This window comes from Leptodactylus fuscus, chromosome 7, assembly GCF_031893055.1.
Source record: "Leptodactylus fuscus isolate aLepFus1 chromosome 7, aLepFus1.hap2, whole genome shotgun sequence".
NCBI lineage: Eukaryota > Metazoa > Chordata > Amphibia > Anura > Leptodactylidae > Leptodactylus > Leptodactylus fuscus.
Window position 1 is genome coordinate 137,038,460 of NC_134271.1, and position 144,179 is coordinate 137,182,638.

Below are 144,179 nucleotides of genomic sequence, written 5' to 3' on the forward strand. Positions count from 1 at the left end.
TCCACCATGAATTGGTCCAAACTGGGCTGGTTAGAGGCTCCCTCCACCATGAATTGGTCCAAACTGGGTTTTTTAGAGGCTCCCTCCACCATGAATTGGTCCAAACTGGGCTGGTTAGAGGCTCCCTCCACCATGAATTGGTCCAAACTGGGTTTTTTAGAGGCTCCCTCCACCATGAATTTGCCCAAACTGGGCTGTTTAGAGGCTCCCTCCACCATGAATTGGTCCAAATTGGGGTTTTTAGAGGCTCCCTCCACCATGAATTTGCCCAAACTGGGCTGTTTAGAGGCTCCCTCCACCATGAATTGGTCCAAATTGGGTTTTTTAGAGGCTCCCTCCACCATGAATTGGTCCAAACTGGGCTGGTTAGAGGCTCCCTCCACCATGAATTGGTCCAAACTGGGTTTTTTAGAGGCTCCCTCCACCATGAATTGGTCCAAACTGGGCTGGTTAGAGGCTCCCTCCACCATGAATTGGTCCAAACTGGGTTTTTTAGAGGCTCCCTCCACCATGAATTTGCCCAAACTGGGCTGTTTAGAGGCTCCCTCCACCATGAATTGGTCCAAACTGGGTTTTTTAGAGGCTCCCTCCACCATGAATTGGTCCAAACTGGGTTTTTTAGAGGCTCCCTCCACCATGAATTGGTCCAAACTGGGCTGTTTAGAGGCTCCCTCCACCATGAATTGGTCCAAATTGGGTTTTTTAGAGGCTCCCTCCACCATGAATTGGTCCAAACTGGGCTGGTTAGAGGCTCCCTCCACCATGAATTTGCCCAAACTTGGCTGTTTAGAGGCTCCCTCCACCATTAATTGGTCCAAACTGGGCTGGTTAGAGGCTCCCTCCACCATGAATTTGCCCAAACTGGGCTGTTTAGAGGCTCCCTCCACCATGAATTGGTCCAAACTGGGGTTTTTAGAGGCTCCCTCCACCATGAATTTGCCCAAACTCTGCTGGTTAGAGGCTCAATCCACCCTGATTTTCAAAACAAATGTTGGTGCCAACCTCAACTTACTACAAGGGCCAAATTCACTGCTGGTGACAAGCTCTCCTCACTGCAAGTGCCAAATACACATGTTTCAAGGTGTTTTCCTACTGTCAGAGAGGTGGTATTGAGTGTGTAAAGTGTGTAGTTGTTAGGCTGTGATGTTGGGGTAATAGAGGGTCTTTGGTGTGTTAGATGCCCCCAGACATGCTTCCCCTGCTGTCCCAGTGTCATTCCAGAGGTGTTGGCATCATTTCCTGGGGTGTCATAGTGGACTTGGTGACCCTCCAGACACGGATTTGGGTTTCCCCCTTAACGAGTATCTGTTCCCCATAGACTATAATGGGGTTCGAAACCCGTTCGAACACACGAACATTGAGCGGCTGTTCGAATCGAATTTCGAACCTCGAACATTTTAGTGTTCGCTCATCTCTATTAAAAATGACAGCGTACAAAAATAGGTAGGAAGACACACATAGTGACTAAAAGAATCTCTTACGCGTTTCGGGGTTACCCCCTTAATCATAGCATGTTGTATGTTAGAAAGTACGAGATATATATATGCTAAACACAGGTGTTCCTGTTCATTACTCAGTCACGTGCAGTGTTCGTTATTTTGGAGAACAATAAAGTTTCTTTTGAAATTTTCGGAGCATGTTTGTATTTTTGCACAATAAAGTTATTGTGTTCTGTGTGTTTTATTTGTATATTATAGTGAAGTCATACAGACATCTTATATAAATATTTGAAGCAGTTGACCAGAGGTACTCGATCTACCCAATATAGTGAACCTCATGAGTTCAGATCATAAAGTTATCTGGTACAAAAGATACATAAGGTCTTGTTTTATGTTTTGTTCTTGGCAAAAAATATATATATAAACAAGAATAATATATGGAAAAAACCGCATGACACGATAAAATATCGCATGACACAATAAAGTATCGCGCTAACGTGTGCGATTTATATGAAACACTTTTAGGTGCCTATTTCTCGTTCTCATTGTGGAATGGAATATATAAAGTCATACTGTTACAGATAAGTCTATCTTATAATATGAAAGAACCAACAGATGGTGTATGTTAATGCAAGTTGTTTATATGTAAAAACCCTTGTTATTAGACCATCCCGATCATATGGTTGAGATAGACCAATGAACTTTAAGAACAATGAAAACCAGCATATTAGACACAAGGCATCTATCAGGCTTGGTCCCGGTCACGTGACCAAAATGAACCAATGAACCTGGTCCCAGTCACGTGGCAAGAAAGGACCAATAAGCTTTAAGGCAGGTAGAAATTAGCGAATTCAACACTAGACATATATAAAGCTTGTGTCCGAGTCATGTGACCATGCTATATCAATGAAAAGATGGAAAGATACAGCGGTACAGCTCCATCTAACCACCTCTGCAAAGGATTACAATATAAAACTCCTCAGATGAAGAATAATCAAGGTGAGTGACAATTATGATTTTTACTCCAATTTAGCTCTTATGTATCAAAAGGAAGGGAGATGTTAAGTTTTAACAGGGAGATGTGAAATAAGATGGTACACAGTAGTTGTTAATAGATGTACGATATATCCGATCTTATATTCATCCCCGCGGGTATTCTACTATTAAAATTGAGGCTGTACCAGGCTTCTCTCTTCAGCAAATGTGATCTGGTGTTGCCTCCTCTTTTGGGACGATTTAACATTTCCATACCCCAAAATGTCAAAGTTTGTACGTTCCCCTTATGCATTGTAGCGAAATGTCGCGAAACTCCCGACATAGCTTCATTTATTATTTTGGCGCTATCTCTAATGTGCTCCATGATGCGTATTTTTAAATTTCTAGTGGTGCAGCCAATATACTCTATATTACATTCAGTGCATTTGATACAATAGATAACATTTTGGCTCTCACAGGTAATATGTGCTTGAATCATACAGCTAAAATTGGCTGCAGAGCTAGTTACTACTTGTGTATTCGTGGTATATTTGCAAACTTTGCAATTATAGAGTTTGCATTTAAAAAAAACCCTTAGTAATGATTTCATTTGTGTTGCTATTAGGCTTGGTGGGTAAGCAACTAGAAGCTAACATGTTACCTACCTACCTAACATGTTACTATTTTTGTACGCTGTCATTTTTAACTTTAATGGAATAAAGCATTGGAAATTTTACCAGCGGCTCCTGGAGTGATTGCGGATCATCTCTTCACCACAATCTTCTCACGATTTCCCTCACAGTCCGGAGGAAAGGTCTTGCACCTCCAGAGGAAGCCCAAGGATGTGGTAGGACTTAACCCATACTACTTCTTTTCAATCACCAAAATGGTATAACTAAAAATTGCACCTGGTCCCGCACAAAAAGATACCCTATGCATCCTTGTATATTGAAATATAAAAAAGTTACGGGTGTCAGAATATGGCGACTTTTAGAAAAAAAAACTGTTTTTGCAAAGTTTTAGATTTTTGTTAAGGGATTAAAATGTAAATAAAATTATATGAATTTGATATCCCTGGCATCATACAGAAATATAGAATACAGGTGACATGTCATTTTGGCTGCAGAGTGAACGCCGTAAAAACTAGGGCCGTAAGAAAGTCGCATAAATGCAGTTTTTCTCCAATTCCACCCCATTCTGAATTTTTTCCAGCTTTCCAGTACATTGTATAAAATAATAAGAACAATATGTCCCGCAAACATTAAGCCCTCATATGGGAGAATGGAAAAATAAAAAAGTTATGGGGTTTGGAAGGGGGAGAAAACCCATACTTATAATATATAATAATAATACATTTTATTTATATAGCGCCAACATATTCCGCAGCGCTGTACAATTTATAGGGTTCAGATACAGACATACATAACAAAGAACGTCATTTCACACAATGGGACTGAGGGCCCTGCTCAAAAGAGCTTACAATCTATGAGGTAGAGAGGGTGACACAAGAGGTAGCAGGGGCGGTATTGCTTATACAGTGTTCAGACAATTTTGTGCATTAGGAATTGTGATAGGCTTGTCTGAAAAGATGCGTCTTTAGTTTGCGTTTGAAACTGTAGAAGTTGGGAGTTAATCTGATTGTCCGGGGTAGAGCATTCCAGAGAAGTGGTGCAGCTCGGGAGAAGTCTTGTATACGAGCATGGGAGGTTCTGATAATAGAGGATGTAAGTGTTAGGTCATTGAGTGAGCGGAGAGCACGGGTTGGGCGGTAGACAGAGATGAGGGAAGAAATGTAGGGAGGTGCGGCATTATGGAGAGCCTTGTGGATGAGAGTAATAACTTTATATTTTATTCTATAATGAATAGGCAGCCAATGTAGCGACTGGCACAGACCGGAGGCATCGCTGTAGCGTCTAGCCTGATAGATGAGCCTGGCCGCTGCATTCAGAATAGATTGTAGAGAAGAGAGTTTAGTGAGGGGAAGACCGATTAGTAAGGAATTACAGTAGTCAAGGCGAGAATGAATCAGAGAGACAATAAGTGTCTTTAGTGTATCTCTGGTAAGGAAAGGGCGTATTCTGGAGATGTTTTTGAGGTGGAGGTGACATGAACGTGCGAGTGATTCAATATGAGGGGTGAAGGAAAGGTCTGCGTCAAATATGACCCCAAGGCAGCGGGCATGCTGCCTAGGAGTTATAGTAAGGCCTGAGACTGCAATGGATATATCAGGGACAGATCTGTTAGATGGTGGAAACAGTAGTAGTTCAGTCTTAGAGAGATTTAGTTTCAGATAGAGCGAGGACATGATATTAGAGACAGCAGAGAGACAGTCACTGGTGTTCTGAATGAGTGCACGGGTGATGTCACGGGAAGATGTGTATAATTGGGTGTCATCAGCATAAAGATGGTACCTGAAGCCAAATCTGGCGATGGTTTGTCCAATGGGGGCTGTGTAGAGAGAAAAGAGCAGGGGGCCGAGGACCGAGCCCTGAGGAATCCCAACAGCAAGGGAAAGAGGGGAGGAGACAGAGCCCGCAAATGATACACTGAAAGTGCGGCCTGAGAGATAAGAGGAGAACCAGGAGAGCGCAGTGTCATTGAGGCCAACTGAGCGGAGCATAGTGAGGAGAAGTTGATGGTCAACAGTGTCAAAAGCTGCAGAGAGGTCCAGAAGAATAAGAAGAGAGAAGTCACCATTGGATTTAGCCTTTAGTAGATCATTAGAGACTTTTGTGAGAGCTGTTTCAGTAGAGTGCAGAGCGCGGAAACCAGATTGTAAGGGGTCAAGCAGAGAGTTAGCAGAGAGATAACGGATTAACCGAGAATAAACCAGGCGTTCCAAAAGTTTAGAGATGAAGGGGAGGTTAGAGACGGGTCGATAGTTAGCAGCACAGGATGGGTCCAGGGAGGGTTTTTTCAGTAGCGGGATTATAACAGCATGCTTGAAGGAGGATGGGAAGATTCCAGAAGAGAGAGAGAGGTTAAATATTTTAGTAAGGTAAGTAGTGACAGCAGGGGACAGAGATTGGAGAAGGTGTGAGGGGAAGGGGTCACTACTGCAGGTTGTGGGGCGAGATGAAGAAAGTAGCTGGGAAACTTCCTCTTCTGTGACAGGTACTTATCTGTCCCTGGTGCTCCAGTGAGGTCTGTTCCTGCTGTTTTCTTCTACTGGAAGACACTAGGCCCACAATCTTAATTTTCTATCAGTATGTCCTTGGAATGTGGGCAGAAACCAGACTATCTGCTCTGTGTCTTTCACAAGAACCCCTAATTATGATCATCCTCATTGCCAGGGTATCCAGCCAAAACCCAGGTATCCAGGGTTCTAACACAAACTTAACCAACCTGGTTCAATTTCAATAATACATGTGCTTCCAAAATTTGGGGATCAAATACAACCTTAATACATGCACTTTAAAAAATTTTTGCTTAAAGTCTTGAAATTTCAATTGATCTCTTAAAGATCGTTGCAAGTCTTTACAACTGTCTGTAGCCTTAAATGTTTTCATACTCTTCCCGCAAACTTTGTTCCCGACCTAGGCATATGGCAATGAGGAATCTGATGGAGACTATGCCCAGATGGATTCTAGCAGTGTTGGGAGACAAATATACAAAATAATAAAAATTTAAATTGTTACTTTTAGGAGCAAAACAGTAACAATGCAGTTACATGACAAGAATCTGCATAACTAGTCATATGCTAAATAGGTATAAGTCAAATTTATGTATAGGATAGCCAAGATGGTTGCCTATAATATGATGGTAGTCTCACGTTGAAGCTGTAATGAGATAGGGAGCCTGAAAGTCGAAAGTTCACAACATTGTTACCCTTTAGCTTGTCAGTGTAAACGTAGACCACTCTACACTGTCTACCAATAAGTATTTGGACACCCATGCAAATGAACATATCTGCGGTCTTGATGTACGTCATGTCTTCCGGCATTAAATATCGTGTAGGAAACAGCATTGGCATTAGTCACATGCAAGATGCCATAAACTGCAGAGTTGTCTGATTTCAAGAAAGGAGTCATTGTCAGCTACCACAAACCTGACTAATGTTACCTCCAGGATGACAACGCCAGCTGTCATGTAGCAAGGTCTACCATGGCTTGGTACAGTGACAAAGGTTAACCGACTGGATTGGCCAGCCCAGAGCCTAGACTTGAACACCATCAAGTTGGATTGCCAAACTAAGGGATGCAGCAGCCGTCCAAAATCGGTGAAAGAAATTACCTGTCTTCTCCAAGCCGAATGGAAAAAAATACCACTAACCGTCATACAAGGACTTGTGGAAAGCTGTAATTGCCACTCGTGGAGGCTCTACCAACTATTCAAGATGAATAAATGTTTTTCTATTCTACCACAGCTCCTTTGGTCTCCGTAGAGTTAACCACACGAGTTCATGATATGTTTTGTCTGCCAAGCTGTACAAGAAAAGCTGGTAGGCCCATCTCTCCTATAGGGCATCTATCAGTGCAAAAAATACTATTGGTCCTCAACAGTTCACCAGTCATGTAGTGAACTATGTGCCTTGCTTGGTGCAACTGTTGTATTATTACCCTCTTAGGACTCAACTCCAATCTGCAGGTGACCAGTAACCTAGTTCTACATAGAATCCATCTGAGCACTCATCACATGACCACTCTCGGGGTAGCCAGACTCCAACCTATCACATGTACAGTCCAGCACCTCATGTAACTTACCATGCAAATCTGTTAAGGGCTAGTTCACACAGGGCATGAGGGGGTGGATTTTGACGGGAATCTGCCTCAAAATCCGCCCCCTCACAATAGAGGTCTATGTAGACCACTAGCATTCTTTTTTCCGCTAGCGGTTTGTTCCCACTCACAGAAAAAAAGAAGCGAGCTGCCCTTTCTTCAGGCGGATTCCGCGGCTGATTCAGCTACGACAGCACCCTCCGGACTAGACCCTTTCATTTGGGCCTAATCTGGAGCGGAAAGCTGGTGCACTGCATCCCGTATTCAAGCAGAACCCCTTGTGAACTAGCCCTAAATTTTCTTTCCTTACGGCTTTCCTTTGTCCCTTCCAGCATATAAAACTTCAAAGGGATCCTAGCTCTTTCAAAGTAAGGTTTAAAGGGGTCCCAGAAATTGGACCCTCAGTTCTAGCTCTAAACAAGCATACCCTAAATTCTTGGAAAATTCACACAAAATCCTAGGAGAAGGCCTAATGTGAAAATATGAATTTACTAAGTTTCGCTAAGTGTTGCAGCCTCATAGACTCAGGAGTATTAGAAGTACAGTATGTATAATTAGGATACAAGGTTATTACCGCTGTCAGTCTTAATTATACTCTTGGGGATTATTTATCTGGTTGACGAAATTGGAGATTTCAATGTCTTCAACCTATCAATCAAAAGGGAGTATAAAAGGGAAGACTTTCCATCTCAGCATCATAGAGAGATGTACAGTCAGAAGATCATCTACAGTCCTGATATAGAATATTATAAGACATTCAGTTCTAAAATTACTGAATGGTACACGACATGATAAATGTATCTGGGGACCCAAAATATCGTAAGTACAATTGAATTTACCTATATACTGTATATCAGTGTGGTGCTACCTCTATATCTACTCCCCTGGTTATTACATGTAGCCTTAAGTGTGACTACTATTCTCTAGATGTATTAAATTGGAAGGGGGAGAAGGCTGTGGACATCCATCTTTGGTGGCATCTTATAGGCCATGTTGGCCTATAGGCTGTGGACATCCACCTTTGGTGGCTTCTTATAGGCCATGTTGAAATCCAACAGTCTCATTCGTCTCTCTTCCGACATCTACCATTGGGACAGAGATGGGAGGCCTCTTTACACATTAGATGGTCAGCCAGTTCCACTCGGAATGTGGAAGCTCAGCGGGGTCACTACTAGATAACTCTACAATGGAGAAAGATTTGGGTGATGTCACTGAGGATAACCTAAGTAAATGATATTACTCAATGCCAGGCTGCTGCGTCAAAAGCTAACATGATAATGTTGTATACTAGAAAGTAATGACTGCTGAAAAGGAAAGTATTATTTAACCCCTTCATCAGACATCGATGTCACAGCATATTAAATAGGCAATCCAGTCTTGGCCACCATAAAAAAAGACATGCAGAAGAAAGTTCAAAGACGTGCGACCAAATTTATAAGGGGTATAGATGATATTAGTGATAAAAAAACGGTTGTTAAAACCAAATGTACTCAAAAAAATTATCTCAACAAATAGAACAATGGCCTCCACCAATACTCAAGTAATAACATATGGTATTTTTCGCATTTCCAACTTAGCTGATAAAGATCAGTTTGCACTTAGAAGTTTGCACTCAATTTCTCACCCATTGAAGTGACACTATAAGGAGGGACAGTTGTGGACTGCCCTTGTAAGGGCGGGAGCTTTTCTTGGGGCTAGGGACTGTATTGATATATTAAAGGGTCAGCAGAAGACTGCGGCTCCGCCTGATATCAGGATGGATGGTCCCATTGCCTGAACCTTGGATTGATGCTCCTGCCCTTGGTGAGATCAAACCTTTATTATCATTGTTTATTTGATCTCCATGTTGGTGTTATTGGAGGTTGTAGGCCTTCCTGAATAGGTGAGTCATCAGGGCCTTCTTGAAGCTTGTGATTGTGGGGGTCAGTCTTATGTGTCTTGGTAAGGAGTTCCAAAGTGTGGGGTATGCACGAGAGAAATCTTGGAGTAGAGCGGAGTAGGAGATCTTTGGAGGATCTGAGGTTAAGTGTGGGCAGGTAGCAGGAGATTAGGTCAGAGATATATGGAGGGGACAGGTTGTGGATGGCTTTGAATGTTAGTGTTAGTAACTTGAACTCTATTCGCTGGGCAATGGGTATCCAGTGAAGGGATTGGCAGAGGGGAGCGGCCAATGAAGAACAGGGGGACAGAGGTGTATTAAGTGAGCAGCACAGTTTAGGGTACATTGGAGAGGGGCAAGAGTATTCGCTGGGAGGTAATGGAGACTGGTGTTACAGTAATCTAAGTGGGAGATAATGAGGGCATGGACTAGCATCTTTTCAATTTCTGGAGTGAGGAAGGAGCAGATTTGATGGATGTTCTTGAGTTGGAGGCGGTAGGAGGTGTTGAGAGTTTGAACGTGCGACTTGAAGGATAGGGCTGAGTCCAGGGTTTTCCCACGGCAACAGACCCATGGGACAGGGGTAATCGTGGTTTCATTAACTTTGACAGAGGGGTCAAGTAGACAGGCCGTACAAGGTGGGACGAGGATGATGAACTCTTGTTTTCTCCATATTGAGTTTGAGAAAGCAGGAGGAGAGAAAGGAGGCTACGGCCGCTAAACACTCTGGAACTCTAGCCAACAGAGAGGTAATGTCTGGTCCAGAGAGATATATTTGAGTGTCGTCAGCACAGCATTCTATGAGTTTGCCAAGGCCAAGGGTGTAGATGGAGAACAGGAGGGGTCCTAAGACAGAGCCTTGGGGGACACCTATAGAAAGAGGGTGTGTCGAGGAGGTGGTATGCGAGTGGGAGATGCTAAATGTGCAGTCAGTGAGGTATGAGGAAATCCAAAAAATGGCCAGGTCTGAGATACCAAGGGATGAGAGAGTCTCTAACAAGAGGGAGTGATCAACTGTGTCAAAGGCAGAGGAGAGGTCAAGGAGGAGGAGGACAGAGTAATATCACTTGGCTTTTGCATTTAGAAGGTCATTTGTGACTTTGGTTAGGGCAGGTTCAGTGGAATGACAAGGTCTGAAACCTGACTGAAGTCTATCAAAGAGCAGGTTGGATGAGAGATAAGCGGATAGTTCAGAGTGGACGTGCATTTAGTATAGCAGCCAAGGGGTGACTGGTGAGATAACGTATATATCGGCCTTTAGATGCTATTGATTTTCCTTCAATCAAGCTGGTAAGGAGCCTTTAGGTTATTTTTACAATATTTGGTGCAAATTCTTCAATTTCATAAAATCTATATGTCTGACAACCATTGTCTTACAGGTTTGGACAGCATTTTAAATGTGTACGGAGAATCAGACCATGTTGTCGGAGTTCTTTCTCTTGGGATTCCAAAGTGTTTATAACTACAGAATTTTACTTTTCACTTTCATCCTCTTGGCTTATATGGTCATAGTGATTGGAAATCTTCTGATTGTCATCTTGGTATCCACCAACCGTCAGCTTCAGGTTCCTATGTTCTACTTCCTCAAGCATTTGGCTCTTGTGGACCTTTTGGTCACCACCAACATTGTGCCCAACATGTTATATGTTATACTGATGGCAGGGGCCACGATCAGCAGAACCGGCTGCCTTATCCAGTACTGCACTCATTCTCCATCGGTATGCACTCAAACGTTGGTCCTGGCTGTTATGTCTTTTGACCGGTTCATGGCCATATGCCAACCTCTGCGATATTCCTCTGTAATGACCCCTAAATTGTGTATTCATTTGGCTTTCTGGTCCTGGGCAGCTGGATGGATTCTCAGCCCATGTGAATTTATTTTGATATTCCAGCTGAAGTTTTGTAGATCCAACGTCATCAACCATTTCTTCTGTGATTTAGCTCCGGTCCTCATGCTGGCCGAGTCAAACCGAGAGTTAGTGGAATGGCACGACTTCATCATCTCACTAACTCTTATCTTGCTCCCATTTCTTCTCATTATCTTATCATATGTGTGTATTTTTATAACCATCCTGAAGATGTCCACCTTCTCTGGACGTCAGAAGGCGTTCTCCACCTGCAGCACACATCTGGCCACGGTCAGCACACACTGTGGAATTCTTGTTACTGTCTATATATTTTCAGCCAGGGAAAATTCTATTCATGAAAACAAACTGAGGTCTTTGCTGTATACAGTCCTAACGCCGTTCATTAACCCCTTGTTGTACAGCATTAGAAACCAGGAGTTCAGAAAAGCTATAAAGAAATTAATAAATGGAATTAAAGGGAATTAAGATTCAGGTCTACACGTTATATTATACTAAAGGGACACTCAATGCAAAATTGATATGTTGTTTCACGCCCCCCAGGAATTCCAAGTTTATGAATCGCCTCCTTGTAGTTTATCAATTTTGCATGGTGTGGTCTCATACGTGGTTCGAGGAGCACCAGGGTGAGTTTACTGTACTCCCTTGGCCAGAAAATTCCCTGGACTTGAACCCAATCGAGAATCTGTTGGACCACCTTGATTGGGTTTTTCGTTTCATTTGTGACTTGCCCAAATTTTTCAGTTTTGGTATACTTCATTTTATTTAAGAGTAACTTTTTAACAGTTTTTTTTAACCAAAATGTTTTACATGTTTTTTAAGGACATAATTCACTTTCTTTTGAAATCATTTAATTCCATTAAATACCGTATACACTCGAGTATAAGCCGACCCGAATATAAGCCGAGGCCCCTAATTTTACCACAAAAACTGGAAAAACTTATTGACTCGAGTATAAGCCGAGGGGGGAGGGGGGAAATGCAGCAGCTATTGGAAAATTTCAAAAATTAAAATGGTCAGAATTTTTGGGTGCAGTAGTTACTGGGGGAAGGGGAGGGGGTGTTTTGGTTGTCTGTCTGCCCCTTCCCTGAGCTTGAGGACTGATTTCCCCCCCCCAACTTGGAATTCAGCCTGGCTGTATATAGGGGATCTGCAGTGCTCCTATTAACCCCTTCCTGACAGAACAGGAGCACTGCAGATCCCAAATATTCAGTAGACCGGGCACTGTCAGACACAGGATACCTAATGTGTTTGTGTTTCACACTCATTTTCTACTTTTCTATGTATTCTAGGGAAAGGAGGGATTTACAACTTTTATTTACTTTATTTTTTGATTATATTTTTTTAAAGCTTCTTTTTTTTCAGTATTTTATGGGAGATTCTATACATTACTATTGCGGCTGGTCTCGAGTATAAGCCGAGGGGGGCGTTTTCAGCACAAAAACTGTGCTGAAAAATTCAGCTTATACTCGAGTATATACGGTAGTACATTTATCTTGAATTATACGTAATAGAACAAATCTACAAAAAATATTAAAGAGCCGTCTTAAATACCAAATTTAAAAAAAAAAAAATCTATCATCTCTAAAGCTTAATTCCTTAAGTGATATTTTTTAAAATCTATTTTGGTTTAAAGGATATCAAATTAATATAAGTTTTTATAAAGATGACATTGCTATGGGGTTTGCAATCAGATATTTTGTGCTTATTTTTGCATGATACGTGGCTATAAGGGCTCAAACTTACTGATTTGTATAGAACTGGATTTGACTCAAAATTTTGGGTTTCTCTGGACTTTTAGGGTTGTTGTTTACAGAACACTATTATAGTCTGAGGTCTGAGTAGACCTCAGTATAAGTAGAGGCCCAGGGGAGGTGAATACTTATACTCAACTTACCTTATCTCTCCTGGAGAACCAGCAGTCCGGTGTCTTCTTTAGGCCTCTTCCATCCTCATGCTCCCTGAGAATACCGCAGAGGCCTGTGGTTGGACCCCGAGGCAGGTAACATCATCCAGAAGCCGGAAGAGGCCTGAAGAGGATGCCGGGGGACTGCTGGTCACTTAAAGGAAGCCCAAGGAAGGTTATGAGTTACATAACGGTTTCTTATGCTGCAGAATACGTTACAAAATATAAATACAATTTTTTATTATTATTATTATTATTATTATTATTATACTTACCTCCCCTGGGCCTCCAATAGCACATTTTGTTCCATCAGCCTGAAATAAAGCGGACGGCCGAACCTAATCTCTAAATAATCTAGTAAAATTATATAATTTATAGAAGACATTCCATATATATAGTTATGCAAAACGTATTTTTGTGGTGTTATCTTACACTGAATTTTTAGTCATCAGATAAATTTATAAAATACAGATTTCTTCCTAATATAAATCATTCTATCTTATGATTTCTCTCTTACAGTTGTAAAACAAGTTAAAAAACCTATTAAACACAACAATTTATCTTGGTCTTTTTATTATGGAGATCTCACCCATATGTAGCTTATTGGACATTTTGCAGGGACCACACATCACAGTGGACTTTTTGTTTTTTGCCTTGCATTTTGACAGAACTTATTTCAGATACCGAGATACATTCATGGTCTCCCTGGAAGGACAAAAAATATTAATTTCCCCTGAAAGTTCACTATTGCCAAATAAAGGCATAAAGTACTCATAAAGTACAAAAAGTCCTATACAGTAGGCCTGATACTTCTCTTGTTTGTATGAATTGCTTAGGATAGTGGAGTAATTTCCCCCCCCACCCAAATAACAGGGAACTCACGGGAAAATGGGCAATATATTCAATATACAGTATACAGTATGTGACTTCTTGCACTGTCAACCACTTCTTTTTCAGGGCCCACATATGCAATATATAGGTTAAGTGGTTTCCTGGAGATTTTATCGACTCCACTTTGCACTGTAGTACAGGATACACTGTCTACCAATAAGTATTTGGACACCTGTGGTAGAATAGAAAAACAACATTTATTCATATCCAATAGTTGGTAAACCCCAGCAGATGCTTCCTTACTAGAGATGAGTGAACACTGTTCGGATCAACCGATCCGAACCGCACGCTCCCATAGAAATGAATGGAAGCACCTGCGACGCTGACTTTTCCGGCGGCCGGCGTCACAGGTGCTTCCATTCATTTCTATGGGAGCGTGCTGTTCGGATCGGCTGATCCGAACAGTGTTCGCTCATCTCTATTCCTTACGGATGACATTGAGCGACACAATACTCCCGGTTGCCTGGTGAAACTCCTGGTGTATGTGAGCCATTGGTTGGGTGTGGTTTCTCTGGCCAGAACTTGTCGGTATCTATCTTCCAGTTTCGGGGGTCTGCTGACAATCACTGTTCGCCTTCCACTTCATAATCACATAGGCCACTATCAATTTTGGGTAATTCAGTTCGCTTGCTATGTCTCTTAAGGATCAACCATTTCTGTGGTACCCCACAGTTACCCCTTTCTCGAAGTTGGACAACTCTGCACTTCGTGGCATCAATGCGAATGCTGTTTCCTACTCAACGTTGGAAGGCTCGACGTATATCACGACCGCAGATACCTTCATTTGCATGGGGGTCCAAATACTTATTGGTAGACAGTGTATATACATACAGTGTCAGCATGTCGAACTAGGATCTTTGTTAGATTTGACTTAGCAATATCTCCAAATATATCCTAATATTCACAATAAATGGGAAATAAAGAATGTATAGACACCACAAGATATTTTACTTCAATTATTTATGAAAATGAGTAAAATCTTTTAATGAAATTAGGTCAAGGCTATATTTTGGGGATGCAAGGTTGAAAATCTCCAATCTCGGAATGCATCATGGTTTTGGCAAATTCTAAGTAAAAAAAGTAAAGTACATTGTCTGAAATGGCAAAATTGTTCAAAAATATTTTAAAGCAGTCATTGAGGCACAAGGATGGAGATGGACAGTCTGGGCAAGGATGGAGATGGACAGTCTGGGCAAGGATGGAGATGGACAGTCTGGGCAAGGATGGAGATGGACAGTCTAGGCAAGGATGGAGATGGACAGTCTAGGCAAGGATGGAGATGGACAGTCTGGGCAAGGATGGAGATGGACAGTCTGGGCAAGGATGGAGATGGACAGTCTAGGCAAGGATAGAGATGGACAGTCTGGGCAAGGATGGAGATGGACAGTCTGGGCAAGGATGGAGATGGACAGTCTAGCCAGCCTTCTGAATTCTTCTGATTCTAATGGACAAGATGGGCCAAAACTTTCACAGATAATCAAAGGAATGTACCTGAATTCCCTAATTTTTGTATAAATACCTATCCTAGCTATATACTAACTACCTACTTAATTATAAATGAATTATCAAATCAGTGGAATTAACAAATTGTGAGAAATTTATTGATGCTGTGTTGGTGGTTGATATACGTTGGGGGATCTACACCAGTCTTCATTACTCCTGCGCCAATGGAAGAGACGATGAGCAATGCACCATGTGCTCAAATCTATGCCAGTTTATAATATATATACAGCGCCTTGTGAAAGTATTCGGCCCCCTTGAACTTTTCAACCTTTTGCCACATTTCAGGCTTCAAACATAAAGGTATAAAATGTTAATTTTTTGGGGGAAGAATCAACAAGTAGAACAAAATTTATTGGATATTTTAAACTTTTTTAACAAATAAAAAACTGAAAAATTGAGCGTGCAAAATTATTCGGCCCCCTTGCATTAATACTTTATAGCGCCACCTCTTGCTGCGATTACAAGTTGCTTGGGGTTTGTCTCTATCAGTTTTGCACATCGAGAGACTGAAATTCTTGCCCATTCTTCCTTGCAAACCAGCTGGAGCCAGGTGAGGTTGGATGGAGAGCGTCTGAACAGCGTTTTTTGGCTCTTTCCACAGATTCTCGATTGGATTCAGGTCTGGACTGTGACTTGGCCATTCTAACACCTGGATATGTTTATTTGTGAACCATTCCATTGTAGATTTTGCTTTATGTTTTGGGTCATTGTCTTGTTGGAAGATAAATCTGCGTCCCAGTCTCAGGTCTTTTGCAGACTCCAACAGGTTTTCTTCCAGAATGGTCCTGTATTTGGCTCCATCCATCTTCCCATCAATTTTAACCATCTTCCCTGTCCCTGCTGAAGAAAAGCAGGCCCAAACCATGATGCTGCCACCACATGTCTGACAGTGGGGATCAGGGAGTGTTCAGGGTGATGAGTTATGTTGCTTTTATGCCAAACATATCATTTTGCATTGTGGCGAAAAGGTTGGATTTTGGGTCATCTGACCAGAGCACCTTCTTCCACATGTTTGGTGTCTCCCGGGTGGCTTGTGGTAAATTTTAAACAGGACTTTTTATGAATATCTTTGAGAAATGGCTTTCTTCTTGCCACTCTTCCATAAAGGCCAGATTTGTGCAGTGTACGACTGATTGTTGTCCTATGGACAGACTCTCCCACCTCAGCTCTAGATCTCTGCAGTTCATCCAGAGTGATCATGGGCCTCTTGGCTGCATCTCTGATCAGTCTTCTCCTTGTTTGAGATGAAAGTTTAGAGAGACAGCCAGGTCTTGGTAGATTTGCAGTGGTCTGATACTCCTTCCATTTCAATATGATTTCTTGCACAGTGCTCCTTGGGATGTTTAAAGCTTGGGAAATCTTTTTGTACCCAAATCTGGCTTTAAACTTCTCCACAACGGTATCTTGGACCTGCCTGGTGTGTTCCTTGGTCTTCATGATGCTCTCTGCGCTTTAAACAGAACCCTGAGCCTATCACAGAGCAGCTGCATTTATACAGAGACTTGGTTACACACCGGTGGATTCTATCTATCATCATCAGTCATTTAGGACAACATTGGATCATTCAGAGATCTGAACTGAACTTCTGGAGTGAGTTTGGTCCACCGAAAGTAAAGGGGCCGAATAATTTTGCATGCCCCACTTTTCAGTTTTTTCTTTGTTAAAAAAGTTTAAAATATCCAATAAATTTCGTTCCACTTCACAATTGTGTCCCACTTGTTGATTCGTCCCCCCAAAAATCTAAATTTTATATCTTTATGTTTGAAGCTTGAAATGTGGCAAAAAGTTGAAAAGTTCAAGGGGGCCAAATACTTTCACAAGGCACTGTATATGAGATAAGTACTTTGATTTAGTTATCTACTGCGATCCCTTACATATTGGTCTGCTCTACGTATTGCAGCCTCATAGACTCAGGAGTATTAGAAGTATGTATAATGAGGATACAAGGTTATTACCGCTGTCAGTCTTAATTATACTCTCGGGGCTTTATTTATCTGTTTAATGAAATTGGAGATTTCAGTGTCTACACCTATCAATCAAAAGGGAGTATAAAAGTCAAGGCTTCCCATCTCAGCATCATACAGCGAGCTTTACAGTCAGATCATCTACAGTCCTGATACAGAATATTATAAGACATTCAGTTCTACACCACATGATAAATGCATCTTGGGACCTAAAATATCGTAAGTACAAGTGACTTTACCTATTTACTGTATATCAGTGACGTTGCTTCTTCTGCATGCCCCATAGCTACACCCCTGTTTTATATACAGGTAGGTTTTAGTGTAATTAGTATACTGCTTGTGTAAATTTGGAGAATGAAGGCGGCAGAAGACATTACTTTGGGTGGTTCTTGTCTGTTCTGAGAACAAAAGACTTGGCCATGTTGAAAGCCGACAGTCCGATCCTCTGACATCTAAAGACAAGACGGAAATGGAAGACCCCTATACACATTAGACGGTCAGTAATCCCACTGATATTGGTAGGTTCAGCCAACACTGGTGTATTGTACACATATTTCCATCTTAACTCCAGTGCAAAATCAGAAAACCAATATATCCACCAACTCAGCATCCTGAGCACCTATGAATATATCACGCAGACGCGGTATCTTAAACTTATCAATATATCATTTCATTCCACACGTGGGCCGCATTCTCCTACTCTCGTCCGAGGACTCTGAATGAAGCGGCAGTCAAGCGTGCGTTCTGCTGCTCGATTCAAAGTCTATGGCGCCGACATGTATAGTTGAGTACAGAATAGAGCGACAGGGTACAAGCTTGACCACTACTCAATAAGGGTATGTTCACACAGAGTTTTTTGGCAGCGGAAAAATCTGCTTCAGGAATTAGGAAATGGCTTTTTGACGCTTTTTTTTAACATCAGGTGTTTTTTGGAACATTTTTTTTTTAGGTGTTTTTAGTTTTTGGGTTTTTTTTTTTGCTCCAGTACAGTGTATGGACCTGGAAATTTCACTAGTGGTTTTTGAAGCAGTTTTTGCAAAATTCCACGTTGCGGTTTTCCGCCTCCCTTTGATTTCAATGGGTTTTTCCACGTGGAATCCGCCTGAAGAGAGGTCATGTCGCTTTTTTTTTCCCGCTAGTGTTTTTTTTTTTAGAACTAGCGGGAGGCGTTTTTGCAGGCAGATTTTGAGGCGGATTCTGCATCAAAATCCGCCTGCCAAAAACTCCATGTGAACTAGCCCTAATACTCCTTCTGACTGCAGTCTCAAGGCTGGTGGAACAAGGGGTTTCTATTCCCTGTTACAACGGTTACTGCGGGTCCTAGATGTCAAACATCAACCAACAGGATAAAGAAAGAAAAACTTTCCTGTGTCTTAGTAATAGAAATATTATGGCTATAACTACAGTATATATATATATATATATATATATATATATATATATATGTGTGTGTGTGTGTGTGTGTGTGTGTGTGTGTGTGTGTGTGTGTGTGTGTGTGTGTGTGTGTGTACTTACAGACCTAATAAGCAGCTGACTGATATTTATAGGAGATGGGATCACTACTGGGCAGATTTACAATGGAGAAGGATTTGGGAGTAGTAATTGATGATAAAATGAATTATAGCACTCAATGTCAGGCTGCTGCATGAAAAGCCAACAATGTAATGTCATATAACATTATTTAGGCATTAGTTCTAGAAAAGGAAATATCATTTTACTCTTTCACTATACATTGGTGTCATAGACTATTGAATATACATTTTAGATTTGGACACCAGTTGGAGAGAGTTCAAAAAGGGACACTGAAAGTAATAATAAGTTCGGAAGAAAGGTTGTCAAAGCTAAAGATGTAAGACTATTGTGTTAAGAGATTCTTTTTACAGAATGGCCACTGCAAGCCGTGAAGGAAAATTCAAAGTCATATGAAAATTTCAGATCAGAATTCATTGTGGCTTTATCACAATGGTCGTGAATGATCATAGATTTAAGACTTGAATATTTTGAGAACACAATGCGGAGAATTTACTATCTCTTTTTTACTCCAAAGATGAGCCACTTTCCTTTTTCGGTGGAAACCGAAACCGGACAGGGACAACTCAGTTCATCAAACATAACACAACTCACACTGAGGTCTACCAGAAATCTATGCCTGACTTGGTGTAGATTTCAATTCTAATGCACAGGACCTCCAAAGGTGGCCCAGAATTATGGGGCACCGAGGCCTCTTTATAACTCTGGCACATCTAGCACACGTAGAGGAATGGATTTACCAAAATGCAAGATTACTGGTATAGAAAGTTGAATTTTGTAATGTATTTGGGCCTTCAGTAGATATGGATTTTCTTCTTCACTATTTCATAAACTCTATATCTCTGACAACCTTTATCTTACAGGCTTTCACCCCATTTTAGATGTGCATGGAGAATCAGACCATGGTGTCGGAGTTCCTTCTCCTGGGTTTCCAAAGTTTTACGAACTACAAAGCTGTATTTTTTACTTTCATCCTCTTGGCGTATATTATCATAGTGATTGGAAATCTAATGATCGTCATCTTGGTCTCCACCAACCGTCAGCTCCAGGTTCCTATGTTCTACTTCCTCAAGCATCTGGCTCTTGTAGACCTGTTATTCACCACCAACATTGTGCCGAACATGTTATATGTTATACTGATGGCAGGGGGCACGATCAGTAGAATTGGCTGCCTTATCCAGTACTGCACTCATTCTCTTTCAGTATACACTCAGTCATTGGTCCTGGCTGCTATGTCTCTTGACCGATACATGGCCATCTGTCAACCTTTACGATATTCCTCTGTAATGACCCCTAAATTGTGTCTTCATCTAGCTTTCTGGTCCTGGGCAGCCGGTTTATTTCTAAGTCCCAGTGAATTTACGTTGATATTCCAGCTGAAATTTTGTAGATCCAACGTGATCGACCATTTCTTCTGTGATTTAGATCCGTTCCTCATGTTGGTCGAGTCAAACCGAGAGTTAGTGGAATGGCACGACTCTGTCATCTCATTTACTCTTATTTTCCTCCCATTTCTCTTCATCGTCTTATCATATGTGTGTATTTTTATAACTATCCTGAAGATGTCCACCTTCTCTGGACGTCAGAAGGCGTTCTCCACCTGCAGCACACATCTGGCCACGGTCAGCACGCATTGTGGGATTCTTGTTACCGTCTACGTATTTACGCAAAAGAGAAATTCTGTTCATGAAAACAAATTGAGGTCTTTGTTATATACAGTCCTAACGCCGTTCATTAACCCCTTGTTGTACAGCATTAGAAACCAGGAATTTAGAAAAGCTATAAAGAAATTAATATATGGAAGTAAAGGGAAATAACACTCACGCCTTTAAGGAATATTCCATTGTATTTATATTAGATTGTTAAAGGAACATTCCAGGCAAAGCCAATACAAAACTATAGGAATTCCAAGATTATATGTTGCTCTCCAGGGTCCTGTCCACCACCTGTAGCTACGTCTATAGACATTGTACCCGGGATGTTCTCTTAACTCCCTAACAGTCCCCACGTAACGCAAGGTGCCATAAGTCCCGAGTCTACAGCTATCTCTTTTGGCCTCACTCTATCAAAGCTCTCGCAATTTAGTAAGACCAGCTCGGGTCCGTCCTTGAGGCGTAACTTGAAGAATGCAAAATCTGTAATGAGGCCCCTACTTACCTTTACCATTTAGAATAGTGGTATATATTATGTGGCAAAGGGACCTTTGGGGCCTCTAAGGGCCTGGACCCAGTAGCATCTGCTATCCCTCCACCACCTGTAGTTATGTCTATATCTATTGTACCTGGTATGTTCTCTTAACTCCTTAACAATCCCCAAGTGCCACAAGGTGCCGTAAGTCCCGAGTCTTTTGGCATCACTCCATCAAAGCTCTTGCAATTTAGTAAGACCAGATTGGGTCCGCTTGTGGTATCAAGGAGAGGATTAAAACACTTTATAACCACTTTTGTCTTTTACAAAGTCTACATGGAGGTCAATAAGACCTATATAGTGAATAGAAGAAGTGGCAATATGGCTGCCTCTATTGGACCCAACATGTAATCGCTGGATACCCCCAGTAAAGACAAAGCTGCTGTAGATATTATGCATTATATATACCCAAAACTGAAAACCCACTGTAATACTTTATTGTGGTGACCCTGACAATACAGGATGCTAAGGGTCAATATACAGAGTTTTTAGGCGCGGATTTTGACGCGGAATCCGCATGGAAAAAAAGCCTCCCTTTCACTTCAATGGGTTCCTTTTTCCACGAGTGTCAGTCAGTGGGAGGCTGTGTTTCCACACGGATTCCGTGTCACAATCCGCACCTAAAAACTCCATGTGCTTTGACCTTTGGTGTTGGAGGCTTACTGGTCTCCATTATATGGCCATATACTGTACATATGCAGTTATAGCTTATCAATGGAGTGACAAAAATACAAAATATGAGATATAGACAGAAAGCTATCTAGATAGATATATATGAAATAGATCTACTATATGATAGATTATCCCTATTTGCTTAAATGTCCCAAGACCTTGCTCTCGCTTGGTAGTAGGATGATATTTGGACGTAGCTAGGTCACTCTAACCTCCTGCAAAGTCTAAATCTAGAAAGCTAAATGCATTCAAGATCGCACATATATTTATAGGGGCACGTAGGAATAGGTTCCAAAGGTACCGGGGTCACCCTTATTGGGGCAACTGCTCATCCAAATTATAATTGGAGAATAAGAGTTGTGGAGTCCGAGTCGGAGTTACTCAGGTACAGAAAATCATCTCTGTCCAATATGGAGTCTGTGACCCTATTCCTTGAACCTATCTACATAACAATCGAGGTGGATATTAACCCACCCGCCGAAAACTTAAGGCCTCATGCAAATGACTAAGAGTGCAGGCCAAGTTGGGGGCCAATTTTATAGTGGAATGCACTGGGATGACGACGGAGTGCCATCCATTGACCTGAATGGGGGGTGTCACTCCGTTATGATATCATGGCGCAGGATAGCACCTGCTCTCTACTCAACGGAACAAAGCATTGGACCCCCATAGGATCCAGTGTGCAAGAATCCTAAGTTAAACTGTGATCAATGTACTAAAATATTGCTTGAGCTTTTAACCAGAAATAAAAATGAAGCTTTAAGTATATCCTTTGTTTTAGCGATATAGATAGATAGATATGACATATCCCCAAATCACATATAGCTAGAATCTCTGGGACCCTCTCCGTTCTTAAAGGGGCGTGAACACTGATTTAGTACTCTGGCGCCTTTAAGGGTATCTTCACACAGAGGAATTTGGAGCTGATTTTGAGTTGGATTTTGCTTAAAAATCTGCTCCAAATTCTGGGGAAAATGGGAGGGTGCTTCATTTTGTTTTTAGGACATCTAGACTACAACGGTTTAGCTCCAAGGTATATAGAAGTAAATCTGCAGCTGAAAGACGAAGCTCTGCTTCAGCTTATCCCTATTGGAATTGGTAGAGGAATCTGAGGCAGAAGACCCCATCAAATTCTTAACAGAGTGACCCCATTAAAAGCAATGGAGGAATTTTATATTCATATAGTAAGCGCCCCCTAGTGGGGTCTAGCAACTTTTTGATGGAGTCTGGGAGATGGCTACTGGCCAATGTGGGGCTGTAGGCAAGTATGAATATAGTCAAAAAGACAAAGGGTTACTGGGTATCTGAATTCAGACATGAAGCAGAAGCAAAACATACTGTCAGCTTTTTATATATAGAAAATTTGGGGTACTACCTGCAGAAGCTATTGGTGAAAGTGACTGGTCATATACTGTAAAGGTGAATCTATGAAACATGTAACGGGATGTTCACACTACCATTATGAATATCCAATGTTCTTATCCATCCTAGGATGAGAGGACCGGACATTAATGGTAGTAGAGTGACGGATGCAGAAGAAGCCACCTTTGGCTGTGTCTCTTCCCATGGACCCTAATGTATAAAACATGATGGAGGCTAAAGTAAAAAACATGGTAGAAGAAAATGTCCGTCATGTTTTTTACTTGAGGCTGAGTGCAGACGGATCCATTTGGATCTGTCACAGGTTGTCCTGTTATGGACACTTATCCCCTTTCTGCAGGACAGGGGGTAAGTGTTCAATCACTAAGGGCCTGATCGTTGGGTCTCCCAGTGGCCAGGAGGAGTAAAAGCAGCTTGGCACACCTGCCGATCAACCTTCTTCCTTACTTTCCACTCTCGCCCTGAGAGTGTGTCCGGGCCTTATAAGATGATACAAAAGGAGCTTTCTAAACTTTAGATATTTATTAACCCAAGTGGGTCGGTACTTGCCACTGAACGTATACAGAAATATATATCAGTGGATGAATAAGCAAATGCAGTTACAGTGCAATACAATACATAAAATAAAAGGGAATACAAGATAGAAAGAAATACCAAACGAATCCTTGAAGCCTACTGTATCTCCTAGACTTCAGGGCACATAGCTTCAACCTGCTCCTTACATGGCTTGCAGAAGTAGACCTTCATGTTTTCCCTGTAAGAACAAAAAAATTTAATTTCCCCTAAAAATTTCACTATTGGCAAATGAAGACATCCCATAAAGTACAAAAAGTCATATACAGTAGGCCTGATACTTCTCTTGTTTTTATGAGTTGCTTAGAATAGTGGAGTAAATTTTATTTTCAGCCAAAGACCTTGGAACTCATGGGAATTTGGTTAATATATTCAATATACAGTATATTTGACTTCTTGCTAGGTCAACCTCTTCTTTTTCAGGGTCCACATATGCAATATATACATACAGTGTCAGGATGTCGACCTAAGATCTTTGTCAGATTTGACATCAGCAATATCTTTAGATATATCTTAATGGTCACAATAAATGGGAAATAAAGATTACATAGATATTCGAAGATATCCAATGATGGGTATGTTTTAAATTTGTATTTTATTTTAATTATTTATGAAGATGAGTAAGAGGAAAACCTTTTAATGTAATTAGGTCAAGGTTATATTTTTGGGGATGAAAGTTGAAAATCTCCGATCTTGGAATGCATCATGTTTTTGGCAAATTTTAAGTAAAAAGTAACGTACATTGTCTGATATAGCACAATTGTTCAGAAATATTTGAAAGCAGTCATTGAGATGGAGGAGATGAGCAAGTCTGGAGATGGAGATGGAGAGTCTGGGCAAGGATGGAGATGGACAGTCTGGACAAGGATGGAGATGGATAGTCTGAGCAAGGATGGAGATGGATAGTCTTGGCAAAGATGGAGATGGACAGTCTGGGCAAGGATGGAGATGGATAGTCTGGGCAAGGATGGAGATGGACAGTCTGGGCAAGGATGGAGATGGACAGTCAGGGCAAGGATGGAGATGGACAGTCTGGCCAAGGATGGAGATGGACAGTCTGGGCAAGGATGGAGATGGACAGTCTGGGCAAGGATGGAGATGGTCAGTCTGGGCAACAGTGACATATATCACGATACATTCCTCTTTTAGAACAAACACAACACCTTCTATTGGGGTAACTTTTTGCATCTATCAGGGGGGTTACTATTCTGGCATGTCGCTCTGTCAGCCTTTTGATGTCTTCTGATTATAATGGACAAGATGGGCCAAAACTTTCACTGATAATCAAGGAAATGTACCTGAATTCCCTAGTTTTTGTAAAAATACCTATCCTAGCTATATACTACTTCATTACAAATTAATTATCAAATAATCAAAATTGTGGGAAATTTATTGGTGCTGTGTTGGTGTGATAGGGGATCTACGCCAGTCTTCATATCCCCTGCACCAATGGAAGAGCCGATGAGCAATGCACCATGTGCTGAAATCTATGCCAGTTTATTATATATACAGTGCCTTGTGAAAGTATTCGGCCCCTTGAACTTTTCAACCTTTTGCCACATTTCAGGCTTCAAACATAAAGATATAACATTTTAATTTTTTGAGGAAGAATCAACAACAAGTGGGACACAATTGTGAAGTGGAACGAAATTTATTGGATATTTTAAACTTTTTTAACAAATAAAAAAAACTGAAAAGTGGGGCGTGCAAAATTATTCGGCCCCTTTACTTTCAGTGCAGAAAACTCACTCGGTTCAGTTCAGTTCAGATCTCTGAATGATCCAATGTTGCCCTAAATGACTGATGTTGATAAATAGAATCCACCTGAGTGTAACCAAGTCTCCGTATAAATGCACCTGCTCTGTGATAGGCTCAAGGGTCTGTTTAAAGCGCAGAGAGCATCATGAAGACCAAGGAACACACCAGGCAGGTCCGAGATACTGTTGTGGAGAAGTTGGATACAAAAAGATTTCCCAAATTTAAATCCCAGATTTAGCAAATCTGCTAAGGGCTAGTTCACATGGGGCAAGAGGGGGCGGATTTTGACGGGGAATCCGCCTCAAAATCTGCCCCCTCACAATAGAGGTCTATGTAGACCACTAGCATTCTTTTTTCAGCTAGCGGTTTGTTCCCACTCACAGAAAAAAAGAAGCGAGCTGCCCTTTCTTCAGGTGGATTCCGCGGCTGATTCAGCTACGACAGCACCCTCCGGACTAGGCCCTTTCATTTGGGCCTAATCCAGAGCGGAAAGCCATGACGGGATGCTGATGCACTACATCCCGTATTCACATGGAACACCGTGTGAACTAGCCCTAAATTTGCTTTCCTTGCAGGCTTTCCTTTGTCCCTTCCAGCATATAAAACTTCAAAGGGATCCTAGCTCTTTCAAAGTAAGGTTTAAAGGGGTCCCAGAAGTTGGACCCTCAGTTCTAGTTCTAAACAAGCATACCCTAAATTCTTGGAAAATTCACACAAAATCCCAGAAGGTCTAATGTGAGAATATGACTAGAGATGAGCGAACACTGTTCGGATCAGCCAATCCAAACAGCACGCTCCCATAGAAATGAATCGAAGTACCTGTGACACCGGCCGGCCGCCGGCAAAGTCAGCGTCACAGGTGCTTCCATTCATTTCTATGGGAGCGTGCTGTTCGGATCGGCTGATCCGAACAGTGTTCGCTCATCTCTAAATATGACATTGCCTTGAATTTACTAAGTTTTGTTAAGTGTTGCAGCCTCATAGACTCAGGAGTATTAGAAGTATGTATAATGAGGATACAAGGTTATTACCACTGTCAGTCTTAATTATACTCTTGGGGATTATTTATCTGGTTGACGAAATTGGAGATTTCAATGTCTTCAACCTATCAATCAAAAGGGAGTATAAAAGTCAAGGCTTCCCATCTCAGCATCATAGAGCATCATAGAGAGATGTACAGTCAGATCATCTACAGTCCTGATATAGAATATTATAAGACATTCAGTTCTACACCACATGATAAATGCATTTTGGGACCTAAAATATCGTAAGTACAAGTGACTTTACCTATTTACTGTAAATCAATGACGTTGCTTCTTCTGCATGCCCCATAGCTACACCCCTGATTTATATACAGGTAGTATTTAGTGTAGTTGGTATACTGCTTGTGTAAAATTGGGGAAAAGAGACAGCAGAAGACATGCACTTTGGGTGGTTCTTGTCTATATTGAGAACAAAAGACTTGGCCATGTTGAAAGCCGACAGTCCGATCCTTCTCTCCTCTGACATCTAAAGACAAGACGGAAATGGAAGGTCCCTATACACATTAGACGGTCAGTAATCCCATTGATATTGGTAGGTTCAGCCAACATTGGTGTATTGTACACGTATTTCCATCTTGACTCCAGTGCAAAATCAGAAAACCAATATATCCACCAACCATTATAATACTCATATAGTACTTGTTTGGCACAGTTCACGCACTCTAGATGTGATGGTTACCAATTATTTTCTTGGACTTAAAGAAGTTTTTTATTGATACGCAATCCCCAGGATAGGTTGTTAACAAAAATACTGATCAGCAGTTTGAAGAGGCCTTGGCACTCGTACGAGTGCCATGATACCTTCTCTGTTTTATTGCACGCCATTGTTTTCATAGCCACCGCTCAATGCAATTACAGCACATTCCATAGAGGTCAATAGAAAGAGCCTTTAAATACGTCACATGGCTACTTAAAACAGAAGCCATGTGCATAAACAGAGAAGGGGTCACATTGCTTGCATAAGAAGCGGGCCCTTTCAAACAACTGATCAGCAAGGGGTGCTGGGTGTCGGACCCCCACAGATCTTTTATGGATAACCTACCCTGTGGACACCTCATCAATAAAAAAACAACTGGACAACCACTTTAAGGATTCAATAAAATCTTCTAGACCAGTGGTTCTTAACCTTGTTTGAGGTACCGAACCCACCGGTTTCATCTGCACATTCACCGAACCCTTCTTTAGTGATAAATCAAATATGATTTTTTTCCAAATTCAAGACATAGGTATGGTATCGATCGAAGCCCGGTTAAGAACCGCTGTTCTAGGTGAAGAAAATTAATGGTGGCCGCCAGCTCTCAAGTCTCAGCATCCTGAGCACCCAAGAATATATCACGCAGACGTGGTATCCTAAACTTATCAATATATCATTTCATTCCACAAGTACATTCCAAAATTAGTAACACAAAGGATCCTCTATATATTAAGGGGGTATATATCACCTACCCACTAGATAAATGCTAGATTATGGGGGTCCATCTACCAGGACTCTTACTGATCACTAGAGTGGTGGACCATCTTCTTCTACCCTCGTCTGAGGAGTCTGAATGGAGTGGCATCCTGCTGCTCGATGCAAAGTCTATGGCACGGACATATATAGTTGAGTACAGAATGGATCGACAGGGTACAAGCTCGACCACTGCTCAATAATACTCTTTCTGCCCGTAGTCTTATGGCTCGTGGAATAGGGTATTGGGATTCCCTGTTAGGGTGGTTACCGGGGGTCCTAGATGTCAAACCAACCACCATCCACCAACAGGACAATTAGAGAAACACTTTCCTAGAGAAGAACAAGTCTTAGTAATTGAAACATTATAACTATAATTACAGTATATATATATATATATATATATATATATATATATATATATATACAGACATAATAAGCAGCTGACTGATATTTATAGTAGATTGGGCGGATTTACAATGGAGAAGGATTTGGGTGTAATTATTGATGATAAAATTAATTATAGCACTCAATGTCAGGCTGCTGCGTGAAAAGCCAACAGCGTAACGTCATATAACATTAAATAGGCAGAACTTCTACAATAGGAAGTATCATTTTACTCTTTCATTAGGCATTGGTTGAATTTACTATCGTAGGTGCCTGGCTCTTTTTTACCCCAAAAATGCCCCACTTTCCTCTTTCGGTGCCCCATGAGCGAAACCAGACAGGGGCAACTCAGCCCATCAAATATAATACAATTCACACTGAGTTCTACCAGAAATCTATGCCTGATTTGGTGTAGATTTCAATTTTAATGCACAGGACCTCCAGAGTTGGCCAAGAATTATGGGGCACCGAAGCCTCTTCATAATTCTGGCAGATCTAGCACATGCAAGGGAATGGATTGACACTAGAGATGAGCGAACACTGTTTGGATCAGCTGATCCGAACAGCACGCTCCCATAGAAATGAATGGAAGCACCTGTGACGCCGGCCAGCCGCCGGCAAAGTCAGCGTCACAGGTGCTTCCATTCATTTCTTTGGGAGCGTGCTGTTCGGATCGGCTGATCCGAACAGTGTTCGCTCATCTCTAATTGACACCAGCATACAAAGCGCGAGTCCTAATAAATGCCAAAATGTAAGATTACTGGTATAGAAAGTTGAATTTTGTAATATATTTGGGCCTTCGGTAGATACGGATTCTCTTTTCTACTACTTCATAAACTCTATATCTTATAGGTTTGCACACCATGTGCACGGAGAATCAGACCATGGTGTCGGAGTTCCTTCTTCTGGGATTCCAAAGTCTTAAGCACTACAAAGTTTTATTTTTCACTTTCATCCTCTTGGCGTATATCATCATAGTGTTCGGAAATCTTCTGATTGTCATCTTGGTCTCCACCAACCATCAGCTCCAGGTTCCTATGTTCTACTTCCTCAAGCATCTGGCTCTTGTAGACCTTTTGGTCACCACCAATATTGTGCCCAAAATGTTATATGTTATACTGATGGCAGGGGCCACGATCAGCAGAATGGGCTGCCTTATCCAGTACTGCACTCATTCTCTTGTGCTATACACTCAAACGTTGGTCTTCGCTGCTATGTCTCTTGACCGATACATGGCCATCTGTCAACCTTTACGATATGCCTCTGTAATGACCCCTAAATTGTGTCGTTATCTGACTTTCTGGTCCTGGGCGGTTGGTTTATTTCTTAGCCCCAGTGAATTGACGTTGATATTCCAGCTGAAGTTTTGTAGGTCCAACGTGATCGACCATTTCTTCTGTGATTTAGCTCCGGTCCTCATGCTGGCCGATTCAAACCGAGAGTTAGTGGAATGGCACGACTCTGTCATCTCATTTACTCTTATCTTCCTCCCGTTTCTCTTCATCGTCTTATCATATGTATGTATTTTTATAACCATCCTGAAGATGTCCACCTTCTCTGGACGTCAGAAGACGTTCTCCACCTGCAGCACACATCTGGCCACGGTCAGCACACACTGTGGAATTCTTGTTACCGTCTACGTATTTACGCAAAAGGGAAATCCTCTTCATGAAATCAAACTGACGTCTTTGTTATATACAGTCCTAACGCCGTTCATTAACCCCTTGTTGTACAGCATTAGAAACCAGGAATTTAGAAAAGCTATAAAGAAATTAATAAATGGAAGTAAAGGGAAATAATACAAGGATTATTCCATTGTATTTATATTATATGGTTAAAGGAACACTCCAGGCAAAAACAATACAAAGCCATAGGAACGCCAAGATTATAGGCCGCTCCCCAAGGTCCTGTCCTTGAGGCGTAACTTGAAGAATGCAAAATCTGTAATGAGGTCCCTTGTACCATTTAGGGGCCTTTGGGGCCCTCCTAAGGGTCCTGGGCCCGGTAACGTCTGCTATCGCTCCATTACCTGTGGCTACGTCTATATCCATTGTGCCCGGTACATTCTCTTAACTCCTTACCAATCCCCAAGTGACGCAAGGTGCCGTAAGGTGACATTTGGAAGTAGCTAGGCCACTCTAACCTCCTAAATCTAAAAGGCTACATGCGTACAAGAGGAGTCTTTAGGGGTAAATAGGATTAGGTTCCAAAGGTACTGGGGTCGCCCTTATTGGGGCAACTGCTCATACAAATTTTTATTTGAGTATAAGATTGGTGGAGTCCGACTCAGGGACAGTTTTGGCTGGACTCGGAAAAAAGTTACAGACTCCGACTTCAAAATGAATTGATCAATAATTTTTAATTATATTATAGAATTATTAATACTTTAGAATGAGAATTATACTTAGTTACATATTTACTTCCATAGGAATCAATCACTGGCTTTTTAATATATTAGAGCATTACTGCTTCTGACTGACCATGACTGTCGGAGTTGGAGAAAATCATCTCCGTCCAATATGGAGTCTTTGACCCTATTCCTTGACCCTATCGACAAAACAAACGAGATGGATATTTACCCACCGTGTGCACTTCTAACCTAAATCTTAAGGCCTCATGCAAATGACCAAGGTTGCAGGCCAAGTTGGGGGCCAATTTTATAGTGGGATACTCTTGGATGACATCTGAGCGCCATCCATTCCCCTACTGACTTCAATGGGGGTTGTCATTTCGTTCTGAAGTCATGGCTAGCAATTTATTGAAAAAAATGCCACCTCTTTATATGATAGGCCCCAGAGGTGGACTCCCATAACTGCAGCAGAGATGGTGATACTCTGAGGACCTCTGCTATATCTAGGACTAATAAGGAAGTTATTAATGGTAGTAGAGTGACTTATGTAGAAGAAGCCATCTTTGGCTGTGTCTCTTCCCATTGACCCTAATGTATAAAACATGATGGGGGCTTTCCTGTATATACTTGAGGCTGAATGCAGATGGACAACAGACAGAAGAGATCATTTGCATCTGTTACAGGTTGTCCTGTTATGGACACATCCCCTATCTGCAGAACAGGGGATAAGTGTTCAATCACTAAGGGCCTGATCGTCGGGTCCCCCAGTGATCAAGAGAACGGGGGGAGTAAAAACACCTTGGCACATCTGGCGATCAACCTTCTTCCTTACTTTCCACTGTCGCCCCGAGAGTGTGTCCGGGCCTTATAAGATAATACAAAAGGAGCTTTCTAAATTTAGATATTTATTAACCTGAGTGGGTTGGTACTTGCCACTGAACATATACAGAAATATATATCAGTGAAAAAGCAAATGCAGTTACAGTGTAATACAATACATAAAATAAAAGGGAATAAAAGATAGAAAGAAATACCAAACGAATCCCTGAAGCATATCTCTTAGACTTCAGGGCACATAGCTTCAACCTGCTCCTTACATGGTTTGCAGAAGTAGACCTCCTTTTGTCTCCCCCTCTCCTTCTCAAGGGAAGACCATCCAAAGACCAAAATAAAGCATCCTCTCCATAGGTGAGGCCAGATAACTATCTGTTAGATCTATACCAGGGCTAGGAGCGGTAGACGCCGTCCCAGCTTGTAGATCTGCGGCAGGTATGGTCTCTGAGCTAGCCTATGTGTACTGTCTGTCTTCATGTATGGCTCCCAGCTGTGTGCGGGAGCATGGGTGTGTGATGTCTCCAAGCTGTCTGCCGGAGCATGCAAACCCCCCTGGGGGCTCCAAGCTGTGTGCAGGAGAATGTTCTAAAACTTCCGTGGTGGCCCCTAGCTGTCACAGGGGTAAGTGTGTGTGTTTGCTGGCCTGTGGTGAGTATTAACCCTTGGCAGCCATGTGTTTCACTTGTACTGGTGCACTTGGCCAGTGAGCTAAACTGGCAGGATTTTAGTTGCACCTTGTTAACATGGAGTGTTGCACAGTACACACTGTTCATATTGAGTTCAGGCTGCAGTGTTCTGCAGTAGTTCACATTTAGTCCAGGCTGCAGTGTCTTGCAGTAGTTCACATTGATTTTCATGCTGCAGTGTCTTTGCTGTAGTTCACATTTGAGTTCAGACATACAGCCGCCCACCATTGGGCCTGTGTACCTCGCTGTAGTGTTCTACAGTTAAGAGGTTCTGTAGTTTAAAAAAAATATTTATATATATATATATATATATATATATATATATATATACACACAGAACCGTAACACTATCCCAGTCTCCTCCCAGAGTAATGTCATTAGGGAACGCCCGGTCCTCCATCTTGAAACCAAATAGCTATGAACAGTCATAATTTGTAATCAGATGATCATTGGGCAAGGCCAGTGGTATGATGGGGTTCGTAGTGCGGTCCCTATCATCTAGACACCAAGGATGACACCCTAATCCCCTTTGGGTAATGAGTTCAGTGTCTGGACCTTTCCCCTGCTCTCAACCGCACAAGGTTTGGACTAGAAACGTGCGTATTCACCTTGTGCACCTAAAGAATTCATCGAGGTGAGTGTAGCATGTTCTCCTAGGCAAATATCAACATAAAACCATATTTTTTTGTAGTGTAGCCAGTTCTGGGCAAACTGTGGTTTGTTTGCCACAGGCTCTTCTAGCCATTGCTCTATAGGAAACCCCTGCAAAGATAACGAAATACTGCATCCTTGTGATCAGGAAGGGTTAATATGAGCCTCAATATTACACAGATGCAAATCACAGGACTGGAGATGCATAACTGATGGGTCTGTTCATCACAGGTCTCCTTGTGAATGGAGCACCAGTGCGCTTGCATGATCAGTACTCCATTCGTTTCTATGCCGTAGATTACAATCCTGGCAGTCCCACAGAAGTGAATGGAGTTTGGGTCACACAAGTGCACTGGTGCCTTAGAGGGATTTTCCCCAGTCCACCTGATCACCTCTTTAATGTCCATTCCTGTTATCCTATGATGGATGACAACAATGGACATTCATAACGGTAGTGTGAACACACACAGACAGGTATAAATAGACATACAAATAACACGTGTGTCATATGGGCCAGACAATCCAAAAAGAGGAAATGTCCCGACATATGGTATCACTTCTCTATTACACTGTACAGATATTAAAAAAAACACAGAAACCCTACTAGTCACTAAAAGAGGAAATAATAGGATGATATCTGATTGTAATACTGTGAGAAATTCCTATAAAACTGTTCCGAGCGCTACACTGGGCCCCACCGGTTAGAATAAGGGATTTTCTATTTAAAGGGGTCATCCAGGGAGAAGAAAAGTTCCTTGGGGGCGGGGCCAGATGTAACAAAACAAATGCCGCTATACTCTGAGGCGTCTCTCACCATACAAAACGGGCATCAGGCAGCCCATATAGTGTTCATTAATAGGGGGTACACGTTCCTAAGGGTATGTATTGAGGGATCCATAAAAAAGGACAAAAATCGGACATGTTAAACAGGCTGTCAACAAAAATGGTCACGTGAAAAGCCCCCATTAGTGGGGTAAAGTTATTAAGACTGGCATATCGTACGCCAGTCTTAACGGGAATCTGTCAAGTCAATTTGTTGCACTAAACCACCCCCAGTTTTATAGACGAGGGGTTTAGGGTCATAAATAGAGATGAGCGAACACTAAAATGTTCGAGGTTCGAAATTCGATTCGAACAGCCGCTCACTGTTCGAGTGTTCGAATGGGTTTCGAACCCCATTATAGTCTATGGGGAACATAAACTCGTTAAGGGGGAAACCCAAATTCGTGTCTGGAGGGTCACCAAGTCCACTATGACACCCCAGGAAATGATACCAACACCCTGGAATGACACTGGGACAGCAGCGGAAGCATGTCTGGGGGCATAAAAGTCACTTTATTTCATGGAAATCCCTGTCAGTTTGCGATTTTCGCAAGCTAACTTTTCCCCATAGAAATGCATTGGCCAGTGCTGATTGGCCAGAGTACGGAACTCGACCAATCAGCGCTGGCTCTGCTGGAGGAGGCGGAGTCTAAGATAGCTCCACACCAGTCTCCATTCAGGTCCGACCTTAGACTCCGCCTCCTCCGGCAGAGCCAGCGCTGATTGGCCGAAGGCTGGCCAATGCATTCCTATGCGAATGCAGACTTAGCAGTGCTGAGTCAGTTTTGCTCAACTACACATCTGATGCACACTCGGCACTGCTACATCAGATGTAGCAATCTGATGTAGCAGAGCCGAGGGTGCACTAGAACCCCTGTGCAAACTCAGTTCACGCTAATAGAATGCATTGGCCAGCGCTGATTGGCCAATGCATTCTATTAGCCCGATGAAGTAGAGCTGAATGTGTGTGCTAAGCACACACATTCAGCACTGCTTCATCAAGCCAATACAATGCATTAGCCAGTGCTGATTGGCCAGAGTACGGAATTCGGCCAATCAGCGCTGGCTCTGCCGGAGGAGGCGGAGTCTAAGGTCGGACCTGAATGGAGACTGGTGTGGAGCGATCTTAGACTCCGCCTCCTCCAGCAGAGCCAGCGCTGATTGGTCGAGTTCCGTACTCTGGCCAATCAGCGCTGGCCAATGCATTCTATTAGCCCGATGAAGTAGAGCTGAATGTGTGTGCTTAGCACACACATTCAGCTCTACTTCATCAGGCTAATAGAATACATTGGCCAATCAGCGCTGGCCAATGCATTCTATTAGCTTGATGAAGCAGAGTGTGCACAAGGGTTCAAGCGCACCCTCGGCTCTGATGTAGCAGAGCTGAGGGTGCACAAGGGTTCAAGTGCACCCTCGGCTCTCCTACATCAGAGCCGAGGGTGCGCTTGAACCCTTGTGCAGCCTCGGCTCTGCTACATCAGAGCCGAGGGTGCGCTTGAACCCTTGTGCACACTCTGCTTCATCAAGCTAATAGAATGCATTGGCCAGCACTGATTGGCCAGAGTACGGAATTCGGCCAATCAGCGCTGGCCAATGCATCCCTATGGGAAAAAGTTTATCTCACAAAAATCACAATTACACACCCGATAGAGCCCCAAAAAGTTATTTTTAATAACATTCCCCCCTAAATAAAGGTTATCCCTAGCTATCCCTGCCTGTACAGCTATCCCTGTCTCATAGTCACAAAGTTCACATTCTCATATGACCCGGATTTGAAATCCACTATTCGTCTAAAATGGAGGTCACCTGATTTCGGCAGCCAATGACTTTTTCCAATTTTTTTCAATGCCCCCAGTGTCGTAGTTCCTGTCCCACCTCCCCTGCGCTGTTATTGGTGCAAAAAAGGCGCCAGGGAAGGTGGGAGGGGAATCGAATTTTGGCGCACTTTACCACGTGGTGTTCGATTCGATTCGAACATGGCGAACACCCTGATATCCGATCGAACATGTGTTCGATAGAACACTGTTCGCTCATCTCTAGTCATAAAGCCATCTGTACTCGCAATAAAAATAAAAAAGCTTTATCCGAACCCTGCGGTTGTACAGTACACCTCGCTCCCGCACAGTTCGTTGCTGAAGCCAGAGGACTACACCTTAGCTTCTGTGTACATGCCCCATACCTCTAGGACTTGCCCATGAAGCAGGGGTGTACGTTCTCGGCTTCACTGAACAACTGTGCAGGCGCCGGGAGCACCATAGACAAGATGAAACTCATCTCTAGGGGCTGCGGCCCCTTTATAAATCTGTCTGCCGTCCCTGTGACAGAGCAGAAATCTATGCCAGTTAGGAATTGATGCAGATTTTCATTGTATATCACACCATGGGTTGGTGGGTAAGGCGTGTATTGAGCCGCTCATGTCAGGATGGAGCTCTCGGCCGCATGTGGGCATTCATCATGGGCGGAAGGACAGTGGTTCTCGGCCACGTCGTGTACTCCCAGGGATTGCGGGGTGTATACCTTAGGGTACACAGAGTGAGAACCACTGGGCTAAGGCCTAAATATGGCTCAACTTCTCTGATTTCCTTTGATGGCCGTCAGTCTGTGTATTGCAATATTCTTGTTTATTATTATTGTTTATTTATTTATATAGCACTATTAATTCCATGGTGCTGTACATTATTATATTAATTCCATGGTGCTTTACATTATTATATTAATTCCATGGTGCTTTACATTATTATATTAATTCCAGGGTGCTGTACATTATTATATTAATTCCATGGTGCTTTACATTATTATATTAATTCCAGGGTGCTGTACATTATTATATTAATTCCACGATACTGGACATTATTATATTCATTCAGTGGTGCTTTACATTATTATATTAATTCCACGATACTGGACATTATTATATTAATCCCATGGTGCTGGACATTATTATATTAATTCCAGGGTGCTGTACATTATTATATTAATTCCAGGGTGCTGTACATTATTATATTCATTCCATGGTGCTGTACATTATTATATTAATTCCATGGTGCTTTACATTTGGGGGTTACATACAATACACAGAATATACAGGTAGATATAATACTAACAATGACCGGCTGGCACAGTGGGGTAGAGGGCCCTGCCCGCGAGGGCTTACAGTCTATGAGGGAAGGGGGGTAGAGACAGAAGGAGAGGGGGAGACTGTACAGATGGGGGTGCGGTGATGGTGTTATTGGGGGTTGTAGGCCTTCCTGAATAGGGGAGTCTTCAGGGCCTTCTTGAAGCCTGTGATTGTGGGGGTCAGTCTTATGTGTCGTGGTAAGGAGTTCCAGAGTATGGGGGATGCACGGGAGAAGTCTTGGAGGCGGTTGTGTGAAGAGCGGATGAGAGCAGAGCGGAGTAGGAGGTCAGTGGAGGATCTGAGGTTACGTGTGGGCAGGTAGCGGGAGATGAGGTCAGAGATATATGGAGGGGACAGGTTGTGGATGGCTTTGTATGTTAGCGTTAGTAGCTTGAACTCAATTCGCTGGGCTATAGGTAGCCAGTGGTGGGACTGGCAGAGGGGAGCAGCCGATGAGGATTGGGGGGTGAGGTGGATTAAGCGAGCAGCGCAGTTTAAGGTGGACTGGAGGGGGGCGAGGGTGTTAGCTGGGAGTCCATGGAGAAGGGTGTTGCAGTAGTCTAAGTGGGAGATTATGAGGGCCTGGACGAGCATCTTAGTAGTTTCAGGGGTGAGGAAGGAGCGGATTCGGTGGATGTTCTTGAGCTGGAGGCGGCAGGAGGTATTGAGGGTTCGAATATGTGACTTGAAGGATAGGTCGCAGTCCAGGGTTACCCCAAGGCATCGGCCTGTGGGACGGGGGTAAGTGGGGTTCCGTTAACTTTGATAGATGGGTCAGGTGGAGGGGCCATACGGGGTGGGGTGAAGATGATGAACTCCGTTTTCTCCATGTTGAGTTTGAGAAAGCGGGAGGAGAGGAAGGAGGCTACAGCCGCTAAACAATCTGGAACTCTGGCCAGCAGGGAGGTAATGTCTGGTCCAGAGATGTAGATTTGGGTGTCATCGGCATAACAATGGTACTGGAAACCATGTGTTCTATGAATCCCCCTGCCCTCTGGTTCACTGGAGTGAGGAGATTTATGATGCACAGCTCTCCATAAAGGAAGCAAAGAGGGATTGTGGGGGGAACACGATTACTATTGAGGGGCACCAAGAGTGGAAGGGCCTCAAAAAGGGGAACGCAAGTGCTAATAAAACGTATGAACGGGGCGCGGTGTATGGTTGTATGTTGGGCTAGGGGGGCTCGGATCCCCTTTAGCTACTTCTGTATATATATATATATGGAGCTATAGGGGACGTAGAGGAAGGAGCTGGACCATAAGGGGCCCTCAATAGATCCTCTGGCACATAAGATACCATTATTCTGAATGCCACGTTACGTGGGGACCCCAAGACAGATTCTGCACTGGCCCAGGAGCTTCACATTCCTCCTCATGATGTGTCAGCCATACTAGATGTATTACAGTCCTATCTGAGCCTGGGAAAGCTGGATACTGACCACTATACAGCAGTATCTAGCCTTGTGACTCCCTGCTGTCTCCAGGGCACTATCCCCAGCCCCCGGGCACACACCCGCACACGCAGCCTGCACCGGGGTGAGGAGAGCCGATCAGCTGGTGTGCCGGCTCCTCCTCCGCTCACTACTGAGTATGCGCGGCCCGCAGCAGGGAGTGAGCAGACGGAGGCCGCTGGAGACAGGTAGGAGACTGAGGAGGGGCCCTCCTATATACCCTATACATGGTGTATACAGCCGGGGAGCCCGGGCACTGCCACCCGAATACACAGACCATGGCACCGCCCCACTGACTACACCGGGGGTCACCGCCGCCAGGTACCGAGGGCGCAGCAGCCCCGGGCAGTCACGTGACTGGTGCTATCCCGGTAACAGGAACCTCCCTGGAAGTCAGGAAATCAAACCGAAGACTTTATATAGGCTGTGGTCATGTGACTGGGGGGGGGGCTGGATTATTATATAGTATTATTATTATTATAGGCTGTGGTCATGTGACTAGGAGGGGGGGCTGGATTATTATATAGTATTATTATTATAATAGGCTGTGGTCATGTGACCAGCAGGAGGGGGTTGGGTTATCATAGTCATGTGACTGGGAGTAGGGGCAACAGATACTTTGTTATAGGCTGTGGTCATGTGACTGGTAGGAGGGGGGGCTGGGTTATTATATGTTATTATAGACTGTGGTCATGTGACTGGTAGGAGGGGGCGCTGGGTTATTATATTGTGTTATAGGCTGTGGTCATGTGACTGGTAGGAGGGGGGGCTGGGTTATTATATTGTGTTATAGGCTGTGGTCATGTGACTGGTAGGAGGGGCTGGGTTATTATATGTTATTATAGACTGTGGTCATGTGACTGGTAGGAGGGGCGCTGGGTTATTATATTGTATTATAGGCTGTGGTCATGTGACTGGTAGGAGGGGCGCCGGGTTATTATATTATTATTATAGGCTGTGGTCATGTGACTGGTAGGAGGGGCGCCGGGTTATTATATTGTAGTATAGGCTGTGGTCATGTGACTGGTAGGAGGGGCGCCGGGTTATTATATTATTATTATAGGCTGTGGTCATGTGACTGGTAGGAGGGGCGCCGGGTTATTATATTATTATTATAGGCTGTGGTCATGTGACTGGTAGGAGGGGCGCCGGGTTATTATATTGTATTATAGGCTGTGGTCATGTGACTGGTAGGAGGGGCGCCGGGTTATTATATTATTATTATAGGCTGTGGTCATGTGACTGGTAGGAGGGGCGCCGGGTTATTATATGTTATTATAGGCTGTGGTCATGTGACTGGTAGGAGGGGCGCCGGGTTATTATATGTTATTATAGGCTGTGGTCATGTGACTGGTAAGAGGGGCGCCGGGTTATTATATTATTATTATAGGCTGTGGTCATGTGACTGGTAGGAGGGGCGCCGGGTTATTATATGTTATTATAGGCTGTGGTCATGTGACTGGTAAGAGGGGCGCCGGGTTATTATATGTTATCATAGACTGTAGTCATGTGACTGGTAGGAGGGGCGCCGGGTTATTATATGTTGTTATAGACTGTGGTCATGTGACTGGTAGGAGGGGCGCCGGGTTATTATATGTTATCATAGACTGTGGTCATGTGACTGGTAGGAGGGGCGCCGGGTTATTATATGTTATCATAGACTGTAGTCATGTGACTGGTAGGAGGGGCGCCGGGTTATACTATATTATTATAGGCTGTGGTCATGTGATCAGAGTGTGTAATATTACAGTCCCGTATACAGCACCCGCACCCTGCCTTGAATCTATACTGGGACTTGTAGTACCACACACCGCCTGGCATCGCCATTGACCATCAATATGGCTGCCAGGCCCAGTACAGCCCCCCTATGTATTACAGCACATCCTTCCCCTGTGACTAGTCAGTATGTGCACCCCACTGTAGCGTCTATTCTGATCCTGGAAAAGCTGTGTGACAGCTCAGTAACGGCCATATTGGTGATTGCCAGCGTGAAGATGACTGAGAAGGGACAACCAATATGGCTGCACTTCCGATCGCCATAACAATGCAGCCAAACTCAGCAGATCTTATAAATGACAGTGCTGCCCCCTAGGAGTGAGGCCAGTACTTGCTGTCAGAGGACTGTGGGGGTAACATAAAGCCCCCCCCCCCCGCCCCTATAGCTGTATACATTTACATGAAGTACCCTGCCCCTTGTCAGACCTCACTCTCTGCAGTGGCGGACCCTGGTAAGTGAAGCTCGGCCACTTCTCCCTTTACATCTTATCTTTAGTTGGAGTTTCCCTTTAAGATCTGATAAGTTGTGCACTTGGTAACACGGGCGGAGGATCCTCTGGGAATTACTCACCATGTTTGTCAGCGTATAATATGGCGTATACACCACGGCTCATACCGAGCCCAGCGCTCTGAGGAAAGCAGGCATTCAAGTACAAGTGACATAGCAGAGCTGATGTGGTCGTCTGTATTGTGTATATGTATGGTGTGTGTGTTTATGGCACACTGTGTGTATGTGTGTACGGCACTGTATGTATTGTGTATATGTATGTATGGTGTGTGTATGTGTGTGCGGCACTGTATGTATTGTGTATATGTATGTATGGTGTGTGTGTTTATGGAACACAGTGTGTATGTGTGTACGGCACTGTATGTATTGTGTATATGTATGTATGGTGTGTGTATGTGTGTGCGGCACTGTATGTATTGTGTATATGTATGTATGGTGTGTGTGTTTATGGAACACAGTGTGTATGTGTGTGCGGCACTGTATGTATTGTGTATATGTATGTATGGTGAGTGTATGTGTGTGCGGCACTGTATGTATTGTGAATATGTATGGTGTGTGTGTGTGTGTGTGTGTGTGTGTGTGTTTATGGCACTGTATATATAGTAACATAGTAGATGAGGTTGGAAGAAGACACAGGTCTATCAAGCCCAACCTATAACCCTACAGCGTTGATCCAGAGGAAGGCAAAAAAAACAAACAAAAACCATGAGGTGTATGCCAAATGCCCCATGTCAGGGGAACAATCTCCAAATTGGTGATCAATATAAAACCCGGATCAACTTCTCTTTACTAAAACCTAATGGTGCGTATATGTGTGGCTCTGTATGTACCGCATGTATCTACTGTACTGTATGTATTGAGTGAGTGTGTGACTCGGTATGTATTATACTGTATATATTGTGTGTATGGCACTGTATTATGTGTACGTGGGTACAGTATGTATTGTGTATATGTATGTATGGCACTATGTATTATATGTGTATCTATGGTACTGTGTGTATTACACTGTAATTGTGTGTATGTGGGCACAGTATGTATGGCACTATGTATTATACGTGTATCTATGGCACTGTGTGTATTGCACTGTAATTGTGTGTATGTGGGCACAGTATGTATTGTGTATGGATGGCACTATATGCATGGCGCTGAATGTATTGTATATGTATATATGGCAATGTGTGCATGTATATGTAGAGCACGGTATGTACTGTATATGTATGCATGCATGTATGTACAGCGTTGTGTGTAGGGGCCGTTCTCTGACCCGCTCGCACTGTACAGGACATGATCTTGCATACGTTACTAGTGACTTGGGCTTTGGTTCCTCTTTCCTGTGACAGGAATAGACTTCTGGTAATGTTTTGCCTCAATGACCATAGAGGAGATGTCACAGCCCAACCCCCAGTCACCGACTAGTCATTATTGTCTTATAGTTGTGTTGTCCTTTCTATACTGTGTTGGGCTGTAATCACACCTGCAGTTTTTGAGCTAAACAGCAGTAGTGAAAAGTATAAAGGAAAGACTTCTGCTTGTCCCTGCTGCATGTGTGAACCCCGCCTTATCCAGATAAATCTGTATTATTGCTAATCCCTGCTCCTGTCCAGTCCGGCCTCCGCTCCTTCCTCTAGAGGGCGTTGTAGCGTTCTTCAGTATCTGTGCCCTGGAGGCGGAGACTAGATGCGACAGGAGCGGCGCTACCTGGTACCTAGTCGAATAATTCAAGGTAGCAGCTGAACTTGTGTGGAACCAGGGCAGGTGAGTTAGAACAGAGGGCACCCTGTCACCCTCTTCATGGCTCTTCCGGCCTCCGTCAGACATCTTGCACCCTGGGGTCATCGCTGAGGATAATCCCAAGGACATGCTGAACATCATGACGGAGGCCTGAAGAGGATGTCGGGGACATCTGGACGCCACAGAGATACCCAGGACAGGTGAGGTAAGGTAGTATAAGTATAACTTCCCCTTATCATACCCTAGGGTCTGAGGAGACCCCAGAGTATGGTCATACTTTTGGCGACAAACCCCAAAAGGTTCGGGCCAAGGCTGAAACGTTTTCAAAATTTGTGTCGAATCTAAGGTGCATCACTGTTTGGGGACCAAAAATGGCAGCAGTTTGCTGTATAGTGGCCAAAAAGAAGAGGGTAATATACTGTGTGGGAGTCAGTAAATGGGGTAATATACTCTGGGGGGGCCTCTAAGGGGAGCAGTAAACTGTGGGGTTCAGTAAAGGGGTGCATTATACTGTGAGGGATCTGTAAAGGTGATAATATACTGTGGGGTGCATTATACTGTGTGGGGGTCAGTAAAGGTGATAATATACTGTGGGGTGCATTATACTGTGTGGGGGTCAGTAAAGGGGATAATATACTGTGGGGTGCATTATACTGTGTGTGTCCAATAAAGGGGATAATACACTGTGGGGCGCATTATATTGTGTGTGTCCAATAAAGGGGATAATACACTGTGGGGCGCATTATACTGTGTGGGGGTCAGTAAAGGTGATAATATACTGTGGGGTGCATTATACTGTGTGGGGGTCAGTAAAGGGGATAATATACTGTGGGGTGCATTATACTGTGTGTGTCCAATAAAGGGGATAATACACTGTGGGGCGCATTATATTGTGTGGGGGTCAGTAAAGGGGATAATATACTGTAGGGTGCATTATACTGTGTGGGGGTCAGTAAAGGGGATAATATACTGTGGGGTGCATTATACTGTGTGGGGGTCAGTAAAGGGGATAATACACTGTGGTGTGCATTATACTGTGTGGGGTCAGTAAAGGGGATAATACACTGTGGGGTGCATTATACTGTGTGGGGTCAGTAAAGGGGATAATACACTGTGGGGCGCATTATACTGTGTGGGGGTCAGTAAAGGGGATAATACACTGTGGTGTGCATTATACTGTGTGGGGTCAGTAAAGGGGATAATACACTGTGGTGTGCATTATACTGTGTGGGGTCAGTAAAGGGGATAATACACTGTGGGGTGCATTATACTGTGTGGGGGTCAGTAAAGGGGATAATACACTGTGGTGTGCATTATACTGTGTGGGGTCAGTAAAGGGGATAATACACTGTGGGGTGCATTATACTGTGTGGGGCCAGTAAAGGGGATAATACACTGTGGGGTGCATTATACTGTGTGGGGGTCAGTAAAGGGGATAATACACTTTGGGGTGCATTATACTGTGTGGGGTCAGTAAAGGGGATAATACACTGTGGGGCACATTATACTGTGTGGGGTCAGTAAAGGGGATAATACACTGTGGGGCGCATTATACTGTGTGGGGGTCAGTAAAGGGGATAATATACTGTGGGGTGCATTATACTGTGTGGGGGTCAGTAAAGGGGATAATACACTTTGGGGTGCATTATACTGTGTGGGGTCAGTAAAGGGGATAATATACTGTGGGGTGCATTATACTGTGTGGGGGTCAGTAAAGGGGATAATATACTGTGGGGTGCATTATACTGTGTGGGGGTCGGTAAAGGGGATAATATACTGTGGGGTGCATTATACTGTGTGGGGGTCGGTAAAGGGGATAATATACTGTGGGGTGCATTATACTGTGTGGGGGTCAGTAAAGGGGATAATATACTGTGGGGTGCATTATACTGTGTGGGGGTCGGTAAAGGGGATAATATACTGTGGGGTGCATTATACTGTGTGGGGGTCAGTAAAGGGGATTATATACTGTTGGGTGCATTATACTGTGTGGGGGTCAGTAAAGGGGATAATATACTGTGTGGTGCATTATACTGTGTGGGGGTCAGTAAAGGGGATAATATACTGTGGGGTGCATTATACTGTGTGGGGGTCAGTAAAGGGGATTATATACTGTTGGGTGCATTATACTGTGTGGGGGTCAGTAAAGGGGATAATATACTGTGGGGTACGTTATACTGTGTGGGGGTCAGTAACGGGGATAATATACTGTGGAGTCAGTAAATGGAGCAATATACTCTGGGGGGGCTGTAACGGGAGCAGTAGACTATGGGGTTCAGTAATGGGGTGCATTATACTGTGAGGGATCTGTAAAGGGGATAATATACTGTGGGGTGCATTATACTGTGTGGGGGCCACTATGGGGGAGCGTTATACTGTTTGTGGGCCAATTAAGGAGATTTTTTGATCTGCAAATGAAACCAAAGATCGCCATGTAGGGTGGAAGGGGAGGATGCCTATCTATAGGTCGCCTCAGGCAGCAGACAGCCTAGGTTCACCCCTGGATGGAACCCACGAATTTGAAACTTTTTCACAGTGAAGTAGTTGCAGCACCCAAGCCCCTCTTCGCATTTTGGCAACTGGGGCTCATTGGCACAAGAGACCATTGATATGATCCGATATTTTGGGTGGGTCAGTCGAGGCTTCAGCTTACTGACTGTATCCCCCATGACCTTCTGGTCACTATGGTGCGCCAAAAGATCACATTTAAGAGGATTTCACCTTTAAATTAAACTGGTCTGATGAGCGCCAGCTATAAGAGGAGGAGACTGGAAGTGATGTATCACATGGTGCCCTGTAGACATTTATTTTATTATTATTTTTTATAATAGGGCCTTATGTACATGTTCCATATTGAGTCACACTTCTCATACCAAACAGAGATATTACAGGGCTATAGTTTTGCCCTTGTCCTTTCCTCCCACGAGCACGTTGCTAGATATGAAGGAGTTGGCCGACGCTTTATCTCACGCTGTTTGCCAAGTATTGTTAAAACCACAAATGAACATCTTGGCCGTCGGCCATCAGGAGACTCGGGAACTTTATGTTGTTTTATTTTGCTTTTATTTTCTAGGTGTTAGAGCATTGGCCCCAACTCTTCGAATGAGAACAGAATTGCCAGTCTACAAGAGCCATGGCGTATAATACCAGCCGAGACCCAGCGCAGCTGGCACAGACCGTCTCCACCAACATCCTGAGGATAACACAAGGCTGTAAGCCACGATACTTCTTCTACATCTATGTTGCGTGACTTTGTAGTGTACAGAGTAAAGAATTTGAGAAGGAATTTCTAAATATGTTCCGATAAGTAGCGTGATGTGACCCGTGATAAAAGACGCCATTCAGCTCCCATTATACCATGTCGTATTATATGGCAAATTTCCAGTTAGTAAATGAAGTTACAAGGGTCATGTGACCTGGCATGGATGTTAATTCTTTCACTGTGGTCCCTGTACATGATGCGTACCTGACACCACAAGAAAGTTACCAAAATACCGCCTACCACTCTGACATCACTTCCTGCTTTGCAGCGATTGGCTGAAGCTTCACCTCACAGACTTCCTGTTCAGCAGGAAGTCTGTAGGGTAAAGCTCCAACCAATAGCAACACAGCAGGAAGTGATTTAATTTCAAGGGGTTGCAGAAATTCTATGAAACCTAGGGGTGTCCCAGGTGGGGGTAAAATATAAAATAGAAAGTCATACTCCCCCATTCCCAGCGCTCTGTTATACTTTGTCTCCTTTCACTCCCTTTGCTGGAAGCCGCTGGGCCAGTAGCGGAGATGTTAACATTACCCCTGAGACCAATCACAGGCCTCAGTGGTCACTGATATGGAACTGATGATGTCATCGGTCCCTTGCCATTGACCGCTAAGTTCAATCATTGGCCTTTGTGGTTATGGAGCCAAGCAACATGGGTATAGACCTGGCCACTAGGAGGCTGACCCTCAGGGCTAGATCCTCTCCACAGACTAGCCAGTTTTAGCCTAGTGTCCGTAGGAGACACACAACCTGTATCAGGTCATCTGCGTGTATGCCACACTAGTCGCACCCTCCTGCAGGCACTGTAAAAGGAGCGCCTCACCAGCCACCCAGTCCCCACTGCCACAATGGCGGCTAGAATGGCAGTGACCCCATGTCCGAGGTCCACCGAAGGCAGTTTCCTTCTCCTCTTCAGGGCCACTTCTATCATTAGGGTGTTTCTTTCTTGAGAGCTAGATCCAAAATTTTTAGCGGATGACCCCTTTTTATTGGCACTGTGGCCCTACTGCCGCTTTTTCCGTCGTGTTTTTACCCAATGAGTGTTCAGGGACCCGCATTTTGGCCCCCAACACCTCTCTTTGTCCCCGTCTAGGCCTTCCACTTTAGTCCCTGGTTTTGCTGGGGACAAACCCACTGCCCTCTCATTGTCCCAGGGTAGGTCACGTTTTTCTCCATCAATCCCCTGCACATGGGCAATGCTCTTGTGGGAGTTCCTGTTGCTCTTCTCAGAAGTTTTTTTGGGCAAGTTGCTTCTCTGCAGTTCTGCTGGCTCCTGCAGCACAGAGTTTTTTTTCCCACTCCTTGCAGGACACAGCACCTGGGAATCTTGCTGGGAATCTTCAGCAATTGGACATTTTCCGGTGGGATGGTAGGCTATCCTCCCTGGGCCACCGAGTCCTCCCATGATGAGCCAACGCACCTTTTGGCCCATCCCGGTGCTGACACATTTTACATGTGCACCCACTGTAATAAAGTTACCATGTGTTCAACCTGAGCACATCTGCTCTCACTACCTTCCACCTAAGCCAGCTCAGGAACCTCCTGACCCCCCGGCAAACCCTCCTCTGGACTGGGTGGCTTTCCTTACCCAGGCGATAGACGACCTTGCCAGACTTAGCCAGTCTGTGGTGGAAACTCCTGAACAACTGCCTTCCCAGATTGCCACTCCATTGGCATCTTCTAGGCCCCTCCCCAAGCGCCGTCTAGGCTCCCGTTCCAGCTCTAGGACCTGTTGTGGTCCTAGAAACATGGTCTGTTTCTCCTGGTAACACCTCTGACTCCAACTCATGGTCTCAGCTGGACGCATCCATATCCGCTACAACGCAGGAGCTCATACTTGTATCAGAGATGCCCTCCACTGGTCTTCCCTAACCATGGGGCATTTGGCCATAACTTAAAAGAAGAATGGCTACAACCGGATTATTCCCTGCCTTCCACTAGCAAGTCAGATGTCCTCTTTCCTTAACCAGACCAGCGTGTCTCCAAGTGGTCAGAGCCTCACGCGCTGGACCCCGCCATAGCTAGGCCTTGTTCTTGTCTCTCTCCTACTGCTGCGGTACAGATTGGCTTGGCAATGTCTGGAGAGAGAGTAAGGTCAATCCTTAGCCAACTCCATTATTATGTGACCAATGGAGGTTCTGCAGTTTTCCACAGATCTTCTGATTTAAGGTTTCACATTCATTGCTTGCCAGGTACAGTGCCTCCTTTAGGTAGTGGCTGTTCCTGGTATCGCATGGGTCCGTTCACTTGCATGGAACTTAGGGGGACAGAGGTAGAGAGTACGAGGCACAGAAGAGTTGTAGAATTCTATACAATATGGATTCTCCTTCCCTGACTTTTCACCTTTTTCTTTGCATATTTGTCATAAAAATGTAATTGAATTGTCAGATTTATAACCAGGTTTTGTTCTGTGTCGCACAGCCGCAGAGATACAGAGGATAGTAAATCAGCTTGGAACCGTACAAGACACATCCGAACTACAGAACCAACTGTGAGTAATCTGGGCTGGGCTGGGGATCTTCTAGGCATTGGTCCACACATAGCCAGGGAAGTAACATGTAACTATGGGACAATATAGGGGTAAGGTACAAAATGGTGTTACAATACAGAGATAATACACACAGTGATGTCACAGTACAGGGATAATACACACAGTGATGTCACAGTACAGAGATAATACACACAGTGATGTCACAGTACAGGATAATACACACAGTGATGTCACAGTACAGGGATAATACACACAGTGATGTCACAGTACAGAGATAATACACACAGTGATGTCACAGTACAGGGATAATACACACAGTGATGTCACAGTACAGGGATAATACACACAGTGATGTCACAGTACGGAGATAATACACACAGTGATGTCACAGTACAGAGATAATACACACAGTGATGTCACAGTACAGAGATAATACACACAGTGATGTCACAGTACAGAGATAATACACACAGTGATGTCACAGTACGGAGATAATACACAGTGATGTCACAGTACAGAGATAATATACACAGTGATGTCATAGTACAGAGATAATACACACAGTGATGTCACAGTACAAGGATAATACACACAGTGATGTCACAGTACAGGATAATACACACAGTGATGTCTATGTACAGATAGAGACTGGAGATTGGTGGAGATTCTGAGGTATCAAACCTTAAGTGTCAGACTGTACATTTGCTGTGTATGTAATGCAATTTATTTTCTAGTACCCTTTAAAGGGGTTGTCTGGGATAAAGTGGAATTCCTATACTAATCTAATATATATATATATATATATATATATATATATATATATATATATATATATATATCCTATTAATATTATAAATGTGAAAGTTTGTGAGTTTGTGGGTTTGTGTGTTTGGATGTTTGCATGTTCGGATGTTTGTTCCTCAATCACGGAAAAACCGCTCCACTGATTTGGCTGAAATTTTCCACAAACATAGTTAATACACCCGGTTAAACAATAGGCTACTTTTCGTCACAATAGCGCACATACGTTTGTGCCAGGACCCCCACAAAACCCAAACTCACACCACCATCTCTGCAATCTCACACACTTTGAAAGCCACAAAATTCACATTCCCCTCTACAGCCTCGCCCCTAACCCCACACAATCTCATATACATAGACTTTACCACTTTGCCCCTCCCCTTAACGATACTCCAGGAGGCGCTCTATAACGCTCCGGAGCATCCATGTTTGCCGACCCCCACCGCTCTGAAAATCCGCGACACCGCCCACCCATGTCAATACCCCTAGGAGGTCTAATAAATGCAAAAAAAAAGTTTAAAAAAAGTAAAAAAAATAGAAAAAATAAAATAAAAAGGATTAAAAATTCAAATCACCCCCCTTTCCCTAGAACACATATAAAAGTAGTTAAAAACTGTGAAACACATACATGTTAGGTATCCCCGCGTCCGAAATCACCCGCTCTACAAAGCTATACAAATATTTTTCCTGTTCGGTAAACGCCGTAGCGGGAAAAATGGTCAAAAGTGCCAAACCGCCATTTTTTCACTGTTTTGATTCTGATAAAAATTTGAATAAAAACTGATCAAAGCAATAACATTTCCCGAAAATGGTAGAACTACAAAGTACACCCGGCCCCGCAGAAAAAGATGCCATATACATCCCCGTACACGCACGTATAAAAAAGTTACGGCTGTCGGAATATGGCGACTTTTCAAAAAATAATTTTTTAACACAGTTATGGATTTTTTTTAAGGGGTCAAAATGTAAATTAAACCATATAAATTTGGTATCCCCGGAATCGTAACGAAACACAGAATACAGGGGACAGGTCATTTTGGTTGCACAGTGAACGCCGTAACACCAAAGCCCGTAAGAAAGTCGCAGAAATGCATTTTTTCTTCAAATCTACCCCATTCTGAATTTTTTCCTGCTTCCCAGTACATTATATAGAATAAATAATGGCGGCATCATGAAGAAAAATCTGTCCCGCAAAAATTAAGACCTCATATGACTCTGGGAGCGGAGAAATAAAAAAGTTATGGGCTTTAGAAGGAGGGGAGTCAAAAACGAAAATCAAAAAATGCCATCGGCGGGAAAGGGTTAACTTCAAATACCTCTGTCCCAAAGTCACTATGTAAAGTTTCTCACAACACCGTATATATAGCAGCTCAAATACAAAGTAACTTCAACACAAAAGTCTCAGGTATTCTCTGAATTACAGCAAAAACAAGACACAAAGTTACATTTCATATCCCATACCTTATACACAGAACGAAAACCTTACCCACGCCTGTATATACCCACTGCTACAATCAGCGCAGACGAAGTCGCGGGTAACAGCTAGTATATATATATAGTTCTATTTATTTTCTTAAAAGATCTTTGCTCAGAAACCTCCTTTGAGGTTGTGTGTAGCCCGGCTGCTGCTGTGAACTCTGCATTAGCGTGGATTATTATTATTACTATTATAGCTTCTGTTTTCTGACGCTTTATATGCACACCATTTGCATTGCTTCTTTTTAACCACTTTTTTAATTTTTTTTTCTCCAGACAGCAGAAGATACAATATGTGAACAAACTTGCCAAAGACACAGACAAATGTCTCAAGGAGTTTTCATCCCTCCCTTTCGACAGCGATCAGGTAAAGGAAAGATGGAGCCACCAGGATGATGTATAACACAAGTACCCGGTCATGACTGCTGATTTATTTTCCCATATCCAAATAGAATTTGCAGGTTTTTATGGAATTCCGATTTCGGTTTGCACTTTAAATTTTGCGTTGCTCACCGTTCACGTGTATACGTGACTAATTTTTGTATATATTTTACCAATTTTTTTTATTCTTCCATTGACAGAGCTTTGTGACTTGTTTTTTGTTGGATGATTTAGGACCTTTCCCCACCTCCATCACCTTTTTTTTCCCTAGCCCCCTCCATTCCCATACAATAATTTCTGTTTGTTTCAGTACGGTTATGTTCTCTGTTGTCAAGTGGGCGGTCCCTGTTTTCCTGCTCCCGCCCATCTGACAGTAGTGATCATAATTCTGCTGAACCTAACAGAAATGATCGCTCAGGATCGGCAAGGGTTACAGAGAAATGTCCAACTTGGGGCAACACGTGCCTCAGTGGTTAGCACTGCAGCCTTGCAGCGCTGGAGTCCTGGGTTCCAGTCCCGCCAGGAACAACATCTGCAAGGAGTTTGTATGTTCTCCCCGTGTTTGTGTGGATTTCCCCGCATTCTACAAAGACATACTGATAGGGAAAAAAAAAGTACATTGTGATTCCTATATGGGGCTCACAATCTACATAAAAAAAAAAAAATTCCAAGTGCACCAGAATCGGTGAGGCAGCATCTATTGAAGGATGCAAAGAGGGTGGAGGTGGCGAGAAGATTGCATTTTTAGGAAATAATTTAACTATTTTCCACTGCTGTCCACTAGAGGGAGTATCATCCATGTCCTGTGACAATGCACCACACAGTAAACAGATGATTTCTAGTTGCTAAAGGACCCTTGACATTATCACTGCACTATTGCTACACATATAACTTATTAAAAGCAACAAGAGACTGTGTTGATGTGGTCGCTATAGCTATCTGAGCAGTATATAGCACCTGTTTTTTATAAGCTATCAAGCATAGCAGTGCAAAGCTGTACCTGTGTCACTGCTGTTGCTTCAGGACCTGCGCTGATGTCATCAAAGGTCCTGAAACAGTTGTATAAGCAATAGGATTGGATCCTGCCCTAACTCTCCTATTGTCTGTGTGCATTGACACAGTATATAATACTGATACAGTATACAAATACCCGCCAGTGTTTATGGACCAGCTGTAGTCTGCATATTGGCGCTCGTGCATGCCCCCGTTGTGCAGGATATGTACATTACAGTGAGGTGTATTGACTTTGGGGTGCAAATCACTTGTTCCGAACTCATCATATATGATACTCATCATATATGATATACATTCAGGGATAAGCGATTTTTATATAGGCAGGTTTGAGACCCTGAATCCAAGCTGCCTACCTGCATGTTGCTGTTTAGTGGCCCCAAACCCGGTGACCGGATTCCTTTAACTCTACTTTTTGAGTAGCAACACCTATAAACTCAGTAGTCCGCCGTGTAGACAAGTTACGACCTTGTGACATAGTTGGCCTAGCAGGATAGTTTAGCATAGTTTCCAGGGCCCACACCCATCCATCGTGGAATGAGACGGCGGAGAAAGAAGCAGCTTATTATGGAGAGGAGCGGCCATGTTGGAGTTAAGCCCAGGGCACCACATTTTCTAGAACACATTTGACATTCTCTGGATTTTACATGTGAAGGCGTGCCGTCTTACACTTATAATCCAGGGATCCCCAAACAGACGATGAAAATCATAACACTCGCCAACTGTGTGTAATACTACATTTCTCCTGTGGTAGCGCTGCAGAGGAATTGGACACTCATTGCTGTCGTCTCCTACAGTGACGAGGAGCATCAGAATCCAGACATATTGTCATCCGGGTATTGGCCAAGGTCTCTTCTAATAATTTTCCAAAGTAGACCTCCCCTCCAAGATGTAATACTGGACAATCCCTTTAAGATGATGACTTTATATTATATTTATTGCTTACTTGTATAGCGCCATCACTGGTCACTTCTGTCTGATCCTATATTTTGTGGCGTAACATTGCCGGACTCGCTCTTTTCTCTATGATGTTAACCCCTTCTGGTGTAGGATGTACGGAGGAGGTGATAACCGGCAGGTAACCCATCTTATTAGGTTGTCCCTAGTACAGCGTGACATATAGGATGCCCCAGAATGTCACTCTGTATATACTCTAAGCAACACTGACTGATATTGTGAAGTTAGTGGCTTGCGTGTCGGCCACCGTGCTGTATGTGTGTTGCAGCTGATTGACAGCCTTCTCCCTATGACTCTATATAGGGATAAAGCTGTCAATCAGAAGCAGGAGCACATAGGTCATACTCTCTGCATTCTTAACACCATAGTACTTGAATCAACTAATAGACATCACCTTCTCTATCTAGGTCCTTCGCTTTCCCCGCTCGGACCTGATGAACTAGGTAACTTTACATCATGCTCTTCCTCTGCAACTTATCCCATTCTGTTCTCTTTGCAGCGACAGAGAAAGCTCCAGAAGGACAGACTCCTGAACGAGTTCTCCTCCGCACTGACAAATTTCCAGAAGATTCAGAGATTGGCCGCAGAGAAGGAGAAAGACTTTGTGGCCCGGGTCCGCGCCGGCTCCAGAGTATCGGTAGGTCTGACACCTCCATGGTTCTGTCGTGCATGAGAAAATATGGATGAGGAATATACCCTATGAGGTGACCCCTGTAAGAGTCCCAGTGGAACATGAGCACATGGATAGACCATTATAGGATCAGCCGATTCCTGCCAAATCCTTCTATGACGCCAGGTTAAACTTCCTGACCACAACGCATTTCTGGTTGTTACCTGGTGCCCTTTCATTTGAATAGGTGACCATACAGTGTATGGTCATGTGAAGTCCACCGGCCTCAACGTTCCATGCTGTCTGTGTGCCCTAGTGGTAGGAATATTAATACAAGATGGACTCCATGCCCTTGCACTGACTTACCTTTCACCATTATCTTATACAGTCTGTTATTACATCCTCCTTCTTGTTATTTTCTAGGGTGGCGGACCCGATGATGGAATTAGAGATGGCTCCTTGGTCAACTGGGAAAAGTAAGACTGCAAAATTGTAGCTTCTAATGTTTTTTAACTGAATCTATTTTATATTACAGATATAGAATTTCAGATTTAATTTTTTTATGTTGGGCCCTGTGCATGTCCTCACTGCAAAGGCCTAAAGTTTACACAAGTGATACTTGGACAATGGCTTGTGACCATTTTATGTTATGGCCACAAGGCGACTCCCATTACGTGACCAGAGATTTCCATGTCACCGTGTGATTTCACTTATGTTGAATGGAGTCGCATTGCAACTTGAGGTTGCCATGACTGTTGCAAAAATGTTGAGCAATGTTCAACTTTTTTGCAACTATAAGTCGTGAGCGCAGCACCCTCCAGGTTGCAATGCAACTCCAATCACTAACACAAGTGAAATTGTCACTCCTTAGGGAGAGACCACCATTTAGGTGTGTGGAGTCTTGTCATGACAGTGCCTAAGTCATGCAGTCCAATAGAGGGCGCTGCCTTCCTAATTACATCATGGAAGACAGATTTGCATATTCTTCCCATGTTCCTTTGCACAGTGGAGCGCAAAATGGCTTAATAAGACTCCACACACCTAAATGGTGGTTCTCTCCCTAAGGAGTGATGATATCCCCTTAACCCTGTCTAGAAGCCTCTCACCTCTGCCAAGTCAGTCTTCTCTGCGCCGGGCTGAAGAGATCCAATCAGATCGAAACAGGTGTCTTCGGCTGAGAGACTGTACTTGGTAAAATCCCACATCATTGCATTGCAACAAAGTCCTCTGGGAAGGTTGGGCATGATGATAAAGGAAGCGCCCTCTATTGGGCTGCATGACTCAGGCACTGTCTTCCTATTTACATCATGGAAGACAGATTTGCATATTCTTCCCACATAACACAAGTGAAGGAGTCACAAGGTGACATCATGATCTTTGGTTGCACAACGGAGTCGTTGCCAAAGTCCTGCGTAGCCCAAACCTTTAGAGATTGATATCCCGGTCTTATCAGAAAGTAGCCAACCCCTTTAAGAACTGCTCTTCACATACATAATGGCCAAACTAATTGATATTTCAGTGAGAACCAGTCACAGGCTACGATGCAGGAGGAGCTCATCACAGAGGACGACCTGCGGCTCATAGAAGAAAGGGAGACGGCCATCCACCAGCTGGAGGTTTGTATTGGGCACTTCTACACCGCGCAACGGAGCATTGTGCTTTCGGTCATGTATTGTGTACAGAACGGATGTTAGACGTGGCTCCGTGCAGCTAAGATCTCGGCTTTCATTTTTCCCGACCAAGTTAAAAAATGAGTACTGTGCTGTGATTGGTTGTTATGGGAAACCCGTTTGGTCTTCCTGTTAGTATGGATTGAGGCCTAGTGAGTTTATGAACAACTCTTGTCATGAATTATTCATAAAATACATGATATACTGTATGTAGTATATATGGTAATGGGCCAGTTATAGCGCAGTATTTGGGCCGCTTTTCAATTTTCTTACTGCCCACCTTAGCCTTCCTTCTTCTTTTTGCAAGGAGGCAGGGGAAGGTAAAAACAAAACAAAAAAACCCTACTCCCCTATCCCCGGTGCTTTGGTATCTCCCACTGTGGGGTCTTGTTTTGGCGGAAGTCCTTGCCGCACGTGACCAAAGGACTCCGTCACAGGTTGTATATGTCAGTGACGTCCTGGTTTCGTACCTTGGGCATCTCATTGGGCTCAGTGGTCACATGCGGTGAGGACTTTGGCCAGAACTGGACCTCGGGAGCAGCAGGACCGAACATGGGCAGGAGACACCGGAGCACCAGGGACAGATGAGGGTTTTTTTGTTTGTTTTTTTTACCTTCTCCGGCCTCCTTTCCAAAAAACGGTTTATCCTGCACAATCCCTTTAACATCAGCTAAAATAGCAGGCTGATGAGTAGAAGACTGACATTGAGATGACAATGTGGACCTTCTTAGGATACGTTCACATCTGCTTCGGACTCTCCGTTATGGCACCTGTTAAAGTCACTGCGCTGACCCAACACAGTGACACACCCCTTTAACGCGAGGAAAAGTAACCCCAAGTTTATTAATAAACTTCTAGGAGGGGTAAGAGAGAAACGGTTATAAGAATAGATCCTCCAAGGAATACAAGGAGTTCCGAAGACATCAGGAGAAGTGAGGGGTCCTCTTTAATCCTTAGTAATGGGGGCACCACCTCTCTAAATTTGCATTAGACAGGCTGGGGGTTGTAGTTTTGTACCAGTTGGAGAGCCACGGGTTGGCAAGCGGACATTTTCTTTACCTTCTATTATCCACCTGCCACCAACTAAGAGAGAGATCAGACCCCCAAAGACTATTATACCCCAAATCGCCAACCCCACCCTCCATACCCACCATTCTCCCCCCCCACACACACACTTTACTTATTCGGATGTGCCAATAAAGCTTCTTTGATTTGATTTGATCTAATATATCAATTCACATTTTACAGGAGGATATCCGAGGGATCAATGAAATCTTTAAAGACCTGGGTATGATGGTCCACGAACAAGGAGAAATGATTGGTAAGTTTTTAAGCTATATGTGAACAAATTGGAGTTACTAAGGCTACCTTCACACCTGTACTGTTGTGTCCGTTGTTCTGCTCCGTTAGAGGAGGACCAGAGCTCCAGACAAACAGACCGCTTAAATAGTGAACAAATACGGAGCCTGATGGACCCCATAACTATAATGGTGTCCATCGGGCATCCATTGTTTTTAACTGGAACCGCCGAACCAAAATAGTCATGTGCGCAGGATTTTTTAGTCCCGCGATTTTTGCACATGTTGCAACACCGACATTAGCCACTGTAATTCATGTAACGTGTTTGATAATGCGGCTGAGTTTAGACTAAATATTATACAGTATTAGAAAATCTGCCTAGTTCAGGGTAAGTTCACATGGCAAATTTTGCATCCGGACACACCATGCAATGTCCACTGCCATTTCCTATAACCATTCACTTTAATGGGCGGTTTGGGCGGAATCTGCTGTGTGAACATAGCTATGGCAGTACAACAGGGGAAGTAAGAAGGCACTATATAGTCAGCTGCCAGAGGAGAAAGGAGACTGATTTTGTCCAGTGCCTGGCCCAGCAAGAAGACACATGGATACAAAAATCGCTAAGAGGTTTTTTTTTAAATAGAGGTATACAAATGATTTTAAGACCCCGCAAAATGAAGAGGAATTTGAGGTGGACATCAGCCTCGGATTCCTCTTCCTAGTCTGAATGTCTATGCAGCAGACTGCACCAGTTGAATGGGCCCAATCAGTGGGGAGTCTGGAGTTGCGGAATCTGCAGCAAGATCGAGCAGGACGCTTATTTTTTCCGCTTCCTGCTGCAGTCTATGTCTTCCATTGACAACAATGGGAGGCAAAATCGAGGTGGAATCTGCTACCAATTTTTTTGAGTGGAATTTTCCACAAAATGAGCGACCGATTCCACTGTTTGAACAGGATCTAAGGCAGCTGTTAACAGCATTCAATTTTTGGGATAACATGAAACTGGTTTTGGTACCAAGATTAGGGATCTGTTGGTCCTCTGTCAGTAAAATAATGGGGTGTTGTGTTTTTTGCTACCACACAGACAGCATAGAGGCCAATGTAGAAAGCTCGGAGGTGCACGTGCAGCAAGCCAACCAGCAGCTGGCCCGAGCAGCAGAGTACCAGGTAAGAGCGGTGACTTTTTTTTGGTTAAACACTTTACATCCAGTGCCTGTTCTATGGACTAGATGTTTTATGGACTACATGCTATTACTCAATTCTATCATTTGGACCACTATCTACAATGTCTGTAAATGCCCTTCTATATCCGGATCATTTTATATTTTTAGCAAAGAAACCTTATTTGGGGGGATTAAAACCCCCCTCTATTGTGCCATTTACTTGTGTGCTGATGAGCTCCAAAAGATCAAAACAACCTTCTTCACAGACTAGTGAATGTGGCTAGCTGATACATCTCCTATTCCAAGTCCCTTTTTGATTGAGGCATTGTCTTACAAAGTAGCCGCCTCTTTTTAGAGGTACTCGTTCTCCTTATGGTGGCCCAGCTGGTGTAGGGAGATTTAGAAGCAGTGGCCCTCTGGGCAAAGGTATACAAATTAGCTCTTCTCCAGATGGAAGAAAACTGGCCAGCCTCAATAGTTATACAAGGATTTTACCTTGGACTGCAGTACAGTATGGCGTATGCACACGACCGAGGCTCTGGTCCAGTGATTATAGAGCCTATCCTATTCTGCTCTGTGTCATCAGAAGCTCCCATAGAATTGAATTCATCAAGGTGTGAAATGTGCCACCACATCAAACTAAAAGATGCAATATTCCTGTATGGTACCGCTCAGACCCCTTTAAAGTCCCACCAGACCCCTTCCATCAAAGCCGTAGTCTACAGCCCCCTCATTCAATATATTCGTGTAGGTTTTGCCCCTCAGCTGTGAAGAAAATGGAAATTGAAATAGAAAAAAAATCAGCAATAAGATTTAAAAAAAAAAAAAAAAAAAAAATTAGATTTTTATTATTTGACCTTCATATGCGGCTAGAGGTATCAGATGGATATCTCTGGTTTGGCTGTTATCCGTTGTCATGTCTCAGGGCTTTATTATGGGCCAGACACTTACAAGGTAGAGATGAGCGAACCTCTCAGGATTTGTTTCATTTCGGGTGGCTCAGGTCCAACATTCATTTTGGATTAAACAAGTTTGGTGCAAACCATATTTTACAGATTGGCTCCTAAGAGCCCTAACAGTATTCTACACCATCTATAAAACATAGTGTAGAATACTGTCAGAGCTCCTAGGAACCTATCTATAAAACATAGTGTATAACACTGTCAGGACTCCTAGGGACCTAACTATAAAACATAGTGTAGAATACTGTCAGGGCTCCTAGGAACCTATCTATAAAACATAGTGTATAACACTGTCAGGGCTCCTAGGAACCTATCTATAAAACATCGTGTAGAATATTCTTAGGGCTCCTAGGAACCTATCTATAAAACATAGTGTATGACACTGTCAGGGCTCCTAGGAACCTATCTATAAAACATAGTGTAGAACACTGTCAGGGCTCCTAGGAACCTATCTATAAAACATAGTGTAGAACACTGTCAGGGCTCCTAGGAACCTATCTATAAAACATAGTGTAGAACACTGTCAGGGCTCCTAGGAACCTATCTATAAAACATAGTGTAGAACACTGTCAGGGCTCCTAGGAACCTATCTATAATACATAGTGTAGAACACTGTCAGGGCTCCTAGGAACCTATCTATAAAACATAGTGTATAACACTGTTAGGACTCCTAGGGACCTAACTATAAAACATAGTGTAGAATACTGTCAGGGCTCCTAGGAACCTATCTATAAAACATAGTGTATAACACTGTCAGGACTCCTAGGGACCTAACTATAAAACATAGTGTAGAATACTGTCAGGGCTCCTAGGAACCTATCTATAAAACATCGTGTAGAATATTCTTAGGGCTCCTAGGAACCTATCTATAATACATAGTGTAGAACACTGTCAGGGCTCCTAGGAACCTATCTATAAAACATAGTGTATAACACTGTTAGGACTCCTAGGGACCTAACTATAAAACATAGTGCAGAACACTGTCAGGGCTCTTAGGAACCTATCTATAAAACATAGTGTAGAACACTGTCAGGGCTCCTAGGAACCTATCTATAAAACATAGTGTAGAACACTGTCAGGGTTCCTATGACTCTATGTATAAAACATAGTGAAGAATACTGTCAGGGCTCCTAGGAACCTATCTATAAAACATAGTGCAGAACACTGTCAGGGCTCTTAGGAACCTATCTATAAAACATAGTGTATAACACTGTCAGGGCTCCTAGGAACCTATCTATAAAACATAGTGTAGAATACTCTTAGGGCTCCTAGGAACCTACAATTCTCTGGTGCCAAACCAAAATTTGGGATATTTGATAGCTACCTTTAGGTGACATTAGAGAGACAGTTTTTTTTACTTCTGGAGAAGGGCTAACTTGCAAAACAGCCATCTAAATGGCTTTTTATAAGTTTTGACGGGTATCCATTTACATGTTTTCCCACGAGGCCTTGCATAGTCTCCATAAGCAGCTGACTCTCCCTAAGGAGTGACAGTATTTCAGAAGGGTAACTTCATGAGGATATTTACCAAGTAGGACACCCTTGTTTCTCTGCTTCTCATGTCCCTTTTTTCTTTACCTTTTTGTTCCAGCGCAAATCCCGGAAGAAGATGTGCATTATCATTCTTGTGCTCGTAATACTAGTTGTCATTCTTGCAGTGATCATCTGGGCCGCCACCAGAAATTAGGAAATACCCGAAAGTGAAAAGAAAAAACAAAAAAAATTTCCTTTAAGTACTTTTTGTCTTTGTATTCCAAACTGTTAATACTAATCAATGGAGGAATGACTCCCAAATCCGAGATGAAGAATGCAATATGTATATATGATCTCTGTATGACCGTGCATGGTGGATCCTATAGAACTGACCTAAGAAGACACCACTGTATTCCGCTTTTCCCATGCACCGTATTCAGTTTAGGCTCCGTGCACCTTGTACTAAACACTTGCACTACCAATGTCACAAGAGAAATCAGATCATTTGTTGGGTTGTAGCATATTTTGTGTGCCACGCTTTTTAAAGGGATGTTCACCTTTTGGATAGTTTACCCATTTGGTTTTAAAGGGGTTGTTTCACAATAGGAACGTAGATACGTGATACGTTTCTGATCTCTTGGGACCACCACTGGAATGGGGGACCTCAGGAGTTTCAATGGAGTGAAGGACGAGCATGGGTTTCCTGTGCCAGTATCGGGGCAGAGGGCAGGTACTTGCTATATTAGGAAAGTTCACACGGGCACAGAGGGGGCGGATTATGGCGCATAATCCGCCCCCTCACAATGGTGGTCTATGGAGACCGCTAGCGAGCTGCCCTTCAGGCGGATTCCGCGGCTCGTTGAGCTGCGGCGTCCACAACCTCTGGATTCGGCCCTTTAATTTGAGCCTACTCCGGAGCTAAAACCTACCCTTCCGCCCCCAGTGTGAACTAAACCTTATGGGCTAAAGTAGATGAAGGTGAACGTCCTTCGTAAAGAGGATCTTTCGTCAACTCCAACTTTTTGGATCCTTCCATAGGCGCCACTCCACTCTACAATACTTTTATGCGGTTTAATTCTTTGAAATGAACTTTCCGATTATTACTCAATTGAAACAATAAGATTTCGGGGTCTTAAATTATGCCAAAATGGTGTAAAAAATAAAAATATAGATATATATAATAACTTATGTATTAAAATGAAGCCTAAAAAGATTTCTATAAACGTAAAATAAATGATAGTTTCCATAATGCAGTGCCAAACACAAGACTGAAGCCAATCTAAAAAAAAATTCTTGAATTGACCTAAAAATTCAAGTTTTTTTAAAAAAAAATTAATTTTTTTAGAGGGGATGGGTTTGGGGGATCCCACTCTTCTTAAAGCTCCCACAGTGGTTCTTACCAGACGCCAAGCGTGCCTGTGCGAAATAGGGCACCGCCAAACTCCTCTTCCTTGTAAACTAAAGGATCGGCCATGTTGAAATCCAACACCCCAATCCTTTATTCCCCTCCCCCCCCCCCAATATTTGCAGTAATGTGAGGACCAGGAAGCCTCTGTACACATGAGATGGTCACCTGGGCATTAATCGAATGTGAATTGCCGTCTTATGGTAGGTTGGCTTAACTTTTTGTTCCTAAAAACCTGAAAAAATTTCTACAAGACACAGGAGACAACCAGAGAATTTTCAATGATATTTTCTCGAATTTCGGAGAAGTTTTCGAACTTTCTGACACTTTTAATGATGCCTGAAATATAATTATTTAATACAAATTTGTGTCTGTAATTTTATGTAAATTTAAACAATTCCATATTTGATGCAACGTAAGAACGCCAATATGCTCAGAGATGCCAGATTATTGGTTTTATGGATTTTTAGTTTTTTTTTTTTTTTTTAATAGATCTGAAACTTTTTGAGATTGCTTCCTAAAATTGCTGGACCACAGGGCACCTACCTGTTAATCCGGCTATGGGTGACAGATGCCTGAATTCTAGACCAGGAGATGTCGTTTTCTATACTGATGGCTTTTAAGTTTTATACTGTATTGTATTGTTTATGTCCTGTCATTTTTTTTAATGTTAATTAAAGAGATACCCCAAGCTTCACTTTTTGCCATTCTCATGGGGTGCTCCGACGACCCCTTAATGCAAACCTGTCAGGCGAAATCTGCTGTCTTATTCAGTGGCAGCATGTAATAGAGGGGGAGAAGCTAAGCTCTGTGGTATACAGGTGTATATGACTTGGAGCAGAATAAATCCCGACAGGACTCCTAGTAGAGACAGTGAGAGTCCTGATTACCCCGACCACACACAGTGATTGACAGACTCCTGTGTTCACGCTGATACAGCTGTTAATCAAGGGAAATCAGCTCAGCTTCTCTCCTCTATCATATAACCCTATATATCACAGAGCTCAGCTTCTCTCCTGTATCCTATAACCCTATATATCACAGAGCTCAGCTTCTCTCCTCTATCCTATAACCCTATATATCACGGAGCTCAGCTTCTCTCCTCTATCCTATAACCCTATATATCACAGAGCTCAGCTTCTCTCCTCTATCCTATAACCCTATATATCACAGAGCTCAGCTTCTCTCCTCTATCCTATAACCCTATATATCACAGAGCTCAGCTTCTCTCCTCTATCATATAACCCTATATATCACAGAGCTCAGCTTCTCTCCTGTATCCTATAACCCTATATATCACAGAGCTCAGCTTCTCTCCTCTATCATATAACCCTATATATCACAGAGCTCAGCTTCTCTCCTCTATCCTATAACCCTATATATCACGGAGCTCAGCTTCTCTCCTCTATCCTATAACCCTATATATCACAGAGCTCAGCTTCTCTCCTCTATCCTATAACCCTATATATCACAGAGCTCAGCTTCTCTCCTCTATCCTATAACCCTATATATCACAGAGCTCAGCTTCTCTCCTCTATCCTATAACCCTATATATCACAGAGCTCAGCTTCTCTCCTCTATCCTATAACCCTATATATCACAGAGCTCAGCTTCTCTCCTCTATCCTATAACCCTATATATCACAGAGCTCAGCTTCTCTCTTCCTCTTAGCAGAACATAGGGGTTAAGCAGTATTAAGGAGCACCACCTACAGTACCACAATGTTTTTGGCTTTGCCTGGGGTAGCTCTTTAAAATTAGGCCAAATCCAAGTGCCAATACCAATTGTGTACTGGTGAACGTTCTGTGAATTATTTTATCGTCTTCCTTATTAACCATTGTCAAAACCACAACTCCCATCATTTGGGAGGCGGAGATGTGTGCAGAAGTCCGTTGCTACCCATACTATGGATACAAATATATATATATATCTGTCTACAGACTCAGCGACCTGTACCCAGAATTGGACTCCCCATCACAGTGGTACTCGGGTTCTTGGCCCATTGAGCCTGTATCTCTGATCAGCTAAAACACTCCATCGAAAAACCGGAAAGGTTGTCCTTAAATACATTTTGGGCACATAAACTTTAATGCCTGGGGATTCATCCTCTCTGCCCCTGTCTGTACCTGTTAACGAAATCGATAAAGCTATGGCACGCTTGAACTTTTTGATATGTAAAAAATACTCTCCAATAAACTAAATGATAAACAGCCATGGTGACCATGGTCTAGATGCTTCCTCTAATGTCCAGTGTACCTTACCCTTTATGCCTCGTCTGATTACAAAAAATCGATCAATAAAGTTTTTTTTAAACCTGTTTAAACAAATATTAAAATTTTTTGGATTTCTCCCAATCCTATCTTGATTGTTCTTGTTGCAACAGCGGCTACTATGACACAACCTTGCCATCGATCCATTGATCTTATGCCTACTGTAGTTGTATAGCACATACGCTATTGCTTTTTTAAAAAAAAAAAATTTTTACAATTTTTTTATTTTAATTTTTGTAATTTTTTTTTTCCATGATGTGCGTCACTGGCCAAGGCTACATGGTGGCTTTTCACTTTTATCACGTCCGCCACGTTGCGGTTAGTGCCCGGTATTAAAAATGAGTCTTCAAAAAGTCACCCAGTTGCCGCGGTCTGGGACCATTCACGGGAAATGTTTTTGAATGTCATGTAAATGGATGGTGTCCCTTTAAATCACTAAGCAATACGTTGTACTTGTAAACTTTGCTTGAGGTTACGTCACGCTCTAAACAAATGTGAACTTGGACACTGTAACAAAGTTCTGCCTAGATAAAATGAGTGCACCTTTGTATCCTATGTGCCTCTGAGAATTTTTTTTTTTTTTTCTGTTGGGATAGATCGCTGTTTTTCCAGACTAAAAGATGCTGTGAAGGTTTGTAATGAAGTCACAATTTTGTAAACTTAAATGAAAACTGTAACGTGTCAATGTGATGTGTCGTGTAAAGTCTATTGTGCGATGACATCATCAGCTCGAGAGGATATTACATCATAATTACAATATCCGGTCGCTGTAATAGTAATAAAGTAGCTCTCACTTAAAGCACATGAGTAAATGGGGCCCTGTTTTTGGCAAAAATAAGCTGACCCTTGTTTCTATTTTTAGGCAAGCCCTTTAAGATTGTGTCTCCTCGACCACCTCAGATGTTAGGAACAATTGTGGATGAATTTTCAGGGAGTCCATGTTTTATAGTATCCGTTACATTTCCATAAAGAACTTACATGTGAAAAGCAACTGGTAAATTTTACCTGCAGTACTACTCCTAACCACATGGTGTGCTGTTAAGCATAAGCTGCAGTCAGCATTAAACATTTAACACTGAAACGGACACTTTTTGAGGGTTTTCCAAAACTAAATCTCCCCGATCCCTAGTATTATGGATTTCCATAGGGAGCCTTATACAAGCTACAGGTTGAGGTAAAAAAAAAAAAATCTCACTTTTAAATTCCCTTTAAGAGATTAAAAAATGGGCTCTGCTTTTCTAGAAACAGTGCCATTCTTGTCTATGGGATGCATTTGGTATTGCAGCTCAGCCGCTAATATACTACAGCCCACCGAACGCACCATAGTCCAAGGCTCTATTGCGCCACCCATAGGTGCAATATAATATGCAACATATGGATTCTAAGTTAATTGAGAAGTGTTACACATAGAGAGCTGCTACAAAGAGTGTCTACCTCTCTGGAGGACCCCAGCCTATCCATCAGCCCTTTGATTTAAATGGATCCTGTGTAATGATTTCTTTCTCCTGTGGTGGCGCTGCAGAGGAATTGAACACTTACTCATAGGGCCCCTTCTAACAAAATGGGCTTGCTTTAGGGGATTTTCCCCCTTTATAATCCATCATGTATTGTATCTATCTACCTCTCATGAATTTGCTTTCCTCCATATTTGGGGATGGGGGTACAGAGAGCACCAGATAGATGAGTCACAGGAAGATGGAGGTACCTGCACCTTTTCTAATTGCTCCACCATGTTATCAAGTACATGGGTCACCCTTATAAATGACTACTCCGCCTCTAACTTTGGAGCCCATGCCCAGCGTATATCATATTTGGATTATATGGTAACATGCTACTGGCACACGTAACCTCTGATCAATGTACAAGTAAGATTCTGTGAAGTATATAACACGTTGAGACTGTTTGTTATAACATCTGAGTTTTGCTTTTTAGTACCCTTGTATTGTATTATAAAGGTGAATCGATGTGATGTCTATGGAGCGACAAGTAATAAAATGATCATTCATATCTGGGTGTCAGTATCTTATCTTTAACTTATGACAGTGACTGTTTATATCCTGTAGCATCTATATGTTCTCCTACACAGTATACAGAGTGCTGGAGAGAGAGTGAAATCACCAATCATTAGGGGTGCACGCGCTCAGTAACCACTCACTGCATAGTTAGATGGGTTGGCTCATGGCCTGTCTGATATTGCACTCAAGTGAATGGCCTTGACCAGGTACAGTCTATACCAGAGGTACACACGTGGACAAAATTGTTGATCCCCCTTGTTTCATGAAAGAAAAACCCACAATGATCACAGGAATAACTTGAATCGGACAAAAATATCAATGAGTAAAAATTGTCAAGCCTACGGACAGATGAGCCAAATATCAAATTTTTTGGCAAGGCGCATCAGCTCTATGTTCACAAACTGAAAAATGAAGCCGATCTTGAAAAGAACACTGTCCCTACTGTGACACATGGTGGAGGCTCTGTTCTGTTCTGGGGCTGCTTTGCTGCATCTGGCCCAGGGTGTCTTGAATCTGTGCAGGGTACAATGAAAGGTCAAGACTATCACGGGATTCTAGAGAGAAATGTGCTGCCCAGTGTCAGAAAGCTTGGTCTTAGTCGCAGGTCATGGTTTTTGCAACAGGACAATGACCCAAAATGCACAGAGAAGATAAACTATACATTAGATAGCAAGTAGGATAAGGAACCTATAGACGTGATGGCTTCTTCACAACAGATGATGATAAGGGCAGGTATTGACAGAAGATTCTAAAAAACAATTTAGAAGAAACATTTGGGATATCAGTTTGGGATATCAGGATTAATGTATGTAAAATAACCACATAGATGCATCCATGTAACCCTAAAGTTGTGGAATACTATACAATAATTCTGGTTATAGCGTGCTATAGGGGATGAAGATCGATTGGGGCCATGGTGCTTGAAGTGGGCCAAAGAAAGGCTCCTCTCCTACATTAAAGATAGATGAGAATTCAGTTTATGTTCAAAGGCGTTTTCCTGGACTTACATATTGATGATCTACCTTAGGACAGGTCATTAGTATCTGATTGGTGGGAGTCCGATACCGGCCCCACAGGTTAGCTGTTGGAAGTAAGAGGTAGACGCTTTTTCCAATCTTGGACTGAGGTTCTTGGGCCCACCACATAAAAAGATTCTGAGGTTTCTTCAGCAAATCCTAGGCAATAGACCATAACACCTTTTAAAAAATTGGTGTCTCCTACAGGACCTTTATTATATTAGAGCCTGGGCCCACCAGAGTATCCTCTTCTACACTAGTTGACCAGTCTGCCACTGACTGCTTCTGCTTTCTAGACCAGTGACCTCATATTTATAACGTGACCTCACTGGAACACGGCAGTCTCTTCCAACAGCTGATTGGTGGAGGTCCAAGGTGTCAGACCTCAACTGACCAAATAGTGATGACCTATCTTAAGGATAAATCATTAATATTTGAGTTCCCTCAAACCCCACTTAATATCTTTGTCTTCCAAAGAGTTGGATCTCTAGTGCATTTTTTATCTCCTGGTTTCTAAGACTATATACAATGGGGTTGAACAGTGGTGTGACCACAGTATATAGAAGAGACAAGATCTTATTGAGGTTCAGTGATGAAATGCTGGTGGGTACAACATACACAACAAATAATGTCCCATAATACAAGGATACTACGGTTAGATGAGAACTACAGGTGGAGAATGCCTTCTGCCTCCCAGAGGTGGATGAAATCCGTATAATATTCATGAAGATGGAGATGTAACTTCCCATTATGACCAGAAATGGAAACAGCACTATGGGGACAGAGGACACATATATTTCAATTCTTACGAGAGATGTATCTGAGCAAGAGAGTTCCAAAAGAGGAGCAACATCACAGAAGAAATGGTCAATCACATTGGGTCCACAGAACTGGAGCCTACATATAAGGAGAAGTGAAGTCAGGGTGACCACCAAGCTTAGGAACCAAGAAGAAGCCACAAGAAGAACTTGAAGGCTTAAAGTCATCACTGCGGTATACCGCAATGGATTACATATTGCCAAGTATCGATCGTAAGCCATCACTGTGAGAAGAAATGATTCTGTAGTAGCTGAGAAACCAAAAACATGATATTGGGCAATACAGCCCGCCACGGACAACGTACTGCCTTCTTGTATGATGACCTTCAGCATGTTTGGCAAGACGTCGGTTGTAAACAAAATGTCGCAGAAGGACAAGTGACTGAGGAAAAAGTACATTGGAGACCGGAGAAGACCACTGAATGAAACCAACGTGACGATCAGTAGGTTACCGACCAACATTACCAAATAAACTAGGAGCAGTATAGTAACTAGCACAAACCTAAAAGCGTGAAGGTTTCTGAATCCTAACAGGAAGAACTCTACAACCGCTGTTTCGTTGTTCGCAGTCATGGATGCGACTGTACTGGGAAGAAAGTCCAATCGCAGAGATTAGTTTCAAATTATAACCCCATATAATGTCATAAAAGTCATTTTATGGAAAATCCCATTAATAGCACCAGTGGCAGAACCTTAGCACCAAAAGACTTACCAGTCGCACCAAACACTTACACAACATATACACAAGTCGCAAATAAAGTTTACATTTCACCCAATCCCTGTCCTGTCCATACCTGAGCTTTCTACAGTAAAATACGTCTCTAGTGATATCCGTTACACACTAAAATAATAGTAATAACGATTATCACTAGAGATGAACGTATGGATTGGTAAAATTATTATAGGGGGATGGAAAATAACATTTTTATGTAAAGTCCTATTTAATTTGCATGCACAAAATGGGATGGCGCATTTCTGCGATTTTGGCGATTCTTTAACACCCGCCCCTGTAAATATATACATGTGTGGTATGTATGAACTCCTCACATATTGCAGTTTTTTGGAAAGTACATTTTGTTTGCAGAAAGGGATTGCTTGAGCCGCACTTTAGTGGCAAATAAGAATTTTTGTGCAATTTTTACTAGCAATCTCTGTTTGCCGCACAGTTGAATGAAGGTGGTTGTATATATAAACTATTAAATTGTGTTTTTATATACGGTATGCTGTGTACTCTGAAAAAAGTTAGATTTTGGTGTCAGTCACAGTTTGGTAGGTGCAGTATAGCATTTTAACATATTAGTGAATAACAGCAAAATCCTGCTTGTCTTCTGTATTCGTGTTTTTGGAAGTCCGAGCTCTTGTTGTGGTTGATGTTTGCTGTACATATAGTATATATACACATTGTATACACCTTAAGCTATTATTTTAAATGTATTTTGTATATGAATGTGAGATTGAACAGGAGTTTTAGGTGCAAATATGTGTTTTAGCGTATTTTTAAAAAAAGTTATTTGTGTTGGTCATAAAGTTGCATGAAGGTGGATGTGGCTATCGATGACCCATTAAGACATTTGTAATCTTCAGGTTGTCTACTTTCAAAAAATATATAGGGTTTAGGGGTTCACTTACTTTTCATGGTGTGTAATCCCTACATTTTATAGGATGATACTTTTTTAACATTTCCAGCTTCTAAGCAGATTTTTGTTCCTTCCAGTTCTGGTGATTTTCTGAAGACACCTGCATGCGGGTTCAGGCCATAGTGATATGTATGAACTCTGCACATGTTGAACTCTTATTTTTAGGAGGTTTGGTGCATTTAATTTTTTGCTTGGTTTCTACTTTTAACAACTAATATACATTTATTTGCATTTTTTCATAAAACATTCACTTTAAATCAAAATTGCATGAAGGTGCCTGTTCGTATACAGTACCAAGTGGCATTCTGACAATGCTGCAGGTGTCTACTTTAAGAAAATATATAGGTATGGGGGGGTTGGATGCTTTTTTAATGTTGCAATTTAGGTTTGATTTGTCCATCTGAAAACTGTGAAAATTGCTCTGGCTACTGGAGGTGCAAAATTTCCAGAGACCCTTGGCAGCGAAAAGGTTAAAGGTGCTGACAGGAACAGGTACCAAGGACCCCTTCAAAGAAATCCACATATCTCAGCTTCCAATGTGGACATGACGTCAAGGGAGTAAAAAAATCTTGCATCCTTGTGGCTTCATACTATCAATAATGTATTACAGTCTTCAATCGATCTCCACTAGAATAGTTACACACCCGGCATTGCTGGGGCCCAATGCCACCCTAACTGTATAGGTGGAGGAAGTCCAACCATCCATACTATCTACTATATATAGCCTATAGATATCATCTATCAACTTGTCGATGGTGTGATTGAGAAAGATACTCACCATGTTAGAGTAGCAATAAGTGTTGGATTCCATTACAATGGGGTATGTAGCTGGACTTGAGGCCCACCCATAATGTTATGAATGGACTTTGCATTTTGAGAATGTATCAAAGGTAAAAATTTACAAAAAAGTTTGTAGCTTGGCATCATTAGATAACAGAAGGAGTCAGGACTGTATATACATATGGCTCAGTCTGCATTATAAATAATCCGATACAGAAGACATTAGGGAATAACATCGGGTCTCTCGTGTCATTATTAAGGCTAAGGATAAACACAGACGTCTAATTAGACAACATTATAGCAATTAGGATTTATTTTCCTATGATACACGACTATTGGTGTCGGTAAAGAACTAAAGTACATCATGGAGGATATAAATTGGCCTCTGGTCTTCCTGTTGTCATCCTCAATATCAATAAAATGGAATATGACTCTACGATACTGGAGATCCATAGCCAGACCATACATGGTGGTCCTTGGTGGTAATAGTAACACCACAATCTTCAGTTGGAGCAGGAGGAGGTATTGATAGGTGCTCTTTATGGATGCCTGCATCCTCCAACTATCGTAAAGGCTAAAAATTATATATCTTATGAGACCTTCTATAGTTGTTAATAATTCTTGGCTACCATGAGGTCTAAGGTAGAACCAGATGTTGAAACCATCTTGTGAATCTTCTCATGGATGAGAGACTCTAGGAAATCTTGATGATGGTTGACCGGACTCTTGACTTTTGGACACCTAGTCTCCATTACTGATTTGCCTTGATAAATAGAGCTGTTAAAAAAACAAAGACAGTATGAGCTATAGAAGACAGCACTGAAGACCCATCTCCATCCAGCAGAAATTGAAGAACCAACGGGAACCAAATATTGTGTCCAGTTATAATAAACCCATTATAATCCACCAAACATGTGGACAGTGCACTCAAAATATGGCCACATATTAGTCATATTTTATGAATGAATTGTCCACATATTTGGCGTATTATAATGGGTTTGCTATAATTGGATACAATACTTGGTTCCCGTTGGATAGCTTGCGCTTCTTCTGCGGGATGGAGATGGGTCTGTTGCAGTAAAGTTAATAACCAATACAGGATCAACCATAAAAGTGATCCTTGTGATAGAAGAACTTATGGATATGGAATCATGGAGGGAACATATGTATTGTGGTTAGTCACCTGTGGCTTCGGCATGAAGTATCACACCATCATGGCTCTGGATATGACAGGTTGAATAAACTTTCCGTCCTTCAATTTTGTCCACATTGCTGTCCACAAATAAGGTGCACCCCAGAGGTATAGGCCTGACAAGTGAACATTACCAGAACAAAGTGAGTCTCCTCCATAAGAATGTTTGCAGTAGAGCAATGGGTATAAGAAAATCTTTTAAAAGTCCCACCATGGAGAAATTGAGTATGTGGCCAGAGGTAAATAACGGAAACTAAGTTGGGTCCACAAAGCCCCCTTCCCTGGACCACCACATACCTTCTCTCAATAGCTTCACATAAACACTGGCAAAGTTACTCTATCCTAAAAAATGCTCCCTCTTTAGGAAGTACTGTAATAGTATATTGGCACAGCTGCGACCCCATGATGCTCAGAATGAATATTATTTAAGGCACAGTGATGCTCTTGGCCACCAGTGCTAGATAGGCCATTCAGACTACCAGAGGATTCTCTGATCCAGTAGAACAAACCTAAATTCAAAGGGTGCTGTGGTCTATATCCTATGGATTGGGGGTGGATGGGTTCCAAGAATTATTTTATTTGGTGGACCCAATGATCCTTTGTCTGACATTTCTGGCCACCTGCAACTACAACTCATATTAACCAGTGGGTGGCCTATAGCGTAGCAAGGTTCTGAAGGAACCATTATTAGTCTCATTGTTCTCAGGATTGTTGGAGGTACTCGAGGTCTAACCCACCATCTGCCCATCGTTTCTATAGTATCACTTACTTGTGGTAGGTGATGTTGAGATTAGCTGTCATAACACTACCACATGTGTATACGGCTCCTGCTCCAGCTGTACTGTCGATAATTGTGGCAATGCACCCTCCATGGGCATATCTATGAGAGAATATTAACATAGGCATAGTGAGACGCAAAGCTTAGTAAGATTATGTGATAGAGGTTGTCTGGGAGGTTAATTTGATTTCCATCCCCTGGGGATTTTTTTTAAGCTAGACCTGAGGGGTTTTGAGCTGGTTCTGGCCATTGGTCACTCCAGCGCTTTCCTCCTCTTCCTGGGGGTTTTGAACTGGTTCCGGCCATTGGTCGCTCCAGCGCTTTCCTCCTCTCCACCAGGTGACCTGGTGTTGAAACCCCCATGTCCAGCTTAAAAAAAAAATTCCATGATAAAGTACACGAACAACCTGTCACTTTGAACATTCAATCCTATGTGCAGGTGGCTATTTATGACAGTTGTGGCATTGTCTTGTAGGAAGCAGCCATGTTTTCTAATACTGTACAACCCCTTTAAAGAAGTTTATCCAGATGACAGTATTTAGCATATCTAGATCTTCCGTAACTTACCCTGGGGGACCTTCGAGGTAGGGACCGGGCTGAAAAAGACAGACCATCCTCTTCTCATCCTTGTTGTAAAACATGCAGTACTCGAATCCGAGGCCATCACTGTCTAAGTTTCTGAGGAACATCCGCTTACCTATCCCTGTTTCATGAGGGTCACCTATAAACAAATGGGCAAACTGAGCTTGAAGAATATCACGAATGGTCTATCAAAAGCAAAGACTAGGAGCTTGTGAGGGATCCATCCCCTGTATTAAAACTGCTGCATCCTCCTAGTCCATTTCCAGAGACCCCCCACCTTCTAAGTGATGAGCGATAGTGTTGTGGGAAGGGATTCGTTTCCAGCTGCCATTTTTGCTGAGTTCCATGAATTGGTTGTATAGATCCCTCAGGTTTTGGTTCCATGTGGCATTAGGTAGACCAAAATCCCGCAGTTCCTCAGTAGGACAGTGGTGCCTAACCTGGAAGAAAGCCAGAATCCCATGTACGGTATTGTCCAACGTTATATTTTATGCCAGGGAGCTTTGGCACGTATCATGGCAATACTCACCGAGAAGTAGCAGGAATTGATGTCGGTTCTTGGCATCTGATTTTGGAAATTATACAGAACCTTGGTCTTGTGGAGTAGTCTGCCACATCCTCTTAGCATAGTTATTACCCCTGTCAGTAAAGAAACAAGTAATAAAATCTAGATCTTCATAATGGCCTACAACAATCTATTCTGGTATAAGGTGTGAAAGTGACCATGACTAATTCACATAGTCCAAATGATTAGATGGGTCAATCAGACCTTGGGATTCCACTTACGTAACTGGCAATGCTCTGGGGTGGTACTGGTTCTTATTGAGGACATCCATCTGCTGTCAATACACAGCAATGGTGGGTTTGGCCAATCACTTAATGAGAAAGGAACAATCCCGACACTCTTTGGTGACAGATGTTTGTTCACCAGGTTTTTTCCTATTCAGTACATATCTACTGCTTGACCAAGCTGAGCGTGCATGTGTATAGATGGAAGATAGTTGTCAGGCAGAGCTTGAATCTCCTGGGCCCCAATGGAAAATCTGTAATGGGGCACCACTTTACTCTGTGTCACTTAGAGTAGTGATATATTTTATGTATTATGAAGCCCCTCGGGGTTTGGGTCCTGGTAGCTACTGCTACCACTGTGCCCCCTATAGTTAGGCCCCACGTAGTCTGCTGAACGAGCATTCGAACAGAAGTTATCTCATGTCTATGGTTGACTTTAAGTTGCCGGAAGCTTCTAGTGGCCAGGAAGGCACATGCAACACCGCTCCTATACAAGTAATAGATATGGCGCTGCAGTTCACTACAACAACCACTATGTAGGGCTAGTGGCTTCATCCACCTTAAAGCTCCTAGAAGAGATGATCTGTGTGGGGTCCGGGTGTTGGACCCTGACAGATCACATACTGATGATTAGAGATGAGCAAACACTGTTCGGATCAGCCGTTCCGTACAGCACGCTCCCATAGAAATGAATGGAAGCACCTGGCACGTACAATTTGCCGGCGGCCGGTCGCCGTGCCAGGTGCTTCCATTCATTTCTATGGGAGCGTGCTGTTCGGGAACAGCTGATCCGAACAGTATTCGCTCATCTCTACTGATGATCTATCCCAGAGGTTCCCAAACTTTTTTTTTCTCGTAGACCACTTTCAAAATTTTACTGGTTTCGGTGGACCCCCTGCTGCTACATTTCTACCATATTCCCAAAACGCGTCAAAAAATGTGAAGATTACACCAACATAGACCCCCCGTCGAGTCTCCCGTGGGGGTCGACCTGGACCACTTTGGGAATCACTGATCTATCCTGTGGTTAGAACCATGATTTGGGACCGGAAAACCACTTTAATTGGTACCACTGGCAACTCCCTTGCAGATATAATGTAGTATCAGATGGAATCCACCCATATAATGGTCATCCTTGTAACACAAAGACAGCTAGAATCATATGAAGCAGTTCTCTATTCTGGTTCCTAGGTGGACATCTCAAACATGATGTCCATATACTCTGTTAGGACATATGAATAAGACAACGACATTAAAAGAGGAAAAAGTCCTACTAAGGAAAGAAGGATCACTGTTCGGGACAGGTCACCCGATTGTGTCTGAACGTGAAGACAGCAGTGCCCAAGTTACGGTAAACCAAGGATAGACATCCCCTTAGACTTCATGTCTTCGGGCTGCTCCAGAACTTCACATGGAAAGATGTAACACCCAAATCCAAAATTATATTAGACCATGTTAAAAACCATGCGCTCAGTCTATATTGTGCCCTTATAAAGAGGAGTTTTAGAGGAAAATAACACCATGTTCCATTTTAGTTTGGAGGCACTGCCTGTAGGATAGAATACAGTATTGCACTATATAGCGGCACAACTATAGGAAACAGCGGCACAAGGTCTATGTACAGTAAATAACATATATAACACATATAAGTAAATAAAGAAGAGACTATATAGAATATCTAATAGTCACTCACCTGCGGCTGGGTCTTGGCCTCTGCAGTGACAGGATGAGGTCTCTTGGTCTGATCCAGATTATCTTATGGTATGATAAATCTCTTCACACACTCACAATGACTGACAGCTATGAAGATTGCCAACTGAAGCTTTACCGAGATTAGGATCATGTAAATGTCACATTATAGCGGTGGTACGAGGACTATGACACTCAGTTCTGTTAGCAGACATCATGGAGCCTATGCCTTTATAGGAGCAGTGTGCCAAGGTAGATCCACATACCTGATCAAGGAACTATCCCTGTACAATGTTATCTCTCAGCAGTAATATGTAATACTGCCACCCTCACCTGGAAGAATAGCATACCGTACAATGCCAGTTACACCATGCTTAATGGTGATGTCTAAGATTTAGGATTTTATGGCCTATTTTAACTGTATGGCACCCAAACTATATATAGCATGGAGCCAGAAGCAGATAGAGTCTTTGACTGCCCCTTTAATATTAGGGTACAGTAAACAAATAACAACACCAGACATAAGATAACCTAATAACGGTGTTATGTGGTGTTTAAATGGTCACTAACTTTAGGTCTGAAAAGACCCCCGAGTATAATAATAGCGGTAGTGGGTTCACGGCCTGGGCCTGCTCACAGCCGCCCCCGGGGCCTATAGTAGAAGGGGAAGCGGGGGGAGGCTATGAGCAGCCCATGGAGGAAGGTAAATAGGCCACTACCTGCTGGGGATACTATGCGCCCCCTATGGTTAGGCCATGGCTGTCTGTTGTATGAGCATTTGAACAGAAGTTATCTCATGAGTATGGCTGACTTTAGGCTGTGGGTAAGTATGTGCCTTGCCTACCTCGCCGCTGCTCTTGCTCCTACCGCCTCCTCCTTTCACCAGGCAAAAGACGTCTGCGCATTGGGCCACTCGGTTTGTTTTCAGAGCGACCCTGTCCTGCACTAGTTTAGAAAAAAAAAACTCTAATTGACACAGCTGCCGCCCCCTCTAAAGTGCCGCCTGAGGCCACCGCCTCACCTCGCCTCATTAGTGGTGAGGCCCTGTACTCAGGATTCAACTGCCATTGGGCCACCATACTGCCCTGCAAACAATAAGGTTGTTCCAGTAAATGTCCAACTCATCACTTACATCCCAATACCTGTGTCTTCTCTTTCGGCCTACACCCTCTGCACTATAGTGAGTGGTTTTTCTACATCTGTTCCAAGTTTATGATGAAATCCATATGGCCTCTCTCCAAACATTTCAAGAATGACATGTTTACATAGGAAGATTAATACCATTTTCTTCCTTATACACCTTTATTACACATATTTCTTCAGACTTAGCCTACAGCCAGAAGAGAGAAGACCGTACCGGGTAAGAACATGAGTCTTCTATTCAGCTGATATGCTACAAGCCATACATGAGACTATAGGAGAAGCATAGAGATGTAATAATGATACTGAAAGAGTTAACTGTTATTCATTCCTTAAGGGCCCCCAATATTTTTTGTTGTCTCACCTCGTTTCCATTGATGATCCTTGCATCTGGTGGATCATTGGCCAGGATTATAAATCAGACCTATCTTGTGTCGGGCTGTACTGGTAGTTCCATTTAAAGATGTTGTTTGTCTCTTAGGATGAGGATGATAATACAGCTGATACTGCTGCAGATATTACAGGGCTCGGCTCTTACACAAGATACGTCCTTCTGCAGTGAGTATACACCTACAGCTTTATCACAATGACTTTATATACAGTATATACTTTTTGATACCGTCATTAAAATGCATCCCACTATTTTTGTATACAGCCCCTATGCAAACCTATATGTATCCCCCAAGCAAATTAGGTGTGTAGTTGTATCCTGCGGTCATAGATTGCTTGCTTCCGGGGTAGGTTAACAGGGGGCAAATGGAAGGCGTCTGTCCCTGAATCCGCTTAAAAAATGTGCATTTTTCAGGTGGATACCAGGTGTATCCCATTATAGTCTATGGGGTTCACCGGTAACCGCTTTTTAAACGGGTGAGCTTCCCAGTTTTCAGGGCCTCAAGTGGACCTGAAGAATGGAAAGTCGAATGCTAGTGTGAACCTAGCGCCTGATGCATCAGAGCAATATGAAATTTGGTTATATACAGTGAGTGTAACCAGGGGCGTAACTAGGAATGGCGGGGTCCTGTGGCAATCGTTTGACATGACTGATGCCGAAGACCCTGACTGACCATCCCCCCCCCCCCCCGCATGCCCCATAATAGCCCCTGCACACACTATTACGCCACATAGTGGCCCCTGCACATACTATTATGCCCCCATAGTGGCCCCTGCACACACTATTACGCCCCATACTGGCCACTGCACATACTATTACGCCACATAGTGGCCCCTGCACATACTATTATGCTCCATAGTGGCCCCTGCTCTTAATATTATGCCCCATAGTGGCCACTGCACATAGTATTATGCTCCATAGTTGCCCCTGCACTTGATATTACGCCCCATAGTGGCCCGTATTTTGCCCCATTGTGAATAGCCAAGAGTATAATAATCGAAGTCCTGGGGGGAGCTGACCAACATAATAAACACTGTCACTTGCCTATCTCCGGCTCCGATGCAGTCTTTGGTGGTGTTGACCATCTTCAATGACGTCTGGGACGTCACATGACCTGGGACGCAGGTCCCGGTCATGTGACATCATGGAAGTCACACAACTAGGCCTGAAGCCTGCCCAGAGGGGTAAGTACTAACAGTAAATACTATTTTTTATGTTCCCTTACTTCTCCCGGACCTCCGAGCATTATACTCGAGGGTCTCAAAAGACTCCTGAGTATAATGATAGTGTTTGTGGGGCCAGGATCGGTAAGTAAATAGGGCCCGTTTCTGGCTGTAGCAGCTGTCGCCGGGCCCCCAATGTCCCGGGTTCTGTAGCAGCCGCTACCCTGGTAGTTAGGCCCCTCGGTGTAACACTGGAACCACAACAGACACCAGTGACTATAGTGTCATTGCCTCTTTTTGGTGTCCATCCTTATAACTATGACTGATCTGTGATGGTCTATCTCCCCCCACTGACTTATAATGGGATCTATCAGAACTGAGAGAGGTCAATAGAACCTTACCCCAATTTACTATGTATAGGATTTCCTTTATCCTAAAAAATATCCTTATATTTTGTGTAGAAGACACATCAGTGTCATCAAAGAAAGAGAAGATCCTAAACCTACTGTCTTGCTGGGAAGATGATGAAGATAAGACGTACAAGATGGATAACTACAATGGGAAACATGATCATGTACCCAAATATAGAAGCTGTAAGGAGATCCGAGATACCTTCAATGATATGAAAGGTAAAATTCTTAAGACAAGGCAAGCTATAGCAACAAATTTCAGGTATACATACAAAAAAAAAGGAACCTTCTACTATGGAGCTGGATTGTGCATAGAGAACTTTCCACATTATCAGAGCCAGTTCCCTTGGAGAGAGGAATCCTTCACAGGCTCTTGACCCAATAATAAAGAATATGGACTCAATCAGGACCAGGCCTCTCTTCTAGGGCCTTATACAATCACATAGTCTACCTCTATGGCATATAGACAATGCACAAATAACATACTGATATCATTTTTATCCCATAGATGGAATCTATACTTTGACCACAAAGAATGGATTGACCTACCAGACGTTCTGTGACATGACCACTAATGGTGGAGGTTGGACGTTAGTTGCCAGCATTCATGAGAATAATATACATGGCAAATGTACCTTTGGAGATCGCTGGACGAGCCAACAAGGGAATAACGCAAACAACCCAAAGGGTGAGGGTAACTGGGACAACTATGCTACTTTTGGGACACCAGAAGGAGCCACAAGTGATGATTACAAGGTATGGTATCTGAAGCTGGTTTAGAAGTAGAAAACTACTCAAGGTATGATGATTTTTATAGGAATGTAGTTGTACAATAGCACAGAGTTGCAAATATTTTTCACCTTAAACCAAGGGGTATAACATTGGGTAACTCCAACGTCTCTATATAGAAACATAACGCGACCAAAATTAATTAACGTTCATGTATGTTCATGTAACGTTCAAGGATGTTGTAATAGTTATGGATAAAACGTCATCATGGTGTAAGGTTTGTAGGTCAAGGATCATCACGGTGTGAGGTTAGTGGATCAAGAGTTATCATGCTGTAAGGTTAGTGGATCAAGGGTTATCATGCTGTAAGGTGACTGGATCAAGGGCCATCATGGTGTAAGGTTTGTAGACCAAGGATCAACATGGTGTAAGGTTATTGGGTCAAGGGTCATCTTGGTGTAAGGTTTGTAGGTCAAGGAACATAAGGGTGTCAGGATAGTGGATCAAGGGTTATCATGGTGTAAGGTTTGTAGACCAAGGATCATCATGGTATAAGGTTATTGGGTCAAGGGTTATCACGGTGTAAGGTTTGTAGGTCAAGGAACATAAGGGTGTCAGGATAGTGGATCAAGGGTTATCATGGTATAAGGTTTGTAGGTCAAGGAACACCATGGATTGAGGTAAGTGGATCAAGGGTTATTATGGTGTAAGGTTATTGGATCAAGGATCATCATGGTATAAGGTTAGTGGATGAAGGGTCATCATGATGTAAAGTTTGTAGGTCAAGGATCTTTATGGTGTAAGGTTAGTGGAACAAGGGTCATCATGGTGTAAGGTTCGTAGATCAAGGATCATCATGGTGTAAGGTTAGTGGATCAAGGGTCATCATGGTGTAACATTTGTAGGTCAAGGATCATCATGGTGTAAGGTTAGTGGATCAAGAGTTATCATGGTGTAAGGTTTATGGATCAGACCAAGGGTCATCATGGCATAAAGTTATTGGATTAAGGGTCATCATGATTTAAGTTTTATGGATCAGACCAAGGGTCATCATGGTGTAAAGTTAATAGATCAAGGTATCTCATTGTGTACTGTTCATGGATCAAAGGTTGTAATGTAATGTAAATTTATAATAATTCCTTTCCATTCTAATTCCTAGAATCCTGGATATTATGATATCTTCGCAAATGACGTGAGTATCTGGCATGTGCCAAATGATAGTCCACTAGAGTTATGGAAGAATGCATCACTACAGAGGTATCGGACAGACACTGGCTTCCTACAACATGAAGGTGGAAACCTATTCTATTTATACAAGGTAATGTTGGGGCAATGATTCTTTCCTGAGATAGCTTAGTCATTTCCATTTATCATTACAAATCTTACCCATTGGCATTGCTAGAAGATCCTAAAAAGGAAGAAGGTACCAGGCGTGGACACACATCTGGACCTGATCCATTGAGATGAAAACATGACATAAGGAAATAATCTACAGAATTAGGGTGTCAATATTAGAACCGTGGAGTCCAACAGCCAGGATCCTCACCGACCAACTATTCTGGGTTCCTGGTGATGTTTCCATGTTGGGAGCCACGTTGCTCACTCACCACACAATATGCTGGTGCTATACATCATATGGCTAGTGGTGCAAAGATTACCAGGAGCTGCGTGGTCCCATAACCATTGATCTGTGGAGCTCCTAGCTGTAGGACCCCCACACATCTAATATTGATGACCACCAATTTTAGAAAGGTGGATAACACTGGTAGAGATTTGATGGTAGAGAGATTGGTTCATCCCTATTTCCTTGACGTTGTAACACAATATTTACTTCCTCTATGTCATTTCCTAGAAATATCCAGTTACTTTCAATGCAGGAACCTGTTTAGCACACAATGGACCGGCTATCCCCGTAGTGTATGACTATGGATATCCAGAAAAGACAGCAAAGTTTTACTCACCCAATGGAAGAGGTAGGAGTTTACAAAGTGTATTGTCTACCATAACAAGAACGTAAGAGAACACAGAGCTATACGTGTAATCCTCTACCCAGCCTATGGGCTGGACCACCACATGATAGTGGGCTGAATTAGTTCCCTTAACCAAACTGGAGATCAGACATGTGTGGACATTTGTAGCGTTCTAGAAAGATGGAGTTGATGCCAAGGTGAACACAATGATTTTCTTCTGGGTTCGTCATGATCACAGGATTGGTTTGTTGTCCAATTGGTGGACAAATGGTGGTTGGCAATGATCTACATGATGAAGTCATGACCCAAAAGCATAGACCATAGAACATCTCCTATTCGACAGTCAAGCTAACTATCGTTTGCACATCACAATAATGGCTATCTGTCCTTCAGGATCCTCATTCATGGGAGCATACGTCGGCAAACTTTTCATTCATCGTAGTTTCTTCACAATAAGGCCAAGTCTAGGACCTACAAAGGGTGGATATTTTACAATGCCGTGTACAGACAGTACGCCAATAAGTAGGGCCAACACCCGTAAGGTATTGCTTGGACTATGGTGCCCACCATGTAGAATTACCCATAGGCCAACTAAAATGGTGCCCATATCAGTGTCCCAGACCCATCACCCATTTGCCTTAAAGGGGTTGTCCAGGATAATTTGAAATCCCTACAATAATCTAAACATCCTCCCCCCTCTTACTTTCTAAATAACATTGGTAATAAAAAATGTATATTTACCCATATCCCTGGGCAGACATTTTCTGATTATCTCATGACGACCCATTTCTGGAACATGAATAAACTCCATTGATCCCTACATGTTCCCACTGGCAACCATCTGATAAGTCTACGTGGCCATGTCTGATTTTTGGTGGGTACATCTCAATGCTTAGGGTCCATGTGGCAACATCTTGATTGATTCTCTTCATGTTTATGTGGTTATTATAGCGCAATTTATCGCTGGCTACATTCAATTCCGTGCAATAAACAACGAGAGGGCAGCCCTGGCCCTGTGCCCTGGAATGAAGGTGACCGGCTGTGACGCAGAACAGGTATGTACAATATCATGCTGTTTCCACATCACATTTCTTAATTTGTTAAAAGCTGGGGAACAGGTCGGTGTGGATACATAGGAGGATGTAACATTCTCCAGCCAACGTTCCCATATGGCGGTCTACACTAGTTTTAAAGGCTACAAGATTTCCAGATGTGATTGTATATCCAGAGATAACAGAATGTCCCAGAGTTACCATCAGTACATATTGCAGAATGAAGGGTAATGGTCTTTTTTATTGCAGCACTGTATCGGAGGAGGAGGGTATGTGGGCGAGGGGCTCATCAGACAATGTGGAGACTTCACCTCTCTGGACTGGGATGGCTATGGTACACATACTGGATGGAGTTCCAGCAAAGAAATAACAGACGCAGCTGTCCTGATCTTCTGCCGTTAGTGTGTCCACATACCTATGGAGCGGTCATTTACATATTACTTGTTATATTATTCATTAACGCTACAGTATAGCAGGTAGCGGAAGCCTTTGTATTACTTTCTGGATCGTTTTTAAAATCTGATTTTCAATCATTTTCCAGCCGATCCCGATCGTGAAATTTGCTCGATCGACGATCGGGATCCGATCTTTCCCGATCGTTCAACCCTAATTGTGACATTACTGTGTGTATTTCCCTTATATTATCATGGTGTGTATAATATACAGTATGTACGGTGACATCACATTATATTTATATTATGACACTGTTTTTTTGTACTGTGACATCACTGTTGGTATTATTCTAATACTACTGTTATATCCCTGTACTGTGACATCACTGACGGTATTATTCTAATGCTACTGTTATATCCCTGTACTGTACTCTTTAACGTGACACACAACATATCTTATCCCATTAAAGAAATCAAGATACCATTGTCAAATGCCTTGAATTTTTCCTACTTGTACATAATGTTTCTCATTGTAGAATGATGGACTTGCAATTGTTTGGAACTGGTTTGATAACCTGTCCCAGACTGATGAGCAGCAACAATTGCTCCTGTAAGATCATTGCTGTTGTCCTTCCTCCTTGGCATGATATAAACACGTGTCTGATTGCTCCAAACCAGCAAACTGCCAAATCATTTGCTTCTTTCATGGCGGTCACACTTGTTCAAGGGCATTTACTCAACAGCACCTGGCTGCCACGTACCTTCTTAATCCCTATAGGAGTAGTAAATATGGTGCTATAGCTTCCAGGTCTCTGATTGTGGTTACTAACCCTTTAGATGCCTCAATAAAATGTGACCGAGGCATCTGGTCACTGGTGATGCATGGACATCGTCACGTTCTCCCAGATTGCCATCCCCCAGAGCAAAATCCAGAAATGGCAGCCCATTTCCATGACAGCCAGTAGCCTAATGAATGGAACAGAAGGTACAGTACAGACCAAAAGTTTGGACACACCTTCTCATTCAAAGAGTTTTCTGTATTTTCATGACTATGACAATTGTAGATTCAAACTGAAGGCATCAAAGCTATGAATTATCACATGTGGAATTATATACTTAACAAAAAAAAGTGTGAAACAACTGAAAATCTATCATATATTCTAGGTTCTTCAAAGTAGCCACCTTTTGCTTTGATTACTGCTTTGCACACTCTTGGCTTTCTCTTGATGAGCTTCAAGAGGTAGTCACCGGAAATGGTCTTCCAACAGTCTTGAAGGAGTTCCCAGAGATGCTTAGCACTTGTTGACCCTTTTGCCTTCACTCTGCGGTCCAGTTCACCCCAAACCATCTCGATTGGGTTCAGGTTTGGTGACTGTGAATGCCAGGTCATCTGGCGTAGCCCCCCATCACTCTCCTTCTTGGTCAAATAGCCCTTACACAGCCTGGAGGTGTTTGGAGTCATTGTCCTGTTGAAAAATAAATAATGGTCCAACTAAACCCAAACCGGATGGAATAACATGCCACTGCAAGATGCTGTGGTAGCCATGCTGGTTCAGTCTGCCTTCAAATTTTGAATAAATCCCCAACAGTGTCACCAGCAAAGCACCCCCACACCATCACACCTCCTCCTCCATGCTTCACGGTGGGAACCAGGCATGTAGAGTCCATCCGTTCACCTTTTCTGTGTCGCGCAAAGCCACGGTGGTTGGAGCCAAAGATCTCAAATTTGGATTCATCAGACCAAAGCACAGATTTCCACTGGTCTAATGTCCATTCCTTGTGTTCTTTCGCCCGCACAAGTCTCTTCTGCTTGTTGCCTGTCCTCAGCAGTGGTTTTCTAGCAGCTATTTTACCATGAAGGCCAGCGGCTGCACAAAGTCTCCTCTTACCAGTTGTAGAGATGTGTCCGCTGCTAGAACTCTATGTGGCATTGCCCTGGTCTCTAATCTGAGCTGTTGTTAACCTGCGATTTCTGAGGCTGGTGACTCGGATGAACTTATCCTCCGCAGCAGAGGTGACTCTTGGTCTTCCTTTCCTAGGTCGGTCCTCATGTGAGCCAGTATCTTTGTAGCGCTTGATGGTTTTTGCAACTGCACTTGGGGACACTTTCAAAGTTTTCCCAATTTTTCGGACTGACTGACCTTCATTTCGTAAAGTAATGATGGCCACTCGTTTTTCTTGCCATAATACAAATTCTAACAGTCTATTCAGTAGGTCTATCAGCTGTGTATCCACCTGACTTCTGCACAACACAACTGATGGTCCCAACCCCATTTATAAGGCAAGAAATCCCACTTATTAATCCTGACAGGGCACACATGTGAAGTGAAAACCATTACCAGTGACTACTTCATGGAGCTCATCAAGAGAAAGCCAGGAGTGCGCAAAGCAGTAATCAAAGCAAAAGGTGGCTACTTTGAAGAACCGAGAATATAAGATATATCTTCAGTAGTTTCACACTTTTTTGTTCAGTATATAATTCCACATGTGTTACTTCATAGTTTTGATGCCTTCAGTGTGAATCTACAATTGTCATAGTCATGAAAATAGAGAAAACTCTTTGAATGAGAAGGTGTCTCCAAACTTTTGGTCTGTACTGTATGTCTCAATATATTGCAATATATTAGCATTGCAAAGTATTGTACTGGTGATCCGAGCCCTTGGGGTTCAAGTCCCCTAGAGGTGTAAAAATAGAATATATAAAAATTCAAGTCACCTCCATATCTCTGTATCACACATAAGACAACCATCCATATACTGGGAAGTATAAACCCAAATTGCTGGGAAAGGAGGTAATATTTGCCAAATGCAGTTTCTTCTCCCCTCTCTCTATCCTCTGTATACAAGGCAGTCTCTTCTCTACCCTCTCTATCCTCTGTATACAAGGCAGTCTCTTCTCTCTCTCTCTCTATCCTCTGTATACAAGGCAGTCTCTTCTCTCCCCTCTCTATCCTCTGTATACAAGGCAGTCTCTTCTCTCTCTCTCTATCCTCTGTATACAAGGCAGTCTCTTCTCTCCCCTCTCTATACAGTCAGTCTCTTCTCTCCCCTCTCTATCCTCTGTATACAGTCAGTCTCTTCTCTCCCCTCTGTATACAGTTAGTCTCGTCTCTCTCTATCCTTTGTATACATAGCAGTCTCTTCTCTCCCCTCTCTATCCTCTGTATACAGTCAGTCTCTTCTCTCCCCTCTCTATCCTCTGTATACAGTTAGTCTCGTCTCTCTCTATCCTCTGTATACATAGCAGTCTCTTCTCTCCTCTCTCTATCCTCTGTATACAGTCAGTCTCTTCTCTCCCCTCTCTATCCTCTGTATACAGTCAGTCTCTCCCCTCTCTATCCTCTGTATACAGTCAGTCTCTTCTCTCCCCTCTCTATCCTCTGTATACAGTTAGTCTCGTCTCTCTCTATCCTCTGTATACATAGCAGTCTCTTCTCTCCTCTCTCTATCCTCTGTATACAGTCAGTCTCTTCTCTCCCCTCTCTATCCTCTGTATACAGTCAGTCTCTTCTCTCCCCTCTCTATCCTCTGTATACAGTCAGTCTCTTCTCTACCCTCTCTATCCTCTGTATGCAGTCAGTCTCTTCTCTACCCTCTGTATGCAGTCTCTTCTCTTCCCTCTCTATCCTCTGTATACAAGGCAGTCTCTCCTCTCTCTCTATCCTCTGTATACAGTCAGTCTCTTCTCTACCCTCTCTATCCTCTGTATGCAGTCTCTTCTCTTCCCTCTCTATCCTCTGTATACAAGGCAGTCTCTCCTCTCTCTCTATCCTCTGTATACAGTCAGTCTCTTCTCTCCCCTCTGTATATAGTCAGTTTCTCCTCTCTCTCTATCCTCTGTATACAGTCAGTCTCTTCTCTCCCCTCTCTATCCTCTGTATACAGTCTCTTCTCTCCCCTCTGTATACAGTCAGTCTTCTTCTCTCTCTATCCTCTGTATACAGTCAGTCTCTTCTCTCCCCTCTGTATACAGTCAGTCTCTTCTCTCCCCTCTGTATACAGTCAGTCTCTTCTCTCCCCTCTCTATCCTCTGTATACAGTCAGTCTCTTCTCTCCCCTCTGTATACAGTCAGCCTCTTCTCTCCCCTCTGTATACAGTCAGTCTCTTCTCTCCCCTCTGTATAAAGTCAGTCTCTTCTCTCCCCTCTGTATACAGTCAGTCTCTTCTCTCCCCTCTGTATACAGTCAGTCTCTTCTCTCCCCTCTGTATACAGTCAGTCTCTTCTCTCCCCTCTCTATCCTCTGTATACAGTCAGTCTTCTTCTCTCTCTATCCTCTGTATACATTCAGTCTCTTCTCTCCCCTCTGTATACAGTCAGTCTCTTCTCTCCCCTCTCTATCCTCTGTATACAGTCAGTCTCTTCTCTCCCCTCTGTATACAGTCAGTCTTCTTCTCTCTCTATCCTCTGTAGTCTCTCCTCTCCCCTCTGTATACAGTCAGTCTCTTCTCTCCCCTCTGTATACAGTCAGTCTCTTCTCTCTCTATCCTCTGTAGTCTCTCCTCTCCCCTCTGTATACAGTCAGTCTCTTCTCTCCCCTCTGTATACAGTCAGTCTCTTCTCTCCCCTCTCTATCCTCTATATACAGTCAGTCTTCTTCTCTCTCTATCCTCTGTATACATTCAGTCTCTTCTCTCCCCTCTGTATACAGTCAGTCTCTTCTCTCCCCTCTCTATCCTCTGTATACAGTCAGTCTCTTCTCTACCCTCTCTATCCTCTGTATGCAGTCAGTCTCTTCTCTACCCTCTCTATCCTCTGTATGCAGTCTCTTCTCTTCCCTCTCTATCCTCTGTATACAAGGCAGTCTCTCCTCTCTCTCTATCCTCTGTATACAGTCAGTCTCTTCTCTACCCTCTCTATCCTCTGTATGCAGTCTCTTCTCTTCCCTCTCTATCCTCTGTATACAAGGCAGTCTCTCCTCTCTCTCTATCCTCTGTATACAGTCAGTCTCTTCTCTCCCCTCTGTATATAGTCAGTTTCTCCTCTCTCTCTATCCTCTGTATACAGTCAGTCTCTTCTCTCCCCTCTCTATCCTCTGTATACAGTCTCTTCTCTCCCCTCTGTATACAGTCAGTCTTCTTCTCTCTCTATCCTCTGTATACAGTCAGTCTCTTCTCTCCCCTCTGTATACAGTCAGTCTCTTCTCTCCCCTCTGTATACAGTCAGTCTCTTCTCTCCCCTCTCTATCCTCTGTATACAGTCAGTCTCTTCTCTCCCCTCTGTATACAGTCAGCCTCTTCTCTCCCCTCTGTATACAGTCAGTCTCTTCTCTCTCTATCCTCTGTAGTCTCTCCTCTCCCCTCTGTATACAGTCAGTCTCTTCTCTCCCCTCTGTATACAGTCAGTCTCTTCTCTCCCCTCTCTATCCTCTATATACAGTCAGTCTTCTTCTCTCTCTATCCTCTGTATACATTCAGTCTCTTCTCTCCCCTCTGTATACAGTCAGTCTCTTCTCTCCCCTCTCTATCCTCTGTATACAGTCAGTCTCTTCTCTCCCCTCTCTATCCTCTGTATACAGTCAGTCTCTTCTCTCCCCTCTCTATCCTCTGTATACAGTCAGTCTCTTCTCTCTCTATCCTCTGTATACATTCAGTCTCTTCTCTCCCCTCTGTATACAGTCAGTCTCTTCTCTCCCCTCTCTATCCTCTGTATACAGTCAGTCTCTTCTCTCCCCTCTGTATACAGTCAGTCTCTTCTCTCCCCTCTGTATACAGTCAGTCTCTTCTCTCCCCTCTGTATACAGTCAGTCTCTTCTCTCCCCTCTCTATCCTCTGTATACATTCAGTCTCTTCTCTCCCCTCTGTATACAGTCAGTCTCTTCTCTCCCCTCTCTATCCTCTGTATACAGTCAGTCTCTTCTCTCCCCTCTGTATACAGTCAGTCTCTTCTCTCCCTTCTGTATACAGTCAGTCTCTTCTCTCCCCTCTGTATACAGTCAGTCTCTTCTCTCCCCTCTGTATACAGTCAGTCTCTTCTCTCCCCTCTGTATACAGTCAGTCTCTTCTCTCCCCTCTGTATACAGTCAGTCTCTTCTCTCCCCTCTGTATACAGTCAGTCTCTTCTCTCCCCTCTGTATACAGTCAGTCTCTTCTCTCCCCTCTGTATACAGTCAGTCTCTTCTCTCCCCTCTGTCTCTCTCCATTCTAGTCTTCCCGTCATGTTCTCTTGTACAGGGCCGGTCATGTTTGTGGCCGCAATGCACCCTGGGACTGGTAGTTCTTTCCCCCGCCCATTGCTGAGTGATCTATGGGAGACAGACTACAATTCCCAGAGGCGGCGCTGTCTTCTCCATGCCCTGACTCCGGGATCAGCAGCCAGTCAGTGGCAGGGATTTGGTGGCCGTCCCCTGGCCCCGGGTGAGTCCTCCCGGCCGCAGACGTCTGAGGAGCCCTGGATGTGCGGCCGGGCTGTGTACATTACTACCATAGGTAGGTGTGGGGGCTGTGTGTGTGGGGAGGGGGCACATACATGGTGCCCATATAGGGGGGCGCACAGGTGGGCGGGGGTGACAAGCAGCAGGTGAAGGGCTGACTATATACAGTATATATATATATGGGGAGAGCTGGATATAAGACATCACATCCTGCGCCGGCTGTATATGACAGATAGATTATTAGATACCACTTCCATTTTTTTTTGCTGTTTTTGTTAAGTTTCCATGACGATACGATAAAAGCGCTGTCCGAGCGCGAGAACACAAATCCGACGGCTATCCAAACTATTAGTCAAAACTTTTCATTGTGTTCCTTAAAATCTGTAACATATCAGGAGATCGATAACATCTGTGGTGTCAGTGACCACCTCTATACGTATCGTATAGTCTATAGGTGATGACCACGTCTAATGTCCACGTATCGTATAGTCTATAAGTAGTGACCACGTCTAATGTCCACGTATCGTATAGTCTATAAGTAGTCATCTGTGGTATATCAGGAGATCGATAACATCTGTGGTGTCAGTGACCACCTCTATACGTATCGTATAGTCTATAAGTAGTGACCACGTCTAATGTCCACGTATCGTATAGTCTATAAGTAGTGACCACGTCTAATGTCCACGTATCGTATAGTCTATAAGTAGTCATCTGTGGTATATCAGGAGATCGATAACATCTGTGGTGTCAGTGACCACCTCTATACGTATCGTATAGTTTATAAGTAGTGACCACATCTAATGTCCACGTATCGTATAGTCTATAAGTAGTGACCACGTCTAATGTCCACGTATCGTATAGTCTATAAGTAGTGACCACATCTAATGTCCACGTATCGTATAGTCTATAAGTAGTCATCTGTGGTATATCAGGAGATCGGTGACATCTGTGGTGTCAGTGACCACCTCTATACGTATCGTATAGTCTATAAGTAGTGACCACGTCTAATGTCCACGTATCGTATAGTCTATAAGTAGTGACCACGTCTAATGTCCACGTATCGTATAGTCTATAAGTAGTCATCTGTGGTATATCAGGAGATCGGTGACATCTGTGGTGTCAGTGACCACCTCTATACGTATCGTATAGTCTATAGGTGATGACCACGTCTAATGTTCACGTATCGTATAGTCTATAAGTAGTCATCTGTGGTATATCAGGAGATCGATAACATTTGTGGTGTCAGTGACCACCTCTATACGTATCGTATAGTCTATAAGTAGTGACCACGTCTAATGTCCATGTATCGTATAGTCTATAAGTAGTCATCTGTGGTATATCAGGAGATCGGTGACATCTGTGGTGTCAGTGACCACCTCTATACGTATCGTATGGTCTATAGGTAGTGACCATGTCTAATGTCACGTATCGTATGGTCTATAGGTAGTGACCACGTCTAATGTCCACGTATCGTATAGTCCATAAGGTAGTGACCATGTCTAATGTCCACGTACTGTATAGTCCATAGGTAGTCATCTGTGATATATCAGGAGATCGGTGATGTCTGTGGTGTCAGACATCACCTCTATACGTATCGTATACTCTATAGGTAGTGATTTGTGACATATCAGGAGACCACCTCTAATGTCCATGTACTGTATAGTCTATAGGTAGACTGATATATCAGGAGATCGATAACGTCTGTGGCGTCAGTGACCACCTCTAATGTCCACGTACTGTATAGTCTATAGGTAGCGATGTGTGATATATCAGGAGATCGATAACGTCTGTGGTGTCAGTGACCACCTCTAATGTCCACGTATTGTATAGTCTATAGGTAGCGATGTGTGATATATCAGGAGATCGGTGACGTCTGTGGTGTCAGACATCACCTCTATACGTATCGTATACTCTATAGGTAGTGATTTGTGACATATCAGGAGACCACCTCTAATGTCCATGTACTGTATAGTCTATAGGTAGACTGATATATCAGGAGATCGATAACGTCTGTGGCGTCAGTGACCACCTCTAATGTCCACGTACTGTATAGTCCATAGGTAGTCATCTGTGATATATCAGGAGATCGGTGATGTCTGTGGTGTCAGACATCACCTCTATACGTATCGTATACTCTATAGGTAGTGATTTGTGACATATCAGGAGACCACCTCTAATGTCCACGTACTGTATAGTCTATAGGTAGCGATGTGTGATATATCAGGACATTGGTGACGTCTGTGGTGTCAGTGACCACCCCTGATGCCCACTTTCCTTTTACCTCTGACAGGCCCTGCAGACTTGGTCAGGGACTTGTTGCCCTAGAACGCTTAAGGTGGTGACTGCAGACGTTGGAGATTGATAGAATTTGACAATTCTGGTTGGTTCTGTTATGGGGGGCACCTGCACCTGTCATGTGGAACACAACCCCCACCATCCTAGACGTCATGCAGAGACCAAGACTACAGCTTCCAATACTCTCTGTGTATGTGATCAGTCTGACTGTAGCCTATACTAATACACAGCACCAGCCCCCATGCACTATAGTGGCTGCCTCCAGTAAAGAGCAGGGAGATCCTATAGTGCCCCACACTGGTGGTGGCAGCGTCTTTATGGGCATAGCCTTACATACACAGTGCATGCTGGGATTATCCATTACATTGCCTATGATAAATTCTCACTGCGTCTTCATATTCCCTTCTATGTGGGAGAAGAATATACAAGGCTGAAGGATTTCATGTGCGTCTTAGTTTGGGGTCTGGGCCTGCTGTTTGGCTCGGCATGACCTTCCTGTAGTTTTATAGGCGAGTTGATTCTACTATACTGTGGTTATGACTTTATGACATATTCTATGTTTAATATATACATATTTTTTTTTTTTTAAAGGGGCCTCACATTCTAATGGAGCGATGTAACAAGGGCACAACCACGGCCTTCAATGTCAAACAGATGCTCCCCGCTGCCATGCAGGTAACGTGTACTATAGGCAGGGGTAGGCCAAACCATCACACAGACTGATCCCGACTCCTGCTCCAATTCTCCATGGCCAGACAAAGCAGTAAAGATCCTCTAATTCATCTACCAGCTTCCCAGTACATTGTACGGAATAATAAACGGTACCATTACAAAGTACAGTTTGTCCCGCAAACATTAAGCCCTCCTATGTCTCTGTGAACGGAAAGATCAGAAAGTTATGTGGTACGGAAAATCGAAAAATGTTAAAACTTTAATTTACTGCTCAGTCCAATTCGGGATACCAAATTTTATATACCATAGTTTTTTTTGTTTTGTTTTGAACAATACCACTATGTAGCTGTACGGGGACTCATATTTTGCAGGACAACCTATAATTATGATTGGAATCATTTGGGGTGCTTGGGACCTTTTTCAATTTATTTTTTTGGCAGGATCAACATAAAACACATACCAATCAATACCTTTATACTTCTTTATTGTTTGCAACATAATAATATATTGTATATCCAAAAAGTTGGGTTTTATTAGGTCACACATAGTGCAGTGTATTACAGTGTATGAGCGGTGGTCAAGGACTCTAGTGAGACTAAAAGGGTTAAAAATATATATAAAATATAATGTTTAAAAATAAAATTATGTAAAAATGAACGTAATTTTATTTTTAAACATTATATTTATTTATTTTTACCATTATTTAGGTTTAATAGGGGACTTACAGTGTAATATGTATGGCGTAATAGGTAGGCAAAATTGGCAGACTGTCCTTAGGACCTCAGATGCCGTGGGGTGAGAGAGGATGCTCACTCCCTTGGCTTAACCACTTAGATGCTGCAGTCGATATTGACTGCGGCACCTAAGAAGTTGAATGGCCAACATCGGATCTAGACCCAATCTTTTAGATCAGGGATGCCATCCCAACTCCTTATTTATACTACAAGATGTCAGTGTCCTACAGGTACATTGTGTGATAGGAAGGAGTCAATCATGAGACAACCCCGTGTAGTTGTATATGGAGTTACACTTTATGTATCTTTAGAAATATCACTAAGTTATACAAGATCGGTGACAAGTCCTTCACTGGCCTGGAGGAGAAGATACTGCATGAGTGGCCATGGCTGCCTGTGGTGTCTCTGGCAGTGGACAATGTAACTCCCATTATTGTGATTGACTTGGTACCTATTGGAAGAATAACAGGGTGCTGTGACTGTATATCTCTACTATGACTTCTACATGTGTCGTGTGGTTTTGCTAATATCAAATATTCTTCATCGTTCAGGAAACCGCAAAACCTGAGGAGGCCACTGTCTGCTTCTCAGTAGAAGAATTAGACTCCTTAGAAGATCGTGAGAGGGAACGATATAAGAATGAAGAGACCAAGGTTCACCAACGTCCAAACTTAGTAGGTGAGAGGCGCCGAGAATAACATACCGTGACATTTTATTGATCTTAGGTTCCCTCAATGAACTGTGTAGGGAAGAGAAAATGAAGGGGGACATGTTAAAGGGAAGCAATTTTTTCTCTATCACATGTAGGAATAGCCTTAAGAAAGGCTATTCTTCTCCTACCTTTAGATGTCTTCTCCGCGCTGCTGTTCGGTAGAAATCCCGGTTATCGTCTGTATGCAAATGAGTTCTCACGCAGCACTGGGGGCGGTCCTCAACGCTCAAACAGCACTGGGGGCTGTCCTCAACGCTCAAGCAGCACTGGGGGTGTCCCCAGTGCTGCGAGAGAACTATCCAGCGCCGCCTCCATCTTCTTCTGGAACGGCCTCTCCCTGCGCCTTCTTCTGGCGCTGGCTTCAAACTTCCAGGCACGCGCAGTTGGGTCTTCCGTCAGGCCTTGGGAAGAGCCAACTGCACATGCCCGCGGCCATTTTATTGTGAATGCTTACCTCAGCTTACTGTGTAAGCGGCCACAAGAAAATGGCCTCTTACACTAGTTTACTGTCAGAGATCAGTTGGCACTGCCCAAGGCCTAGAAGTTTGACCCCCAGGGCCAGAAAAAGACACAGGGAGAGGCTGTTCCGGAAGAAGATGGAGGCGGGACGCCCCTAGTTCTGTTTGAGTGCCAGTGACCGCCCCCAGTGCTACAAGAGAACTCATTTGCATACAGAAGAAAACCGGGATTTCTACTGAACAGCGGTGCAGAGAAGACATCTAATGGTAGGAGAAGAATAACCTTTCTTAAGGCTATTCCTACGTGGTAGGCAGAAAAAATTGCTTTTTAATGATTGAATCCCTTTAAGGCGTGCTGAAATACAGATGTGTTTGAATTTGGTTAAGGACTCTCACATGAATGGACAGGCTGCAGTGCACAAGACAACCACTGGGCGGCTGCACATAGACAAATATAGGATAGATATCTTGTGACATAGTGTCGCAAATCACATTTTTTTTAAAAGCTGGTCATATCTCGACCTGCATCTGAGGATATGCTGAATAAAGGTAAGGAACAACACGTGTACAGCAACAGCGAGGACATCAAACAAAAACTGGTCCCATTGTGATGTGATGAAGCATTCCTAAAACGACCAACCCTTTAAAGGGATTCTACCACTAAAACACATTTTTTTCTATTTGACACGTAGGAATAGCCTTAAGAAAGGCTATTCTTCTCCTACCTTTAGATATCTTCTCCACGCCGCCGTTCTGTAGAAATCCCGGTTTTCGTCGGTATGCAAATGAGTTCTCTCGCAGCACTGGAGGCAGGCCCCAGAGCTCAAACAGCACTGGGGGTGTCCCCAATGCTGCGAGAGAACTCTCCAGCACTGCCTCCATCTTCATCTGAAACGTCCTCTTCACGTGTCTTCTTCCGGCGCAGGCAGTCAAACTTGTAGGCCTCTGACCGCGCATGCCCGCAGCCACAAGAAAAATGGCCGCTTACACAGTAAGTAAGCGGCCATTTTCTTGTGGCCTCTGGGCATGCGCAGTATAAAGCTGGCTATAAGCTACGTTATCCTAAACGTATATGATGAGCCGCCTTATGACGAGACAAACAGATACATAGCCCTGACGGTAAGTTAATATTTAGGGCTGCGGTTTTATCTTTCCCGCTTATCGTGTTCATTTCTTGCATTCTGTATTTCTGTAGTGTAATGTGACTCTGCTTTATACAGTATTTGCAGCACCGGTGCCATCTAGTGATGGTTTTACATATTGATACACATACTTTGTCTTACTCTCTGCCCCACTATATGCCGCCATTATCTTATGTATGACGGCTGCATTTTCCAGTCTAACTGAATGAGCTGAACTTGTATCTATCTCCTAGGGATAAGTGTCCCATTGCCCTAGAGATCAGGGGGACCTGTCCTTTAGATAAGGGATAAGTGTCCCTAGTAGAACAACCCCTTTAAGTATGACGTATAAGGTGTAATATATGATAGTTATATGTATTTCGATAAACTTCCTATATTCTCTCTTTTATCAGGCTACCTGTATGTGAAACCAGAGACAGTGCCCAAAATTCATCGGGGTGAAGAGCTGTGCGTGAGCAGCGACTTGTACACGCCTCGGAGAAAGCGGAGTGCCCAGCTCTGCCCAGGTATCCCGCACCATTATCCATATCCGGGCCTCTTGTATCTTACATACAATCCCATTGTGGCTTGTAGCATTCTATAGAAGCTTTCGCTATACCTACATGACACGGTCCAGAGGGGCTTCTTACCCTTCCCCTTCTTACCAAGGGTGTTTCAATTCACTGACTTCAAGCAGAGACCTTCAACCTATTAGAGATTCGTAGATCTTTTATTATACCACTTTAGGGTATTGACTCGAGCCCCCATTCTTACCAATACCTGCTGACTCTTCCTGTTCCTGTATTACTCCTGGATATTTAGTTCACACGTGCGGTATACTAATTTGGGGAAGGGGCGATGAGCTTTTATGTATGAGATGATCAATGTATGTGGCTGTGCGGCGTCCTATTATCCTGTAGTGTAATCAATAAAAATACTATTTTATGGAACCCAAATCTTCCTTAAAGGGACCCTATCATTGGATACCTTGTTTTTCTGACTAACACGTAGGAATAGCCTTAAGAAAGGCTATTCTTCTCCTACCATTAGATGTCTTCTCCGCGCCGCCGTTCGGTAGAAATCCGGGTTTTCTTCAGTATGCAAATGAGTTATCTTACAGCACTGGGGGCGGTCCTCAGTGCTCAAACAGCACAGGGGGCATCCCCAATGCTCTGAGAGAAATCTCCAGTGACGCCTCCATCTTCTTCTGGAACGACCTCTCCCTGCGTCTTCTTCCATCCTGAGTTTCAATCTTCTAGGCCTCGGGCTGAGCCTACTGCGCATTCCCAGGCCACAAGAAAGTGGCTGCTTACAAAGTAAACTGGTGTAATCAGCCATTTTCTTGTGGCTGCTTACACAGTCAGCTGGTGTATTCGGCCATTTTCTTGTGGCCCGGGCATGCGCAGTCGGCTCTGCCCGAGGCCTAGAAGATTGAAACCCAGGACGGAAGAAGACGCAGGGAGAGGCCGTTCCATAAGAAGATGGAGGATGCGCTGGAGAGTTCTCTCAGAGCATTGGGGACGCCCCCAGTGTTGTTTGAGCGCTGGGGACCACCCCCAGTGCTGCGAGAGAACTCATTTGCATACCGAACAAAACCCGGATTTCTACTGAACGGCGACGTGGAGAACACATCTAAAGGTAGGAGAAGAAGAATAACCTTTCTTAAGGCTATTCCTACGTGTTAGTCAGAAAAAAAGGGTATCCAATGATAGGATCCCTTTAAGAACCCCTGTATATGTTGGGGAAAGACCTGTAAATGTATAGGATGCCCTCTTATTCCAGTTTCAGGTGTGAAGAGATCCTGGCAGAGATCTCTGTATAGACCTTTATATATTTAGACATAGTTATTAAATAACCCTGGTGCCCAAATCTGTGCCCAGTATTTCATGTGCGGGCCGACTAGTGATTGGCAAAGTGGCAGAGTCTTGTGTGTCCATGATGAAGCCCATGGTCTTATTTGCCTTGGCAAGTAAAGTAAAAATCCTAAATCCTTTTCCATGTCGGTTTAACCCATCATTTTCCAATTTAGGTCATTGTTTGCACAAATCATGAAGGTTGTTAATTTGACAAAGTATTTTATCTTCTTGTCCATGCCAGGGGAGTCCTTAAGTAAAGACGATGGGTGCCAGACGCCAAGCCAGTCCACTGCCAACACACAGAGACCTTCTGCAAGAGCCCGGAGGAAACAGGGCAGATGTATGAGCGGCTCAGCTGAGGACCCGGCGTCTAGTACAAGAGAAGGCCAAGCTAATATGGAGGACCTGGCATCCAATGAGGACCAGGACAGCCCGGAGAGTGGCCTAACATCCAACGTATACACATGTAGCGAATGTGGAGACTGTTTTGAGGAGCGCTCAGTTTTTCTTGTGCACAAGGCAACCCATACAGAGGAAAGAAACTCAGCCAGGAGCTTGACTCCTTCTAGACATCTTGGAGTCCAGACAGGTGAACACGCCAGCAGTCGTCTCCGGCACAGGAAGCATGTCGCATACACGTCAGACAAAATCATGGCCAAAAGAACTCAGACAGAACCAAAGGCTTACACATGCAAAGAGTGCGGCAAGAGCTTTACCCAAAACGCCAGCCTGATCGTCCACCGACGGACTCATACGGGCGAAAGGCCTCACACGTGCAAAATCTGCTTGAAAAGTTTCATCAGCGGGTCCTACCTGGTCATGCACCAAAGAGTCCACACCGGAGAGAGGCCGTACGTCTGCAACGACTGTGGTAAGAGGTTCATCAGCAGCTCCAACCTCATCATCCACCAGAGGGTCCACACCGGCGAGAAGCCGTATCTCTGCACAGAATGTGGCAAATGCTTCGGCCACAGCTCGCATTTGGTGAGACACCAGAAGGTCCACACAGGAGAAAGGCCTTTTACTTGTGCCGAATGCGGAAAGTCCTTCTCGCGAAGTTCGCACTTGGTCAGACATCAGACCATTCACATGAGAGGGCCGGCGAACCAAACGGTGTGACCTCCTGCCGACTTCTGGGTTCCTTGGGACCGTTTTAGCACTTGACTGTATTACTGATGTATAGTCCTTTTATAGATGTTGTATATGTATATTTATCATTGTACTGCAGTACACCGTATACAAAGGAGACATTTGTGAGCAGTCCACTGCCCTGAGATACCGTCTGTAACCATCGTGGTGAAATGAAGGTGGGGCCCGACCGTTGGAGTCATCAGTTATGGCGTTGTGGCTTGAACAACCCATATCCATATCCCTATTAGATGGACGTCCCTACCAAGGATTACCAAAAGGAGCGCCGGATCTGGAGGACTTGGTGTAGCCATTTTGGTACGGGTTTCCTGTATTGGTGGTGATTTACCTCCCAAAAAGGGGATTGTCCTGACCAGACAACTGCTTTGATGCTGAAACCAAACTTAAACATTAAAGGAATTATCCAGGACTTCTAAACTGATGACGTATCCCTCAGAACTATTGGATCGGTGGGCATCCAACTCTGTTTAGAAGGCCTTTAGTGCCCGTATGAGCGTATCAAAGGCTTTACTAAAAGTTTCCACAGCTCGGTACCTTTATTAGTGGCTGCGCCTGATAGGGCAAATCACATAATGAACTGCAATACCACATACAGCCACTTTTAGAAGGGTGGCGCTGTGCCTTGCACACGGTAAAGCAGATACCACATTCACGGTAGCACTCTGGCCTTTTAAACAGCTCGACCCCTATGGGTCCAAGGATAGGTGATCAGTTTGGCAGTCTAAGATAACCCCTATTATATGATATGTATAATATGGCTGATCTGTTGCCTGGACAGTAAAGTAATACTGACTGATTCCTTTCATGTTCCTGGGGCTCTGTAAAGGACATGTGATAAGGTTTCTTGTGGCCAAGCCAAATGGTATCTAGAAGTACAATAACTAATTCATACAGGAAATCTGCTATTGTAATATACTACGGTATATGCCAGATACACACGTGGCCAATACCGTCACTGTAATCCTCATCTTACCATATAGCGCATGTATATAGCTAGGCCTGGCTGATAAAGCTTTCTGAAAGTCATTGGAAAAAAAATGGCAACCCCGAAATCTAGTAGGTTCTGTACCATGGCGTTGTCAGGCGCCTGCTATCACATCTGCAGGCTATTGGTTTTATGTTAGTGTCCAAAACATGGCGCCAGCTGGTGAGAGAGGAATCCATGGATTGGAGCAGGTTCAGCTAAAGCGACATGACCTATCTTCAGATGGATTCTGCTTCGAAAAGCCCATTTAGGCTGAAGCCCCACATTGCGGAAACGCAGCTGCTTTGGTTGCAGATTTTGCTGCGGTTTTTTGAGCCAAAACCAGGAGTGGATTAAGAAGATAGAAGTGTAAGAACTTCCTGTATATTTCCCTTTCCTTTTGTAGCCATTCTTGGCTTTGGCTGAAAAAACCGCAGCAAAATCTGCAATAAAAAAAAGCTGAGTTTTCGCAATGTGGGGCCTTAGGGTCCATTCACCATCCGCCTACAAAAACCAACGCAGTCAATGAGAGGTGGAAAATCCACGTGGAATTGGAAAATAACGCATGGAAAAAAGCTTGCAGTTTTTTCAAGGTCCATACATTGTACTGGAGGAAAAAAACACTACCTAATTCCTAAAGCAAATTTTTTCCTCACCAAAATCCTCGCCAAGAAACTAATTTCAGCTAAGGTAAGAGTGGACAGATCTGTATCTGTAGTGTTATCACTCCTTCAGCGTCTATGTGAGACAGCATGCTGTGAGAGGGGGAGAGATTTGTGGGGGTCTGACTCTCAGCACCCCCGCCGATCAGCTGTTATCAGGAGAATGGGGCAGGAAGCAGACAGCGCTGTTCTGTTTGTAGTGGTGGAACTGAGTTAATGCAGCTTAGGCTTTATTCAAATGATCTGCGGTATGTAGACTGAGCACTGCACAGAGAGCATTGCTGTCTGATCCCTGCTCCATTTTCTATGTATCAGTTACTGAGAACATCTGATCTATGGGTGTCGGATATTGGTGACCTATCCTTCATTGATGCCAGTCTTCATATCCCCTGAGCCAGCGGAGAGTTCAACTCATAATATGAAAAGTTGTATCTTCGGTCAGGCCATGTGCCTGGAAGAACACCGTCGTACAAGGCGTAATAAATCCGGGCCAGAGCGGAACTCATACCAAGCACAAGATATATTGCATCATCCTCCTCCACTAACTCTTCAGATGTAGTATACAGTAGTTACAGAAGACATGGAGACTTGATGGCTGCCGTCAGTAGATCAGAGAAGATCCCACTCTCATAGAACAGTTCACTATATTCTTATTTATGGTATGAGCAGGTCAGGACATTCCAGGAGGAGTAAGGTTGGGCCTGGGTCCGGCCCAAAAAAATGGTTTCCCTGGGAAGAGGCCGCATACGGACACCGAATGGGTTTTAAAGCTGACCGCCAGCAAGCCATCCCCTGTCTAGTTTCTCTGGGACTTAGGACAGAAACTTGGCGGAATGACACATGGTGGACACGGGCCCAAGTGTGAAACCCCCTTCCTTGCGTTTTCAATTTCTTTTGGATTCTTTCTCATTTACGGATGATTCGCAGTTCCTGAGTTTTAGGGTCCGTGAGATTTTGTCCTTCAGAGATTTATGTTACCACCAAGTTTCCGCCCCTTTTTTTTAGGTTTTTTTTGATGGCGTGGTCAAACCCGGGTGCGTGAGGTGTTTGAAGGAAGACTTTGGTGTTCCAGGAAGCAATGGCATGAAAAGCAGAAGACACAACTTTGTTGTATTGCCGCACGAGGCCGTTAGGGTCTGAAGTTGTGCCAGTCTGCCCTTGGAGGCGAAAGTTGTTACCAATTTCTCGAGAAGATTATCTTTTAAGGATTCTCTTAAGGATTTCCTTGGTTCTCTTTTTTTTTGGTGTTTGGGAGCCAGAGAATGGAATAAGAAATGATAGCGTGATGATCTGGCCAAGTGACTGGAGTTACTGTTACTTCTGAGATTTCCAGTCCTCTGTGGAAGAGTTTGGCCCTTTTCGTGAGTCGGTGAGTGGACTACTGGAGAGAAGTCTAGTTTATCCTTAGAAGTAAGAAGGCAGTCATCTATCCAGGCGTTACAATCAAGTATGATCCACTTTAATGGTCCAGGGTTAAGATGGATAGCAACTCTAATAATTCCTTGAGAAATGCTGCTCCTTCACCTTCGGGTCGATAGATGGGGAATAACTTACAGAGAGCACTCGTAGGGATGTTTCTCAATGGCTTACCATGTTTTCCCAATGAACCTCTAGCATTTCATCTGCTAATTGACAAGGTTTACCAAGCAAACCCATGAGGACCAGAAATGGATTAAAATGTACCGATACTCACCAAGCCCTGTTCTGCTCCCTGCCGTCAGGTGGTCCATTTCATCCAGTGCAGGCAGTGAAGCGAGTGGTCAATGGTGGCCCCTTCACTCCTAGCCAACCACAAAATCAGGAAGGACCAAGATCGAATATTAAAACGTCACCTTAAGTAGTCAAGTTAAAGGTTAAAAACAGGGCCACCATTGCTGTCATCAGCACAACCATAAACACTGAGAGTCACCACGAATGGTTGCCCTGTTGGGTCTTCAAACACTGGCCCTATCCCTAAAATGAACTCCCACGCTTATAATGGCAGTCCACCAAATTGTCCTATCACTATGCCCTTGTGCCGTGATGGCGAGCCTATGGCACGCGTGCCAGAGGTGGCACCCATCTGTGGAGCAGATTACACTGTGTGGGGGCCACTTTGTAGCAGATTACACTGTGTGGGGGTCACTGTGGAGCAAATTGTACTGTGTGGAGGCCACTGTGGAGCATATTGTACTGTGTAATAGCCACTGTGGAGCAGATTGTACTGTGTGGTGATCACTGTGGAGCAGATTGTACTGTGTGGAGGCCACTGTGGAGCAAATTGTACTGTGTATCGGCCACAGTGGAGCAGATTGTACTGTGTGGGGGGCCCTTCACTATTTTTAACACACAGTATCTGTTTTATAGCAGACAAGTGATATTATTACAGACGGTCCGTAACTGTCCATGATTGTGGATCTGCACATTATTAAGGTTAAATTGCAGTGTTGGCACTTTGTGATAAATTAGTGGGTTTAGGGTTGCAGTTTGGGCACTCGGTCTCTAAAAGGTTAGCCATCACTGTCCTAGTGCATCACTATCCCTGCCCCATAGCCTGACCACAGTCGCATGGAAAGGGGGGTAGGCACGTATCACTAATTTTTTTCATTTTTCCACCGAGTTGTATTGTTTGCCAGGAAAACCCCCTTCAAGGTTTCATTTTTCCTCCTGGATATGCCATATCATACTCCATATTATCTATAAACACTAGGGATAGAAGACGTTTGGTCCAATCTAAGAAGAGAACAAGCTGTGGGATTGTTGTAGGCTATGAGCGGCCGCTTCATTGTGTATTACTTGTAGTGATAAACCCTATTAGATAAGGAACCTTATACACAGTGCGCCTTTATATTCCTTGTTTTGTGTCTTGAACTTTATCAGTCAATTGATAAGCTATTCTTATTTCTTATACTCCACCCTTGGCAATGGACATCAAAGGGTTTCTGAAGTCTCCATCCTAATAAATAGTCTCCGCACCTCCAAGTTATAGACAGACCAGGACCTTATAGACTAAGATCAGCAATTTGGGTGAGACACACTTCATATATGCCTTTTCTTAAATGCATTTAAGACAATTAAAGGGGTTGTCGCATGAAGACAACTGAAGTTCATACGCAGTATTAGAGTATTTGGACACCCTATAAAGGATCTTCCTTAGGTGTCTCTTATGGAGGAGTTGAACTGGGCTTGGGTGGCCATTTATCTGTACTGTAACACCATTCATACAGTGTTGGAGGTTAATATATGGTAGTTGGTATGGTATATATATTGTCTATAATGTCTTATCTTCAGCCACCACAGTAGAAGATGCGGGCAGGATTGGTCTTGCTGGGGATTCTTGTGCTTCAGTATGCAGTTCCTTGCAGTAAGTTCTATCTATCTATCTATCTATCTATCTATCTATCTATCTATCTATCTATCTCCTATCTATCTATCTCCTATCTATCTATCTATCTATCTATCTATCTCCTATCTATCTATCTATCTATCTATCTATCTATCTATCTATCTATCTATCTCCTATCTTTCTATCTATCTATCTATCTATCTATCTATCTATCTATCTATCTCCTATCTATCTATCTATCTATCTATCTCCTATCTATCTATCTATCTATCTATCTATCTATCTATCTATCATCTATCTCCTATCTATCTATCTATCTATCTATCTATCTATCTATCTCCTATCTATCTATCTATCTATCTATCTCCTATCTATCTATCTATCTATCTATCTATCTATCTCCTATCTATCTATCTATCTATCTATCTATCTATCTATCTATCTATCTATCTATCTCCTATCTTTCTATCTATCTCCTATCTATCTATCTATCTATCTATCTATCTCCTATCTATCTATCTATCTATCTCCTATCTTTCTATCTATCTATCTATCTATCTATCTCCTATCTATCTATCTATCTATCTATCTATCTATCTATCTCCTATCTATCTATCTATCTATCTATCTATCTATCTATCTATCATCTATCTCCTATCTATCTATCTATCTATCTATCTATCTATCTATCTATCTCCTATCTATCTATCTATCTATCTATCTATCTATCTATCTCATATCTATCTATCTATCTATCTATCTATCTCCTATCTATCTATCTATCTATCTATCTATCTATCTCCTATCTATCTATCTATCTATCTATCTATCTATCTTCTATCTATCTATCTATCTATCTATCTATCTATCTATCTATCTCCTATCTATCTATCTATCTATCTATCTATCTATCTATCTATCTATCTATCTATCTCCTATCTATCTATCTATCTCCTATCTATCTATCTATCTATCTATCTATCTATCTATCTCCTATCTATCTATCTATCTATCTATCTATCTATCTCCTATCTATCTATCTATCTATCTATCTATCTATCTATCTATCTAACTATCTATCTAGACACTTTATTGAATACTGAAATATACTGGAATACAGAATAATTCTGCCATCATTACATCCACTTAGGAAATTGTGAGATACAAGATGGTGTTTGCTGGGATAAGGGGCCATACCACAATACTTGTCTTACAAGATATCGTAGCTGCAATGACATTAAACTAAATGACAAAACTGCCAAAGGTAGGTGTATACTGGGTGAGGATTGTCGCCTCTTGTGTCTACATCAAGGTGCATTAGACAAGTAACTGGGAAGGTGGTGGACGACTAGTTTGGCAAGACCATTAGCATCTATATAACATTGAATCAAGACGTCTTCAGGTATCTCACTCCCTGTATCTTAAAGAGAACCTTCCACCAACTCCAAGTCTTTGCTCCCTTCAATAGGCGCTGACTGATTCCTGACCAATCAGTGCTGTTAGTTTCAGCACCCAATATGCTAATCAGGCTCTCTACTAACAAGTGGGCAGTCTCAAACTTTCTTCTCTAGCCCAGAACCACCCACTTGACAGTAGATAGCCTAATATGCATATTGGGTGCCACGCTAACAACACCGATTGGTCAGGAATGGTGGGAGCTAGAGAAAAAAATCCCAACTGTGCCAGAATCAGTGGAATGGCACCTATCGAAAAATGCAAGAGATGGAGATGGGTCCTCTTTAGAGCTGAGCGAGTAGTACTCGATCGAGTAGGTATTCTATCGAATACTACGGTATTCGAAATACTCGTACTCGATCGAGTACCACTCGCTGTTCGAATGTAAAAGTTCGATGCAGAACCAGCATTGATTGGCCGAATGCTATACAGTCGACCAATCAACGCTGGTTCTTCTCCTACCTTTAGAAGTCTTCTCCATGCAGCTTCCCCGCGGTGTCTTCCGGCTCTTCATTCACTCTGCCAGGCATTGGGCCTGGGGAGAGCCGACTGTGCATGTCCGCTTGTAGTGCGGGGATGCGCAGTTGGCTCTGCCCAGGCCCGATGCCTGGCAGAGTGAATGAGGAGCCGGAAGACGCCGCGGGGACACTGCAAGGAGAAGACTTCTCAGAGGATCCAGCCCGACCCTCACTCGTGGACTTGGTAAGTATAATTTGATAGAACGTTGCCTACCCCTGAAACGAGCATTTTCCCCCCATAGACTATAATAAGGTTCAATATTCGATTCGAGTAGTCGAATATTGAGGGGCTACTCGAAACGAATATCGAATCTCGAACATTTTATTGTTCGCTCATCTCTAGTCCTCTTTAAAGGGCTTGAGAAAGACAACCTCTATAATCTGAGAGCTCTCACAGGGTTTGACCCCTGAGACCCCTGGCAAGAGAGTTAGTTTTTTGGTGTAAATTACCCCAGAATTCTGACACATTTTGTTTAACAACTCATAGACTATATACGTTCCCATGGGACACTTATATCCCTGCAAGGACGAATATTAACAGAACATATATATACGTCCTTGCAAGGTTAGCCTGCAGCTGTGGGATGGGGATGCCGGCTGTTACTACAACTGGACGACCCATATGGTAGGCAGAAACGGTTCATTACTGTGTGCCTAGCTATGGAAGCCAACATGGTGGACTGGTGGTAACGTGACGGCTTTGGAGATGGGTACTCTGTGAGCTGCTGGGTCCTAGAGACCCAAATTAGCTCGGGAGTAAGAGGCTGTATTCCTCTTGTAACTGGGGCTGTATGTATGATACAGGAGTTAAAATGTTCCCCCCCGCCCAAAGGTCTATTATGGCCTTATGGGAGAGAACACACTGTGTAAAAAAAAAAGAAATCCAAAAAACAAAGTGAAAAACTTGGAAAAATAAAAACAAAGCCCTATATTATTCTAAATGCCCCATAGGAAAAAAATGTTATAGCCCTCAAAACTGCATAAACGAAAAAGCCCCAAAATGTGCCAGGTCCTGAGCGAGGGAAACTAGCCCGGTACTGAATGTAGTCTCACTGTTGGTTCATGACCACGATATGAAGGTAACACCTTTAGCCTTTACTTCTTAGGGTGCATGCACACTACGTAACGCCGGGCGTGTATGAGAGCCGTACACGCCGGCGTTACAGCAGGGCTGCCGAACACTTCCCATTCACTTCAATGGGAGCGCTCGTAAACGCCACTGTTACGAGCGCTCCCATTGAAGTGAATGGGAAGTGTTCGGCAGTCTGCTGTAATGCCGGCGTGTACGGCTCTCATACACGCCCGGCGTTACTCAGTGTGCATGCACCCTTAGATGGGATTTATACTCTGACAACCGTAAATGGATTGACGTACCAGGCCTACTGCGATATGACCACTGATGGTGGAGGATGGACATTAGTGGCCAGTGTCCATGAGAATAATATCTACGGCAAATGCACCAGTGGTGATCGTTGGTCTAAGTCAGCAAGGTAACAACCCTAATGTCCCAGAAGGCGAGGGTAACTGGGCAAATTTTGCAATATTTGGAACTACAGAAGGAGCCACCAGTGATGATTACAAGGTATATAGATATCTTTACTGTGACACATCTTTTACTCTTCTGCGACGCCAACTTATTGGTGAATGTGCTCTTCTAGAACCCGGGATATTACGACATCAGTTCAAAAGATGTCGGGATATGGCAAGTACCTAATAGAACCCCACTATCTCTTTGGAAGATCTCATCTCTTCTAAGGTATCGAACGACCAATGGCTTCCTACAGTCACATGGTGGCAACCTCTTCTATTTGTACAAGGTAGGGGTGAAGTTTTGCTTGGTAAATATTTTTATGGACCGTGAATGATCTCAACTTGGGCTTGAGTATTGTAATTTAGAGGGTAACATAATGCCATGGTACCATTAGTTTGCCGGGGAAAAGCTTCAGCCAACTGGGTGTTTTCCTGGCAGAAAATGAAAAATTGGTCAATTTAGACTTATTGGCCTTTAGCTCATATATTATTATTGATGCTTGAGGGCAGGTTACATTTTACTAAATCCCACTGTATATTCTACACCTCTAGAAATACCCTGTGATATATAATATTGGAAGCTGTGGAAGAGACAATGGACCAGCCGTGCCAGTTGTCTATGACCATGGGAATGAACGTCTGACAGCTAGCTATTATGCACCCATCTCCCGATGTAAGTTATTGTCCAAACTAATAAAACTAGATGCAGGTACAGAATGTCATGAAAGGGGGTTGTATTTAAGATGGTTATATCTAAGCTGAGTCTTAGAGTTGTTGTCAGGGTGTCTAAATTTGCACAGTTGATACTTGAAGAGGACCTTTCATGAACTTCACCTCCAGTCCTTTTCATCATTTAATAGGCACCACTCCATTTATTCCGATCCAGGTGGAATTTTCTCTATAGCCCCCACCATTCCTGACCAATCAGTGCTGTTAGTTTTGGTGCCTGATATGCCATTGGGGCTGTTTACTGTGAGTGGGTGGTCTCAGTCAGAAGTAGAAAAGCAGTGATTGGACAGTATCAGAGATCTCTGAATCACGCCCCTCACCTGCTCCTCCCTGAGACCACCCACTTCAAAGTAGAGAGTCTATTTATCATGCCAGCCATCAAAACTAACTGTACTGGCTGCTCAGGAATGGTGGGGGCTCGAGAAAATATTCCAACTGCATTGGAATCAGTAGCGCAGAGCTACTACTGTACACATACTAATGTAAGGTATTACAACAGAACAGCTGTTTGCCTGAAGTAGGAGCTGGATGTAGGGCAATAAGCCCATCACCACTGAGGCCACAATTTGAGAGGATGCTTCAGTGGCCTCTTCGGGAATGTTCCATGTATTGCATATATGTTCCATATATTACACCTTATGTTGATCTGACCACACCTCCTTTAAATTGGGCAACGAATCATGAGGCATGTAGCTACTAAAGTTAAATCTGGTATGGGGGTACATAAAATAACACAGTTATAATGGGGTCAGGTTGGGATCATGGGTATTATGTCATGCTTTTGTTGGAGTTCCTCTTTCAGTTTATATTCCTGTACTTCTACAGCTCAGTATATTCCAGGATAAATTCAGTTCCGTGTGTTCAACAATGAGAAGGCAGCACTGGCTCTGTGTCCTGGGATGAAAGCAATTGGGTGTAATTCTGAACATGTAAGTATGAACTAGAGATGGGTGACCCTCTGAAGATTCGTTTCAGGCTTTAAACTGTATATAACACTGTCAGGGTTCCTATGACTCTATGTATAAAACATAGTGAAGAACACTGTCAGGGCTCCTAGGAACCTATCTATAAATATAGTGTATGACACTGTCAGGGCTCCTAGGAACCTATCTATAAAACATAGTGTAGAATAATGTCAGGTCTCCTAGGAACCTATCTATAAAACATAGTGTAGAATACTATCAGGGCTCCTAGGAACCTATCTATAAAACAGTGTATGGCACTGTCAGGGCTCCTAGGTACCTATCTATAAAACATAGTGTAGAACACTGTCAGGGCTCCTAGGAACCTATCTATAAAACATAGTGTAGAACACTGTCAGGACTCCTAGGAACCTATCTATAAAACATAGTGTAGAATACTGTCAGGGCTCCTAGGGACCTATCTATAAAACATAGTGTTGAATACTGTCAGGGCTCCTAGGAACCTATCTATAAAACATAGTGTATGACACTGTCAGGGCTCCTAGGAACCTATCTATAAAACATAGTGTAGAACACTGCCAGGGCTCCTAGGAACCTATCTATAAAACATAGTGTATGACACTGTCAGGGCTCCTAGGAACCTATCTATAAAACATAGTGTAGAACACTGTCAGGGCTCCTAGGAACCTATCTATAAAACATAGTGTATAACACTGTCAGGACTCCTAGGAACCTATCTATAAAACATAGTGTAGAATTCTCTTAGGGTTCCTAGGAACCTATCTATAAAACATAGTGTAGAATACTGTCAGGGCTCCTAGGAACCTATCTATAAAACATAGTGTATAACACTGTCAGGGCTCCTAGGGACCTATCTATAAAACATAGTGTAGAACACTGTCAGGGCTCCTAGGAATCTATCTATAAAACATAGTGTAGAACACTGTCAGGGCTCCTAGGAACCTATCTATAAAACATAGTGTATGACACTGTCAGGGCTCCTAGGAACCTATCTATAAAACATAGTGTAGAATACTGTCAGGGCTTCTAGGAACCTATCTATAAAACATAGTGTATGACACTGTCAGGGCTCCTAGGGACCTATCTATAAAACATAGTGTATGACACTGTCAGGGCTCCTAGGTCTCTGCCTATAAAACATAGCATATAGCAATGTCAGGGTTCCTAGGACTTTATCGATATAACATAATATTTGACACTGTCAGGGTTCCTAGGACTCTATTTATAAACATAGTGTATGACACTGTTAGGGCTCCTAGGACTCTAGCTATAAAATATAGTGTATGACACTGTCAGGGTTCCTAGGACTCTCTGTATAAAACATAGTGTAGAACACTGTCAGGGCTCCTAGGAATCTATCTATAAAACATAGTGTAGAATACTGTCAGGGCTCCTAGGAACCTATCTATAAAACATAGTGTAGAATACTGTCAGGGCTCCTAGGAACCTATCTATAAAACATAGTGTATGACACTGTCAGGGCTCCTAGGGACCTATCTATAAAACATAGTGTATGACACTGTCAGGGCTCCTAGGTCTCTGCCTATAAAACATAGCATATAGCAATGTCAGGGTTCCTAGGACTTTATCGATATAACATAATATTTGACACTGTCAGGGTTCCTAGGACTCTATTTATAAACATAGTGTATGACACTGTTAGGGCTCCTAGGACTCTAGCTATAAAATATAGTGTATGACACTGTCAGGGTTCCTAGGACTCTCTGTATAAAACATCGTGTAGAACACTGTCAGGGCTCCTAGGAATCTATCTATAAAACATAGTGTATAACACAGTCAGGGCTCCTAGGAACCTATCTATATAACATAGTGTATGACACTGTCAGGGCTCCTAGGAACCTATCTATACAATATAGCGTGTGACACTGTCTGGGTTTCAAAGCTATGTCAAGGTGACAGTGACATGTCTATGTAAAAACAGATAGTAGTCAGTGGAACTCTTTCTAAATTCCCTACTGCAAGTTTGGTTGAAATAATTGTCATAAATTTCTTCCTTTGTCTTACAAGGATACACATTTTTGTATATTTTCAGTTCTGCGTTGGAGGTGGTGGATATTTCCCAGAAGCAGACCCCCGTCAATGTGGAGACTTTGCTGCCTGGGACTTTGATGGTTACGGGACACACATATTATCCAGTGCAAGCAAGGAAATCACTGATGCGGCCGTCCTCCTATTTTATCGCTAGCACAATGACAAACGTAATAATCTGTAATAAACTCTTCTATGGGCACAGTGATGGGTAAAGAAGTGGCAAATCTTCCAGACATTAAACATTTCCTCCTATCCATCACTCCTATACTTGTCCTCTCTCTCTCTGAATGTGATGTTTGCTCATTCCAGGTAATTTTTGGACATGACACATTACTGTGGTCACTGTGCAGTCAAAACAACATGTCAGCTGGGGCAACACGGTGGCTCAGTGGTTAGTACTAGAGATGAGTGAACAGTGTTCTATTGAACACATGTTCGATCGGATATCAGGTTGTTCTCCATGTTCGAATCGAATCGAACACCGCGTGGTAAAGTGCGCCAAAACTCGATTCCCCTCCCACCTTCCCTGGCGCCTTTTTTGCACCAATAACAGCGCAGGGGAGGTGGGACAGGAACTACGACAACGGGGGCATTGAAAAAAATCGGAAAAAGTCATTGGCTGCCGAAATCAGGTGACCTCCATTTTAGACGAATAGTGGATTTCAAATCCGGGTCATATGAGAATGTGAACTTTGTGACTATGAGACAGGGATAGCTGTACAGGCAGGGATAGCTAGGGATAACCTTTATTTAGGGGGGAATGTTATTAAAAATAACTTTTTGGGGCTCTATCGGGTGTGTAATTGTGTTTTTTGTGAGAGAAACTTTTTCCCATAGGAATGCATTGGCCAGCGCTGATTGGCCACAGAGTGCAGAATTCGGCCAATCAGCGCTGGCTCTGCTGGAGGAGGTGGAGTCTAAGATTGCTCCACACCTGTCTCCATTCTGGTCTGACCTTAGACTCCGCCTCCTCCAGCCGAGCCAGCGCTGATTGGCCGAATTCCGTACTCTGGCCAATCAGCGCTGGCCAATGCATTCTATTGGCATGATGAAGCAGTGCTGAATGTGTGTGCTTAGCTCAACTACGCCAGTGGAGTAGTTGAGCTAAGCACACACATTCAGCTCTGCTTCAATCAGCGCTGGCCAATGCATTCTATTAGCGTGATGAAGCAGAGTGTGCACAAGGGTTCAAGCGCACACTCGGCTCTGATGTAGCAGAGCCGAGGGTGCACAAGGGTTCAAGTGCACCCTCGGCTCTGCTACATCAGAGCCGAGGGTGCGCTTCAACCCTTGTGCACCCTCGGCTCTGCTACATCAGAGCCGAGGGTGCGCTTGAACCCTTGTGCACCCTCGGCTCTGCTTCCTGTCTACACATAAGACAGCGACTCAAATGGAGAGTAAGAATGTCGGTCATGGTAAAAAAATATGCAAATCTATTCTCCAGGATGTAATTAGGATAACAGTGCACTCTGTATGCCACCCTCTAGAGGGCAGCCTCCTTAACATCATGCATGACTCAGTTAAAAAGTCTACTATCATGATGCGGATTTAATTGCCAAATTAGTATTTCTATTCCAAAAGGAACAGATTCCCAGCTATGGACAGTGCTGTTTCGGCCTATTGGGCCTCCTCAGCATAGCGCAGGGATACTGATTTCGCAGAGTGAGAGACTATAGACCAGGGTCAGGGGATAATCGTACACATCAGGGAGAGTGTGTGCCTACATAGGCAGTACGGAGACTTACAAGTCATTCCTGCTCCGCTAGGTCATGTGACACAGCTAAGGACCAGATGTGAGTGGATAGCTCACATCCACTAATGAGAAGATCACCTTCGCTACAGTTTGCATAATGTACCTCTATATCGGGTTGGAGAAGGGGAAAAGCTACTTTAAAGGGTTAGGAGGGAAAAGAAGAAGCTTACCAGTGCGACAAGGATTGCTTGTGTATTAGTAAGTAAGCTTATTCACTGCAGTATATCCCCAATAAGTCCTGTAAACACAACAGAGGTGTTAGAGTTTTTACCTCGTTCTCAAGTCAGATGTCATCTATGAATATCCAATATCAAATCCTTTCCGTGAAAGTAGTCAGAGACTAACCAGAACCAGCAGGCCACCTGTTTAGTCAACAACTCTCTGCCTTATTTCCATAATGAGCTCCTTTTCAGGGAAAACCTTCTATCTTGGCGTGAGTTCCATGGCATGACTTGAAACCATCTGACGTGTTAGGTGTCCAGTTGCCTAGAGAAAGTGCAGTATTTGCATCATACTCAAGTCATCCATCACTCATGACATGTCTAGTATCTGTTCTGTCTACAGACCTGTTCCATTCAGTGATCAAGTATGGGGGAGTTTATCAAAGGATCTACTCCAGACGTAGTGTAGAAAAGTCAAAATTATTCGGTCCTACAAGCCACTCACTTGGAGACACGGCTTCCAACCTCCAGCCAGATTTACTACCATGTCAACCAAAAACTGCAATATTATAATAAGTTACAGTTTTTGATAGAAATGAGTCAGGTATATCAGCTCTCAGCTGACCTAGATGTACAGCTCACACACATTGAGGTCAGAAGATACGTCTTATTTATTAAGAGGCAAATTCTTTCCGGCTCACTGGCGTAGGAAATACCATTCTTGATAAATTTCCCCCAATATGTTTCCGGTCTCTTAATGACCAATAGGTTGCTCGTTCGGGCAATGACTATTCATCTTTATTTTCGGGTTAGGGGTTAGGAAGAAGGGGTAGGGAAGGATGTTTGGAAGGCATCAGAGTGTTCCACAAGAGCCACATTTTTTGGTGAGCACTATCATCCGGCCTAAGTTCCGTGATCTGATCCTCCATACGCCGTATATATAAAATCTGTTGGAGCCAGTCTGACATGCATGGGGTGAAGTACACTTCTACAACCTAAGTCTGATGGACATGGCCGCTACTGGCAAGAAACCAATCAGTTTGCGGATGTGCTTTTGACATCTACGGGGAAAACTGGAGAGGAGAGAAGCTGGGTCATCTTCCAGTGCAACTCCAGACTTGATGACGCTATGAAGTTCATCTCAAAAAAGGTTTAATGAAAGGCAAGTCCCACCAGACGTGTAGCACCGTACCCCGACCAACATCTCCAGCAATGATCCAGTAATGAAGGGCTATTCATCTTTTTGTTCAGTTGAGTTATTTTTGGCCAATATCTTCTTTCTTACCATCAATGCCCTATCATGGGTTAAGTACAATAGAGGTGTTCGGTGACCAGTTGCAAAGAGAAATCATTTGCATCATTCTCAAATTAGTCGCCGCTCAAAACACATCTGCTGTTTGTCCTTCCACATTCGGTGGCCAGGAGAAGACCGAACCAAAATGTCGAAACTTCTGCTCATAGCTATCGACATTATTGTTTCCATTAGCTCCATTTTTGGCAACACTTTCATTCTTGTTGCGAATGCTTTGGAATGGGTGAAAACCAAATCTATTACTGCCTCCGATCAACTTATTTGTGGCATCAGCTTCTTCAGTTCCTTATATGAAGTCCTTAAACTATGTGGCTACATTTTGCAGTCAGCACTGATCGATTTGGTGTTCACGTATGACACCCAAAGAATTAGTACAGTTGTGTGTCTGGCACTCATGTCTTGTAATGTCTGGATTTCCACTTGGCTATCTGTACATTTTTGCTTCCGAATTGTACACATGCAACACCAGTTCTACGTGTACGTCCAAAGAAGATTCTCCAAGATGATTGTATGGCTTCTTCTTCCAACCGTTCTCGTCTCCTTCTTATTGAGCCTTAGTTTCTCATGGGACGTATCAGAGACACGTTGGCCAAATGTTACCCTCAATGCAACCCAAAGTAATGGATCTTCCTCAGAAGTTCTCCAAAGATGTGTTTGCTTGTATGATGCTTTTATTGGATTTTCTTTTTTGGGTTTTCTTCTGTCTTTAGCAGCACTGGCGGCCATTATAAAATCCATCTATGGACACATGAAGAACATGCAAAAAAGTGGTCAGAGTTTCCGTAACCCAAATCTAGATCCTCATATCAGAGCCACCAGAACTATAGCTTTACTGCTTTTTGTCAATACGTTCTTCTGCTATGTTCTTGCCCTGACGGCACTTAAAGGAAATGATTCTGGATGGACCTGCTTTATATATATTTTTACTTCTTTTTGCTATGCCCTCAATGCTTTCAACATTATACTGGGAAATTCTAAACTGAAAAGGGCATTTTTGGCCAGTTTTGTTCCCTGTTCTTGCATTGGAATCCAGAATAATGGTGGACCTGCTTAATATATTTGATATTCTTCTATTCTTTATACCATCTGGAGATCAGAAGCTTATTGATTATAGCATAAGTTGCACTAAAATGGTATCAGTTATATCCCATCTCACTTTTTGAAAATTTATGGAAGATATACCCAGGCAGATATAGCAATACATTTATCACTTACCCACTAGATGGTATCCAAAAACTGATGGAGGACCAAGGTCTATCTCAACTATGTCTCAAAGTGGAGAAGTGCATTGTGGTCCATTGTGGACATGTACATGTAGAAGGTCGAAGAGACAAATAGTGGTCAAGAATACAAGTCGTGGCTCCTTTCAATCTCTACGGGAGTGATGGAAATGGTCCAGCACAGACTCCCACCAATCTAACATTTGACATCCATCTGGTGGACAGGAGATACATCCGGCTAGAATTCCCATTTAAAAGGATTTTCCCACAAACATAACTATATTTAGATTTGTAGACAATTTTTGCAAATTTAAATATGGTTATTTTGATGGAAAATACCCTTTAAGTAGCATCAATATATAACCTTTTGAGGTAATGGAGTATATAGGACATCTTTACCGTGCCAGCACAAGAAAAATTAGGCATGTGTCCAATGAAACCAATGTAAAACATAGACAGGTTTGGTCCTCCGGAACAAGAGACACTCTTTGAACTCATTCTCTCTTCTGGCTGATAAAGACAACCATTCAAATCAATGGGTTTTCCATGTAATGCTCAGTTTTCCGGAGGAGTGAGACTTTTTTTTGACTGATAGATGAGGTTGCTGTTTTTGAGTTTCTCTTCCATTGACTCATGGTAAAGGAGAAAAAAGGAAGTGTTTGGCTGAATGGTGGAGAGTGGCATGGGCACAATTAGCAAAGACTGGACCCCATAGCAAACGTATGACTGGGGCCCCCATTCCTACACTGTATAGTGCCCCCTTTTCTAACCCCTGTAAGGTATAGCGCTCCCCTACTATGCTGTCTGACCCATATGTTCTGGAGCCCAGAAGAGATGACTGACATTAACATAATTATTAGAGATGAGCGAGTAGTGTTCGATTGAGTAGGTGTTCAATCGAATACTACGGTATTCGAAATACTCGTACTCGATCGAACACTACTAGCTGTTCGAACTTTAAGATTCGATGCAGAACCAGCGTTAATTGGCAGAATGCTATACATTCTGCCAATCAATGCTGGTTCTTCTCTTACCTTTAGAAGTCTTCTCTGTGCAGCGCCCCCACGGCGTCTTCCGGCTGGAATTCACTCTGCTTAGGCATCCGGCCTAGGCAGAGCCAACTGCGCATGTGTGGGCATGCCCTCGCATGTGCATTCGGCTCTGCTCAGGCGTCGGGCCGGGCAGAGCCGACCGCGCATGCGCGGCTCTGCCTAGGCCCCGCCTAGGCCCCGATGCTTAGGCAGAGTGAATTCCAGCCGGAAGACGCCGCGGGGACGCTGCGCCGGGAGAAGACTTCAAGGAGAATCCAGCCCGACCGTCACTCGTGGACTTGGTAAGTATAATTTTATCGAATTTTGCGTACCCCTGAAATGAGCATTTCCCCCCATAGACTATAATGGGGTTTGAAATCTGTTCGAACAGTCGAACAGTGTGCGGCTGTTCGAATCGGATTTCGAACCTCGGACATTTTAGTGTTCGCTCATCTCTAATATTTATGCTTGATCACCTTTCCTGGGCCTCCAGTCGTTATACTCTGGGGTCTGGAGTAATCCAGTAGGTAACAGCCTATTAAAAAAAAGGACAGGCTCATAACCCCCATTGCAGCCATATGGTGGTAGTGCTGCAATTGTTTGGTTTGTCACGATAATGAGCCTGCTGAAATAGGAAGATAAATGGGAGGGGAACCCATTTGGAACCCATTTGAGCATCAAACAACATGCGATAATATTGAAGGTTAAATAGGTGTAGATTGGGGGAAGGAAGAAAGAGTACATCTGTGCCATGTGCCACATTACAGCAGGGAACATCCATACCAAAGAGTGAGAAGAATAGGGGAGACCTGAGGGTTAGTTCACACAGGGGTTCCGCGTGAACACATTCCGTCGCGGCTGCCGTGCAGTGCACAGGCATCCCGTCGCGGCATTCCACTCCAGATTAGGCCCAAATGAATGGGCCTACTCCGGAGGGTGCTGTCGCGAGGTGGACGCCGTGGCTGAATCAGCTGCGGAATCTGCCTGAAGAAAGGGCAGCTCGCTTCTTTTTTCCGCAAGCGGGAACAAACCGCTCACGGAAAAAAGGAAGTAACCGGCTCCCATTGATTACAATGGGAGGCGGTAGGATTTTGACGCGGATTCCGCGTCAAAATCCTGACCATTTTGCCCTAGCCCTTACATAAGAGCACCTACCACTGCAGAGTCACCAACCTGAAGTCCTGAAAACACTAGCAAGCAGGACTCATAGAGGTCAAATACGTCCCACTGATACCCTGATATTCTACTTGTTAGCTCAACTTCTCTACTGTACATTGTCATTGTCAGAGGTGTAACCACAAGCTCCCGGGCTCCAATGCGAAATATGTTATGGGGCCTCCAGTAACTACATGCTATCTATAAACTTGACGTCTTATGTTGTAGAAGGCCTGAGGTTCCAGGACCTTGTAGCGATGGCTACCTCTATACCCTCTAATCCTTCTCTGCTGGTTATCGTCTACTATAGTTACGTTGAAAGATAAACTTCTGTTAATATGACAAATATATATTACTTTATGTAAAGACACTGTAAGGAACTGTGTTGATTAAAAAGACTGTGATCAAAGACTCAACCAGCCAACTGGAATCTATCATGCCCTGAATTCTGAAAAGTAGGTGTCTGATCTGCTTAGGACCCCTGGGGAGAGTGGTCAAGCCAGGGGGAGAACTGATCTGTGAGGGTGCCTGTAGATTCCAGTTAGATAACCCTTACCCTTGACAAGGATAGCTCCCAACATGACTGATGGGTATACATACATCAAGCCACAAGTTCCTGTTGTAAAGAAGCCACACCCTGCATGGTCAATGTCCCTTACTTCTGGACACCACTTTTTGCAAATAGCTTTCTCCTCACTATTTTTCTCCCACTATAATTCACAAAATGTTGCAGAAACCATTTGGAACACTAGAGGGCACACTATGACAGATAGGACTTGGACTAAGTCTCGGGCTGACTTCCAAGACAGAGACGTGAATCATCATCTGAGATACATTTTGAGTCCCAGGAACACCCATAAAATCTCTTACGTTTGATTCACACTAGCGTTCCTCTCCGTCTTTTGGATCCACATGGGGACCCAAAAGATGGAGAGCTCGTCCGCTAAAAAGTGGTTACCTGTGGACCCAGGAATTTTTTTTAGACGGAATGCAGATGGGAACCTAGCCTTACAAATGACCGTTGTGGCTCATTACAGGATTTCCTAACCCTGCCATACATATTGCAGTTCATACAGACATTCATACAGATGTAGCAAAGTTTACCATGACATGATGAGTGATGTCTTATCATACAAGACAATAAAAGCCATTGAGGAGTCACAGTGTTTAAGTGTTAGGTTTGACTTTGCTACATCTCTACGTATTGTGATGAAGAGATTATCTCAGTGGCAGACACTTCTGGTGGTGGCTCATCCTCCTGAAATACAAATTTCTTAATCCTTTTTTACCCCAACATTATCTGTCATGGGAAGCCCCATAAACATAAGGGCTAGTTCACACGGGGTAAGAGGGGGTGGATTTTGATGCAAAATCCGCCTCAAAATCTGCCCCCTCCCATTTGAGGTCTATGTAGACCGCTAGCGTTCTTTTTTCCGCTAGCCCTCTTCATTAGAGATGAGCGAGTAGTGTTCGATCGAGTAGGTGTTCGATCGAATACTATGGTATTCAAAATACTCGTACTCGATCGAACACTACTAGCTGTTCGAAGTTTAAGATTCGATGCAGAACCAGCATTGATTGGCAGAATGCTATACATCTGCCAATCAACGCTGGTTCTTCTCTTACCTTTAGAAGTCTTCTCCGTGCAGCGTCCCGCAGTGTCCTCCGGCTGGAATTCACTCTGCCTAGGCATCCGGTCTAGGCAGAGCCGACTGCGCATGCGCGGGCATGCACTCGCATGAGCAGTCCGCTCTGCTCAGGCGTTGGGCCGGGCAGAGCCGACCGCGCATGCGCAGTCGGCTCTGCCTAGGCCCCGATGCCTAGGCAGAGTGAATTCCAGCCGGAAGACGCCGCGGGGGCACTGCGCCGGGAGAAGACTTCAAGGGGAATCCAGCCCAACCGTCACTCGTGGATTTGGTAAGTATAATGTTATCGAATTTTGCGTACCCCTGAAACGAGCATTTCCCCCCATAGACTATGATGGGGTTCGAAAAGCCGAACAGTGAGCGGCTGTTTGAATCGGATTTCGAACCTCAGACATTTTAGTGTTCGCGCATCTCTACTCTTCATAAATCAGACACCCTCCAGTCCATCGGAATGGAGATCTACACCAATTTGGAACTGACATATATCGACCCAAGGTATCCCTGGCCCAGCCTGCCCTGATTTCGGTGAGTGAGGCCCAGTACGGAGGTTGTGGACCGTGTCTTGAGCAAGAAAGGACCTTGTGCCTAATGTGTGCCACCATGTCATCCATAACATAGAACAACAGATACGTTTCTCCCAGTATCGTTACATTCTTTCTTTACATCCCATAGACTTCTAGAAGGCCTTAGTGTACTACCATATCCCTACCATTACTGATGTGGACAGTTTACATGAGTTCATTCCATTAATCATCAGCGATATCATCTATATTATCCATTATGGACTATAATGAAAAGTTTCAACACTTGGGATGGGACATGACGCTATGTAATAGACTCTGCACCCCAGTTTATAATGCGATAAGCCTGATCTCTTATCAGGGAGTATACAGCTCCTGAATATGCAGCCAATAAAACAATTCTGTCTTGCAATCATAAGGATATTATCAGTTGTAAGACAAATAGTTTATTATAATGCCACCCAAAACTTTCTTGGGCGTTTCATTCCCTAAAGCAATCTGGAGGAACCATACAAGATGACTTCTGTGTCATCCAGGTGGAGCTCTAATTGTCCAGAATTGTTCTACTATACAACCTTGCCATGGTCTCTTACACCGACAGTATAAGATTGAGGTTATTGGATATTTCATGGACTGTCCAGTCTGTGGATAGTGATGACCTCTTACGATATAAGATCATTGGGCATCTAAGACCTCGGCCTCCTGGTGATCAGCTGATACTAGTAAGAATTACACCTTGTACACCCACCACATGGTGTATACTGCCATCTTCTTACAGCTCCTACACTATGTAATTCCAGCTCCTGTGGCTACTAATATGAGCTAGTGGTTGGGAATGTAGGGAGTCAGACCACTACCGATCGATACTGATGATCTATCTTAAGGATAAAGGCTTGACCATCCCTTTAAATATTCCTAGGTGCAAGATGGACAAATTGAGGTCTGGTTGACTATAGGAATCCTCACCAATCCCGTTAATGGGAGTCCTGCATGGACAGTATGGTGGCTCAGTGGTTAGCATTAGAGATGAGCGAGTAGGATTCGATCGAATACCTCGCTCCCATAGGAATGCGTGTAAGCGGCCAAACACCAAGGGGTTGAACGCATCAAATATTCACTGCGCTTTACCCCTTGGTGTTCGGCCACTTACACGCATTCCTATGGGAGCGAGGTATTCGATTGAATACTACTCACTCATCTCTAGTTAGCATTATTTCCCAACAATCCCCAATGGTAACATGGGCACATGTCGTATTCTCTCTGTGTCTGTGAACTATACAATCCTGATATCTTTGTCCTAATTCAATTTTAAAGCAGCACTCCCACAAATTTTTATATTCTGGCCTGTTATGCTAGGTTCACACTTGTGCACGGGTTTCCGTTCTTCAGGTCTGCTCAGGGGTGAACCGACCTTTTCTGCCGCCCGGGGAGGACGACAGAAAGCTGCCCCCTCCGTGGGGCGGAGTGAAGGGGGGTGGGGCGTAGCGAAGGGGGCGTGGCGGAGCGACGTTAGCAGGCAGAGAGCAGGCAGGGAGAGAACCTGCTCTCTGCCTGAGCGTGAGGGGAGGCCGCTGGAGCAGCGCTGTGTCCACGGGGCTTCCCCAATCCACCGCTCGGTGACGGTGACGCTAAGCCAGTCCAGGACAGCTTGTCCTGGACTGGCTTAGGTAAGCAAAAATTCCGCCCTCCCCGGGGCCCTAGCATAGCGCCGCCTGAAGCGGTCGCTTCAGGTCGCCTCATGGGAGGTGCGGCGCTTATCTACAGAGCCCTGTACGGTCCCTGTATGGTGGTGATATTGGTATACCTAGGTAGGGGGCCCACTCCTTGTGCTGAACTCCTAGCTTTGCCTATGCTTGGCTATCATCACTGTAATCAACATTGGCCATCTGATCGAGCCCATAGAATTTTAGAAAAATCATTCAAGCACAACCATACTGTGTGTCCAGAGCCTAAAAGTCTGTCCCGGTCACACAGTATGGTTGTAGTTAGCATCTATATAATGTATAGTTTTTGCCCTTTTTTTTGCCCAGGAGAATATTTCAGGACCACTGCAAAAAAGAGAAGGTCAAGGGGTCATAAATACTGAAAGTTTCCCTTTAATGTTTGTGTATGCATATATAATATATGAATCCATTGGCCTGCACATAACACATATAATGACATTGGGATTGCACACAGCTATTATCGCGCCTTGTTTGTTTTGGCTTTGATAAGCTACAACAATCCCTAAAAGTGGGCGTCCTGCCAAGGAGTCACCCTGTGCAGAACCTGCTGCTGACATCACCCCTCCCTGCCTGCTGGTGATGTCCTAATTATTTAATACATTGAACATTATGTTGGCTCAGCAGTTTACATGGTGATATCCAGCACAAGCTTCTGAACTCCTGGTTATATCTGCAATATTTGTTTTTAGATATTTTACAGTAAATTGATCCAAATTTAGATATAGAGATGAAAGGCGTAGTTGAAGTCGTTGGTGCCAACACCGAATCAAAGAGGAATTGTGGCTGTAATAATATGTAGCCTCACCCTCACATCAAAGGAAAATTGGGTTCTCAGAGGATTAGAACCAAAGATCAGAGCTATATTTAACCCAATATCTGACCCTAAATAGATATGAGGACACTATTGGTGTAGCGTGGTGTAATGGTCATATCCAGGATTAGGCCCGCGGCCATGACACAATTAATGGATATAATGATCTGGCTAATTTCCTGATGTTGGAAGTCTCGTTTCACTAGAGTGGATTGGTAGTGATGAGATCTTCAGTCAGTAGACCTAGTCAAAGGGACAGCAAACACGGGCTACCATGATTGAGAAGACTTCTTAAAGGAATTTATCTTGATGTAGAACTTCCTCTTCATATGGAATTCTACTGGTTGTGACATGGGACATCTATCATCTACTAAGATGGTGATATTTATGAGATATAATCTCTGGATTATCCCATTTGCATGGTTTCGGTTTTCTCTTTGGAGAACTATCAGATAGGCTTCTTCTGTCTCTTTATCTTCACTTCCCATCATATCTTAGTGACATGCCTGACAGCCCAGAAACTTGAATAATCTTTTCGAGACACACCAAGGAAAATACGATAATTTTGCATAAGTGATAATGTGTGTGATAGGATCCTATAATATCCTCATTAACGATGTGTCTGTTGCTGGGTGTTCCCGAACTCTAAACCAAATTCCTGTGGTTTTGTGCAAGTATTTTTGGATTGACTCACACGGTTTCCTGACTACGCTTATTGATAGCTGCCTGCCTTAACTGAATCTGTTTTTCTGGTATTTTCATAAACTCTACTTGACTTGACTTTGGACTCGTACAACTCGATTTTTGTTGTATTATTTTTTGGAATTTCCTCTGCCCAAAGCTGTTAGGTGGACTATTCTGGGCCGATAACTTGAAGAGCACCTTTAGAAAGTCTACAACTAGTGTTGAGCGAATCGTATTCGTCGAATAATGTGTGTACTTGGCCAAACACCAAGGGGTTAAACGTTTCGAAGATTCGATGCGTTTAACTCCTTGGTGTTCGACCGATTACACTCATTCCTATGCTGGCGAGGTATTCGACAAATACTATTCGCTCAATGCGATCTACAACCTATGGTGGACATTTCAAGTGGAAGACAAAGCTTGGACTTCACCCCATAACTTAGTCCCAGGACAAACCTCATAGTACCATAGTGAGTTCATTCTACGGATGATGGATCAGCTTCATCCATGCGTCACACAGAAGGTACATGAAAATCTAGACAAGGCTTCCATAGTGATACAAACTCATCATTTGCCCATCTTCTCCACCAGTGGTGAGAGAAGGTGGTCAAGTCACGATTTCCACTGTGTCACCAAACTTTGGGCCACTCCTAAGGTTGTTATCTAACTAACCACCCCAGTATTCACCCTTGAACCCCCAGAGTGGTTCTTGAGTTGGTGATAGCTGGCATGTGGCACCAAGGGTCAGGTGACGAGTAGTCCACATATATGCCAGAGGTCGGTGGCAGGTGGAATCCATATGTGCTCATGACAGCAAATGGTCAGTGCAGGTGGTTCAGGTGCAGTGATTGTAAACAAACCAAAGTCAGACATAGGTATCAGGCAGAGCAGAAGTCAGCAAACATGGCATAGACAAGTAGTCTGAGAACAGGCCAAGGGTCAGTATACAGGCAAAGCTGCTTCTCTGAAACTTGCAAATTAAGGTCCGGTTCATAAATCGGGAATGGGTTTACGTTCAGGGAGTCTGCTTGGGGACACGTAATCCGAATAAAAAAGCAGTTACCTAAAGAAGCCCATGGACCTCGAAGACTATAATGGGCTCCGTGTGGTTTCCTCATGAAAAATGCAGAGAGAAAAGTGGGCCATTCCGTTCCCCTCATGCGGAGAGGGGAACGGAATGGCCCAAACGGAAATGTGAACTGGACCTCAGAATCCTTTAATCGGAGGTTACCTCAAATAGCAAAAGGTGCAAAGGACTGGCTGGGAACAGATTGCAAGGACTGAAGCTTCTGAAAGGGTCAGTGCCCTCCATGGGCAAGTATTGGGGCCCAGTACTTACAACATGGAAGTACAGTGGAGAGAGAATGGGCACCACTAGCACTGGCTAAGTATAGTGGGCAAATAAAAGATGCCTGCAGCCTTGCCCAGGTGGTGCCACTCCCCAAATCAAGAACCACGCTGGAAGGTTATGTCACTGTGCAACATCTGGGTCATTCTGGAGGCTGATATGTGGTACATGTTACATGGTATGTGGTACGTGATCAGGGCTGCTGGGGTCAGATCACTTTTACTCCAGCCCTACACTAAGCTGGTGGAAGTTGGAGCTGTCATCTAAGTCAGTGATGTGTTTTGTGCTCAAAATGGTTTCTATAAACTGTGAAAGGGAGGGAGATCTTCGCTGGAGATACAATCCTGCTTCTCAAGTCTGCCAGGTTGGTTTTGTACCTATTGTTAAAGCATCTCATGATACACACACCAGGGAGTTGTCCGTCTGTTAAGTAAAAGCTTGTGAATTCTAGACAAAGCCCTTACCTAATGTTATTATGTGTTATAAACATCAAGTAGAATATCCAGGTCAACTGGATCTCAAGTCTACCATGAGAAACCCATTCATTTACATTTGATGGGAACTACATTGAACATTTCTTTTTATGTCTATTTTGCTGTAGTTTACCTGAGGCTACCTCAGGTTCCGGGCCAAAAAACGGGTAGCTGCAACTGGATGCGGTTGCAGTGGCCAGTCGTGCACTCCGCTCCGGATTAGGCCCAATGAATGGGCCTAGTCGGGAGGAGGTAGTGTCTTCAGGCGAATCGGTCTGAAGAATGAGCAAGAATCCACGCAAACATACAAACTCCTTGCAGATGTTGCTCCTGGTGGGATTCGAACCCAGAACTCAAGTGCTGCAAAGCTACAGAGCTAACCACTGAGCCACCATGTTGTCCCCTGGAAGCTGTCTTTTTGGTCAGGATTTTGAGGCAAATACGGACTCAAGATCCTGAACAAAATACCCCATGTGAACTCAGCCTGAAGAAACACAACATTGGTCATGTTTGATGAAAGGATGGAACACCAGACTAGTACGGAGGTCTGACTGCCAAACCTGAAGGAGCGGGAAAACCTACCTTTTATGAAAGTCTTGCATACCTTATATAGATATGGTTGGGGGATATCATCACATCGTAGGGAGAGACCACTATTTAGGTGTGTGGAGTCTTATTAAGCCATGAGCGCTCCACTGTGCAAAGGAACATGGGAAGAACATGCAAATCTGACTTCCATGTAATTAGGAAGTCAGTGCCTCAGTCATGCACACCAATAGAGGGCGCTCACTGAGGATGTGCAAGTCTATTTTCCATGATGTAATTAGGAAGACAGAGCCTCAGTCATGCAGCCCAATAGGTGGCACTCCCTTTAACATCATGCCCAACCTTCTCAGAGGCCTTTGTTTGCAATGATGTTGGGATTTTACCAGGTAGTCTCTCAGCCAAGGACAGCTGTTTTGATGTTATTGCATCTCGTCAGCTTGGCGCAAAGAGGACTGACCTGGTAGAGGCTACTAGACATGGTTGGGGGGGGGTATCGTCACTCCATAGGGAGAGACCACCATATAGGTGTGTGGAGTCTTAATAAGCCATTAGCGCTCCACTGTGCAAGGGAACATGGGAAGAATATGCAAATCTGACTTCCATGATGTAATTAGGAAGTCAGTGCCTCAGTCATGCACACCAATAGAGGGCGCTGACTGAGGATGTGCAAGTCTATCTTCCATGATGTAATTAGAAAGACAAAGCCTCAGTCATGCAGCCCAATAGGTGGCACTCCCTTTAACATCATGCCCGACCTTCTCATAGGCCTTTGATATGGGATATGGGAATTGGGATATGGGATATGGGAATTCTTAAATGGGATATTGATAGTAGTGTTGCTTTAGATCCTCGTAACTTAGTCAAAACTATACACAATGGAGCATATTAGATGAAGGCTACGTTCACAACTGCGTTGGAGTCTCCGTCGCAGTGTGTGCCTGAAAATCGGTGGCAAAAAAGGTCCTCGACCACTTTCATGATGGACCTCATCGTAGTCAATGGAGTCCATTGGATTCCGTGTGTTACTGCTAGTTTAGCTATCTGCCTCTCTGATAGACTAAAACAATGGAGATGCAACGCTAGTTTGAACCCAGCAAAAGACTGGCGTATTATATGCCAGTCTTAATAAAGGGCCAGACTTGTACAGGGAAAGAGACTTTTATGAAGGGGGTGAACGGGGTGAATCAAGGATTCTTTAGGCTTTTCATGATGAGAGATGGACACTTGAGATACTTGAAAAAGCAAGTAGCATTGGTGTAGGTATCTGCGGGCATTATGCTATGGAAAGACTCCTAAACGTGTTATATCAGACAAAGGCCTCATGTACGGGATATTATTGCTGCTACTACGCTGTGCTGTACATATATTTGTCCGGTTGTATATGTTGCTCTATATGGAGACCTACAGTGTCTTTCCATACCGTTCTGCATGGCATAAAAGGCGGCTTCTACATTTTCCAAAGATGCTCTTTCTATTCTGCATTGCAGTCCCATTATCAGGAAAATCTGTGTTTTATTATCATGCAAATGAGCTGAAATGGGCTTTAGGGGCGTTTCCTCTCCAGATAACTGCCCCTAACTGCAAAGATTTGCATATTTTTTACCCAGAATCCCTAGCAGAGCAGGAATGACTTGTAAGTCTCCGTACTGCCTATGTAGGCACACACTCTCCCTAATGTGTATGATTATCCCTTGATCCTGGTCTATAGTCTCTCACTCTGCCAAATCAATATCCCTGCGCTATGCTGAGGAGGCCCAATAGGCCGAAACAGCGCTGTCCATAGCTGGGAATCTGTTCCTTTTGGAATAGAAATACTAATTTGGCAATTAAATCCGCATCATGATAGTAGACTTATTAACAGAGTCACGCATGATGTTAAGGATGCTGCCCTCTAGAGGGCAGCATACAGAGGCACTGTTCTCCTAATTACATCCTGGAGAATAGATTTGCATATATTTTACCCAAAGGGGGAGATGTTACTCAAGCAATTGGGGGAGGAACTCGGCAGTGGTTAGAGGTAGAGTATAGAGTGAAGCCCCAGTGGAGGAAGAAACACCCCAAAATCCTTGTCAGATAATTTATTTATCAATAAAATCCTGATTTTCATGATGATGGAGCTGCAATGCAGAATAAGAAAGACATCTTTGGAAAGTGTTGAAGCCACCTAACAAAGTACTGTCATTAGTTTGATATCGATTTTCCTGCTGATGGACCCCTTTTAAGATGTCTTGTGAGATGACCAGCTTTATATCATTTGTGTTACAATATCCAACAGGGTAGATCAACCATTTTTTCCAAAGCTAGTCAATAGGACAGAAAAGGAAGAACATATCTCGACATAGTATGCTACATATACGAGGGGCTGCAAGTTTCATGTTAGGAAGCAAGAGCATAACTTGAGGGAAGCAGAGGGTGCAGTCCAGGACCTAGGAGCCTTAGGATGCCCATATGGCATCCCTTCCCAATATGACCATAAATGATACATACAGTCCAACAGTTCCCCAGCCTCCTCTTCCAGCTTCTGTCATGAAACATGGTCCATGTCAAACATCCCAGGGCCACCAAAAAGACCTGTGATTGGGTCTCACGGTCACATGGGGTACGCTGACATCATTACTGTGGAAGCTTCGGAAAAGGACACCAGTGGACCACCGGACGTCACAAGGACACCCAGTAGAGATAAGGCATGGTGACTTTAACTTTTATGTTGCCTCACCTCCCGTGGACCTCCATTTATACTGGGATTTGAAGAGATTCCGGATTATCTTAGTATATCATGGAAGACGAATCCCAAAAATTAAAGGTTTGGGTTGAGCCCAAAACTTCTGGAAAATACAGTTCAAATCTTTTTTGATCCGAATTGGTTCACTCGTGTCTATCCATGAGGAAGGGAAGTTGTTGAATATCATGACACTTGCGACTATCTTTAACCGATGGTGTTCCCACGTTGGATTACTCACTTTTGTAAGACACATCCCAATCTTTTCTTTGGGCGGATACATCTGTTATTCTTGATACATTTGGGGACAAGTAATACAAGACCTAATCAAAACTTGATCAAAATTTATAAGTTTATGTATTTGTAGTACTTATACTTGATTCATGGCATGACACTATTATATGAGCAGTGTATGATAGCATTAACTAATTGTAGTGGGGTTATATAGGTGCTGTGTCTATATGAGGGCGGGGGGAAGGCAACAAAACTTTCTGCATAGGATACCATATATCCTCAGTCCAGTCCACTAGATCATTTGATTGGTTCTCCCTCCTCGGCTTCCAGTATCTCTCTAATATTCTATAATAAGACACAAACTGTTCATGTGAAGACCCCCCCCCCCCCCCGTATAGCCTACTTGTACATGAACACCACCCTATAATATGCAAAGATGACATATAATGATGATATTTCCCAGGTTTGAATAGTATTTTATGTAGAATATGATTCACCATTGGCTGTCATTTGGTGACAGTAGACTTGGATTTGTTCCACGTTATGGAAGGTTTTGGTATTATATGGTTTTACGGAATGATATTTTTTTATACTTTCCCAAATTATCGAGTTAGAATATGAAATGATGTCCAGGGTTTTAGTGGACACAAAGTGTTTGGATGGCAACAGACTTGGTACCATAGATGTATAGGAGACTTCAGTTAGGATGGGTACGGGAAGTTTTTGACCACGTTGGACATGATAGACCCTTGGCCATCAGCATTTTTACTGACCTAAGCCAGTCCAAGACAAGCTGTCCTGGACTGGCTTAGCGTCACCGTCTCGGCAGCTCGGCACGGGAAGTGAGCGGTGGATTGGGGAGGCCCTGTGGATGCAGCGCTGCTTTAACTTACCTATTAGCAGTGCTGCTCCAGCGGCCGCACCTCACGCTTAGCAGAGAGCAGGTCCTCTCCCTGCCTGCTCTCTGCCTGCTAACGCCACCCCCTCCGCTCCGCCCCCTCCTCCCCACACGCCGGTTGACGTGGCCACGTCATCAGGCCCGCACCCGACGTGTGCCTGTGTCCTACGCAGGGGGGAGGGGTGCTCTAAAGACCGGACAGAGGACCAGACCAAGAAGAACAGGGAGCTGCAGGTAAGCGGACACCGGTGGGGGGGAGGCGGTTAATCACTACACAGCGTGGGGTCCAAAAATTGAAACAATTTTTGGACTACATGCTGTCTAGTTAGGGGTGAACCTAGCCTTTTTTGCCGTTGGGGGGCGGCAGGTGGTGGTGGGGTTTGGGATGGGGGGGCGACTTTCTGTCGTCTGCCTCAGGCGGCAAAAAGGCTAGGTTCACCCCTGGGGCCAACACTCTTAAAATAAGTCTAAAATTGGAAATCACTGGAAGCAACGGAAAGGTGAAACCTTTGCACTGTGGATCCATTCCAAGTTATGTTATGGGGCAAAAGTAATTTGCCCCATAGGCAAATTACAGGATAACATTAATGTGGAGTCGGCTTCCTACATTAATACAACCACACAGGTTTTTCTCACAATACACTACCAGTTTTATTAATTACACAGTTTTTATGACAATATTTTTGTATATTTCAAAATTTTGCGAATTTGTATCTCCAATTTTTGTACATGGCAGCCCACCTCCATTAGAAACCACACTCTAGATTTCTAAATGGGCCATAAGCTGAATATGAGAATGGATCATAGAATATATCGAAGAATGATGTAAAACCTGAAGAAAAAGAAGTACAATGTATTAATATGGAGAAGAAGGACAACATTAAGCAAAAACTATGTTGTATAACAATGACATTGCATGTAGAGATGCGAGTCTTCTTCAGTCATCTTCTGGCCTCTTCCAGCATCCTGGATGACATCACAGGCCCTATAAGGCCTGGGATTGGGTCTCAGCAGTCATGTGGGAAGTGCCGACATCATGGCACTTTAATGCAAGCCTCATAATGATAGAAGGCCCCATGTGTATAGCCATAATAGCCATCAGCAATTCCCTGTGATGTCACCCAGGAGACTGGAAGAGGCCAGAAGATGACGGAAGAGGATTATGAGGAACCTAGGGGAGGTCAGGGCAGGTAAGTATAAGGGTTTAATATTTTTCTGCCCCTCCCCGGGGCCTTTGCTTATTATGCTCTGGAGTCTGACATACTTTACATGCTTGTGTAAGATGTGTGTATATGACTGCCGCCATATAACCCCACTGTATAGAGTGGTTGGTCCCTAAGTGATAATTATTGCTGCTTAACTATTGATATTTTACATTATTATAAGATTTTCAATGTTTTGTACAGAAATCCTTGTAAATATGGATGGACATGTAAGGCCCGCTTCACATCTGCATTCGGTATTCCAATTGGGGCGTCCACTTAGGGATCCCCCGATCCTAATACCAAACACATTGACAAGCGGTGAGCTTATGAAAGCACACGGACCCCATAGACTGTAATGGGGCTCGTATGTTTTCCACGCAAAATTAGTTCATGAAGTAGTTTTCTCTCTGCATGTTCCGTGCGGACACCGTGAGGAAAACACACGGACCCCATTATGGTCTATGGAGTCTGTGTGCTTTCATAAGCTCACCGCTTGTGAATGCATTTGGTATTTTGTTCGGGAGGTCACCAAGTGGAGCATGCGCCCTCCATTCATTCTCTTTGGATGCGCCATAGATAGCCACGTGCTGTACTTGGCTATCTCCATCTCTCCCAAAGGAAAAGGATGGATTTGCAGGGTGCATGCTCGACCTGCCTCCACATTAGGACTGAAGAAGCTGAGTCCCACTGTTAGGATTGGTAGGGGTCCCAAGGGTTGGGTCTCCACCAATCATCAAGTTACCCCCAATTATATCACTAACAAACATCTGCAGCAGATTTCTCTTCAGTCCCACCCCTGAATAAGTCCAGATGAATGGGACTAACTAGTGGGATGTCCAAAGCCACGGAATCGGTGGTTGACTTAGACGGGCAACCTGTGGCAAGATCAGGAACGTAGTTGCTTACCCAACAGAATAGAGCTAGCTGCTGGAGGTCCCAACTAGAGACACTTTGTGATAAGCCTTGAGCAAGTGAGAATTCTTGGAGAGAACCCCTTTAAGATCAGATGAATGACTTATAGTCATGTGCACCAGATAGACATATTATAAGTAGTAACCTCTTACCTGCCAAATTATTGACACACACTGAATTGCATCCATTATAACAGCATTTCTTTGTGCCACCGCACTCTAAATCGGAAACACAATAGTTTCGAACGCGTACTCGACATCTACAGTTTGCGGGGACTCTGGGACATCCTAGAAGAAAAGGTTGACAAAGTGTTTGGTTTTTTAAATCAAAAGTTTATTTTTAATATTATTCTACTGTTACCTCAACATTGCCGTTAGGTCTTGCCACAAACCTTAACCATTAATCACCCAGTGTCCATGTGATATATCGAGGGCTAGATCAGACCCATTCGCTTGTATATCACTGAGGAGCACTGCCAAAGAACACAACTCGTGGACAGAACTGATGCTATTAAAATAATAGAGGAATAAAAAATATAAAATAAAAAGTCTTATTTTCCAATTATGGACAATCCCTTTAAGTACATGTTTTTAGACGTATTATAAAAATTGAAAAATACCTACCAACCCACCCCCTGTCTCAGTCCCACTCATATCTATCTATCTATCTATCTATCTATCTATCTATCTATCTATCTATCTATCTATCTAGAACTTCCACCTGGAGTTCTGCAAATACCTGCTCCATGTCCATCGCAACACCTCCAACATGGCCTGCAGGGCAGAGCTAGGCAGACTCCCCCTATGGCTCACCATACAGAAGAGGGCGCTAGCTTTCCAGGCACACATCCAGGGGAGCAAGCCTGACTCCTACCACCACCAAGCATGGCTAAGCCACCTGAGCAAACCAGACACTCACCAACCAAACAGCCAACCACCAAACCAAAAACACCAACAGATGATAATCAAGGCCGAAATAAAGGTGACCACAGAGGCAAACAGAGAGCGGTACATTGAAGAATGGAGAAACGAAATAAATAACTCCAAGAAACTCACTGTGTACCAGTCATTGCAAAGGAACTACACCATGGCCACCTACCTGGAGAGAATACGCCACCCCAAGCACAGACAGACCCTGAGCCGATACAGACTGAGCGCCCAAACCTAGAGATAGAGACGGGGCGATACAGGCAGACGTACAAGCCACGGGAGAACAGACTGTGCCAGCACTGTGACCAGGGGGCCCTAGAAGACGAGACCCACTTCCTGCTACACTGCACCAAATACTCAGCTGTGAGGGCCGTCTACTACCAAAGACTCTCTGCCCACATCCCAGACTTCATATCTGCAGATGAGAAGAGGAAACTCTACATCCTACTGGGAGAAGAAGAGGCCACTGTGGAGATCGCTGCCCAATACGTGTCCAGCTGTCACCAAACAAGAGGAAGATGAGACTCCCCGGACTGTTATACCCCAACCCCCCCCACCTCCCCATATAGCGGTCACCAACTAAGAGGAAGATGAGACTCTACGGACTGTTATCTATCTATCTATCTATCTATCTATCTATCTATCTATCCATCATCTATCTATCTATCTATCTATCCATCTATCTATCTATCCATCCATCCATCCATCCATGTTCTTACCTGATCTCCTTATTAGAAATCCTGACGTTAAACTGATGATAACAAAGAAGATGAGCAGGTAAGCCACTAGAGACCTCATCTTGCCTTTGCTATATGATATTCCCCGCACCGGCATTTATACACTAGCCTCTGCTTATGTTTAAGGAGTTGCCGTCTCGTGAAGCTTATCTTGATTTCCCATAATACTCCCTTACTTTGTTAGAATATTGCTCATTAACATAAAGCACAAAACCATAATGAGAGGAAACAAGAAATATCAGATGGCGTACATAAGATATCCATCTATGGTTTAAGAGATAAGTACCATAATAATTGCAAATGTAAATGTCTGGGAACTCCCATCTTGTTCTTCATGACAATAGTTGAGAGTAAGTTTTGCAGACAACCTATATACTGAACAAAAACTTACCACTATGGCTGGTTATATAAATTATATAAGTGAGAACCCATCAATTTCAACGGGGCCAGCAGAGCCTCTAATAGGTATGGGGCCTTCCCGATTGTAGATAAAAGTTAGGCCGTTGTAATGTATTTGTCTAATCGTTTGGTTGGTGTCTGGCATGGACATCCTCCCCTATATGCTTAGCCAAATGGGGGCATCAGACCAATGGGGCAAATGTGGGAAAAACAGAGTGCTCATGGGGTAATAACGTTACAGACAGTAGAAACAGATACCCATTCAACTTGTGGTTGGGTTCTCATGTTAGGAAAATGTATGGCAAAATGCATTTATTGATGCCTGGTAAGTTGGCCGTGCCAAGCGTGATACCACCAGGCCCAATGCCCATGAATCCGGGTGAACAAACGGGATGGATTCCCACTTGGACTAGATATTAATGGAAGCCATGACTCTAACATAGGTCCTGACCATACGTAAAAGACAGCGGGACAAAACTTTAATTCGCTCTCCATCCTTCTCTCTTGATACTCACTTGGGAACAAATGGGATAGATCCCAGAAGCAGGTGGGAGGTTCAGAACCGCTATGGTAGGAGCCAGTGAAAAATGGCGGACGTTGTTTAGAATAAAGAAATTAGATTTATTCAGAAAGTCTCCATAGGAACGCATTTCCTACAATTTTTTTAATCCATTCTCTCTTGGTTTGACTTTGTGAAAATGAAATGAGATCCTCAATGGTGGCTGTTAGTGGTCATGTTGGTAAAGCCGAAAGGATTCCTGCAGATTAGCGATACAAAAAATCCATACAAATTTGATAACCACAATTAGGTCCAGGTCTTGGATTGACTTTGGTTTATAGACCTGGACTTAAGACATAATATCATAAAAAATCACAATTGATTTCCTAGGTGTGTACTTTGGCAGTCATGGCTTGGCCCAAAAAGGCATCTTCACATGAGATGAGCGAACAGTAAAATGTTCGAGGTTCGATATTCGTTTCGAGTAGCCCCTCAATATTCGACCACTCGAATCGAATATCGAACCCTATTATAGTCTATGGGGGGAAAATGCTCGTTTCAGGGGTAGGCAACATTCGATCAAATTATACTTACCATGTCCATGAGTGAGGGACGGACTGGATCCTCCGAGAAGTCTTCTCCGTGCAGCGTCCCCGCGGCATCTTCCGGCTCTGAATTCACTCTGCCAGGCATTGGGCCTGGGCAGAGCCGATTGCGCATGCCCGCACTACAAGCGGACATGCACGGAGAAGACTTCTAAAGGTAGGAGAAGAACCAGCATTGATTGGCCGACTGTATAGCATTCGGCCAATCAATGCTGGTTCTGCATCGAACTTTTCCATTCGAACAGCGAGTGGTACTCGATCGAGTACGAGTATTTCGAATACCTACTCGATCGAATACTACTCGCTCATCTCCAACCTTCACTAGTTGCTAATGGAGAGGGTAGTGGGCCACAATGGTTTGGTCATGAGGTCTTCAGATCTTGAAGAACCAAACCTTCCATTATCTTATTTTTTTTTTTACTTACAGGACTATGTTTGCACTAGTAGACTAGAGTACCACGATGAATTAAAATGGATAGATGCCTGAACTTAAGGTATTAACTTGACTGAGCCACAGCCTTGTCCAACCCTCACGGATGGAAAAATGTACATGACAACGCTGGGAGAATTTATTTAATTCTTATTAACAATTCCATCCTATTTATGCACAGAGCCAATTTCCATTGTTGATCCTTATTTTTCAAGATTTCTGCAATTCTCCCTAGAATGTTGAATATTGGATTATGGGCTGAGGTCAACCCATTCTTCCCTAATACGTATTTGGAGTTTATCTCAATTTCTGCTTGTCTCCACCTCCTCGAGAATTGGCCCCAGGTTCTCAATGGGATTGAGATCTGGGGATTTTTCATTCATGAACTTGAATTTTCAATGTTTTATTCACCAAGTCACTTAGCTATTACTTTTACTTTCTAATATGGCGCTCTATCGTGCTGGGACAAGCTTTGTTCATCTCCAAACTTCTCTGAGATGGTTGGGAGAAGTTTCTCTTGGAGGATATTTAGTCTTTATTCATGGTCGTGAACCCACTCTCTTGAATGAAAAGCAACCCAGCCAATGAATGATCTCAGGATGACTTAGGGTTGGCATGACACAGGGGTCATGGTAGTGTTCAGATTTTTTTCTTTGCACAATCATTCTTCCAGATAACCCAAACAATCTGAAGAAAGAAAACAACTTTACTTCAGCCCTCCGTAGTCCAAACCTTGTACCTCCTGCAAAATGTGTTCCTTGGAAAAAAGTGAACTTCCATTGACTTAAAAGGGAGATAAACTGTATTTAGCTACTACACAGAGAACAGACCTGTCTGCTTCCTTCCCCGTTCTCTGTCTATCAGGTGGCGAGGACTACTGATTGGTGGGAGAACCATGTGTTGGACACCCTCTTATCTGATATTGATGACATAATCTTAGGGCGAGGTCATCAAATTACAATGGGTTCAGTGGTACTATCAAGAAGAACAAATGAGAACTGTGCTTACCCAAAGTGTCCAATTGGAAATGATCTTTATTAAAGTATTCAGCACAACGAGGTTGTCTATGCCACTTTTTCAAGGTTTGTTTTTCTTGATGATACTATAGGACCACCCACCCAGTGACCATCCACCCAGGCAGGAGACATCCTACAACTGGGACCCACAACTATAAGGCCTGCTACACATCTATGTTCAGTATTTCGTTCGGGGAGTCCACATGAGGACCCACCGAATGGAATACCGAACACATTGACAAGTAGCAAGCTTATCAAAGCACACAAACCCCGTAGACTGTAATGGGGTCCGTGTGTTTTCCATGGGAGTAATGCGGAAGGAAAGTAGTTCACTAAGTACTTTCCTCTCTGCATGACTCATGCAGAGACCGCACAGAAAACACACGGACCCCATTATAGTCTATGGGGTCCGTGTGCTTTCACTGTTCACCACTTGTCAATGCGTTCAGTATTCCATTTGGGGAGTCACCATGATGACTCCCTGAACGGAATACCGAACGTAGATGTGAACCAGGCCTAAGCTTTTGGGCTTTTGTAACTCTTCACCTATATCTGTAAGAACACAAACGTGGATATAAGGAATACATTTTTGAGCATTATTTTTACATGGTCGGGTGGTCTCAAAATCCTCAAAGAATATCCGGTATATTGTACATAGGACCTGCCCATAGTAACGGTGGATCTGTGTTACATACTCAGCTGTGAATCTTCGTCTGGTCTTCTTATGTAATATCTTGATGCTGGGAATATTAATACAATGATCTGAGAGCACAGTAGAAGGTACCCTAGAGACGGCATCTTGTGTCTTTGCTTTACTGGCACCACCCTGATGTCTTTATAACTCTCTTTATGCAAGAAGCTAGGGTGTTGTCCACTGACTATACACACATGGCTTTATTGTTTTCTCATATAACTCACTTAATAATCATATGATAACTTGAGTCTGCATAAAAACACCACAGATGTATAAGGGAAAGCTCTCCCAAACCTATAGTGGACAAGGGATAGGCAGGAAAGGACATTGCCTAAGGCTAAAGCACCGCGTTGCGGAAACGCAGCTTTTTTTGTTGCAGATTTTGCTGTGTTTTTTTGAGCCAATACCAGGAGTGGATTATGCAGAAGGTATAAGGTAAAATGTAAGAGCTTCCTATATATTTCCCATTGCCTTTGTAGCCACTCTTGGCTATAGCTCAGAAAACGCAACAAAATCTGCAACAAAAAAAGCTACGTTTCTGCAACGTGGGTCCTCAGCCTAAGGCTGTGGCCCCATGAGCAAATGAGCAAATGCGCCCAAGATTCTGCTTAAATTGGAGGAGAGAAAAGTCCTGAAAAGTCCAGGACTTTTCTCTTTGCTGATTTCAGTATACAATTGACAGAAACCAGACAGAAACTTGCCAGACCCCATTATAGTCTAGAGCAGGGGTAGGCAACCTTTTTTGTTCGGCATGCCGATTTAAATTAAAAAATCAAAGATGCGGTCCTTGGAGTGCCGGGCAATAATTGTAAAGCCGACAACACCTACACTAAAGTCATATAGCACAGGGGTGCTGTCATACTGTGATCTAAGCCACATGCGCTTACCACTATTTGCCTGGATACACATGTTCTTTTCCATTAGAAGCAATGTAAGTACATGCATAACCCACAATTAGTGGTAATGTATGTGCCTGGGAGCAGAGTGAGGTCATACCTGTAGGGGGAGACACACAATGCACCTGGATGCTCCATCCAGTCCTCGGCTGTTAGTAACTTCAGTATTCTGTAAGGGAGCGTTCACACTACCGTCGGTGTCCAACAGCTAGTGTCCGCTGCTAATGTCCACACAGGATTTTGAACAGACATTAGCAGCGGACACTAGCTGTTGGACACAGACGGTAGTGTGAACGCTCCCTAAGTGAAACGCAGATTAATTTCAGTCACTTTTAGTTACTGGCGGTGCTGTAAGTCCGGGCCAGCAGGTAACGAGGATCCGCGACTAGGAGACAGACGCACACTGGCAGGTATATAACACACTTTACTTATGGAAAATGGGAAGGAATCAACAAAAGAAACTAAGTTACATATAACAATATGAGGATAACGCCCTCTATAAACTGGCCCTAGCTGTCCCTGAGATACTTGTACGGTACCGGGTTTATACAGTCTCTCTCAGCTCTCTGTGGTGCTCCCTCGATGCAGGCCTGTCCAGGAACTCAGCAGACTCTGTCTTGCTTCTGTCTTGGGTGAAGGTCTGAACACAGTCCAAGGCACAGGCTGGCTTTAGTCTCCAGAACAATCTCCACAACACTGCCGCTTTCTCCAGTCAGTCTCTGCAGTGTTTCAGGCCTTCTACTATGGCCTACAGCAGCAATGGCCTCTCACAGGTCCTCACAGCACACACTCTGGATCCACCCCACGCTGCTCTGTGCTTCCTGCTCACGTCACTTCCTCCAGACTGCACCATTTAGCAGGCAAAACAGGGTGCTTATTGTCTCTCACATTGGTGCAGCCCCAGGCTAAATTTCTTCACACCAGTAGATGGCAGCAAAACAACACTATTAAGACAATAGGGGCTACTACTGACTGCTACATACCCCCCCAGTCGAATGTTGGCAGTCCCTGACAACAATAGCCCCATCAATACATTTCTGTAATCGCAATGTTGTGATGTAACGATGGACCGCTGGCCAAACAAGCTCATTCTGGGCATAACGCACTGGCGGTACACCCGCTGTGGAGCGACTAGTCCGCCGCAAGCTTGTCATATCGTCAGCAAGTGTAGAGGTCGGTCTCTCATTGGGACGGTCAGGTATGGCAGTCGGGGGTGTCACTACAGTTGCAGGCCCAGTTACTGTCGGGGTGGTCACAGCTTCCACAACACCCCCGTTATCATCATCGTCATCCCACAACCAGGGCTCACTTGTGGAGGGGTGTGTCATAGTCACTTCCTCTCTGTCGTTCTGAACTGGCCCCTGAGGCTGACATGGGCGTAACATGTCACGGTGTAGTGTCCGCGTCTGCTTAGTCAGGGTATTTTGGACTTGGTAAACGGGACTATCAACATGAGGGTGGGCCACAATGCAGTAAGGATCAGGTTCCCACCTACTGTCCAATTTCCCTAGTGGCTTCTTTACTCGTACCAAGACTAAGTCACCCACTTTAAGAGGGGTGTCCTGCACCGGCCGATGATTAGGATGAACTTGCTTGTGTAGTCTCTCACGTACTATCCGGTGGACAGTCTCTAATCTCTGACGGTGAGCCTGAATCCAAGTGGGCAGACCTCGATAAGGAAATTCATCGGTGTCTTCGAGGTTGAGGTCTCCCACACCTTTTCCGGGTCGCCCAAAGAAGAGAACATATGGGGCGTACCCTGTGACAGAGTGGACTTGATTATTATAGGCCCACAGCAATTCAGGCAGGTACTGCGGCCATTGTCGCTTCTTGTCGGCTTCCAAGGTGCAGATCATCTGAAGTAATGTGCGGTTAAATCGTTCACATGCCCCGTTCCCCTGTGGGTGGTATGGGGTGGTGCGTGACTTTTTAATTCCATAAATACGTTGCACCTCTTGCATGACTCGCCCCTCGAAGCAGGCGCCTTGGTCAGAATGAATGCGTTGCGGGCAGCCATACACTCGTATGAAGTGGTGACACAGGGCCTCAGCAGCCGACTCAGCAGTCTGGTCCTTTGTTGCAACGGCTACAGCAAATTTGGTAAAGTGATCTACCATAACTAAACAATACTGATGCCCACTTGCAGAATATCTCACGGCGAGATAGTCAATCATCAATACTTCAAGTGGCTCTTTCGTCACTATGGTCTGTGTTGGAGCCCTCTGTTCAACTGCTTTGTTGATTTCGCATGCTCTGCAATCACGACATACTTCTTCAACAATGAAGCGGAGACTCGGACAGAAGATCAATCGTTGGAGCCACCTAAAGGTCTTCTCAGCTCCAAAGTGGCCATTCCTACGATGTACCTCGGCGGCTAGTGGACGGGCCAGGTTAGTAGTCACCACAATTTGATAACAGGCGTCAATCTCAGTTGGCAAGTATACACGCCGTCGTAAGATCCCGTCTCTCATCTCCAATCGGTTCCACTGCCCCAGTACCGCTAATACTTCGGGTGACAGCTGGTCTCTTTCGTCAATAGTAGGCTTGCACCCCTTTTTAACACAACGGCATAGCAGTGCCAGGCTTGGATCACGTTGCTGGAGCCCAATCCATTCTTGGTGGGTTGGGCCCAGGAAGGGAGCTACTTGAGTTCCCAGTATTTCACTCTGTCGAGCAGTCACCACCTTCTGGGAAAACTGGGTGAAATCAGGTACCTCTGTTGATTCTAATTCTTGATCTATGTCCCCGACCGGTGGTTGGGTAGTGACTCGGGACAATGCATCGGCATTCTGATTCTCATTTTTGGAGCGATATTTCACACTGTAGCGGTACTTAGAAAGTCGGGCCATCCACCGTTGCTCCAGGGCACCTAGCTTCGCATTATCCAAATGTGCCAGTGGATTGTTGTCCGTCAACACTTGTACTTCTGCCCCGGTAAGTGTACCCCGCAAACTTCTCAGTCATTGCCCACACAAGGGCTAATAACTCCAAGCGGAAGGAGCTGTAATTAGCAGGGTTTCTTTCAGAGTCTCGTAATGACCGGCTGCCATATGCGATCACTCTTTCTTCTCCATTCTGGATTTGGGAGAGTACTGCCCCAAGACCATATTGGCTGGCGTCTGTATAAAGCTGAAAGGGTAGATGGTAATCAGCATATGCCAGAATTGGAGGGTTGGTCAAAGCATCTTTCAGAGTTTGAAATGCTCTCTCTTGTTCGATACCCCAAGGCACGCATTGAGCCTTCGGACCCCTAGCGGTATTCCTCAATAGCGCATTCAGTGGTTCAGCTTTGTGTGCAAAGTCTTTCACAAATCGCCTGTAATATCCAGCAAGCCCTAATAAGGCACGGACCTCTCGTAGGGTGGTAGGAGTGGGCCAGTCTCGCACAGCCGCAATCTTCTCACTGGATGGCTGCACTCCACGTCCTGATATTCGATGTCCCAAATATTCAATTTCTTCCTGTAACAGGCGACACTTACTGGGCTTCAACTTCAAACCGTGCTCTCTCAGTCTTCTAAAAACCTGCCCCAGCTTCTGAAGATGATCTTCAAATGTAGCGGAGTAGACAATGATGTCATCGAGGTAAATCAGAGTGAATTCGAAATTGAAATCGCCCAGACATTTCTCCATGAGCCGTTGGGATGTACCCGGGGCATTGGTCAGACCAAAAGGCATACGGTTGAACTCATATAGACCCATTGGGAGGATGAAAGCCGTCTTCCCTTTGTCCTTCTCACTCATGGGGACCTGCCAGTAGCCGCTTACTAAATCCAGGGACGAGAAGTAACGGGCCTTGCCTAAGGCCGTAAGCGATTCTTCAATACGGGGGAGCGGGTAAGAGTCACGTACCGTGCAGGAGTTCAGTCTACGATAATCCACGCAGAACCTTAAAGATCCGTCCTTCTTTTTGACCAACACCACTGGTGCAGCCCAAGGGCTTTGACTCTCTCTAGCAACAACATTCTCCAGCATTGAATTCAGCAGATCTTTCACTTCTTGGTACTGTTGGGGTGGTATCTGCCGATATCTTTCCCTGATGGGAGCCGCATCTCCAGTGGGTATTTCGTGATAGATTCCCTGTGCACAGCCAAAGTCATTCTCATGTCGTGCAAATGAGGCCACGTGTTCTGCTAGCAACTGGTCTACCTTTCTGACTTGATCAGTGGTATATCGAGAAAGGTTTAACTTCATCCGTTCTCGCAGCAACCGCCCTTCTTCATGGGAGACAACTAGCCCTTCTGCTTCTGTGGACACGGTCACTGACCATTCCCCCTTCCCGGATGGCGTCAGTTCTAAAGGTGTCGCCTTTCGTATTTCAGCTGGGACAGCATAGACCTTGGCAAGGAGGTTACCTGGAGTCAGATCTAAACTCTGGTTATGGGTATTGACACATCGCACCAACACTCTCCCCTGGGTTACCACAGACAAGGAGCGAGCCACCAGCACATTAGTGCACCCGTTCTGGTTAGATAATGGGTCAATCATGACAGAGAGGCCTTCTAATTTCCGAGTGGTGCCCAGTGGTAGCGATATAATAGTCTCTCTTTCAGCTGGTAGTGTTACCTTGGTGTGATGAGGAACAGTAATACAGCCCACGGGTTGTTCTCCACCGGTGGCTCTCTGCAGTCCACACATCCTTATTAATCGCTGTAAGGCAGCCCGAGTGGGTTGGTGAGCAGTAGCTTCTCTCCAATAATTGTGCCCATCTCTAGCATACAGCAGGTGGTCCATGTCCTTCAGAATATTCATCCCTAAAATTACGGGGATCTGTTTATCATAGCCCTCCTGGACTACGATAATACCTCTTCTGCTTAAGTCTCGGCCGCATATGTTCACGTCCATCCAGACCACTCCGCATACCGGCACAGGTAGGTTATTGGCTGCCACCACACTCACAAAAATCTCAGGGTCATACTGGGCAGACTGTTGGAAGTACCGTTCATAACATTCTCTTCCCATAGTGGTAACCTGTGATCCCGTATCTATCATTCCAGTAACAAGGACATCATTCATCTTGACCTGCAACACCGGGCTTGCTGCAATCAGTGTATCATCAGGGCTCTTAACTTCCTTCACTCTTTTGTTCCCTTCCAACGCATGCCCCGCTGCGCTGGAACCTTCTAGTTTAAAGGCGGCTGTCTTGGGAACTTGTCTGGGCATTTTGCAGCGACATGTCCCAGTCTTCCACACACCCAGCACTGGATCTCTCGCCGAGGTGGTCGTCTCTCTGGGCCCCCTCGGTAGACCCAACGTTCTCGGTCCTGTTCTGGGCCCCCTCGGTAGGCCCCTGACACTCCACTGTCAGGTACTTTATTCACTCTTCCTCCTTCATAGCCTCTCTTGGCCTGCTGTGCATAATCTTCGCAGCGCTTTGTTAGGTATTCTACTTGTACCTGTAGTTTCTGAATAATGGACTCCAGGTCTCCAGCTTTTCCTATAGCTGCTGCTTCAGCCCCTTGACTTAGTGTGACACTCTGTCTCACCTGTGGCTCTGTCACTTTACTATTCGCACGGTAAATTGCCTCCACCCGTATGTCACTGAAGGTAGATTGTGGCCGTCTCCTTATCTCATCTTGCATTGCCTCTGCTATGATCTTGTCACGTATTCCTATGACAAACTGGTCTCGGAGAGTACGGTCATAGTCGGCTACAGCGTTGATTCCCCCTTTTTCCCTAACGTCATTGAGTAGTTCTTGTAGGGCATTGGCATACTAAGGGAGAGTTTCAGTTTCTGACTGGGTTCGCTGAAAGAACCTGACCTTTAGGGAACCTAATGATGCTGTCTCTCCATAAATGGTCTCTAACAAAGTCACTACTTCATCAAATGTCTTTTTCTCATTAGCTGGTTGTAGCCTGACAGTCGTCTTGGCGTCCCCTGTCAGCGTCAGTGTGGCCAACTGTACTATTACATCTGGTGCAATGTCATATATCTGCTGTAAGCCTCGTATCTGATCTGCCCATTCAGCTACCGTCATATTACATCCATTAAATTTTGTCACTTGGCTCATCACTGAGCCCGGCGGCACCATTCTCCTTCCTGGTAAAACAGCTACATTGGGACTATCAGCTGGGGCGCCTGAGCTTGACCCGGCAGAGGTTCCCTCTTCCCTGTCCGACATGTCTCCTGAGCTACGGATCCTGCCGACTACGCCAAAATGTAAGTCCGGGCCAGCAGGTAACGAGGATCCGCGACTAGGAGACAGACGCACACTGGCAGGTATATAACACAATTTACTTATGGAAAATGGGAAGGAATCAACAAAATAAAACTAAGTTACATATAACAGTATGAGGATAACGCACGCTATAAACTGGCCCTAGCTGTCCCTGAGATACTTGTACGGTACCGGGTTTATACAGTCTCTCAGCTCTCTGTGGTGCTCCCTCGATGCAGGCCTGTCCAGGAACTCAGCAGACTCTGGCTTGCTTCTGTCTTGGGTGAAGGTCTGAACAAAGTCCAAGGCACAGTCTGGCTTTAGTCTCCAGAACAATCTCCACAACACTGCCGCTTTCTCCAGTCAGTCTCTGCAGTGTTTCAGGCCTTCTACTATGGCCTACAGCAGCAATGGCCTCTCACAGGTCCTCACAGCACACACTCTGGATCCACCCCACGCTGCTCTGTGCTTCCTGCTCACGTCACTTCCTCCAGACTGCACCATTTAGCAGGCAAAACAGGGTGCTTATTGTCTCTCACATTGGTGCAACCCCAGGCTAAATTTCTTCACACCAGTAGATGGCAGCAAAACAACACTATTAAGACAATAGGGGCTATTACTGACTGCTACAGTGCAGTAACAGCAAAACCCCAGCCAGGAATTAATGGGTGTTACACTTTCAACAAAGTGGCCGCACTGGTGCCCAGGAATTGGATTTGGCTATAATTGCATCTAGTTACAGTGTCACCACCCAATAGAATCACACTAAGGCTGAGGCCCCACATTACAAAAATGCAGCTTTTTTATTGCAGATTTAGCTGCGTTTTTTTTTTTCCGTCAAAGCCAAGAATGGCTAGAAAAGGAACGGGAAATATATAGGAAGCTTCTTATATGTCTCCCTCCTGCTCAATCTACTCCTGGCTTCGGCTCAAAAAACACAGCAAAATCTGCAACGAAAAAAAGCTGTTTCTGCAACGTGGGGCTTTAGCCTAAGGCTGAGGCACAGGGAACACAGCTTTTTTTGTTACATATTTTGCTGTGTTTTTCTGAGCCTAAGCCAGGAGTGGATTGAGCAGAAGGGAGACGTATAAGAAGCTTCCTATATATTTCCCATTCCTTCTGTAGCCATTTTTAGCTTTGGTTGAAATAAACTGCATGAAAATCTGCAACAAAAACGCTGCGTTTCTGCAACGTGGGGCCTCAGCCTTACGCCTCCTGCATACAAGTGGCACGCATGTGGTTTTCACTGACCTATATGTTAAAAATAGGGGATGTATAGGACACATATAGGACCTGCTCCATAGTTTTCAGTTCTTCAATTTGGCCCAGATACACAGCCACAAAAAGAATGGCTGTATATATGGGTCAATTGAAATATATAGGTCTGTACTTTATCCACAGTTGTAGATAAAGAGTCTGGTCATGTGCATTGCAGGTTACAACTCCATGTGCCTCATATTAATAGCAGTTAACCCCATCATGTTCCGCACATTAACCCCCTGTGTGCTTTACATAAGGGACACTGATATGTGAGACATAAGGAGGTAATAAGTGAATATCTTCATTATATAGGTCCTTTATTAGTACCTCCATATGTCTCACATATCAGTAACCCTTATGTGAGCCACACAGGGGTTAATGTGAGGGACATGAGGGGATTAACTGCTATTAATGTGAGGCACATGGAGTTACTAACACTAAAGTAATAACCTCAAATGCCTGACACTAATAAGAATAGTTAGTAACACACGTACCTGGTGTTTTTACTTTCACTTTACTCCCCAGAGCTTCCTCTCCTCCTCAGGCTGCAGAGGGCAGGAGCTCCTCCTCATGTGTAACAGCAGGTCCAGGGAGCCCTTCTCCTGTACAGTGAGAGGCTCACCTCTGATTGGTGGGCAGTGAGAGAAGGGGGCGTGTCCTCAGCTCTATAGCAGAGCACTGAAGGGACGCGCTCTCTCTCAATTTAGTGCATGAAAGTTGCAGGCTGCCTGCTGTGCCAGCAAAATATGCTTCGCGTGCCACTCTTGGCACGCGTGCCAGGGGTTGCCGACCCCTGGTCTAGAGTAATACGTGACAGAGTCTAGAGACGCTGTGAAGAGCAATC

The 144,179-nt window shown here is 43.7% G+C and overlaps 7 protein-coding genes and 1 pseudogene across 7 annotated transcripts; 6 read left to right on the plus strand and 2 right to left on the minus strand.

Moving 5' to 3' along the window:
- Positions 1 to 24,474: 24,474 nt before the first annotated feature.
- On the plus strand, positions 24,475 to 29,916 carry LOC142214562 (olfactory receptor 5V1-like). The gene is made up of 2 exons (XM_075283504.1): positions 24,475 to 24,583; positions 28,970 to 29,916. Exons 1-2 carry the CDS (start codon positions 24,475 to 24,477, stop codon positions 29,914 to 29,916), a joined length of 1,056 nt encoding a protein of 351 aa, XP_075139605.1.
- Positions 29,917 to 38,167: 8,251 nt separating this feature from the next.
- On the plus strand, positions 38,168 to 65,278 carry STX7 (syntaxin 7). Its single transcript, XM_075283160.1, has 10 exons — positions 38,168 to 38,216; positions 45,117 to 45,255; positions 47,724 to 47,793; positions 50,347 to 50,437; positions 52,919 to 53,056; positions 53,453 to 53,505; positions 54,549 to 54,645; positions 55,948 to 56,020; positions 57,083 to 57,165; positions 59,715 to 65,278. Exons 2-10 carry the CDS (start codon positions 45,177 to 45,179, stop codon positions 59,808 to 59,810), a joined length of 780 nt encoding a protein of 259 aa, XP_075139261.1. The 5' UTR covers positions 38,168 to 38,216; positions 45,117 to 45,176; the 3' UTR covers positions 59,811 to 65,278.
- Positions 65,279 to 66,714: 1,436 nt separating this feature from the next.
- Positions 66,715 to 67,712, minus strand: LOC142212985 (olfactory receptor 11L1-like). Its single transcript, XM_075281124.1, has one exon. The coding sequence runs from the start codon at positions 67,691 to 67,693 to the stop codon at positions 66,758 to 66,760; it is 936 nt and encodes a 311-aa protein (XP_075137225.1). The 5' UTR covers positions 67,694 to 67,712; the 3' UTR covers positions 66,715 to 66,757.
- A 1,897-nt stretch (positions 67,713 to 69,609) lies between these two features.
- Positions 69,610 to 74,628, minus strand: LOC142214265 (acyl-coenzyme A thioesterase THEM4-like). Its single transcript, XM_075283161.1, has 7 exons — positions 74,572 to 74,628; positions 72,619 to 72,728; positions 72,367 to 72,529; positions 72,075 to 72,228; positions 71,499 to 71,609; positions 70,721 to 70,845; positions 69,610 to 70,314 (listed from the first exon to the last, which is right to left on the minus strand). The coding sequence occupies exons 2-7, from the start codon at positions 72,715 to 72,717 to the stop codon at positions 70,289 to 70,291; spliced, it is 678 nt and encodes a 225-aa protein (XP_075139262.1). The 5' UTR covers positions 72,718 to 72,728; positions 74,572 to 74,628; the 3' UTR covers positions 69,610 to 70,288.
- Positions 74,629 to 75,905: 1,277 nt separating this feature from the next.
- On the plus strand, positions 75,906 to 81,844 carry LOC142214260 (intelectin-1-like). Its single transcript, XM_075283155.1, has 8 exons — positions 75,906 to 75,927; positions 76,189 to 76,265; positions 77,723 to 77,890; positions 78,180 to 78,427; positions 79,560 to 79,718; positions 80,253 to 80,373; positions 81,322 to 81,425; positions 81,672 to 81,844. The coding sequence occupies exons 2-8, from the start codon at positions 76,190 to 76,192 to the stop codon at positions 81,822 to 81,824; spliced, it is 1,029 nt and encodes a 342-aa protein (XP_075139256.1). The 5' UTR covers positions 75,906 to 75,927; position 76,189; the 3' UTR covers positions 81,825 to 81,844.
- Positions 81,845 to 88,122: 6,278 nt separating this feature from the next.
- LOC142214254 (uncharacterized) lies at positions 88,123 to 98,004 on the plus strand. The gene is made up of 5 exons (XM_075283150.1): positions 88,123 to 88,241; positions 91,073 to 91,156; positions 92,439 to 92,565; positions 94,592 to 94,705; positions 96,276 to 98,004. Exons 2-5 carry the CDS (start codon positions 91,088 to 91,090, stop codon positions 97,151 to 97,153), a joined length of 1,188 nt encoding a protein of 395 aa, XP_075139251.1. The 5' UTR covers positions 88,123 to 88,241; positions 91,073 to 91,087; the 3' UTR covers positions 97,154 to 98,004.
- A 4,090-nt stretch (positions 98,005 to 102,094) lies between these two features.
- Positions 102,095 to 109,516, plus strand: LOC142212986 (intelectin-1-like; annotated as a pseudogene).
- A 3,199-nt stretch (positions 109,517 to 112,715) lies between these two features.
- LOC142214563 (taste receptor type 2 member 40-like) lies at positions 112,716 to 113,642 on the plus strand. The gene has a single exon (XM_075283506.1). The coding sequence runs from the start codon at positions 112,716 to 112,718 to the stop codon at positions 113,640 to 113,642; it is 927 nt and encodes a 308-aa protein (XP_075139607.1).
- Positions 113,643 to 144,179: the final 30,537 nt, after the last annotated feature.

What these genes read in the sequence shown, in the direction of transcription:
- LOC142214562 (XM_075283504.1), top strand. Translation starts at nt 24,475, where the DNA reads ATGGAGATGGACAGTCAGGGCAAGGATGGAGATGGACAGTCTGGCCAA. An exon ending in TCTGGGCAAGGATGGAGATG is followed by an intron (nt 24,584 to 28,969) that starts GTCAGTCTGGGC and finishes TATATCTTATAG; the next exon opens with GTTTGCACACCATGTGCACG.
- STX7 (XM_075283160.1), top strand. Translation starts at nt 45,177, where the DNA reads ATGGCGTATAATACCAGCCGAGACCCAGCGCAGCTGGCACAGACCGTC. An exon ending in TCCTTGGTCAACTGGGAAAA is followed by an intron (nt 53,506 to 54,548) that starts GTAAGACTGCAA and finishes TTGATATTTCAG; the next exon opens with TGAGAACCAGTCACAGGCTA. An exon ending in CCCGAGCAGCAGAGTACCAG is followed by an intron (nt 57,166 to 59,714) that starts GTAAGAGCGGTG and finishes TTTTTGTTCCAG; the next exon opens with CGCAAATCCCGGAAGAAGAT.
- LOC142212985 (XM_075281124.1), bottom strand. Translation starts at nt 67,693, where the DNA reads ATGACTGCGAACAACGAAACAGCGGTTGTAGAGTTCTTCCTGTTAGGA.
- LOC142214265 (XM_075283161.1), bottom strand. Translation starts at nt 72,717, where the DNA reads ATGCTAAGAGGATGTGGCAGACTACTCCACAAGACCAAGGTTCTGTAT. An exon ending in TCAATTCCTGCTACTTCTCG is followed by an intron (nt 72,530 to 72,618) that starts GTGAGTATTGCC and finishes GCTTTCTTCCAG; the next exon opens with GTTAGGCACCACTGTCCTAC. An exon ending in ACTTCATGCCGAAGCCACAG is followed by an intron (nt 70,315 to 70,720) that starts GTGACTAACCAC and finishes TTTTTTTAACAG; the next exon opens with CTCTATTTATCAAGGCAAAT.
- LOC142214260 (XM_075283155.1), top strand. Translation starts at nt 76,190, where the DNA reads ATGAGGATGATAATACAGCTGATACTGCTGCAGATATTACAGGGCTCG. An exon ending in ACCTATTCTATTTATACAAG is followed by an intron (nt 79,719 to 80,252) that starts GTAATGTTGGGG and finishes GTCATTTCCTAG; the next exon opens with AAATATCCAGTTACTTTCAA. An exon ending in CCGGCTGTGACGCAGAACAG is followed by an intron (nt 81,426 to 81,671) that starts GTATGTACAATA and finishes TTTTTATTGCAG; the next exon opens with CACTGTATCGGAGGAGGAGG.
- LOC142214254 (XM_075283150.1), top strand. Translation starts at nt 91,088, where the DNA reads ATGGAGCGATGTAACAAGGGCACAACCACGGCCTTCAATGTCAAACAG. An exon ending in TGCTCCCCGCTGCCATGCAG is followed by an intron (nt 91,157 to 92,438) that starts GTAACGTGTACT and finishes TTCATCGTTCAG; the next exon opens with GAAACCGCAAAACCTGAGGA. An exon ending in GAGTGCCCAGCTCTGCCCAG is followed by an intron (nt 94,706 to 96,275) that starts GTATCCCGCACC and finishes TGTCCATGCCAG; the next exon opens with GGGAGTCCTTAAGTAAAGAC.
- LOC142214563 (XM_075283506.1), top strand. Translation starts at nt 112,716, where the DNA reads ATGTCGAAACTTCTGCTCATAGCTATCGACATTATTGTTTCCATTAGC.